Here is a 125842-nt window from a genome sequence, read left to right on the forward strand (position 1 = left end):
GCCCTGCTGTCAGGGCCCAGATCTCTCCATAGCTGCAGTTTCCATCCCCCGTGGGCACAGGTCACTTTAAAGGAAAATGGTGTGATAGGAAAAGAGGTTTGAAAATCGGACCTACCCAGATTCAGATCCTGGCTTCCCAGCTTACTGTGCTGAGCAAGTTCCTTTAACCCCTGACTTCGTCCACGCAGGCTGCTGTAATGAAACTCCTGAAACCCGGGGTGGGGGTGGGGGGATGTGTTTCAGACCCAACGGACATTTAGCGTTCGCAGTTCTTGAGGCTGGCAAGCCCAAGAACAAGACCTCAGCAGATCCGGTGTCTGGTGAGGGCTCTTGGCTTTCTACATGGTGCCTTCTCGCTGGGTCCCCACATGGGCAGAAGGGACAAACAGCCCCTTCCACAGGGCTCTACCCCATTCATGAGGACAGGGCCCTGGAGATTTAGCCACCCGGAACGGCCCCTGCCTCTTAATAACCATTGCCTTATGGACTAGGTTTCAACCTGTGAATTTTAGGGGAGACCCAAATGTTCAGACCGTAGCACCCGTCTGGGTCTGAGTGTTTCCATCTGTCAAATGGGAACATTCATAGCCACTTGACAGAGTTGCTATTGGTCAGAAGGGCTGGATGGACCAAGTGGTGGCCAATCAGCTTTCCAGATGGAACTCCAAGAGGAAGAATGAGGGGACCCTGGAGGCCTCTCTCCTTTGTGCCTCCCTGGGGCCACTGGCACTGGGAACAAGACCTTCCCTGCATTGTTGTCCTGATTGAGGGCTTGTTTGCCTTGCTTTCTTGTTTGAGAAACAGTACAAGGGTTCTAGTTGCTCTGCAATGCCAAGCCTGGTTCCCCCGGAGCAGCTCTCAGCCATGCTGTGTGAACGAGATCCCAGCAGGCTGCTTGCAGCTGGCTTGGCACAGAGCAGGCCCAGGACCAATTGCTCCTGTGATGTCCTTTGGAGCTGCTTTCCTTTCCCATCCCCTCTCCTGCACCCCAGCCAGCCTCTGCTCTGCCTTGGAAGGCATAGACGCTTGTCAGGACTGGGCCAGACTGGAGTGTTAGCATCCCCACAGCGTGGAGAGAAATGCTTTCACCAGGGGCCGGCGCTGTGGTGTAGCAGGAAAAAGCTCTGGCTTGAAGCGCTGGCATCCCATGTGGGTGCGGATTCGAGTCCCGGCTGCTCCACTTCTGATCCAGCTCTCTGCTATGGCCTCGGAAAGCAGTGGAAGATGACCCAAGTCCTTGGTCCCCTGCACCCACATGGGAGACCCGGAAGAAGCTCCTGGCTCCTGCCTTCAGATCGGCGCAGCTCCGGCCGTTGTGGCCATCTGGGGAGTGAACCAGTGAGTGGAAGATCTTTCTCTCTGTCTCTACCTCTCTCTGTTACTCTGTCTTTCAAATAAATAAAATAAAACTTTAAAAATAAAAAAAAAAGAATGAAATGCTTTCAACAATGTTGGCCTAGCAGCTGTTCTCCCAAGCAGGTGCCTGAGCTTCTGCCTCTCCCCAAGGTGTCTGGCCTTTCCTCCATCCTCAAGTATTCTGTGACCTTCTCAGTCCCATCGTACCCCAACCATCAGGAAAGAAAAACAATAAAACAGGGTGGGGTGGGGTCTGGTGCTGTGGTGTAGTAGGTAAAGCCGCTGCCTGCGGTGCCGGCATCCCATATGGGCACCTGTTCACTCCTGGCTGCTCCACTTCTGATCCAGCTCTCTGCTATGACCTGGGAAAGCAGTAGAAGATGGCCCGAGTGCTTGGGCCCCTGCACCCACATGAGTGACCTGGAAGAAGCTCCTGGCTCCTGGCTGCGGATCAGCCCAACTCTGGCCATTGGGACCATCTGGGAGTGAACCAGCGGATGGAAGACCTCTCTCTCTTTCTCTCCTTCTCTGTCTGCCCCTCTGTAACTCTGACTTTCAAATAAATAAATAAATGGAAGAAGATAAGTCAGAAACTAAACAGAAATCATCTAGCTTCCCTGGGTCCTAAATACGATCCATGCTGAGCTAATTAGCTAATCAATAATTCCATGCTTCCAAAGCAAGATGAATTTGAACACTTACAATATAGTAGAGGAGGTAAAAGATAGCTTACTGAGCAATATTAGGTACCAGGCATTGTCCTAAGCAGCTGACAGGTGTTACCTGTCCTGGTAGGTTTGTGGGCTCTGAAATCACAGTGTTTCAACTTGAACATGGGGTAGAGTACAGCCAGGGGCAACCTCGCAAAGCCTCTGCCCCCCCCCCCCATTTAGTTTCTCTGTGTAGATTGCCTTTTCTCCGCATCCTGACTTAAACATTGCCCTTCAAGAGGCCTGTCCAAGGTCACCCTGTCCAAAGTAACAAACCTGAGCCACTGTTTCCCACCACGCAGTCCTGTTTACTCCCTTCAGCGCACTTAATTGCAGTCAACCACAACAAATATTTGGCCCAGGCTTGGTTTCTAGTCAAAAAGGATACAGAAATGACTAATGACTACCCTTGTGGGGATTGTATTCTAGCAGGGAGAGCCAAACAGATGATAAGACAGGAAGATAACAAATATTAAATAATGTTCTAAATGATTGGTTCACCACCCATCTTTCTCAACAAAATTGCTAGCTCCTTAAGGACAGGTTTTGTTCTGTCTGGATTTCTGCTGAATTTTCAGTGCTTAGCGTATTGTTTAGTATATCATATGCTTCAAAAATGAGGAAAATAAATGAAGGATAGGATTGTAAAGATGATAAAGTAGACAATCCACGCTAATGCTCTTTGTACACTGCTGGGAATATGGTAAACACTTAATATAAATGTTGATTATTTTTCAGTTAGGTCACAAAACTGTGCTCTAAACTATTTTACCACATTGTATCTATAATCAGAGTGATTACAGTCATAGTCACTAGAATTACATATAAGGATGTACAATTACTAGATTCTACTGCTGCCCTGAACTAATTATTAAATTAGTGTCTTATTGAATTATAACTCCATTATAATCCTGAAAGGCAGACATTCTTATCTGTATGTATTCCTACAAAGCAGACTGTGGCAAGCATCAAAGCTGAACAAGGTGATGTGCAATTTCTTTCTTTCTTCTTCTTTTTTTTTTTTTTAAGATTATTTGAAAGGCAGTGTTACAGAGAAGCAGAGGCAGAGAGAGAGAGGTCTTCCATCCGCTGGTTCACTCCCCAGATGGCTGCAATGGCCGGAGCTCAGACGATCTGAAGTCAGGAGCCTGGAGCTTCCGCTGGGTCTGCCACACAGGTGCAGGGGTGCATGGACTTGGACCATCTTCCACTCTTTCCCAGGCCATAGCAGAGAGCTGGATGAGAAGCGAAGCCCGTATGGGATGCCAGCACTGCAGGCGGTGGCTTTACCCGCTATGCCACAGCGCTGGCCCCAGTGTGCAATTTCACAGGAGGAGACTTACAGTGGCAGGAAGAGGTGGAATAGCAGAGGATTCCCTAAAAGAATCTCAGAGGGTTGGCCGGTGCCGCGGCTCAATAGGCTAATCCTCCACCTGCGGCACCAGCACACAGGGTTCTAGTCCCGGTCGGGGCACCGGATTCTGTCCCGGTTGCCCCTCTTCCAGGCCAGCTCTCTGCTATGGCCCGTGAGTGTGGAGGAGGATGGCCCAAGTGCTTGGGCCCTGCACCCGCATGGGAGACCAGGATAAGCACCTGGCTCCTGGCTTCAGATCAGCGAGATGCGCTGGCCTCGGCGGCCATTGGAGGGTGAACCAACGGCAAAAAGGAAGACCTTTCTCTCTGTCTCTGTGTCTCTGTCTCTCTCTCACTATCCACTCTGCCTGTCAAAAAAAAAAAAAAAAAAAAAAGAATCTCGGAGGGAAGTGGGAGCATGATGGGTGGAGGAGCCAAGGAGGAGGATAAAGCTGAGGAAGGGCCCAGAACAAAGGCGTGAGACCCCAATGGGGTGCTGAGCACAGGTGGTCAGCTGGCGGGGCACGGTGGAGACAGTGTGTGGCCAGCTGGAGGGGTGCACGGTGTGGACAGCATGACAGGGCTGGAAAGAGAGGGAAAGGTGGCCCCCAGATGCCAAGTGAAGGTGGTAAGGATTCATTTAGCAGGTAATGGGGGAGTCCTTGATGCTTTTAAGCAGAGAAATAAAAAGAGCCAGAATTGTGAATCTAGGGAAGATAAAGTTGGTCCTGCGATAGACGAAAGGGAGGTGACACTGGGCCTGCTTACCAACCTGGTTTTGTGAAGTGGCGAGTGATATTGGTGCAAAAGGATGCAGACAGTGGCGTAGAGAAGAGGGAAGGGAAGGCGTCCAGTGTAGCTGTGAGGCCTCAAGCCCTTGTGGCTGATGCTTTTCTGATACACACACATGCCATTGTGTTCAGATCCAGATAGCTTGAGAGTTCTCGAACTCACATTTTCAAAGGTTCTCTCTCCTAAGGGACTTCTCCAACAGCCTGTCTGCCTTCCATTATTTCATACAGCACAGTGCCCTGGTGCAGTGTTAGTCCAGCTGGCACGCAACCAAAGCCCGGCTGGCTGAGCTGAACTGAGCTGAATTATTGGTAGAGGCCACTCTTCCAGTTACCACCAAGGTCGACTCCTCACTTTTGCCTTCGGGAGCTTAGACAGAGAAACATGGAACCAAATGGCTCTGCCCCTTGCTCTAAGGAGCAGAGTTCACGCAGGACCTAGGGGCTGGGCCATGGGCTGGCCTGGCCTCTGTAGGCATACCTGCTCACAGATGCTGCAAGGATCACGGTGTCTGAAAATGACTGCTGAAGCATTTGTTACGTTAATGACTTTCCCAAGTAAAACCGGCTGACTGGCTTTACACTAAATTGGACAGGTATTTTGGGAGATGGTATGACTTAAAATATAGGTTTTGTATGAAATTCACTGTGTATGTGTGTGTGTGGCAGAGGGCGTGGTTTCTGATGGCTCCTGAGACAGATGACAGGTATCTTGCAGCAGGAACTGGAGCCGGGGGAAGATCTGACACAGTGGACACAACATAGATGATGCTTTAAAACACAAGCCTTGGATCCAAAACTCAGAAAAGTAGAGGATTCTAGCACAGGTATAGATTTGTATTGAAGATTCTTCTTGCAAGAGCGACTGTACATAGTGTGCTTTTTAAAAAATATTTATTTGAAAGGCAAAGCAATGTAAAGAGAGATGTGGGGGGAGAGAGAGAGAGAGAGAGAGAGAGAGAGAGGGAGGGAGGGAAATTCTCCATCTGCTGCTTCACTCCTCAAATTCTCACAACAATTGGAGCTGGGCCAGGTGGAAGCCAGGAGCCTGGAACCCAATCTGAGTCTTCCCTGTGGGCAGCAGAGACCTAAGTCCTTGCGCCAACACTAGCTGTCTCCCAGAGCGAGCCTTAGCAGGGAGCTGGAATCCGGCGAGGCGCTGGGACTTGAGCCGGGCACTCAGCTAAAGGATGTGGACATCTCTGCTGGTGTCTCATGTGTTACCTCAAACACCTGCCCCTTGTCTTCTCTTACTTGGCTTTTTCTCCTGGCAGACTGTACAAAACTCAGGAGTGGATGGAGACCGTAGGTCCAGATCTGCCTCCTCACTTTCTTTCCTGAAAAACAAAATCACTGACTCTCTCATAGCAGGCGCTATGTAGCTGAAACTCTGTTCCAACCGGAAATTGTTAACAGGTTGACCTTGTGTTTGGTGTCTTGAGGCACTTAGGACAACGTCATTGCCAAGGCTCCGCAGAGACGGCCTTCCAAGTGGATCACCTCTGTGTGCTGGTTCTCTGCACACCTCCCCAGACCCACTTTTTCTCCTTTTCCAGACTACTAAACTCTCCCACCCCCCAGCTTCCACTTGGGTTTGGCCAGTGGTGTTACTGGCATGCGCTCAAAACCCAGAAGGGAGAGGCACCTGGGCACTTGCTACCCGCTCCTCTGCCTGGTTGCTGGAGGGCATGTGCTTTTTGTGGTGCGGCTCTTGCTGGGCCCAGGAGGCGGCCTCCTCCTTGCTGTGTGCTGTGTGTGAGGCCTGGGTGGTAGCTCCTTCTCACCCCGGCTGATTCCCGGGTGCTTTATTCTATCTTCTCGGTTCTCTTACTCCTGCCCCTGCAAACACCACGCTGGGTGTGCCGACTGTTTCCCACGGGGCCTTTTACAGACATACACCTTTCAATGTCATCCGGAGACTAAGGCTGGACTGTTAGGCATGAGTTAAAGTCGCAGTTGGGATTCTAACACTTCAAATCTCAGGGATTTCTTCAAGTTCATCACAAACCCAATGCAAATTTCTACTGATATGGGTTCCAAAAATGTATTCTGGATGCCAGGAAGAAGCTGAATTCTTAGTCTCGAATTCTCGGGCAGACCCCGTCCTGTGTGCGGGATCCTAAAGCAGCTATCCTTGGAGACAGAGTGAGCAAAGTCATTTGCCTGGGACTTGACCTTGACCCCTATCTGGTTCCTTCCCCCTGAGAGCTGAGCTGGTGTACGCTTGGTCACGGGCCCATTAGTGCCCCTAGACTAAGAGTTCAACTCAAAGCAAACTGAGTGGGCTCCTTGGTGTGTTCCCCCAGGCTCACATCCAGGGCTGCAGAAAGACCAGGCTGAGCCTTCAAACCAATATGCTCGACACTTCGTCTGGGAGGATACCAGTAGGAACTGAATAGGAATTTTTTTTTAATTTCTTTTCTATCTTGACCTAAGTGAGATCAAGTTAAATATTTTTCTAGTTATGTCAAAAAAAAAAAAAAAAGACAATTAATTACAGAGACCTGAGCTAGTTGGCTCCTTGTGGATAGGTAGAGCGGGTCATCAAGGTCATCCTATATTCTTTTTTTTTTTTTAAGATTTTATTTATTTATTTGACAGGCAGAGTTACATGAGAGAGAGAAAGGTCTTCCTTCCGTTGGTTCACTCCCCAAGTGGCTGCAGCGGCCGGAGCTGCGCCGATCCGAAGCCAGGAGCCAGGTGCTTCTCCTGGTCTCCCATGGGGTGCAGGGCCCAAGCACTTGGGCCATCCTCCACTGCACTCCCTGGCCACAGCAGAGAGCTGGACTGGAAGAGGAGCAACCAGGACTAGAACCCGGTGCCCATATGGGATGCTGGCGCCACAGGCGGAGGATTAACCTAGTGCGCCACGGTGCCAGCCCCCATCCTGTATTCTTGTTCTTCCCTCCTGAAGACTGGCTTTCTAGACAAATGTCCTGCTGACTGCGTCTATCTCAGAATCGCCCCTCGAGGCACAATATGAGAGAGGAAGCCTTGAGCTCCCAAGAAGGTAAAACGGGCTACACTCTTGCTGCAGGGTGCTCTAGGGTGAGACCACCCTGGATGACAGGAACGACCCACTGGGCGCTGGAAACCAGGGGCTGAGGCTGCTCCAAGCAAGAGGGGCAAGTGAAGAAGGAGAGGGGCGAGGGGAGAGAGGCTCAGCAGTCCTTTCTTTTCCAGCACTCTGTGTCAGCGGAGGGGAGAAGGGCACCAGTCGGCGGGCCACGCTGGTAGCGGGAAGGCAAGCGAGTTGATTCAGGTGCTCTGATCCCTGTCACATGGGCTTCTGGGTTTGTGTCGTCAGCTCCCCCTCTGCCTTGGTATTTGCATCTTCGAGCTCGCTGAAATGCGTGATGCTGAACTAGTCTGCACAGCAAAGGTGCATCATCTCTACAACCCATCCCACGAAAGTCAGTTTTTAGAAAAGGAGACCATGGGGTAGCTGCTGTGGCTTAGCTGATAAAGCCGCTGCCTGCAGTGCTGGCATCCCATATGGCCGCCAGTTCGAGACCCGGCTGCTCCACTTCCAATCCTGCTCTCTGCTATGGCCTGGGAAAGCAGTGGAAGATGGCATAAGTCCTTGGGCCCCTGTACCCACATGGGAGACCAGAAGAAGCTCCTGGCTCCTGACTTCGGATCGGCACAGCTCCAGCCATTGCAGCCAATTGGGGAATGAACCACAGGATGGAAGATCTCTCTCTCTGCTTCTCTTTCTCTCTGTGTAACTCCGACTTTCAAATAAATAAAATAAATCTTTAAAAAAAAAAAAGTGGCCGGCGCCGCGGCTCACTAGGCTAATCCTCCGCCTTGCGGCGCCGGCACACTGGGTTCTAGTCCCGGTCGGGGCACCAGATTCTGTCCCAGTTGCCCCTCTTCCAGGCCAGCTCTCTGCTGTGGCCAGGGAGTGCAGTGGAAGATGGCCCAAGTGCTTGGGCCCTGCACCCCATGGGAGACCAGGATAAGTACCTGGCTCCTGCCATTGGATCAGCTCGGTGCGCCGGCCATTGGAGGGTGAACCAACGGCAAAGGAAGACCTTTCTCTCTGTCTCTCTCTTTCACTGTTCACTCTGCCTGTCAAAAAAAAAAAAAATAAAATAAAAAATTTTAAAAAAAGTAAAGGAGACCACATAATTATCCCTTACCATTGTCCCATGGTGGGGGGTGGTGGTGGTGGCGGATTTCTCCTGACCCTTCTTTCCTCCCATTAATCATAGCATCACCAGTCGTGTGTCCTGATTTGAAATTTTGATGGATCAAGATGTCCCAGACGCCTGTGTGGCACAGGCCTGTTTGCAGGTCCTGTGGGGAGCAGCAGCTGGATGAGAACTATGGAAGCAAATCCACCAGTGGTTGTGCTCAAAAATATATCTACTTGCTTCGGCAATGTTACCTATGTCTTAGGGGGCAGAAATGGCTTGGGAGCAAAGGGTTAAGGGGGTCTCACCAACCTAGTGCATGTGGGGGTGCTAAGAAGGATGCAGCCGCCTAGTGCAACATCCAATGGTCTTCCAGGAAATACAAAGCAAGGGTGGCCCCTGGAGTCTATAGAAATCCATCTCCACCTCCTTGTGTTGAGCTACTTTTCTTCTCTTCCATGATCTGGCTTTGTTTTCCTGCCATTTCAAAGGAATCCTCTCTCTGCCTTTCATCTTGCCACCCTCACCAGGGTAAAGCTCATTCGCTTTGTCTCTGTCTAGTTCCCTCTGCTTCTCCCCAGGCTTTTCCCAGTGAGCTCTCCCACCCAAGACTAAAGACTGTTACCCTTTTTATAGTGAGCTGATGCTGATGTTGTGTCACAGGTTTTGGGGAGCAAAGTGAGGCGGGCTCGTGATCGTCCATTTGAACCTTTTAAATGTGGATTTCCCTTAATATCCAAAGAGCTCCAATGAACTGGGATGAAGAAGAACTATTTGACAATATAGCAATTTAATGGAGATCCAAAACATCAAAGAGGAGCAACCAGAACTGAACCTTAAAGGGAAGCATCCGGAACTGAGGGAGAGGTCAGACTTGCCACAGGATAGATTTTTCTGGGTCTCATTAAAACTTCTACAGACAGAACGACATCCTGGGTTCATGGCCTCCCTGGAAGTCTCTGACAAACCACAGGGCCTATTTCAGGCTCACCTCTCTGTGTGGGATGAGCGCCACCCGACACAGAAGTGAAACACCCAAGCTCCGAGGGCGCCGGGCTGCATAAAAGGGGCCAGGAGCCCGGCGCTCCCTCCGCTCCTGGAGGGGTCTCCTCCTGCCCTCACCTCCTCCCCCCATTCCGCCTCCAGGGCTTTCTGCTCAGTGCCTCTCGTTTCAGCTCTTTCCTTCTGGAAGATTCTGCCATGTCTTTACCCCTTGATGGCCGGGGACAGGGGCGGGGGGCTGAGCTCTGTGCGAGCAGAATGGCTTCTCCCTGGGTTCTCTGCCCCTCCCGGGTGCACGGGGCCCAGCTCAGTCCTCTCTCCTCCTCTGCAGCTTCGTCCTGGTTTCTTCCTGCCGCCGCCTCCAGGCAGCAATGATGGCCTCATCGTCCATTTCCTCCTCTTCCTCCCTGTCCGTGCTTCTCCGATACTGGGACCGCCGCCCGGAGGCAAACCTCCCTTCTTCTCTGTTTTCTGTCTTCTCCTTCTCTCCCTCCTCGTCAGACCTCATGAAGCTCTGGGTGAATTTCCGCTTAGCCCCAAATTCGGAGAAATCCGACTTGGAGGACTCTTCCACGTCTTCCCAGTCCCTGGGCCTGGCCCAGCTGGGGCGCGGCAGCTCCGGGGACTCGGCCCCTTCAGGGGGCTCGGGGGTTCTGCGGAAGAAGTAGGGCTCTGGGCTCGCCTCTCGGGAGCTTGAGGTCTCGCTGAAGGTGGATCTGGAGAACTTGTGCGTCTCTCTGCCCTCCTTGGTGGAGGAGGCAGAGAAGCGCGAGGAGCTTCTCACAGAGCTGCCGTTCGCCTCGTGGTAGGAGGTGGTGTCCTGCTCCTGGGACTGGGACTTGGAGAACTTGTAACTGGACGATTTGGACTCCGTCTCCCGGAACAGGGACGATCGGGTGTACTTCCCCCGGGAGCTCCCAGACCAGTCGCTCTGGGGAGGGGACTTCTCCTCTGTCCCAAGGCCACTGAGCCACCTGCTGATGCTGCTGTCCATCTCTCTGCCAGCTCTGCTGCTGTTTTCATAGTGGTTAGAGACAGCCAGCGAGGAGGAGGCGTCTGTCTCGGGTTTTTGGGAGTTGCTGCGGGAAGAGTATCGGAAGCTCCCGATGGCACTGTCAGTGTCCTCATCCCTGTCCCCCAGGACGTCGTCCTCTTCGGCCTTGACCTTCTTCTTCTTGAAAAGGGAGCTGCGCTTGTTGTCTGAGGCCAGCTTTTCCACTTTGTACTCGGACATCTTCTCACTGAGCTGCGCCTGCATCTCCCTCTCCTTCCGGCCGAGCTCCTTCAGGTCCACGTTGTCAGCGAAGAGGCTGTAGATGGGCTTACTGGTCCCCCTCACTCTGCCCCCAGTGCCTTCAGCCCTGGAGCCCAGCGCAGTGCTGGAAGACAGCACTGACTGTGTGTCGGAGCTGGGTCTGGCCTGGCTCTGGGGCGGCAGGCAGGCCCCCAGGGAGGAGCTGCTCTGGCCGCTGAGCATGGACACTTGGTCATCCCCCAGGCAGCTGGCCGCTGGTGCTGCCGCCTTGAAGCTTGCCACGGATGGTGGGCGGGACAACAGCAGCATCTCATTTTGCTTCTGGGCGAGGGTCTCGCTGACCACGTTGGCGATCCAGTTCTGGATACTGGCAATGGAAATGGTGTCTCCGGGGCCCACGGGCAGGGTAGGCAGGGGTGTGGTGGGGTTGGAGGCCTGAGACAGGTGGGAGCGGAGGCTCTGGGAGCTGAGGACTGACGCTGTGTCCCCGTCAGCGCTGACAGAGGGGGCTGCCGACCAGAAGGCAGACAGGGGGATGCTCCCACTGGCAGCTGAGCTCTCTGCCTCCCAGCCTCCCAGGGACTGGCTCTCCTCCAGCGTCTGCCTGCTTCTCTCCAGCAGCTCCAGCCTCCTTTGTCTCTTCTTAGCCAGGACGGCGTCCTCGCCCTTGCTGAGCTCTAGCACCTCCTCCTTGTTCTCGCTGCCCACCTGCTTCTGATGTTTCAGCTTCCAGGCCTGGTAGGCCGACAGGCTCACATCCGCAGGCTTCCTCGCGCCCTCTGCGTCCACGGCTCCCTGCTCGCTGCTGCTGTCTCCTGCCTCTGAGTCTTTCTTGTGAAATCCAAACTGGATTCTCTTGATCTTCCACCTTTCCAGGGCAGTGAGCTTGTCCTTGTTCCTGCTGCAGAAGTTATAGAAGGAGCTGGCCTCCGAGGACACGCTCTCCTCGTCATCCTCTCGCGCCCTGCTGCCTGCCTCCACCTGCTCCCTCTTGCTCCGGCAGTGGTAGCTGCGTGAAGCTTCCCGCTCGATCTCCTGCAGTCGCTCGTTCCACACGTCCCAGGTGCTGTCGGTGGACACCGAGTCCGAGCGGCGTCGGGGGCCTGGGCTCTGGCGGCCCCTCTGCAGCTGCTGCTTCAAGATCCGCACGTCGCGGCTGCTCAGGCTCTCGAAAGTGCTGCTCTCGCTCAGCGTGTGCCTCCGCCTTCTGCCCACCGAGGAGCCGGCCTCGCTCTCCTCTTCCTCCTCCTCCTCCTCCCGCCCCCACCGCCGGTGCCCCTGGGCTTGGTACCTCTCATTCCGGCTCTGCCACTCCTGGATGAGCCTCTCCACGTCTTCGTCCTCCGCATCCCCGTCCTCCGGCTGCGCCCCACCCTGGCCGGCCGAGGCTGAGCACCTGCCGTCCCCGCCCTGGGGGCCTTGGCCCGTGCCTAGGCCCTGCCCCCTCTTCCAGGCCTCATAGAGCTTCTCCTCTTCCTCTTCGTCGATGAGCGTCGGGGGCTTGGAGGCCCGGCTGGCCTTGCCCAGGGAGGAACCGCTCAAGAGGCTGGTGATGTCGTCGTCCTCCTCCACGGTCAGGGCCTGCACTCTGGCCCCCAGCGTGCTCCCTGCGGCCCCGTCCGAGTCCGCGTCCGCGTCCGCGTCCGCCTCGTCCTCGTCCCGCTCCTCCATGAGCTTCTCGTTGAGCTCGCGCAGCTGCTTCAGGAAGCCTTCGTTGGGGCAGATGGGCCGCTTCCGGCGCAGGGTGAGCAGGGCCTCCAGGATGGCCATGTTGTGGAAGATCATCAGGTAGGCCACCACCAGCACCGCCGAGCGGCTGACGCCCATCTCACTGCTGACCAGGACCTTCCCTGGAAACAACGGAAAACGAGATGATGCAGCACAGGGCCTCCCTCAGAGGACCCCCCCCCCCCACGCCGCGCCAAGTGCTGCTTTGATGGGCAGCCCTTAAAAAGTTCACAGCGCCTCTGCTCAGAGCGCCTCGTGCCCTCCCCACTTTTGAAACACTGGAAGGGGGCCTGCGCCCTGCGCTGTGGCGCAGTGGGTTAACGCCCTGGCCTGAAGCGCAGGCATCCCATATGGGCGCCAGTTTGAGACCCGGCTGCTCCACTTCGTCCAGCTCTCTGCACCCACGTGGGAGACCAGGAGGATGCTCCTGGCTCCTGGCTTCAAATTGGTGCAGCTCCGGCCGTTGCGGTCATCTGGGGGAGTGAACCATTGGATGGAAGACCTCTCTCTCCCTCCTCTCTCTCTCTCTCTGCCTCTCCTCTCTCTGTGTAACTCTGACTTTCAAATAAATAAATCTTAAAAAAAAAAAAAAAAACACTGGAAGGCATTTCTGCTTCCTTCCTAACAACCTGAGGGAGGAGCAATAAAAGAATAGAGGAGGAAGATAAAAAGAAAATGAAGGGGGTCTGATATGGGTGAGTCACAGAGGTGGAATGTCACTGCTGGGGGGCACAGGTTTCAGTGGACACAGGGTCACCAGTCACCAGCCTGATACTTCCAGGGTGGGGAGCTCGCTAGCTCACATAAATACCTGGACTTGCTCCATGTTTGGATTACTCTAATTAAAAAAAAAAAAAATCTATTCATCGGGCCAGCACCCTACTGTTGCAGGGTAAAAGCTGGCATCCCATAGAAGCACTGGTTCAAGTCCCAGCTGCCCCACTTCTGATCCAGCTCCCTGCTAATGAACCTGGGAAAACAGCAGAAGATGCCTAAGTCTTTGGGCCCCTGCATCCATGTGGGAGACCTGGAAGAGGCTCCTGGCTCCTGGCTTTGTATTGGCTTAGAGGATCAGCCCAGCTCTGGCCTGTTTCGGCCATTTGGGGAGTGAACCATCAGATGGAAGATGTCTCTTGCTCTCTGTCTCTCTTTCTCTGTAACTCTACCCTTCAACTGAAAAAGTAAATCTTTTTTTTTTTTTTTTTTTGACAGGCAGAGTGGACAGTGAGAGAGAGAGAGAGAGACAGAGAGAAAGGTCTTCCTTTGCCGTTGGTTCACCCTCCAATGGCCGCGGCCCGTGTGCTGCGGCTGGCGCATTGTGCTGATCCGAAGCCAGGAGCCAGGTGCTTCTCCTGGTCTCTCATGCGGGTGCAGGGCCCAAGCACTTGGGCCATCCTCCACTGCACTCCTGGGCCACAGCAGAGAGCTGGCCTGGAAGAGGGGCAACCGGGACAGAATCCGGCACCCTGACTAGGACTAGAACCCCGGGTGCTGGCGCCGCAGGCAGAGGATTAGCTGTGGTGCCGGCCTGAATAAGTAAATCTTAAAGAAAAAAAGAAAACAAAACAAAAAAATGCATTAAGGGTTTGGTTGCTGGTGCCATGGGTTAAGCCACCAGTTCATCCCATATGAACACCAGTTGGAGTCCTGTCAACTCCGTTTCCAATCCAGCTCCCTGCAAATGCACCTGGGAAAGTGGGGGAGGATGACCTGAGTGATCGGGCCCCTGCACCCACGTGGGAGACCTGGAAGAAGCTCCTGGCTCCTGGTTTCCACCTGGCCCAGCCCTGGCTGGGGCAGCCATTTGGGGCGTGAACCAGCAGATGGAAGATTGATCTCTCTCTCTCTCTCTCCATCTCTTTTCAAACAAATAAATAAATCTTTAAAAGAATTCATTCAGATGTTAGAGCAAAATGCAGACTTCTGTAATAGTCATCTAGTGCTCCTATTCTGACATTCTGGGGCCAATAATGAAACTTCTGTACAAATTAGACCTTTAATAAAAACTTTTAAAGAGATCACCATTACATTCTTACATATTTATTTCTTTTCCTGGGTGTTCTGAGTCTTGCAATTACTGTCTAGACATCTTTTCATGTTTCCTTGCTATTCAAGCCACTCTCCTCAGGTTAAGATTGCATTTCTCAGTTTTTTCCCCAAGGAGGTTGCACCCAGGGTGGAGCAAGATATTTCCGGTTTGGACCGAGTCACACACAGTCCAGTTGACCCCTTATCACCTTTGTTCTGGGCGCTGGGCCCTCACTCATGTCATCGGAGCTTGCAACATGGATGTATCTGTCATATGATAAATGCATATTGTCTTTTCTGTCAACTCTATTAACTTTCTATCAAGTCTCTAAAACTTAAAACACACACACACACACACACACACAAAACCTGCCACAAAGTCATGTCTCTCTTTTCTTGCGGCATCTCTTCAACACAAGGATCGTTTCTCAAGTTCCTGTGAATGTTTTTGGTAGATGTGGGCTGGGCTTACAGCCTACAGATGCACCTGCCGGTCTTGACTCTGCCACTCAACACATTGGTTCTCCTCTGGCCTGGCCACTTTCTAAGTGTGACAAACATGCCTCTGTGCCTTCACTCTGATTCCCGTTTATACTGCAGACTGGGACCACAGGAGACTGACCTCCTCAGCTGTCACCAATCTATTTGCAAATAATCTAATTTGCTCAATTGAGCAAGAGTCTCACTGAGCGCCATGAGATGGAAGCGGTTCTTTTGTTGCTGTATGTTTGCATGAGTTAAGGTCCTGCCTTTGTCCCACAGGCCATGGAGACGGGGATTCCAGGGCAGATGCGGGAGAGCAGAGCCCAACAGTGCTGAAAGGTGTGACGCCGAGAGCCAGCAACCACTGCAGGGCAGTAACCCATGCCCGGCAAAGCTGCAGAGCATCATCTACGTTCCCTTAACTCAGCCCCTTGCACCTCCAGCTCCGGGCTCCGCTCTCCCTCCTCCAGGACCGCTCCCCTTTACCACATGGCCGGGCCCCAATCTGCTGCTGTTAGGACCAAAGTCTGACTCTTGCTTTGGAGATGGTGTCGCCAGGTCAGTCAGCTCACTTTAGGGCACTTCAGGACACGACCAGCCGGTTTTTGTCACAAGGGCACCAAATACAACTTAAGACTCAGTCTGATAGCAACCGGTTGGGGTGCTATGTTCTTCCCTGCTCCCAGAGAGGAGCCTCAGGGCAGCCCAGGGGACAAGTGGGAGGCTGGGTGGGGATTTTCTGTTTTCTCTCTGTGAAGTTCAGGGTTCATGCTGATGTAAAGATTTTTCTCTGCACAACTCTAGGGGGTACCCTTTGCATTGAAGTCAAAATATACTTGTTTGGGTACGATGAAAATTTCCAGCAGTGAAATGGTTTGGGGAAGGTGGCTTTTTCCTGACTGGCAGGTGACAGCAGGGTTGCTTGGTTAAAGGATCCATCAGTGAGTTAACAGTTTGGAGTCAGGACAGGCATTTGGCTGCCACTTGTGAGACCTGCCTCCTTTCTTGGAGTGCCTGGTGTGAAATCCGAGTCAGCTCTGCTTCTGATCCAGCTTCCTGCCAATGCACACTCTGGGAGGCAGCAGGTGATGGCTCAACTACTTGGGTTCCTGTCACTCAAATGGGAGAGCCAGATTGAGTTCCGGGCTCATAGTTTCCACCTGGCTCAGCCCCAGCTATTGCCAGGCATTGAGTAGAACACCCTTGCTCTTTCTTGGGTTGCACTTTTCCTATCTTCTGGGGTCACTGGGATTGTCGTTTAGAATTCCCAGTGCCAGGTGTCCCCATGCCCTCTTTTCTGGAGTAGAGGAAGCAGCAGAAGCAAGGCTCAAGGAGGAGAAGGCTCGGGGTTGCTGACAACTGCTCTGCCCTGCAGTTGCGTCTCCCCGCAAAGGCATAGACCAAAGTGACAACGCGTCCTTCCTTTGGCTGCCTGGTGGGACAGTGAGGCTGAATGGCAGTAAGCAGGGAGGAGAGGCCTGCAGGCCACATAGGACCATGAGTCTGGCACCGCTGGCTGGCCCCTGGCTACACATTTCTGCACCTGCCATGGGCATGCTGGACCCCTGGGTAGCTTGCTGCTGACGTCTTGCTGTCCTGGTGACCACTCCATCTCTGCCCCTGGGTTCGCTCTCATTTCTGGGGATGCACACCCAGGATACTGCAGGGCCACAGCCCTGCCTACAGCGCCAGAGTGAGTAACATTATTTTTTAAATATTTATTTATTTATTTGAAAGAGTTATACAGAGAGAGGAGGAGAGACAGAAAGAGAGAGAGAGATAGAAGGGGGAGGGAGAGAGAGAGAGAGAGAGAGAGGTCTTCCATCTGACGGTTCACTCCCCAATTGGCCACAATGGCCAGAGCTGTGCCGATCTGAAGCCAGGAGCCAGGAGCTTCCTCCCGGTCTCCCATACAGGTGCAGGGGCCCAAGGACTTGGGCCATCTTCTGCTGCTTTCCCAGGCCACAGCAGAGAGCTGGATCAGAAGTGGAGCAGCCGGGACTCGAACCGGTGCCCACATGGGATGCCTGTACTGTAGGCAGCAGCTTCACCTGCTACACCACAGTGCCAGCCTCAATAAATATAATTTTTAAAAATTCCTCTTCTCCCAGTTTTCCCACGGCTAGCTCCTTCTCACCCCTCAGCTTACACATCCCATTCTGTGAAAGGCCCCCCATCCACCTTCTGCTAGGAGCCAGCTGGTCACCTTGTCTGACATTTTTCTTTCTTTCTTTTTTTTTTTTTTTTTTTTTTTTGGTTTTCCTTTCTTCCTTTCAAAACAATTTGCTCTCCCCTCACTATAGTCTAAGGATTCAAAGGCCGGACACTGCATCTTTCACCCAGTGCCTGGAACGGTAGCTGGCCCGGGTTAAGCCTCACTTACTGGATGAAGAATCACCCTTTCCTTTCTCCTCCTTTTAGGGGAAGAACACCCTGCTCAAGATCGGTTCCCTCCAAACACGGCAGATAACCAGAGGGTTCCATCCTGCTCCCCACGTGACTTCAGCCCCAGGGGAATCCCAGCAGACCCCCCCCTCACCTCTATAGGTCAGCAGTGCTTCATCCAGGAACTCGGCCGCCTTCCGGAAGTGCTGGGAGATGTCCACCTCCGGGAAGTCATCCACCTCCACCCCCAGGTACTGGATCTCCAGGCCAGTGTAGAAGTCAGGGCCAGTGTAGACGCCTGTGCCATGCGCGGCATTCAGGATGTGGGTAATTCCCAGGCGTTTCAGCCTCCCCTTGTTCACAGCCACGCTCCTGGGGCAGAGACAGGGATGTGTTTGCCGGAATCAGAGCTAGACAGGTGCCTTACCACTGCGATGGGAGGGGGAAGCCTGGTTAGAGGGTCAGCGGGTGACAGCTGGGCAAGGACCTCCTTCTCCGCTCCCAGATGTCTGGGCTCACTGCAAATGCCGCTGTGAAAAGGGGCAGTGACTTGACCGCAACAAGAGAGAGAAGAGACAGGGAACTGGGCAGAGGAGGGCAGAGTGAAGAGAACAGAACTGATGTGCCAGGGAATCTTTGAGTGGTACAGGGACCTCTAGCTTAAGATCCCATGCCTTGGGGCTGGCGCTGTGGCGTAGCAGGTAAAGCTACCACCTGAAGTGCCAGCATCCCATATGGGTGCCGGTTCGAGTCCCGGCTGCTCCACTTCTGATCCAGCTCTCTGCTATGGCCTGGGAAAGCAGTGGAAGTGCTTGGGGCCCTGCACCTGCGTGGGAGACCTGGAAGAAGCTCCTGGCTCCTGGCTTTGGATTGACAAAGCTCCGGCCATTGCAGCTGATTGGGAAGTGAACCAACGGATGGAAGACCTCTCTCTCTCTCTCTCTCTCTCTCTCTCTCTTTCTGCCTCACTTTCTCTCTCTGTGTAACTCTGACTTTCAAATAAATAAATAAATCTTTAAAAAAAAAAAAAAAAAGATCCCATGCCTTGGGAGTGGCCGACAGTGTCAGACCAAAACAATACACTTAGGTGTCCTTTAAATTGATATTGCATGCTGTATTTTTCAAACTCCTTCCACATTATTTTATCCTAATAATAAACTTAAGAGACAGATTTTTTCCCCCATTTGAAGATTACAAAAATGAATTCAAGAGCTTTTATAATTTCCCAAGCCTGAGAAAGGTGAGAAAGGCTTTGAGCACCATCTGGTGTCTTAGATTTTGAGTTCACAGCTGCATTGACTGCGGCTGAGTGAGCGCAGTTTAGTCTGGAGAGGCTCTGAGGACAGTGCTGCCCAAGAAGGGGTGGGGGCCTTTAGTGGGTTCCTAGGGACTGCGCTGTGAATGTTCTTGGCTCTGCAGCTCCATTTAAGGATCACCAGGGGGCAGAGTTGTAGCTTATTGGGTAAAGCGGCCATCTACAGTGCCACCATCCCATATGAACACCGGTTCGAGTCCTGGCTGCTCCACTTCCGATCCAGCTCTCTGCTATGGCCTGGGAAAGCAGTAGAAGATGGCCCAAGTCCTTGGGCCCCTGCACCTGCGTGGGAGACCCGGAGGAAGCTCCTGGCTCCTGGCTGCGGATCAGCACAGCTCCAGCCCTTGTGGCCATTTGCGGAGTGAACCAGTGGATGGAAGTGCTCTCTCTCTCCCTCCCCCTCTCTCACTCTCACTCTGCTTCTTAAATAAATAAATAAATAAGGATCACTGAAGACCTGGTGCCGGGCTCCGGGAGTCAGGTCCTTTGGGGTGCAGTGTAGCCCCCATGTCCTAAAGCTGTTTTCCCTCCCGCCTTCCCTGGGGCCACAGACCCCCTCCTGTACTTCCGGACATGCAAGCGATTCTATTACGAGGACACTTCCTGCAGTGGTGGACCGCAAGCCTCACTTCCACAGATGGACCTCCGGGTACCAACTGTGCATTGGCAAAGCCCTGCAGGGACGGAATGCCAGTAACATTTTCTGACCTTACAAACAATAGACGGCTACTCTGGGAAACTCGTTCGACTCAAAAGCAACTCAAAGCAGCCCAGGACAGCCACCTCCCAGAGAGCTCTGCTCTGCACACCACGTTTCTTTCAAACGTCTTGGTCTTGGCTTTGGAAGAGCGCAGCACAGACCCCAATATCTCCCTCGGTTAGCGTCGCACTGGACATGTGCAGCAGTCGTTTGGAATCTAGTTTCCCTCTCATTGTGCTGAGCAGATTCAAACGCACACCCGTATTGTCAGTGGCTCCTCGTGTCCTGAACAGGCTGTCACAGGTGTCACGGGATGGTCACACTGGGGAGACAGTGGGGCTGGCTGGACTCTGGCAGGAAGGGAGGCCCAGGGAAGGCGCCTGGTGGGGCAAGGCTGTACCATGGAGCCCAGGTCGGAGCAGGAGGGCAAGCATTGAGGCCTGCATTTTGCCTGGGTAGCTTTGTGCCCAGGTGGACAGGGTGAGGTGGGGGTGGAGGGGGAGCTTTCTCCAAGGCCCAGGCAGGGGAGGCGGCCAGACAGCCTCAGTTTGCTAGGTGGACTAGGGTGGGGCTGTTGGTCAGAGCTGGAGGTATCTCTCTCTGGCACGAACCAGAGTGGTAGGGCAAAGGGGGGTGCCCCCAGCAGTCAGACTCACTTCTCAGCAATGAAGATATTGGGCCAGACCTCATCCACCTCATTCCGGGGGGCCTCTTGGCGGTCCTGGAGCAGGGCCCGCTGCAGGTCCATGACGCAGGGGGTGTTGTACAGGCTGGTGTCGTCCATCTTCTCCCTGACGCGGTTGTACAGGTCCTCCACCAGCAGCTGCTCTGCCGACTCCAGCATGCCCGGGCATTCCGCCTCTGCTCTCAGCCCCCGAGGCTTGAATTCTACACGGGACAGGGTCACGTCAAAGGGTTAGACGCCCTGCCTTCCCTGCTCCCTGGGGCACCCAGTACATGGACTGAGTGTGGCAGGGTTTGCCAGGAAGGACTCGATGGGGGTTCCGGGGCCCCCACTGCCTCCACCTGGACCCCTGTATTCAGTTCTAGCCCCAGGTTTACATGGGCATGGGTGAAGGGAAGCCAGCTTCTCCCTCCCATCTTTCTCTGCAGTTGACTGATAATTTTAAACTTTTTAAATATATTTAAAAGGCAGAGACACAGAGATAGACAGAGAGGGACACGGAGAGAGAGATCTTCCATCTGCCGATTCACTCCCTAAACATCTACAACAGGCGGGGCTGGGCCAGCTGAAGCCCGGAGCCCAGAACTGAATCCAGGTCTCCCACAGGGGTGGCGGGGACCCAAAGAGTTGAGCTATCACCTGCTGCCTCCCAGGGTGCACCATCAGCAGGAATGTGGTATCAGAAGCAGAGGCACGACTCACACCCAAGCACTCTGAAATGGAACACGGGCAGCCTCCGCGGTGTCTCAACTGCTGCACCCAAACCCTGCCCCTGATGGCTTTTAGACCCAGGTCCTTATCTACCAGGTGTATGTTGGGTTCATGTTTACCTCTCCCACAGTGCCCAGGACAAAGTGGATGCTCAGGAGTGTTTACTGAAGGAAGACTTGGTGCTCCTCCCTAACAGAATGCGCTCTGTGGGTCTGCCTCCTTTACAGATGGAATGCAAATAACCCTGGAGGGATAAAACTTCCAGCAGCCACTGCACAACATAGCCTTCTATTATATGTTTAAGTGGCTTGTGTATTCCATTTAGCGTCTTCTTCCCCACCACTGGCGTGTAAGCCCCTGGGACACGTCCTTCCGGCTGTCACACAAGTGGTGCAAGTTTGCCCTTAGTCCCATGACAGGACAACAGGTCGGAAAAGCACACACATTCCAAATGAACTCAAACTCCACTCACCCCCACCTGGAGTGAACCTTTTTCTCCTCCTCATAATATTTTTGTTCAGGGGCAGGCATTTGACAAAGTGATTTAGTCTCCCACTTGGGATGCACCCCAAATCAGAGCGCCTGGTTTGAGTCTGGGTTTTGCCTCCAATTTCAGTTTCCTGCAGGTGCACACCCTGGGAGGCAGCAGATGATGGTTCAGGTACTCGAGTTCCTGTCACCCATGTGGGAGACCCAGATGGTGTTCCGGGCTCTGACTTCGGCCTGACCCAACCTTGGCTGTCGCAGGCCGTCCCCGGGTGTGTTGAGTCCACCTCCCTCCCTGCATGGCTCCCCCCAGTTAGCTCTGTTCTCTGAGGTTTCTGTCGAAGCCCTTTTGCACCTGCCTGAGAGCGAGGGTTCCACCTCCCCCTGTTGTTACGAGCGAGCACAGTGGTGATCTTAAATGTCGCCCAGTAAGTGTTTCTCTCTGTACAACATGGACTATTTTTCCTCCCCTCACAGCCCTTCAGTCACTAAGGAATGAAATGTAGGCTTAATATCCCAGAGAAGGAGAGAGCAGGTAAGATCTAGAATATTAAAACGAAACTGCTTATTTTGGTTTCAGCCTAGACTTCGAATGTCTATCGCATTCTTTGACTTGAAAGGAAGAGAATTTTTTTTTCACTGAACTTGTCCTCAGTTAACAAAGCCTGGAAAGTGACCAGAGAGTGGAGCACAGAGCAGAGAGGGTGCATGACGGGAAGGCAGAGAGGTTGCCAGCCAGAGGCAGGAACGGAAGGGCAGGACCTGGAGCAACTCAGAGAGAGCTGGACCAGGGTGAAGCCACCACCTGGGTCCAGGAACCCTGGGCTGGCTTAGAGCAAGACCACAGACCCCCAGGTAGGGTGAAAGAACAAATAAAAAACAGAGGGGGCTTTGAGCAGACGGGGACCTTCCAGGGTGCCCAGAGCAAGCCACCAGCAACTGCAGATTGAATTCTGTGAGGAGCCAACGTGTCCTCCAGGGACCCTGGTGGGGACCTAAGGGAGACCTGGGTTAGTGTGAGGAAGGAGTAAACAGCATGATTCTTGGGACCCAAAGCCAGGGGAAGGACTGTGGCCATTGCAATGGATACCGGCACTAAAGTCAAGGGCTGGCAGGGTCTTGTTTCATAAGCAGTTACTGCCTTGTCCCACCCCATCCTGCCAGAAGTGAAGGGGGCACCCTGGGAGCAGGGAGGGGAGAGAGGAAGGAAGAAATTGTGAAAAAGCCATTTGTTCAAAATTGAGTAAAAAAAAAAAAAGTACATTGGGGCCAACGCTGTGGTGTAGCGGGTAAAGCCACCGCCTGCAGTGCCAGCATCCCATATGGGTAGCAGTTTGAGCCCCAGCTGTCCTATCCAGCTCTCTGCTATGGCCTGGGAAAGCAGTAGAAGATGGCCCAAGTCCTTGGGCCCCTGCACCCGTGTGGGAGACTCGGAAGAAGCTCCTGGCTCCTGGCTTCGGATCGGCGCAGCTCCGGCCGTTGCGGTCATTTGGGGAGTGAACCAGCGGATGGAAGACCTCTCTCTCTGTCTCTTGTTCTCTCTCTGTGTAATTCTGCCTTTCAAATAAATAAGTAAATCTTAAAAAAAAAAAAGGCAAGTACAGCCAGTGAGGATGAATGTCCTGAGTGACATGTAGTATGCTGTCTACCCCTAATGAGTCACTGCTTACTCTCCCTAGCTCTTCCGCTTCCCACATCAGCTTGAAGACCAACTGCAAGCATGAGTGGCACTGTAGACTTTTGAGCAGAACTCCCTGGGTCTCCTTAGTCATTTGGGCTCCAAGGTCTGTGTCTCTACCATGAGCCACTCCAGGACCCCTAAACTTAATTAAAAACAAAAACCTGTCCTAGAATACAGACCGGAGCTGCTTCCCAATGGTCAGACTAGACAACTGGTCTCCCTGCTGCTTAGTCATGTCCACCTCTGCCCCACCAATGTTGCTTAGGTGGGCTTGGCAGCACCGCCCGCATTGAGCCTGCTTGCTCCTCTTAATGTCATGAGCAGCTCCAGAGCAGCACATTCGCACCTTCCAAGGGGGCTCCCCCTGCCAGGGGCTCCAGGTGCCCCCCGGCCCCTCCCTGACTGTGTTACCTTCGTTGATGATCTGTTTGGCAGCCACAGCAGAGGAGAGGTGAATGGGCTCCATGAAAATGCTCTCTGTCTCTGCGTCGGAGACCATCGAGCGCCTAAGAGGAGAGGACACGCGCGTGAGAGGAGCCGGGCAGCGTGGGAACGGGAGGTGTTCTTTTTAGATGGGGACGCTGCACCTGAGCTTAGCCATAGGAGGAAGACGCGGGAGATGAAGGGAAGGGTTTCTCAGTTTCAGGAATCTGGGAATGCAGGAGAGGCACAATTGCCCAGCCATTTCCAGACCCGCGTTGGCACCTCTGTGTGGGAGTGGATGTGTAACGATACAGAGCATCAGTTGTGGGTGGGACCGTGAATGGGTGTGGTTGGGGGAGACCCACCTCGTGTGGCTTCACTTACTTGCATGTCCTATTGTCCATGTTCCCCTCTTGTCTCCTGTTCCTCTGCTAGCAATAATATGGGATGTCCATGACTGTGCCTCTATTAGAGTTCTGCTGGATTGGTGGGCTGGGTGGTTTGCCACAAGCCCCTCTACTCCCCATGGTCTTCTCCCTGCTTATGCGGCAATGAGCTAACAAGAAAGGCCTGGAACAGCAGCAAGTGCAATGCTGATGATGTATATGGGTGCCCAGGTCCTGACTCTGAGTGCGAGAAACCAAGGATCAGACTGAGCCTAGGAAGGCAATTAAACACCTTGAGTAAATGTCAAAGTGGCTTCTACCAAAGAATTCTGACGCCGTATCAAGGAGATTTGGAGGAGCATGGAGAATTAGGGTAGAGACTAGTGTTAGGAGCACACTATAGTCCACTAGTGAACTTCTCCCTAGTGGGTACTCCTGTTTTCCTGGTGTTGCAGTGAACTTTGAGGTTTTTGTTTGTTTGTTTTTTGTCTTTGTCTTTCCTTTAGGTTCAGAGAAGTTAAAAAAAAAGTAGGGAGATTTAATGAGTACCTTCTTAGAATTTAATTCTGACAAACTCCTCACTAAGTAAGTATTAATATTCCTGTTTTAAACATGAGGGAACTGTGGCTCAGAGAGGCCAATAAGTTTGCTCGAGGCAGCCAGTGAATGGAAGGTTTGGGTTGTAAACACAGGGCAGCCCTGCTCTATGTCCAATCTTGTCTTCACTGCAATACACTGATTCCATGCAAACTGGAACAGAGAGGTGAGGGGCTTGGAGGTAGCAACCCCAGTTGGATTTCCAGGCCCACGTAGACTTAGATATAGAAAAGTGCTTTACAAGTACTTGTTGAAAACAAGAATGGGTAGACGGACGAATTGAGCTGAGTACAAGTGAGTTGAGCTGAGTCCACATGGACTTAACAAAGCTAATTTGAGCTAACGTGGCGTTAAATCAGGATAAATTGATGGGCAAAACCAATTCTTCTACAGGAGGCATCCAGACCAGAGTCCCCCAGTGGGAGAATGACATGCTCAGGACCAGCAAGGTCAAGGACAGATGCCCTTGCTGGAGAAGAGATAGCCTAGGACTCTACCCAGGTGGTCAGGCCTGTCCGTGCAGCCTAAGGGACAGCATGGTCCATCCTTCTCCTTGCCCCATGGTTCCTGGGAGTTTCCTGAAAGCAACTTTGTGGGATCGCTCGGTGGGGTCCCTCCCAGTCTAGCACCAGATCCTCCTTGTGACCTGAAGACGCATTTCCAAGTAAGCATGACTGGAGTGTGGGGGTCGACTCATGGTCAGGTTTGTGGGAAATTATCCCGGGAGGTCAAAACCAGAGAGGTCTTTAGAGGTCTCCCTGCTTGGTGAAGGTTAAAGACTAGCCTCTCTGGGAAGGGTAGGAGTGGCTCTGTAAAGTACAGACCAGGCGCTCTTATTTACTTGCTCCTGTGACTCCAGCCCATGAAGTTTGGTGAGTAGGAGCTTGATGACCGAGTAGTAGATGATGCACAGACAGACGGATGGCTGGATGAATGGACAGCTGGCTGGATGAATGCCTGCAATAGGCTAGGTATGAGGCAAGGTGTCCACACACCACCATAGGGATCCAAGCCAGAGGTCTGCAAGGCCCTGTTCCCTTCCTCCTGTCCAGCCTCAGCTTGCACTGGGTTCTCGCAAACCTTTGGGCCACCCATGCTAGCCCAGTTCCCCTCTGCTCAAGAACTTGCAGGAGCCCCTTTCTGCGGCTTGGCTGCCCCGTCTTCCCCCTTCCCTGCCTTTGAGACCTCGCTTCTTTAGGGAAGTCTTCCTTGATCTTGCACTTTATATGGCAGACACAATTTTACACTTACTTGCGAGACTATTTGATGAATACCTGTCAGACCCTCTGTGAGGGCGGGACCACGCCTGGGCATTGTGTTGATGGTTCTGTGCCCCCATCAGTGAGTACAATGTCTGGCCCAGAGTCCTTGCTAAAGAGATGTTTTCTGACTACCTACCTGACCCCATTTGTCTTCAACAGTACTATATTGCAGGGGTGTGGTGGTGGTCTCAATGATTTGAACAAGATTTATGAAGTATTTGTTACACACTCATTGTGTTACTGGGCTACCCATAACAAGCCTCAAAAGCAAAACCAGGATCTTGGCTATGTTTGGTCTATGTCTACTCTGCCCTTGGGAGGCCAGCATGCACATAGCCTCTGAGGCCTATTGATAACAATTAGCAATTTTTTTAGAGTGGATTAAGGGGGACCCAGATCTGCGACACTCACAGAGAAAGGTGGAGGTCTCTGTATGCTTTGCTTGAATTTGGGTGGTCTCTGTGATGGCCCTGACCTGTAGAGTATGTTGACATGATCCTGGGCCAGCTTCTGAGTCTGAGTCATAAAGGACACCCCCCCCCCCCCCCCCAGCCCTTGGCACTCCCTGGGAACTCTGAGCTGCCATCTTAAACATTCGGCTACCCCCACACCAAGCTGCAAGGGACACCAGGCAGCCTGGGGAGGAGCCTCTCAGAGGCGGGCCCTTTAGCCTGTCAGGCCACCCCTGGCTGATGCCACACGAGGCAGAGACAAGATGCCCAGCCACATCCTATCCAAATCCTGACACCCCCACCCCTGCCCCAGAGAGAAGCAAAATAAAATCACTGTCTCCACTCTTTAAGTCTAGGGGAATTTGTTAAGCACCAATAGATACCAGGAACAGTGCTATTCTAAGGGTTCAGAAGTGAGTTTGGTGCAAATGCTAAGGCCTACTTTTTTGCTAGTTGCAATAGAGGATCTAATAGATACTAGTGATGCACTGAACTACAGGTGGTGTAGGTGGGACAAAATAACGCCAACGTGGAAGAGCAAAGCCCTGCCTCTGGACCCAACCCTGCGGACCCTGAGTCTGGGGACTGAAAGCCAGTCTTCATTTTTCAGGCATCCACATTCCATAAAACCAGAGCCAGAGCCTCAAATCTTATAGGCGTCCATGGCAACAATATTTGTTAAGGGAGTTTAATTATGAATAATTAATATGACATCACTATTAATAAAATATTGATCATTTTCTTTATTTATTAAAGGTCAGTATTACGTGAAACAAGATCTGGGGAGAAACCGAGCAGGAGAAATCCCGGCTGAGAAGTCCTCTGCCGCTGCGGGGACCGGAAAGACGTCCTCCTGACAGCCCCTGGTTTCCCCGCGTGCTCAGTGTTCTTTGTTCTTCTGCACCTCTCCGGGGCTCTGCATCCAGAGGAGGCTTTCTGGCCTCTGTAATCTGTATTCCCAGCCACCCACAGGCACTGAGAGTAGCCCCAGGAGGCGCCCTCACCTGTCAGGTGTGCGGAAAGTCCCCACAAAGATCCTGCCCTGACACCATCTACCTAGGAGCTCTTGATCAGATCATCACATTTTCCCCGAAACAGCACTGACTGAGGTTCTGAGGACCTGGCTGTAAGTGACAAGTATCCGAGACAGAAGCTGCCTTCAATGCACCTGAACTCTGAGGCCGTCGGTTTGACAGTGGAGGATTTGAAGTTCAAATTTGAAAACAGAAATGACTGAGAAACTTTGGGTGGAAAAGACTGAACTTTGGCTAATGAACCAGCCAATCTAAGAACCCACACGTGAAGGTCCTGCCCGGTACACACTTGAGAAGGGGGTAGCTTCATCACTAAAAAAAAAAAAAAAAAAAAAAAAAAAAAAGAGGAGGATGCAGAACAGGGTCCTACCACCCCCCTCCCCTAGCTCCTCCCCAGCTCCTGATGCTGCCACTGTGTGCACCAGTAACCTAAGTTCAGTGATACCCAGCGCGGAATGTGCTATGTAGATTACAAATGCTTTTACGAGTCGGCTGCCTTGCAGGGAGATGTACACCGAATAGTCATGCAATTGTTTTGCCGGGGACACAGTTTATTAAGTTAATAAAGAAGAGTGTGTGAGTCAGACCTAACAGGACCCTTGTTTTCCCCAGAGAAGCAGGACTGCAGAGAAAGACAGGAGGAAGGACGGAGAGCGCCAAGCAAGCGGCCCTGTTTGTATTTGCAAGGTCAGGGAGCTGGCAGCCCCGAGGCTTTGATTTATGACCATGTCTGTGCTCCACCCGGTGCACCTGCGATGGAACGAAATGACACTCACACCCTGATTAGAAAGCAGCGAGGGCCCGGCTGTTCACGACAGACGGCCGAAAGAGAGGGTCCAGGATCGATAAGAACCTCATCACAGGATCAGGAAGCAGCCGCTAAGAAGCCTTGAGGGTGAATTGCAAGAGAAACAATAAAGGGGATTCGATGCACTTCCTCAGCGAGAGCAGGAGCCGGTGCAGCCTCCTTTAAACCCACGCTTTTCAAAATTGCACGCTGTGACCCATTAGTGGATCATAAAATCAAGTCACTGCGTCTTGCCTGGCATCTGAGGGCTGGGGAGTTGCGGAGAGGATGGGGCCATCCATTGTAAGGGTAAAGCTTTTTTAAAAAAATGATTATATACATACATAAAGGTACTTCAGAAAAATTTGGAAAATTGAGTTAAAAGACAATCTTATTTCTAAGGAAGATTTTTTTTTGGAAATCCACGCATTTGAGGGATCTTCAAAAAGTTTATGGAAAATGTCTCTGATGAAAAAAACTGCGTGCATTTCCAATTTGTTTGCACCAGAACGAGCCGACCTTTTCATTCCATTCCCAGGCCCTTGGTGACATCCCTTTGCGCGTGAATATATCCTGAGTGGAGATGCAAATACAATGTCCTACTGTAGATCACAGTCAGCAAAGTGTACAAGCCACTGCCTTAAACCAATCATGTGTGGAATGGGGGGGTCCTATCACCCAGAGCCCCTCCCCCGCCCCTCCCCCGCCGGCCACCTCCTGTCGTGAAGGGCTTTGGAATGCAGTGGACGTGGAGTTCCTGGATGGGGCTGTCTTTTTTTGATTTGGTTTTTATGAAAAAGACCGATGTTTCAGCGCTCCCATAGTCACTTCACAAATAGTGGCTGCACACGGCGAGGTCCAGGCACTCAGGAAAGGAGAAGTCAGTAAAATAACGGACATCGATTTTCAGCAAGCAGCTTCCATCATGCCTACCGAAAGAGCCGAGGTGGAGAAATGTTCAAGGGAAATGAGATGCAGGAGGGAAAGGATGGCGAGGAGGAGCCTTGCCCAAGGAAACGTGACAAGGAGCGGCAGCATTTACACCTCCTGTCCCCAGCCTCTCCCCCAGCCTCCAGGTGCTCACTCGCTGTAGGCGGGCAAGAGGCAGGAGTGAAGAACTTCACTCCAACTGCAGGGGCGTCTTGGCCAGATGGCCACTGAGCGCCAACACGCTGCAAAAGACTGAGGGATTCGGGTCTGAAAAAGCAAGAAATGGATCCGACTCGGAAAGACGTAAAGGGAAACAGGATATTCTTCAGATGCGGGACAAGAGAGAGACAGTGAACTCTTTGCTCCTTTTATTGGAAGGACACGGCCCTGAAGGAAGAGAGCGAGGTGGAGGCTGGCCTGCCTGACAATCACGCTGACTTTTCACGCTGGGTCTGCGTGGGTGACTGCGGGGGTCTGAGACAGAGGTTGGGGATGGGCGAAATCCTTGCCCGGCTGCCCCACTGCACAGCCGATTCAAATTCCAGTGTCAACTCATGAGCCACCGGGGTGGGGGAGTGGCATGTGGCTTGCTGGGATCTCCAGCCGCGGGTCTTCCCCTGAGAGCGTCTGGCTGTGAACTGGAGGTATGTGAGTTCAGTGCCTAACTCATCTGGTCACTGGCCACGCCCCTTCTTCGGGCCCTTCATTCACCCCAGGATGAGATTTAGAGATGAGATGCCCTGCCCTGACAGCAAGCAGGCTCCACCCCCGAACGAGTTTCCCCTGGTTGGTTGGGAGCCCTGGGTGAAGGCTGGCAAAGCCCTGCCTTCATTCCACAGGGAAGAGGGCAGCTCTGGCTGCCAGGGCTGTCGTGGGATGCCTGTGTCTCCCAGAACCTGCGAAAGTCATCATCTCTGGGAAGAGCATCATTGCAGACGCAGTGAAGTTACAGATCCAGAGATGAGATCATTCTGAGTTAGGGTGGGCTCCAGAGCTTCCTGGAAGAGACGGCAACACAGAGAAGGCCACTTGAAAGCGCGGTAGAGATTGGAATTCTGCTGCACCACAAGGCGAGAGGCACCTGTAGCCAACAGGTGCAGGTGCGGGGGAGAGACGAGGACGGGGTCTTTCCTGGGGCGGAGGGAGTGTGGCTTTCCCACCACCTTGGTTTCTAACTCCAGCCTCCAAAACTGTGAAAGAGTAAGTTTATGTTGTGGAATTTGCTACAATCGCCCGAGGAAACTTGTACAAGAACTAAGTGTCCTATGGTGAGATACTTGCTGACTTGGTATATATTTAATTTGAAATTAGCTAAAGAGATAAAACAAGAAGGCTAGAGTTTTAGGCACTTAACAGTTACAGAGAGAACTGTTCGGTAGGGGGATCAGTTGTAAGAAATGATGAGCTGAGGCTTAGAATACTGTTTTTGTTTGTTTTAAACTGCAGATGTAAAGACTCTGTGGGTGGGACTCAGGTTAAATACAAGTTGTTGACAGGGCTGGGCTGTGGCATAAAGGGGTAAAGCCACCACCTGCAGGGCTAGCATCCCATTTGGGTGCCAGTTCAAGTCCTGGCTGCTCCACTTCCAATCCATCTCCTTGTTTATGGCGTGGGAAAGCAGTGGAAGATGGCCCAAGTGCTTGGGTTCCTGTTCCCTAGCAGAAGCCCAGAAAAAGGTCCTGGCTTCTAGATGCTGCCTGGCTAAGCTCTGGCTGTTGCAGCCACTTGGGGAGTGAACCAGAGGATGGAAGATTGATCTCTCTCTTTGCCTCTTGCCTTTTCTCTATAATTCTGCTTTTCAAATAAATGGATTTTTTTAAACTTAACTTTTTTTTTAAAGTTTATTTTATTTATTTGAAAGAGTTACAGAGAGAGGTTGAGACACCGAGAGAGAGAGATACAGAGAGAGGTTTGCAGAACCGAATGCAGGAGCCAGGAACTTCTCCTGGATCCCCCACTTGAGTGCAGGGGCCCAAGGATTTGGGCCATCTTCTGCTGCTTTCCCAGGCACGTTAGCAGAGGACTAGGTTGGAAGTGGAGCAGCTGGGACTTGAACCAGTGCCCATATGGGATGCCTGCACTAGAGGCCAGAGCCTTAACCCACTATGCCACAGTGCCAGCCCCTAAATAAATCTTTTTTTTTTTTTTAAGTTTGTTGATATCATGAGTTACTTAAAGGAATCAATTGTCTAATATTTTTCTCTGGAACGAAAAGGAAAGAGAACTATTTGACATTTATCAAATATCTATCAAATATATCAAATATATAATGTTTTTTAGTCTCTGCCACTGGGTGAAACTAGTATTCCAGGTCTGTGATTAAGTAACTGATATAAGTTCTCAAGGCTAATATGTGGGAGAGCAAATCTGACCTTCGTTTTGGCCCTGACCACATTACTGAAGTTCTTTTCTGCACACCAGACGGCTTCCTAGGAGAGGAATAATTTTTCATGCCTTAAAAGTACAACTTTATATGAGATATAATTAATGTATGAACAGTACATATTTAAAATGTAATTATTGGTTGGGTTTGACATTTGTATACATCTCTGAAGCCATCGCCTCACCCGAGAGAGGCTATCCACCGTCCCACAATACTTACTAGTGCTGCTTTGTAAGTCCCCCCTGCCCTGGGCTCCCCAGGCAACTACAGATCTGCTTTCAGGAACTAGAGAGGTTGGTTTCAGTTTTCTAGAATTTTCTATAAATGGAATTATCTAGTCCACCTCTTTTCTTTGTCTGACTGCTTTCCGTCAGCAGAATTATTTTGAGATTCAACCATGGTGGTGTACGAATCAATAACTCATTTCTTTGTATTGTTGCATAGTATTCCTGTGATAAATAACGTCAGCGTGTTCACCATTTACTTGCTGATGGCCATTTAGGTGCTGTGTCGTTTCTTGGCCTCAACAAACGGAGCCGACATTCGTGTAACAAGTCTGTACGGATATGGGCTTCGGGTTCTCGTGGGCCTGGATCACACAGCTGTATGTTTAGGTAGGTGTATGTTCAATTTTGAAGGAAACTAGCAGGCCATTTATTATAAGATGGCTGCACCATTCTATAGTCCCACCAGCGATATTGGATGTTTTCGACACTTCATGATACCGACAATATTTGCTGCGATCTTTTTAAGCTTAGATGTTATACTACCAATATATTGGTAGCTCGTTGTGGTTTTAATTTGCATTTCCCTAACGACTAAGGAATTTGAATATATTTTTACATGCTTCTTTGCCTTCTACATGTCTTCTAGGTGAAGTGTGAGTTCCAATCTTTTGTCCATTTTTAAAATTGGGTTGTTTTCTTATTATTGGGCTTTGAGACTTTTCAAAAAATATATTCCAGATACAAGTTCTTTGCCTGATACATAATTAGCAAATATTTTCTCCCAGTCTGTGGGTTATCTTTTTTAAAAATCGCTGCACTCTCTTTAATCAAGGCTGATGTAGGCCTGGTCCTGTGCAATACAGAGAGACTGATAGAACAATAACTCAAAAGCCCGTGTAATTTAACAAGTCTATAGCTCAGATGTTATGATGACATTGTGGCAAGAATTAGCCCATGAAGTGCCGCCATATTTGCCTTTGCAATGTCTGAAAATGGCTAGCTGATCAAGTATCCTCTTTTAGAAACCAGTTTCTTTGTCTAAAATTACTTGAAAGAGAGAGAGAAAGAGAGAGAGAGAGAGAGAGAGAGAGAGAGATCAATTTTCCAGCCACTGGTTCACTCCCCAGTGCCTGCAACAGCCAGGGCAGGCACACAGAACTCAATGTGTGGCAAGGACCCAAGCGCTTGTACCAACACCTGTTGCCTGCCAGGTACACATCAGCAAGAAGCTGGCATCAGAAGTGGAGCTGACCTGCTAAGGCAGTGGAAGAGGGCCACCCACATGGGAGACCCTGATGGAGTTCCTGGCTCCTGGCTTTGGCCCGGCCTAGCCCTGATCATTGTAGTCATCTGGGGACTGAATCAACAGACAGCAAATCTCTCTCTCTTTTGTCTGTGTCTCTGTCTCTCCCTCGATCTGTGTAATTCTGCGTTTCGACAAAATAAATAAATCTTAAGGGAAAAAAAAGGCAGTGGAGAAGGGGCCCAGAGTCAGGCACAGCAATGTGGAATGTAGGCATCCCAAGCAGCATCTTAACCACTGTACCAAAGGCTCAGCCCCTAAAATCTGATTTCTAGGGAGTGTGCATGACTAAGAAGAGCATCAGTACTAGTGGGATTCAGCAACAGGCACTGAGAACGCTGGGAAAAGTTGCTCTGTGCGTGGGTCGGTGTGTGAAGGAAGTCAGCACCCTCCACGTGTAACTGGGTCTTTCAGGACGAGCCTGATTTGGCCTAGGAAGGAGGACTGGCTGCCGTAAGGGCCAGGGACCAAATGACATCAGAACTCCCCAGCCATCCCTACCTGTGTCCTGCAGCAGGCCAACCTTAGGGAAGCCTGAATCCGGTGGACTTCCCTGCGTCCCACCTCCCCGCCCCTGGCTTCTCCCCTCGCCCCTACCTTTGCACGGTGATCACTGTTCACCTTCTTCCACTGATCATTTGAGAAGTTCAAGCACTTCACAGAGCTAGTCAGCTAAGAAAATGCATGTTTTCCTAGGAAGCGTCTAAAGGATGTGTAACAGGCTGTATTGCTCTAGCCTCCTAGGAACTGTACGGTTCCTCATGTCGTTTAAGCATCCTATATCCTTAGTGACTGTTAGCTGCTGAAACATTCCAGCACTCATCTTCCGGGGCACACACCTGCTTCTGAGAAGTGTGTTTCAGGAGTGAGCCTGAGGGGGCAGAGATGGATGGACACAGGGTCAGCTTTTGTAGAGACTGTGGAATAGCTCCGAATGGTTTTTACTAATTCACACTCAGCAGCAATGAATGAGAGCTCCAACTACTTCACAGCCCCATTAATATTAGCTGTCATCACTCTTCCATTTCAGATATTCTGGTGAGCACATGGGATTCCTGAAGTCTGATGTTGATCTGAATTTTTGTTTTTTCTTTTTCTGTTTTTATTCGTTGCTACCTTGGTTCTCCTGTGGCCAGAGAACATGATCTGTATGGTTTCAATCACTAAACGTTTGTGTATGCGTATGAGCCTTTGGCCTAATGGTTAAGCCGTCAGCTGGGATAGCCACGTCCTATATCAGGGTGCCTGGGTTCGAGTCTCTGCTCCACTCTCGATTCCAGTTTCTTGCTAAGGCACACCTGAGCAGCAGCAGGTGACGGATCCAGCGGTTAGGTCCTCGCCACCCACACGGGACACTCAGTTGCAATCCCAGCTCTCAACCTTGGTCCCCAGCCAGCCTGGGACAGTTGCAGGCATTGAGGGGGTGAATTAGCAGTTGGGAACCCTCACTGTCTATTCCTCTTCCTCTCTGTTTCTCAGAAAAAAAAAAAAAAAAGATAAATAGCCGGCGCCGTGGCTCACCAGGCTAATCCTCCGCCTTGCGGCGCCGGCACACCGGGTTCTAGTCCCAATCGGGGTGCCGGATTCTGTCCCGGTTGCCCCTCTTCCAGGCCAGCTCTCTGCTGTGGCCAGGGAGTGCAGTGGACGATGGCCCACGTACTTGGGCCCTGCACCCCATGGGAGACCAGGAGAAGTACCTGGCTCCTGCCATCGGATCAGCGCGGTGTGCCGGCCGCCACGCACCAGCCGCGGCGGCCATTGGAGGGTGAACCAATGGCAAAGGAAGACCTTTCTCTCTGTCTCTCTCTCTCACTGTCCACTCTGCCTGTCAAAAAAAAAAAATAGATAAATAAAATAGGAAAAACAAATAAATAGCTTTGTTCCTATATGAATGACTCAATATATGACCTGTGTTGACAAATGTTCCATGCGCACACCATCAGACTGGACTGTGTATCCTGCAGGTGGTGGTACATATATATGCCAATCAGGCTAATATTGCTCTTTGCTTTGTTCAAACTTCCCATATTCTTAATCATTTTTTGTTTCTTTCTATCAATTGCTGAGATAAGTTTTTTAAAAATACATTTGGGGGCCAGCATTGTGGCATAGTAAGTTAAGCCATTGCCTACAAGGCTGACATCCCACATGGGCATTGGTTTGCATCCCAGCTGTTCCACTTCTAATCCAACTCCCTGTTAATGTGCTTGGGAAATCAGCAGAAGCTGGTTCAAGTTCGTGGGCCCCTCTGCCCACATAAGAGACCTGGATAAAGCTCTTTGCTCTTGGCCTCAGCCTGGGCCACCCCTGGCCCTGTGGCCATTTGGGGAGAGACCCAGTGGACAGAAGATTCTCTCTCTCTCTCTCTCTTGCTAACTCTGCCTTTCAAATAAATAAAACTAATACATATGTATACATATATATATATATTTGACTAAGATTATGGATTTTAATTCTTTCTTCCACTCTGTCCATTTTTTCCTTTATGTGTTTTGATGCTATGCTATTACATCACAGAAATTTAAAACTATGTCTTCCTGGTGGACTGAACCTTTGATCATCATGAATGTTCCTCTTGTATCTAGCGATGCTTACCTTAACATCGACTGTGTCTGATACTGGTATAGCCTGAAGTCTAGGCAACAACTCAGGTGAGTACGGCAGGAATTGCCAACAATGTGCAGATGCCTCTGGGACACAGGCCACCAGCTATTGAGAAACCCTCAGCTGGGGCTGGAGCTGTGGTACAGCCGGTTAAGCCCTCCTCCCATATGGGTGCGGGTTCGAGTCTCAGCTGTTCCACTTCCAGTCCAGCTCCTTGCTAATGTGTCTGGGAAACCAGTGGAAGAGGTGCCAAGTCCTTGGGCCCCTGCATCCACATGGGAGACCCGGATAAAGCTCCTGGCTCCTGGCTTTAGCCTGACCCAGCCCTGGCAGTTGCAGCTATTCGGAAAGTGAACCAGTGGATGGAAGATCTCACTCTGTCTCTCCTTTTTCTCTCTCTGTAATTCTAACCTTCAAATAAATAATCTAAAAGAAAAAAAGAAAAAGAAACCTCAGCCTTAAAGTCAGTCCCAACCTTCGAGGCTGTCCAGTTGCCTTGGAGCAAAGACCACATATCCCTACACAATCAAACAGTGGTGTCATGCCATGAAATGCTGAAGTTATGAGCCACGGTCACTGGAACAGGGCAGCACAAGTTTTCTATTCTCTGTTAACCTTTGTTTATCCTTTTTTTTTTATTTTTTTTTATTTTTATTTTTTGACAGGCAGAGTGGACAGTGAGAGAGAGAGACAGAGAGAAAGGTCTTCCTTTTTGCCGTTGGTTCACCCTCCAATGGCCGCCGCAGCCAGCGCGCTGCGGCCGGCACACCGTGCTGATCCGAAGGCAGGAGCCAGGAGCCAGGTGCTTTTCCTGGTCTCCCATGGGGTGCAGGGCCCAAGCACCTGGGCCATCCTCCACTGCACTCCCGGGCCACAGCAGAGGGCTGGCCTGGAAGAGGGGCAACCGGGACAGAATCCGGCGCCCCAACCGGGACTAGAACCCGGTGTGCCAGCGCCGCTAGGCGGAGGATTAGCCTAGTGAGCCTCGGCGCCGGCCTGTTTATCCTTATTTTTAAGGCGTGTCTCTCGTAAACAGTATGCAGGCTTTGAAAACAATTAAATCTGACCGTTTTGTCTTTAACTGGAATATTTTGTCTATTTACGTTTAATGCAACTACTTATTTATATTTAAATGTGTCATTTATTGTTTTCTTCTCAGACGTTTGCCTTTTCTTTCTTTCCCCTTTTTGGATGGATTATATTTTATGATTGCATCTTCCTCTCGTTAATTTGTTAAACATTCTGTTGCGAAACCTTCTAAGAATTACACCAGAGGGGCTGGTATTGTGGTGCCGTGGTCTATGCTGCCATTTGTAACGCTGGCATTCCGTATCAGAGTGCAGTTCACGGCACACCTGCCCCACTTCTGATCCAGCCTCTTGCTGATATTATTGGACTTCTCACCCAAAGTTACAGCTTCAGTCAAGCTTTCGAGATAACTGTTATTAAACTTAGACAAGGGAGTGAAGAAATAAATCAAGGTTGATTGTTATGCCTAGGAAAGACTCCAAGCGTGTTGATTAATACATGGAATTATCTGACCTGCATAATCAGAAACCTATTGTGTTTTTGAAGGGATCATACTTTCAAGGAAACAGTGTGCTCTAAAAAGCTTCTCAGATAAAAAATACATCTTTTTTTTTTTTTTTAAAAGGGGTGGGCAGCATTATGGTATAACAGGTTAAGTTTCCACCTGCAGTGCCAGCATCTCATATGGGCTACAGTTTGAGACCCAGCTGCTCCATTTCCAATCTAGCTCCCTGCTGATGTGCCTGGGAAAGCAGTAGAAGATGGCCCAAGTGCTTGGACCCTTGCACCCACGTGGGAAACCTGGAAGAAGCTCCTGGCTCCTGGCTTCAGTCCAGCCCAGCCCCAGCTGTTGTGGGCATTTGGGGGCTGAGCCAGTGGATAGAAGATCTCTCTCTCTCTCTCTGTCTCTGTCTCTCTTTCTCTCTAACTCTGCCTTTCAAATAAATAAAAAATTAAGACTTTAAAAATTACAAATAATGAGCTTTGGGGGCAGAATAAGCCTCAAAACAGCCCCTGGGCCCCCAAACTTCCATGCGCAAGAGTCTGTGGAAAGAAATTCCACTGCCATCACTGAAGAGATCCTGTGCAGCCTCACCTAAGCAGCAGCCATGGAGCATAATGGACATGAAAGAAGACCCCGAGGCTGGAGCCAGAGGCCAAGAGAATGGCAGGTAAAGTAGTTCCTCCGGGATTGGGGAGTCAAGGTTATCTCCAGGGGGTCCCTCAGATCTGGGGCAGACAAGCTCATTCATTATATGACTGCTGAATCTCCCAGCCCTCTTTTTATAACACAGGACCTTTTCCTGCAGTGTTCCTGGCCGGACCACCAAGTGCTGCCTTCCGACCCAAGGGAGAACGTGCGTACCCACCGGAGAACCTAGACTTTGGAACCATATATGCAGCAGTTGGTAAATGGGATTTGAAGTTGTCTCCCTTGGGAGGCAGCAAGTGTGTCCTATGAGTGGGAGCTAAGGCAACACAGGTTGAGTGGCTGGGACTGCTGTCTGTTGATGGACTCACTGTTCTTTCTCCTGGGCCCATGGCCCCCACTTCCTATCCGCTCTTGCAAGAAAGCGTGGCCTCACTAAGTTCTAGCCAATGGGATATGAGGGGCGATGACGTGGCCATTTGCAGATTTGGTCCATAAAAACTTCCTAGAAGCTCTTCACGCTCTTCCTTGCTTTGTCTGGATGCTGACAAGCCCAGTGCCATTAAAAGCCACGCTTAGAAAAGGTGGCTACAGACGACAGAAGGAGCCTCAACTTCCGAATCGCCACTCAGGTGCCGGTGGGACTTACTGAGCAAGCAAGAAAGACCCACCTAAGTCCTTCTCGAAGCTGTCACCTGTGCTGACCACAGGCTAAGCTACTCCGCTTCACCCAGGGGTGCACAGCAAGGGCAGGGTGTATTATAAATCTCTCAGTCCTGACTGTGCTGCTAAGTGGGAACACACTGAGGGATTTTAAAGGAGAAATCTCCCGAGTTCCACTTGGGCAAAGTGCTCTGGCCTGCGCGTGGAGACCCAGCTGTCTTGCTCTTGTCTTACTGCAGTGGAGAGGTGTTTTGAACTCTGATTCAGGAGCCAGCAAGACCCCAGGAGCACAAGGAAAAGGCAGTCAATCCAATCACAGGCACGGAGAGGTACAATCGCCTTCAGCAAGTTTAGCTGCGCCTTCCCTTCCCTTACCACAGACAAGGAGACGCGGGCTCCGTTATTTAAGTGAGCCTTCATATAAACTTGGCGACAGAGCTATCAGAAGTCAGGGCTCTGCTATCGTTGCTGGCCGAAGAAAATGGACAGGCACACGCCCCGTGGTTTTAGTGGGCAGTTAAGCATGACATATCTTTAACAACTCGCGATTTTCCGTTAAAATTCGTGCAGGTTTGTCCTTCTTCATCATAATGTATCCTCCGTGGTTTCCATGTCAACGAAAGTGTTCAATCAGTTGCCAGGAAACCAAGAAGGCCTTGCAGGAAGATGCATTGCGCGCCCCGCCCCTCGACACCCTCTTAGAGCCTACGGCCACTATCCCCCTATTCGGTCTCCGTCCTCCTGACGCAAGCACCGCCCCGCAGGTAGACTGCAAGCTCCCAGAGGTTCCGGTGCAGCTCTGTCTCCTCTGACAACCGTCCTCTGCCCATTCCAAGAGGAGCTGTTCCCTCGGCTGGCTCGCCACGCCCTGGACCCTAGACACGCCAATATCTAGTGCTTGCAATCAGTCTGTGCGCTTGCCTTCCCCGGAACACCTGACGCACGTGTGGGCTCAGCAGTGTTTGTGGCCTGAGTGGGCTTAGGGGGTGGCCGGGGAAGCCTGGGCCCACCCCGCCTCACACTCTCTAGCCCCGCCTGGGCCATGGCCGCCGTGGTGGGGGTAGGGGCTCAGCACCGCACACTTACTGGCTGGGGGAGGGGCTCCGAAGGTACCGGGCCTGCACCGTCCTCACGTCCGCTTCATCCTCCTCGCTTGGGACTACCTGCTCGTCCTCTGGGTCCCCCTGGGTCGCCATGACAGCCTGTCAGCCTCTGTGAGGGTGGCAGAAGAAAGGCCATTAGGAGAGATCGGTTTCTGGAGATTGTGTGTGTGGTGTGTATGCGCGTGGTGGGGGTGTTGGTGATGTCATCTCGGTGAAGGTCACCACATGCTGATACGCTGGTGGGTAAAAGGCCCAAGGGGAAGAGACCCCGCCTAGCTCCTATAGCCAGGATGACAAGAAGCAGGCTGTGGCTGTGTTAACAGCCCGCCTTGGAGTCACATTATTTAAGAAGGGACACCTTGGCTCACTCCACAGATCCTACCAAGAAGCTGTTGCACTCATAGGTTGTATGTCGCACACACACACACACACCCCTTTTGCCTCTACCATGGCTGGTACAGCTGGCCCAGCAGAGAATCTAACCAAGGCCCCCGGATTCAGGGCCTTGGGCTCAGGGGCCATCCCACAGCCTGGTAAGGGACTTGAAGTCTCCCAGCAGTGAGTCCCAGATCTCATGTCTGGGCCCTGACACTCAGGGCCGAACTGCTGGCCCTTAGCTTGGGGGTCCCAGCTCCCCAGGGCAGAAACGAGGGGAGAAGCACACTCACCACTGCCTGCCGTCTGTCCGTCCACGCCAGGGGCTGAGCGACCCAGAGGAAGTGACCGTTGGAGAGACCAACCTCTCCCCAAGGCTGCTCCTCTGAGGGGCAGGACAGCTGTTAACAAGAAACCTTAGCCACCCTCTAAATTTAGCCTCTGGCCCCACAGGCTGGCAGATCTCTGGGAGGAAGGAATGCAAGCTCAAGACCCAGAGAGAGCCGCTTCACTTAACTCTTTGCCTCCTGGCTGGTTCTCCCCACGCTGACATTCAGCCTGGGTGTTTGTGTAGGCAGAGGACAAAGCTAGGGTTTTCTCTGAGTTCCCTCCAGCCCCTCCCACCTGTGGCTGCCCGGTCCAGCCCTTCCAGAAGACTGACTAAATCCAAGGATCTGGAGAAATGAAACAACTGACCTCAGCCCATGTCACCAGAGAGAGTGCCACAATGTGACTGAGGGGTAGCTTTTGCTGGTGACCAGAATGACATTTCTTTTAGCAGAGATGTCTCTGGACAGGGAACTGAGCAGCTGTGCTCCTTTGCCACACTCCACGCCCACATTCATACCCTGTGGTGATGGTTAAGTGGCAACCCGGGTGATGGAGAAAGTCTCCAAGCTTCATAAGCTTCAAATGAGCTCTATTGTATCATTATGGTCAAAACAGAGCCAAATAACCCAACAGTTCACCCCAGTCATCCTACACATTCTATAATCACCCCTTTATCTGTTCATTCATTCACCCATCTGTCTGCACACTTACTGATACCAATACTGACTGATTCTCCATAATGCCTCAGGCACTGTACTTTGACCAAGGTTAGTAACACACATAGCTTACAATTGCCTTTCTTCCTAGTTAGGTGGAACAATGCCCAGCACATAGTATCATTAGAAATTGGCCAAATGAATGAATGAGATCACAGTTTATTAAGAGGAATGAGACACAAACCAAAAATAACTCAAGCACAAGAGAGAACAGAGTTAGGGTCCTAAAAGAGAGGCAAGTGCTGTACAAGTTCAAAAGAGAGAGCGAGCCCTTGTGGTCGCACAAATCATAAAAGGCAAGAAGAGGGATATATGAGGGGTCTTTTTTGTTTTGTTTTGTTTTCAAAGATTTCAAAAATGAATTTATTGGAAAGGCAGAGCAACAGGGAAGAGGGAAAGACAGAGACAGAGATGGAGGACGGAAGGGAGAGGAAGAGGGGGGGGGGAGAGAGAGAGAGAGAGAGAGAGCGAGCCAGAGAGATCTTCCATCTACTGGTTAACTTCCCAAATGGCCACAATAGCCATTTCAGGGGCAGACCAAAGTCAGGAGCCAGGAACTCCATCCTGGTCACCCACACAGGATGCAGGGCCCCAAGTACTTGGGCTATCATCTGCTGTCTTCACAGGCACATTAGCAGGAAGCTGGATTGGAAGTGGAGCAGCCAGGACTTGAACTGGTGCTCTAACAAGGCATGCAGGTGTTACAAGTGGTGGCTTAAGTCACTGTGCCACAGTGCTGGCTCCTCTGCATGGAAAATACATATTATGAAGAAATTATGCATGGATTTCAAATATTTTTCCAACAAAGTAAATGTATGTTTTACTTCCATTTTCCCATGAACTTTCAAGTAAGCTGGCTTTTAAGAACAAGTCAGGGGGCCGGCGCTGTGGTGTAACAGGTAAAGCCACTTGCCATTCAGCTCTCTACTATGGCCTGGGAAAGCAGTAGAAGACGGCCCAAGTCCTTGGGCCCCTGAATTGGCATGGGAGACCCGGAAGAAGCTCCTGGCTCCTGGCTTCAGATTGGCGCAGCTCCAGCTGTTGCAGTCAACTGGGGAGTGAACCAGCGGATGGAAGACCTCTTGCTCTCTGCCTCTCCTTCTCTCTCTGTGTAACTCTGATTTTCAAGTAAATAAATGAATCTTTTTTTAAAAAAAGTCAGATTATAACAACTGATAGAGAAGGGAAAGGACTTACAGAGGAGACTGCATGGACAAAGTTCTAGGGCGGAAAGGATGAGTTCTGGTCAGGGCCTAAACCACACATTCTAGAAAAGAGGTATGCAAGGCAGTCTGTTTGGAAAACAAGGGCTAGAACATCTTAAAGGCCAATGTAAGGAGTTTGATTTCAATTCTCAGATTCTACAGAATTGGTGATAGGACCTGAAAATACATCAGGGCTGTTTGTTAGGAAGATCAACTTGACAATGGTTTTTAAAAGTGTTGAGAAATTATTACACATAATTGGAGATTTTAAGAAAGGTGACTGAGTAACATGTAATAAAATAGAATAGAATGACCTTTGTATGCCAACTATACCTGGTAGCCATAGGGGATTGATAAAATAATTGATTGAGAAAATTATGAACACACAACACACACACACAAACACACACACACACAAATGTTGGGGAAAAGTGATTGCAATACTTGTCACATCCAGAAGCAGGTTAACAACTTAGAAGAAATATGAGGCCGGCGCCGCGGCTCAATAGGCTAATCCTCCGCCTAGCGGCGCCGGCACACCGGGTTCTAGTCCCGGTTGGGGCGCCGGATTCTGTCCCGGTTGCCCCTCTTCCAGGCCAGCTCTCTGCTGTGGCCAGGGAGTGCAGTGGAGGATGTCCCAGGTGCTTGGGCCCTGCACCCCATGGGAGACCAGGAAAAGCACCTGGCTCCTGGCTCCTGCCATCGGATCAGCGCGGTGCGCCGGCCGCAGCGCGCCGGCCGCGGCGGCCATTGGAGGGTGAACCAACGGCAAAGGAAGACCTTTCTCTCTGTCTCTCTCTCTCTCACTGTCCACTCTGCCTGTCAAAAAAAAAAAAAAAAAAAAAGAAGAAATATGAGCAAATAACTTACTTGGACTCAGAAAAACAGAAGGTGATAGTACTATATATATTGATACAGAAAACTCTGTGGCATTTTGCTAAATTAAAAATAAAAATGAACCAAACCTCATTGTAGAGCAGCATATATGCACACTATCACTTGTGTACATTCCACCAAACTACAGAATATAAATGGAAGAACTGATACCAGGGCTGCTTTCGGAGACTTGTGGTGTTCCCAAAAGATCATCTATCTGCTGGTTCACTCCCCAAATATATTCAACAACTGGGGCTGGGCCAGGCCAAAGCCAGGAGCCAAAGCTTCTTCCAGGTCTCTCACGTGGGTGCAGGGGCCCAAACACTTGGGCCATCTTCTACTGCTTTCCCAGGTGCATTAGCAGGGAGCTGGATCAGAAGTGGAGCAACCAGGACTCGAACTGGTACCCATATGGGACGCTGGTGCTGCAGACAGCAGCTTTACCTGTTTTGGGTTTGAAATAGGAACAATCCAAGAAGTATGAGACGACGCAGTCATGGCCTCCAAGACGAGCTTCGTTTCCTCGTGTGCTGACCACTTTCCCACGGTTATGAACTCTGAGGATGGGTCTTCCCGTGCTCTCCAGGACCGTGTCTCCAGTGTGCTGTGGGCAGGGCACTGGGGAGAGGAGTGAAGCAAAGGAACAGATCACAGTGCGAAGTGCTTCTGCAAATGCGGGCTCCGCCCTCCTTTTACTGCCTTGCAACCTTGCCTCCCAGATAGTTTCCCTTTTTATTACAAAGCACCAATTCCTGTCGGTTACGAGAGAGGCCCACACCTTAGGGCTAAGCCCAGGACTTTGTCCACCTACTCAACAGGGAGAAGACAGAGGAGGAGACAGGCTCTCGGGGAAGCTGGCAAAGACTCCTCTCTTGGGATCCTTGCTGGAGGAGGTGGGGCATCAGCCCAGCGCCACAGGTGAGTTCACCTGCCAGTCTGCCCGAGGGGTGGGGCCTGTGGACAGAGGAAGGCAGGAAGAGAACTGCAGGGAACTCAGGCTGGGTCTGGCCAGGGGCAGTTGTAGCTGTGACCTGTCAGCCCAGACCAGTGTGGCGCCTGCTAGTGCCCGGCTGCGTGGGGGACACACAGGGAGCAAGACCGTGGTGGGGGAAGATGTGGCCTGTGTCGTGGGTGCTCTGTGCAGGTGAGTGGCCCCCTGCTCTGTCCAGGGCCCGGGGCGGGGTGAAACACGGGGTCCAGGGGAGGGGGAGAGGCTCCCGGAGTGTCCCCAGGAGGGCCCGCCGGGACACGGTTGTGCTCCTGCTGGGCAGAATCGCACCTTCCAGGCCAGTGCCCAGAACCAGAGTGGCTTTTATTTGCATATCAGCCCATAAAACCTCAGCTCATGGCTGGAATAAAGAATTTGAAATACTCTCAGGATTATATAGGGTAAAGGCCAAGATGGGCACCAAGTGTCTGAAATCAAGATAGTCCCGGGAAATCCAGGATGTGGCTCTAGATACCTTCACTGTCTAGGGTTTTAACCACTGCCTTAACACCAGAGAAAGACATGGGGACAGCATTCATAACTGCATCACACACGGGGAAACTGAGGCGGAGAAAGACGGCAACTTAGCCAGTGTCTTCACAAAGCAAGAGAAGACTCAAACCCTTCCAAAAACAACACCAGAAAGGCCTTCTCCAAAGACCAGGGCACCTCAGCAGTTCTGAAGCTCTGGACCAGGGGAAACCCTTCCGAGAGAACTTAGACGACCGGACGAATCCAAGTCAGGCTCCAAACAGCGAGGCAGCGGTGTGGGGACCCACGAGCCCCTGCGGCAGGATGAAGTCTTGGCTCAGGGTTCCTGGACACAGGAAGAGAGCAGAAGGAAGAGAAGGAAGCTGCGGGGTGTGTGTGGGTGGGTGGGGTGCGGTTTGGGAAAACCTAGGAGTGCTTTTAGTTCCGGGTGTTTTGGCCAACAGCTCACCACCCAGAAACTGTCGTGGGCTTCCGGGGTCCAGCCATGATGAGGACGTGAAGAGCTAAACCAGGCAACTCAGGAGCCCCACAGGGGACTCTGGTCTGGAGCTCACCTTGTAGTTCAGCCAGGGAAGCCCAGGCGTGCCTGGCCGATGGCCCAGCGAAGTTCTCCCGGGCCCTAGGCTCTCCCTCTCCTGCCCTGTGTCTCAGAATCCAGCTTTGGGGCAGGTATTTGGGTGGCAGGTAAAACACCACTTGGTACACCCATATTCCATGTCGGAGTGCCTGCTGGCTCAGCGTCTCGCCGCCGCATCTGATTCCAGCTTCCTGCTAATGCCCACGCTGGGAGGCAGCAGGGGATGGCTCAAGTAATTGGGTCTCTGCTACCCATGTGGGAGACCAGGGTTGAGTTCTTAGCTTCTGGCTTTGGCTTGGCTTGGCTTGGCTTGGCCCCAGGTAATGTGGGCTTTGGGGAGGCGGCGTGAGCTAATAGATGGAAGATCTCTATTTCTCTCTCTCTCTCTCTCTCTCTCTCTCTCTCTCTCTCTCTCTTTCTCCCTCCCTCCCCTGCTTTCCAAAAAGATGGAAAAAAAAGTACTCACAAATCTGGCCTTAGGGTCCTGGAGCGGGGGGCAGTTGGGGGTGGGTTGGAGACAGAGCGGGGAATGGTCAGTGAGCTCAGGCAGCTCACTTGCTGGCAGTAGGTCCGCGCGGCGGAGGTCAGAGTCTCCCCCTCATTGGCCTGCATCCGAGCAGCTCGCTGCTGAGCGTATAGTTTGAGAGGGCGCCGCAGCAGAGGGGAACCCTGGAGTGGCCGCAGTCCTGAGTGAGCCCAGACCGGGAGGAGACTTCAAGCCCCGAGGGAGGACGGCGGAGCAGAGCAGCGCGGTGAGCTTCCTCCCCGGGCTGGGCTAGCGACTTTCCCTCCACGGCCGCTGCCGATTCACTTCCTTGCATCCGGACTCTGGCTGGAGCCCAGTCATGCATAAAAGCGGCAATTTTGCCGTAGGAAACAAACCCTGCGACAAAAAGCTGACCCAGCTCGGGCAAAAAAGTGGCCTTAACTCTGAATTGCCCGGAGCGGGCCGTTCCGGCCCTTCCGGTAAGGAGGCCTGACCCCTGGGTGACCCCGGCCAGCAGAACCAGTTCCTGGGCATGTTTTCAGGCCAGCGATAAAGTGTGCCTGCTGCTCCTGCTGCCTTCCTGTCCTGCCCGGCCTGCCCAGGCCAGAGTCAGGCTCCCAGCACCTTCTTGTCTGCATACTTGTGGGGGAAGGGATCGGAGAGGCCCGGAAATCAGAGCTTGTACCTGGGAAACATTTGGTGGTGAAATAGCCATTGCTACCCACAGATGAGCAAGGAAGGCTGTCACAAATCAAACCCACGATACTGCCTCCCATCCTGCCTCATTGGAACCTCGGGACACAAACCTACGTCTTTGTAGACAAAGGAAGTCCAGATGGGAGTTCCTGGGAAGCTTCGCGGAGGAGGTGGAAGTTGAATTGGCTTCTGCAGGACCCGCTGGCCTTTTCCTTCTTCCTGTCTGCATCTGGTCGTGCCGAATGACACACTTTCCTGATGAACAGGCGGAGAAACACCAGGCTGGGGAGACTGTGCCCAGGACTGCTCAGACTTTGGGGAGGCAGAAGCCATCACAGAAGGTCGTAGGGAGGTGTCATAAGTCAGTGTGCTAGGGAATTGAAGAACAGTCAGATGGCCACGTGCTGACATTTTGAAGCAGAGCAATGACACACCGCCTAGGCACCTGCCTGCCCGGGAGACGCTGCCGCCCTCCTCCTGCCTTGATGCTTCGCTGCCGTCACAGGTGCTCCAGGAGGCTGTCCCCAGCCCTGGTCCACCCTCGGCTGACTGCCGTGTGGGAAAATCACTTCATCTTGCAAAACCTCAGCTTCCTAGTCTGGGAAATGGAGAGGGCAACTTACAGTGTGCAAAATGCACGCTGTCCTTTCCGTAGGGTCGTCACGGACGCCGGCTGAGTCTGCACACGCCAAGATCTTAGAGCAGCGCCGGGCACGCACGAAGCACTCCGTAAACGCCAGCGCCTACCGCTGCCGTTACTGTTAGCGGGGGAGAGTGTGAGTGGTGCGGCTCTAACCAGACTTGGGCGGCCGAGCGTCCACGAGCTCTGATCTAGCAGACGCGTGCCAGGAAAAGGGAGGTGAGGTCCCTGGGGAGGAGTCCAGCATTATCCCCTCCTCCACCAAAGCCACCACGTGCCAAGACGCTTCTAAGGGCTTAGAGAAAAGGCTCCAATTTTGCACAAAAATCAAGGCTCTTTCACTCTGGGAAGTTTTCCAGTGATCAGAGCCCAGGGAAAGATGGAACGTGATGGAAGCTGCAGCCGCAGAGGGGAGCCGCCAGCGAGCTCCAGAGACCACTGGGCAGCACTGCCTGGAGCCCCTGGGGCCTTTGAAGACCTCATCTCAATCTCTCTCTCTCTCTCTCTCTCTCTCTCTCTCTCTCGCACACACACACACACACACACACACACACGTACACACTCACACCGCTCGTCCCAGAGCCACAGAGAAATAACAGAATCCATCATCACAAAATGTTGCACCAGACGGGAAAGGACTTTTCTCTCCACGTGTAGATGTTTCAGGATGCCCAGAGATGCTTGATTTGTAACGGGTTTTTGATGGGAGCCAAGTTCCCAAGTCGCTGACTTCTCGGGGTCCGATTATTATGTGCTGGAATTTTTCTCTGGTGCCTTGTTAGAGGCACGACATATCCTTCCTCCTCCTCCTCCTCCTCCTCCTCTTCTTCTTCTTCTTCTTCTTCTTCTTCTTCTTCTTCTTCTTCTTCTTCTTCTTCTTCTTCCTCCTCCTCCTCCTCCTCCTCCTCCTCCTCCTCTTCTTCTTCTTCTTCTTCTTCTTCTTCTTCTTTTAAAGATTTATTTTATTTATTTGAAAGGCAGTTACAGAGAGGTAGAGCCAGAGAGAGAGAGGGAGGTCTTCCATCCGCTGGTTCACTCCCCAAATGACCACAACGGCCAGAGCTGAGCTGATCCACAGCCAGGAACCAGGAGCTTCTTCCAGGTCTCCCACATGGGTGCAGAGACTCAAGGACTTGGGCCATCTTCTACTGCTTTCTTAGGCCATAGCAGAGAGCTGGATGGGAAGTGGAGCAGCTGGGACTTGAACCGGCACCCATATAGGATGCCAGCACTACAGGCCAGGGCTTTAACACGCTGCACCACAGCGCTGGCCCCGACACACCCCTTTTCAAGTGCCACAGTCCTGTTGGTCACACAAGTTCGGGAGGTTCCCCGGGGTCTGGCCTGTCGGGGCAGCATGTGTGAGCCCAGTGTCACCCTGCTCCATGCCGTTGCAGGGTGCACTTTGCAAGGCTGTCTCAGCCGTGCACATCTGATGAGAGTCACGGAAGAGAGTGGCCTTCTGCCCAGTTAATCTTGACCCTGAAATCGTGATATTCAGGCCGGAGCCAGGGTGATGTCACCTTGCACACTCAGCTACAAGATGGGGTGGCCTGCCCTCAAATGTTCTGTGCCCCTGGGTGTTGTGCCGCTCCAGTCTCCAAGGCCTGGCTCTCCCCTGGGGCCTGGACTCCACCTGCTGGTACCTGAGCACAGGTGAGAAGCCAGCGCAGGCAGGAAGAGGTCGTGTGCCTGAGGCAAAGCACACTGTCTCTCGGAGATAGCATCAGGATTACCATGGCCAGCAAGGGCCCAGCCCCAAAGGGCAAACAGATATCCTGAATGATCAGAGCGAAATGGACACGTGGAGGGGGCTGAGAGTTGAGAGCAGTGGCTGTCGCCCCTGGCTGCCCATCAGAATCCCCTGTGCAGAAAAAATGGATGCCTGGTGTCTACCCCCGATACCTGCTGAGTCACAGCCCTCAGGGGCAGGCTCTGGGCGTCTCTGATTTTTCAGGAGCCACCCACCTGATGCCTATGTGCATGTAGGCTGCGTTGTGAATTAGAGACTGGAGCTTGGGGAGAAGGAGGGTCCGTGGAGAGTCGCCTCTGGGACCCTGCACGAGGCTCCCAGCTCAGTTTCTTTGATGAAAACTCAGCAGGCACAGGTGCGTGTGTTCTCCCACTTGAGTGTGCACGCAGGTTGCCCGGGAGCTTGCTCAAGGGCAGGCTGACCTGGTAGAGTCCAGGTAGCAGGCCTGAGAGCTGCATTCCTAAATCGCTCCCACGTGATGATGCTACGGGTCCAGGGGCCAGTGCGAGAAGAAGGCTCTAGGGCAGGACTGGTTCACAGGCACAGGTGTATGCCTCACCTGTCCTCTGCTCTCCCGGGGCTCCTTGGTAACCCATTCATGCTGCTTACTGCGAAGCCGGTCACTGGGTCACCTGGCCCAGCACGTGCTCCGACCTTGCTGGTCCCCCCCCCCCCCCCCCCCCCCCGCCGAGACTGCTCGGCCGGTTCCCGTGATGCATCCTTTCCTGGTTCTCCTCCACGGCTGGCCTCACCCTTCCTGTCCCCTTTACAGCCTGGCTCTCCTCCGCCCTGTGGAGCGGTCAGAGCTCTTCAGGCACAGGGCTGGCTCCTCTCCCAGCTGCAGCTCCGCCCACTGCCTCCACGCTGACTCACAACCTGCACGCTCCCCTGAGCTGGGAATCCCACAGGTCCAACAGCCCACAGCACTCTCCACTTAGATATCTCCCAGCGTTCCAGACTCACAAACTGAAAGCAAGACTTGTGATCTATGACCCCAAGGCGGGGTCTTTCCCAGCGATCTCTGTCTTGATAAGTGGCACCCTTAGCCATCTAGGAGGGAAAGCGAGAAACCCAGCAGACATCTGCTACATTTTCTGTTGCCATGGGATAAAACGCCCTCCCCCCAAATCCAGTAACTAAAGACCATAATAATCATTTCTTGTGCTCTCAAACCTGCAGTTTGGTTAGGGCTGCACAGGGACCCACTGGTCCTTGCTCCAATCAGTGTCAGCTCGGGTGGCTGAGCTGGGATTGCAAGATCCACTTCCAAGATGGTGCATTTGGTGGCTGGAGAGCTGGTGCCGATTCTGGTTCCTCTGTCTGTGGCCTCTCCCCAGGGAAGCCCAGGCTTTCTCCCAGCATGGTGGCTGGAGTTTAAGAGCAGACGCCCAGGGAGGCAGGAGGTGGACACTGCCTTCCACTCTGCTCTGTAGGTCAAACAGTCACAGAGCCCGACCCAAGGAGAGGGCCTGAACTCCGTCTCTGTATGAGAAGAGCCTCAGAGTATAGGCACTGTAGTTTATTTTTTAATTTATTTTTTCAATTTTAAAAGATTTATTTATTTGTTTGAAAGGCGGAGTTACAGAAAGGCAGAGGTAGAGAGAGAGAGAGAGTCTTCCATCTGTTGGTTCACTCCCCAGATGGCTGCAACAGCTGGAGCTGCGCCCATCCGAAGCCAGGAGCCAGGAGCTTCCTCCGGGTCTCCCTGCAGGTGCAGGTCCTTGTGCTATCTTCCACTGCTTTCCCAGGCCATAGCAGAGAGCTGGATTGGAAGTGAAGCAGCCAGGACTTGAATCGGCGCCCATATGGGATACTGGCACTGCAGGCGGTGGCTTTACTCGCTACACCACAGCGCCAGCCCCCACCATATTTTAAAATTGCCCTCCCGCCCTCAATCTCTTCCTTCCTGACTTAAAAATTCAGGCCACCTATGCCTTGATAATGTTAGCTCTCCAACGTCTCTTCAATCTGTTCACTTCTCTCTCCTCTCCTGCCTCTCATGCTCATGGTCTATTCGGCTTGCACCCAGCGTGCATGGCTGGGTTCCTAGAGTTGCTTCTGTTGGGAGGGTTTTGGTGGGGAGGAGCTGCATGCAAGCTGGCTGAAAGGGAGCAGACCGTGGGACTTGTCCTCAGCTGCCCTGACGGGATCAGTAGGCTCATCTTACTTGGCCTGCATGTTTGTGTGGAGTGGTAGCAGGAGACTAAAGATATGCCCCTGGGGTGTCACACATCCCCAAGCCACCGCTTGGTACCATCGCCCCAACCGGCTTGGTTTTGGTTCTGGAACATGCTCTACCTTCTCCCAGCCTGGCCGCTGCCCAGTGCCCTTCTCACCCCAATCCCACCAGGCTCCTTCTCTGCAGTGCCCTCCTGCTCCAGGGGCCGGCGCTGTGGCATCGAGGGTAAAGCCGCTGCCTGCAGTGCCGGCATCCCATATGGGTGCTGGTTCGAGTCCCGGCTGTTCCACTTCCTATCCAGCTCTCTGCTATGGCCTGGGAAAGCAGTGGGAGATGGCCCAAGTCCTTGGGTCCCTGCACCCGTGTGGGAGACCTGGAAGAAGCTCCTGGCTCCTGCCTTCAGATCGGTGCAGCTCTGGCCATTGCTGCCATCTGGGGAGTGAACCAACAGATGGAAGACCTCTCTCTCTCTCTCTCTCTCTCTCTCTCCCTCCCTCTCTCTGTGTAACTCTGACTTTCAAGTAAATAAATAAAATCTTAAAAAAAAAAAAAAAACTTTCCAGGACAGCATCTGCTTTTTCCCCAGTCCTCCGTCTGTTGTTGCCTTTCATTCAATGTGCAATCCTTATGAAGCGTGATTGTTTACCTCTCTCCTGGGAGGACTTACTAATTGCCCTGTGACTCACTCAGGGACTGAACACCGTGGGAGCAGGAACTGTGTCCGTCTCTGCCCGCTGGTGTCTGCCCGAGGCCCGGCGCTGTGCCGGGACCACACTTGCTGGCTGGCTGTCGCCTGGCCTTGCACACCTGGCGGGCGGCCAGTGGGCTCGCTCTGTCTCCTCCCTGCCTTCCGCGCTTGCCCGCTTCCTTCCAATGCTGCTGCTTCTCCCCAGGCTCCACTTCCCTAAGCTCACCAGGTCCTCTCAACATCACCTGTCTTAGGCCCTTCCCGGGGTGTGACGGCTAACAGGGACTGGCTAGGGAGGCAATAGGGGAGGTTCACAACCTGCGTTCTGTGGGAGCTTTGTGCGGCCACTGACTGGTGAATTCACTACCCAGGCAGCGGATGGAGGATGGATTGGGTTCGGAAGTGAAGTTTAGCATCTCCCAGACCACCCACAGAAGGTGCTCAGGCTGCGTTCCTTGTCTGCCTCTCTGCCCACAGCACCAGCTGTCACACTTGGTGCCTGCTTCCTTCCTGAGTCCCGCCCCCCCCCCCCCCCCCACTGCTACCCAGGGACCTTTGGTTCACTTCCTCCTTTCCGGCCCCTGATGAGTCAGGGACGTCATAAACACCCGGCCTGGGCCGTGGGCAGAGCATGGTGACCGCTGCTTCTGCAACGCTGGCCCTGTCTCTCTCTGATTTTTTTTTAATATTTATTTATTTGAAAGGCAGAGGCAGAGGGGGAGAAAGAGAGAGAGAGCGCGCGTGAGAGGTCTTCCACCTGCTGGTTCACTCTCCAGCTGGCTGCAGCGGCCGGAGCTGTGCCGACCCGAAACTAGGAGCACAGGAGCTTCTTCTGGGTCTCCCATGCAGGTGCAGGGGCCCAAGGACTTGGCCCATCTTCTACTGCTTTCCCAGGCCACAGCAGAGAGCTGGATCAGAAATGGAGCAGCAGGGACTCAAACCAGCACCCATATGGGATGCTGACGCTGCAGGCAGCAGCCCTACCCACTACGCCACAGTGCTGGCCCCTCTCAGTGATTTTAACTTGGCCCTCTTCTCTCCCTTCTCCCTACACCTCCCCCCTCCCCCCTCCCCTCTTAACACTTGCACATTAATACTTAATTAGGCTCCATTAGGGTACAGGCTGATCATGACCGCTGACTCCTTCCTGGGCAGGTGTTGGGCCACAAACCACTCCGTTCACAAGGACTCATTAGTATCCAGTTTGCGGGGGTGAAGCCAGTGAGTGGTGGACACCGGAGTCTGAGATACAGATTACGGCCAGGGGAGCTGGCCGTCTGCTGTGGGGGCACAGTCTGTACACATGTGAGGACAACCTGTGCAGAAGAGCCAGCCAGCACCAGGGGCTGGGCAGTCTGGGTGAGCTCCCAGGGTGGGGGACCCGAACAAGCCTCTGTTCCCTTTCCCAGCGCAGCCACTCAGCTAGGGCTTAAGCTGAAATGCACCGACTCGCTCCGGATTTATAGTGTCCTGAAGATCCCGTCAACAAACATTCACTGAGATCCAAACAGCCCTGCCTCCCCCAGCTGCCAGGTAGCAAGCCTGCAAGGCCTGTTCCCACCTGGGCATGGATTCAGGTGCAAAGCGATGGTTCTCCCTGGAGACCAGCACTTCCTCAACAGCGGGGGGGGGGGGGGGGGGGCAGCTAGTCCTGGGGGGGGGGGCTTCCAGCGGCTCCTGCCCTGCCAAGAAGGCAGTTTCTCCGAGGGAGCGGCTCTTCCTAAGTGGAGGGCACGGCTGCCAGTTTCCCAAGGGCTCCCCTGGTGTGCTGTGTGTGCCTCCAGCTGCCAGTTCCATCAGGCATTTCATTACCCTCCTCGGATGTATTACGGATGTATTACTTTCCGTTAGGCTCCCGAGAGACAGTTTATTATCTTCTTAACAAACCTTAATTATTTACAAGCAATCTTCGTGGCCTCCAGCTGGGGCTCCAGGCCCCACCCCCTTGGGGAGGGTAAATGACCTCTTTTCCATCTGAGGCCTCGCTCCACTCAGCTTCCGTTCTCCTGAAGTCCTTTCTTTTACTTGGGGGGGCGGGATTTCTACCAATCCCTGGGATGTCTGCTTTTGTGTTTTCTTTCTTTTCAAATCTGAGGGGCAGAGAGACACACAGAGACACAGCCACTGCCACTCACCGCGTTACTCCTCTGCCGTCCACGGAGGTGGGGGTTGGCCCGATCTGGGCTGAAGTCAGGAGCTAGGGACTGAAGCCTCGTCTCAAATGTTAGGGGACAGGACCCCAAGCACTTGAGCCGTCACTGTGGCCTCCCGGGATTTGCATTAGCAGGAAGCTGGAGGCAGGCATTGAACCCATGCATCTTTTTTTTTTTTTTTTTTTTAAGGTAGAGTTAGAGACAGTGAGAGAGAGAGACAGAGAGAAAGGTCTTCCTTCCGTTGGTTCACCCCCCAAATGGCCACTATGGCCGGCGCTGCGCCGATCCAAAGCCAGGAGCCAGGTGCTTCCTCCTGGTCTCCCATGTGGGTGCAGGGCCCAAGCACTTGGGCCATCCTCCACTGCCTTCCCGGGCCACAGCAGAGAGCTGGACTGGAAGAGGAGCAACCGGGACAGAATCTGGCACCCATAGAACCCATGCATCTTAACGGGAGTTTTAACCTCTCTGTTAAATAGTGGCCCCATGCGACAGGTTCTTTCACTTGTTGTCTGGGTATAAAGCCACCCATCCTTTAAGCTTACGTTCTCTGAACCTCCTTCATTTGCTGTCAAAGAGCACTTCCTTGAGCACCCCATAAGGGTTAGGCATTTTGCTGAGCCCTGGGACTATGAAGATACAGGAACCAGAGGGTGATGGGGGAGAATCAGCAGAGTGCTTGCCGCGCGCGTGCTTCTGTGCCAGGGTAAACGGCAGCCACGTGACGTGAACACAAGTCTCTCTGGGTTAAGTTTTCAGCCCTCACCCAAAGCTTGAGTTACATAGCGCGATTCTCTTCATTTGTACAGCAGAGGAAGCTGAGGCACAGAGAAGGCACAGGAGTAGCTCAAGGTCACACAGCAGGGAAAAGTAAGAAGGAGGTCGGCAGCCAGGACAATTTCGCTCCAGTGTTTGCGCTCCTGGCCATGCTACCTGTTGCATAATAAGGTCTCCTAAGACATGAGGACTAGGAGGCAAATACTCATGGGGAGTGGGTGACGTTAATCCGCACACAGCCACTTTTCAGGAGAGGACTGGGCGACCGAGAGCTAAGGTTTAACTTTCACTAGTGCAGGACCTGGAGTTACAAGGGAGGGGTTCTAGCTCCAGAACCTGTGCATTTAACTCCTGGAACGGTCAGGACCAAGTGTGCTCCAGGGACACAGCGGTACAGACTTGGGAATACAAGCATCAGAGGGATGCTTCCAAGTCGGGGACAGTTAAGAGGGGAAAGGGAGGTCATAGGAGTGATTGCCCTCCTGGGCAGCGCGCAGTCAGGACTTTTGGAATCCAGACAGTCGGGCCTGTTTCATCTGGCAGGGGCTCCCCATGACAAGGATGTGAAGCCCCCGAGAACCATGAGGCACTGGCCAACACCGGGTGTCTTTCCACGGCTGTTGCCAGCCCTCGGCCTTCTCCTACAAAAAGGTTACATTGCTATTTCTTCTGACAGCAAATACTGGACGTGGAGTTTGGGTGAGATGACTTGACTGTGTGTACGAGTGTAGTCTATGCCCATAAACTCTGCCAGGGTAACAGGATGATTTGTGGGCATCTATCTTACCTCCTAGAACAGAGCAGGGAGCTGGTTCTGTGCAGTAGGCACAGGTTAAACACCTGCCAACGGATGGCAGAAAGCACGTCTGAGTTCTGGACGGGGCGGGGCTGGGGGCGGTGGGGGATGTGAGGTAGTCTAGGAATCAGATGTGTAGGCAGCCAGGACAAAGCCCTCCCCTCTGGGCTTGCAGGCGCCTTGATCACTTTGCCCTGAGGTTTCACAGCGAGGAAAGGTAAGAAGGAGGACGCTAGGCTGGAAGAGTTGGGCTCCAGGGTCTGTGCTCCTGGCCATGCTCCCATCTTGCGTAATGAGAAAGACCAGGAGGCAGGTGCTCACGCCGAGTGGGTGACACAAAGGACAGAATTGTCAGTGCTGCTCGCGAGAGTGGAGACATTTTCCGTAAGACCTGTGTGGCCCTGGGGCTGCCTCCTTGAGACAAACTTGACAGCAGCTGTACTGTCTGTCAGCTGTCTATCTAGACAGAGCAAACTGCTTAGCTTCTCAGAACTTCAATTTTCCATTTATACAATAGGGAGAAAAAAACATGAGGAGAACATTAGAATAAAGGCAAAAATACCTATAGTTACCTGTGTGATTCCTGTCTGATGCCTCCGTGGGGTTGTGACTCCTGTAACACGGGACTCTCAGGTGCTGAGAATTCCTGCTCCATCTATCGGCTCATTTTCCTTTCTTTGTCAGTTGGTGTATGAATCCCTTCATCCGTAGTAAGCAGAGAATTACGCTCACGCTTGTCTGGAGGGATGACTGGGAGGGTTGGTTCTCTTTAGTACAGCAGTGAGAATTATTGCCATCAGATACCTCCACAGAGTGGGGAATCAACAATGCATGGGTGTGGCTGGCGCTCCGGCATAGTGGGCTAAGTCTCTGCCTGCAGTGCCGGCATCCCAAATGGGCAGCGGTTCGAGTCCCGGCTGTTCCACTTCTGATCCAGCTCTCTGCTATGGCCTGAGCAAGCAGCAGTGGAAGATGGCCCAAGTCCTTGGGCCCCGGTACCTGCATGGGAGCCCCGGAAGAAGCTCCTGGCTCTTGGCTTCAGATCAGCCCAGCTCTGGCCGTTGTAGCCATTTGGGAAGTGAACCAGAGGATGGAAGACCTTTCTTTCTATCTTTTCCTCTCACTGTCTATAACTCTGCCTCTCAAATAAATAAATAAAATCTTAAAAAAAAAAAACACACACACACACACAGTGCATGGGCACTAGGGTTCTGCCAGTAGCAGTCCCTGAGTAGCAACTTCTGGAAGGGCTGATAAGAAGGCGGTGGTTATGCAGGCCATGGAGAGGCCCGAGAAGGGTCTCAAGGGTTGACAAGGAACACGGGCCCAGGCAAGGGTGGAAGAGGTGACGTGGGCTCAGTGGCAGTGGCCGTGACTGTCTCCAGGCCTGGAGCACACGGTGCACAGGAGGGCTCTCTAAACACGCGAGGGAGCTGAGCTGGTCCTGGGCAGGTGGCAACAGAAGAGCTTGCTCAAGCGGACACCTCCTGGGGAGGGGTCCCCTGTTAGTAATGACAATGACCATTGAAGGTGGCAGCGAGACTGCCGGTGATGCTGAGGGTCATTTGACGAGCCTTGGCCATGTGGGAGGCATCAGCAACTTGGGCAGAGACCATCTGAACCAGTTCTCCGCAGCTCCTGGTATGGGTGCCGAGGAGGCGAAAGCCGTACCCCATGCACAGGGGGCTGTTTTTCACTTCAGAAGTACCTCATGCTAAATAGGGACAGCCCTGATGCTTTAACTCTTCCCAGACAGCTATTTGCATTTTAAAAGGGAAGTGTGTGAATCCAATGGAAACTCTGATTGGACAGTGGTATCTGAGCTGGGTGACAGCCGGCATCGTCAGCAACACTTTTGCCTTCTTTATGCTGTACTCTCATCCCAGGAGCAGTCAGAAGGAAATTGTGCTCAGTCCTACCACCAAAGCTACCAACCCCATGTCCTGTTACTGTGGGCGGGTGGTCTCGGGTCCTTCCTAAGGGCTGCCTTCCCTTAGCCCCTACTCACAGCCCCATTTGCCTAGAAGAACTTCATTTCTAAGGCCGGCACTGTAGCAAAGAGAGTTAAGCTGCCACCTACAATGCCAGCATCCCATGTGAGTACCTGTTAGAGTCCTGGCTGCTCCACTGCCAATCCAGCTCCCTAATAATACACCTGGGAAAGCAGTGGAAGATGCCCCAAGTCCCTGGGCCCCTGCACCCACTTGGGAGACCAGGAAGAAGTCCTGGCCTCTGGCCTTTGTCTGGTCCAGCCCTGGCCATTGTGACCATTTGGGGAGTGAACCAGTGGATTGAAGACTTCTCTCTCTCTCTCTCTCTCTCTCTGTCCCTCCCTCTCTTTTGGTAACTCTGCCTTTCAAATAAATCTTTTTTAAAAAATAACATCATTTATGTCTTCATTTTTTCTTGGTTCTTTCTCATTGTCAAAAAAACAGTGTCAAAAATATATTTTTAAAAATCATCAGACACATAGTAAATTTTAAACAAGATATGTATTTATTTATTTGAAGGCAGAAAGAGATAGAGGAGATAGAGATAGAGGAGACAGAGACAGAGGAGAGAGAGAGAGAGAGAGAGAGAGAGAGAGAGATCTATCTGCCAGTTCATTTCCCAAATGCCCACAACCTCCAAGACTGGACAAAGTCAATGGAAACCAGGAGCCAGGAGCTCCAACCAGGTCTCCCATACAGGTGGAAGGGACCCAAATATTTGGGCCATCATCTGCTGGCTCCCAGGTGCACTGGCAAGGAGCTGGATTGGCGGTGGGTCAGCCAGGACTGGAAGTGAAGCTCTGATATGGGATGTTGGCATCCAACACAGCAGCTCAACCCTCTGTGCCATGACACCCACCCCCGTAGGTGTGTACTTTAACAAGGCACAAATCCCTCTTGATCCTCCAGCCTTCTTTAGCTCCTCTGGCCCTTTCCCTCTGCTCTTTCCAGCGAGTGAGTCTACTTCTCCTTGTACCACTTGCTCTTGAAACCACTGCATCCGGGCTCCGTCCTCACCCTTCCACAGCATCTGCTCCTGCCAAGATCTCCTTCATGTTGCCAGTCCAGAGGAGCCCTCTCAGCCCTCCATCCCCTCAGCTCCCTGGTGGACACACCAGCAGCATTGGGGCAACTGGCCCCCTTATCTTCATGAAACCCACTTGCTGCTTGGCCTCTGGGAAAACTTTCTTTGGTTCTCACCCTGGGCAGTTCTTCCCCTCATCCCCACAACTAAGAACTGCAGTGGCTCCAGGGTCCAGTCCCAACTGCCTTCCCTGTCTTCTCTTCTCCCTCTGAGTATCCTCTGGTCTACAGTGATGGCCAACTGAGAGCGTCAGGGATGTGTCTGTCTTCCCACTGCCCCATGGGACTCCAGGCTCACCACGCTGCCTCTTTAAGAACTCCGCTGGGAAGGCTGCTGAGCACCTCACACCTCATGTGGCCCCAGCCAGACTCATGCTCTTCCGCCTGAGAGCTGTGCCTCCCTCCGCCAGGGCCGACTCAGTGAATGACAGTCACCTTGTTCCAGTGGCTCAGGCTAAATCCTGGAATTTACCTCCGCCTCCTCCTCTTCTCCTCTAAATACAACCTCTAGTCTGCAATCAAACCCTATGGGCTCTACTTTTTTTTTTTTTTTAAGAATTATTTTTATTTATTTGAAAGACAGAGTTGGAGAGAGAGGTAGAGCCAGAGAGAGAGGTCTTAAATCTGCTGCTTCACTCCCCAGAAGACCGCAATGGCCAGAGCTGAGCTGATCCGAAGTCAGGAGCCACGAGCTTCTTCTGGGTCTCCCATGTGGGTGCAGGTGCTCAAGGACTTGGACCATCTTCTGTTGCTTTCCCAGAGAGCTGGATTGGAAGATGAGCAGCCAGGACTCAAACTGGTGCCCATATGAGATGTTTGTGCTGCAGGCTGGGGCTTTAACCCACTGTGCCGCAGTGCCTGTCCCAGCTCTACTTTCTACCTACATTCCATTTGGGATGACTTCTCAATGCCTCCACCACCATCACCCATGTGCAAACCATCGTGGGCCCTCACCTGGCCTCTTGAAATCCCTTCTAGCGTGATTTCCCTGCTTTTACTCTTGTTCCTCATGCTTTGCCTATCTACTCATGTCACATCACTCAGAATGATTTTTTTTTAATTCTTATTTATTTAATGGGGCCGGCACTGTGGCATAGCAGGTAAAGCCGCCACCTGCAGTGCCAGCATCCCATATGGGCACTGGTTCTAGTCTTGGCTGTTCCACTTCTGATCCAGCTCTCTGCTATGGCCGGGGAAAGCAGTAGAAGATGGGCCAAGTGCTTGGGCCCCTACACCCGTGTGGGAGACCTGGAAGAAGCTCCTGGCTCCTGGCTTTGATCTGCCCAGCTCTGGCTGTTGCAGCCAATTGGGGAGTGAACCAGCGGATAGAAGACCTCTCTCTCTCTCTCTCTCTCTGCCTCTGCCTCTACCTCTACCTCTGCCTCTCTGTAACTCTGCCTTTCAAATAAATAAATAAATCTTAAAAAAAAGACTTATTTATTTGAAAGGCACACTCAGGGAGAGACATGGAGAGAGACAGAGAGGTCTTCCAACCTCTGGTTCACTTCCCAAATGGTCACAGTTACCGAGGTTGGGCCAGGTCAAAGACAGGAGCCTGGAACTCCATCTGGATCTCCCATGTGGGTGCAGGGCCCCAAGCACTTGGGCCATCTTCTACTGCTTTCCCATATATATTATCAGGGAGCTGGACTGGAAATGAAACAGCCGGGACTCCAACCAGGGCTCATATGGGATGCTGGCATCACAGGTGATGACTTAACCCATTGCACCACATGCTGGCCCCAATAAAAATATTGATTTTACTCATGAATCTTCACTTTGGAAATGGAAATCCCAGTTCTGAACCCCTTGTCATCAGTGGGAATAGCTGGAGGCTGGGTTTGCACAGCCCCACGTCCAAGCGATGCAGTCGGCTGTCCCAAACACCACAGGGGGAGTCCTACAGGCCCTGACCTGGCCTAGCTCCCTTACCGAGTGTAGGCGGGGCTTCCTGGGCAGCATCTGCAGAGGACCAGGCCAAGTGAAAGCCCACCCAGATTCAAGGAAGGGGGACTTGGAGCCCACCTCCCGACGAGAGCCACAGGGTGAGAGGGGTGGTGAGATTGGAGATGCCAGAGTGCCTGCCCTCTTTTGTTACTTGTATCTGAGACACTTGCATAAAAACTTCTCTGGGAAAACCTTCTAGTGCTTGACCTTGATGTAATCCTATTCTTTAAATGTATATGTGCCAGGCACTAAGAAAAAATACCGATGCATATTATCTGCTTTCGGGTCCCCAACAACTCTGGGAAGTAAGCATCAGGACTCCCATTCTTACCCACGAGTAAACTGAGGCTTAGGCAGGTTTATGCAGCTGCTAGGAGGCAGGGCTGAAGTTCAAAGGCAGACTTTCACCACCACGGCAGCGACCCCTTCGTGATGCTGAGGCGGGGAGGGAAGGCCGACCAGGGCACACGTGTTTGCTTTCACCCCGGCCTTGGCGAGCAGATGGAGTACCACGGCCAAGATCCATCTCCATTGTAGCGAGACCAGATGTGGCGGGAAGAGCAAGGCTGCTCCTCAGACGTCCCGTGAGCAACGACCCTGAGTGCCCATGCCGTTTCATTTTTCTCTCCCGCTTCCTACTTTCTTTCCAGTGTGGGTGACAGTGCGAGGCATCTCCGTGGAAACCCCACAGGAAGTCATTCGGGCTGCCCGGGGGAAGAGCGTCACCCTTCCGTGCACCTACCAGACTACTTCCTCCACCCGAGAAGGATTGATCCAATGGGACAAGCTTCTGCGGAGCCATTCAGTAAGGAGCCTTAAGAGGCTGGGGGTGTCATGGAAATTATTATCACTTGACCATGACCTCTTGGAAGGCAAACACCGTAAAGTCTTACGATACATGTTAGCTGGATAAGCATTAGCATCTCAGCTGGGTGGGTGAGGAAGCAGCGGTGAATGTTGGATCCAGATTGTTCTACCTTTAATCTGAAGAAGTCAATGGCCCTAAGTTATCTTTCTAATGGCCATTCTGGAATGATCTACCTTGTGTTGTTCTAGTTGGCCACTCCTTAGGCTTAGCCTCACTCTTAGGCCAAATTTTACTTTTATGAAGTGGATTTTTTTTCCTATTTATCTTCTTTTAGAGTGTATGATGGAGCGTTGTTTTCTATATTTATGTTTAAATAGATAATATAATCCATGATTCACAAATCAAAACATCAAAAAAGTGTACATTGAAAAGTCCCTTCCTACCCCTCCCTCTCCTACCTTGCTTCCACATCCTAATCTCTGTTCCCTACCCCCACTCCCAACACACACACACTCTCCTCCACCCCGGCCAGGCATGCATAAGCATAGTTATGTATTTGCACACTGTGGGGGCACTTCACAGAGGCATCAGAGTGTATCAGAGTGCCTGGATTCAAGTCCCAGTTCCACTCCTGATTCCATCTTTCTTCAGGTGATGGCAAAAGTACTTTGGGCTCTGCCATTCTCAAGAGAGCGCTGGATTGAGTTCCTGGCTCCTAGCTCTGGCTTGGCCTCACCCTTGACTGTTATGGGCATTGAGGAGGGAACCAGAGGGTGGAAGCTTGCTCATTCTCTCTCTCTTTCTCTTTCTCTCTTTCATCTTTCTTTTCTTTCAAATAAATAAAATAAATTTTTAAACAGTGCATGGAAAACTGGAATTAAAAATAAGCTTAGTTCGGTGCAAAATTTGGGGGATTCATGCTTTTTTTTCAGGATGCACATTTTCCACAGACTTTTGAAGACCACTATTACATATATAAGTATAAATATGTCTGCCTGTATACATCGCATACATACTGCTCTGCACTGGACTTCTGTTTTTTAAATATTTATTATCTATTTGGAAGGCAAAGTCACACGGAGAGTGAGAGAGGGAGAGGGAGAAGAGAGAAAGAGAGTGGGGGGGAGAGAGAGAAAGAGAGAGAGAATGTCTTCCATCTGCTAATTCACTCTCCAAATGGCTGCAATGGCCAAGCTCAGAGCCACCTCCAGGTCTCCTACATGGGTACATGGGTCTAAGCACTTGTGCCATCTTCCACTGCTTTCCCAGATGCATTATCAGGGAGTGACTGGAAGTGGAGCAGCTGGGACTTGAACCAGTGCCCATATGGGGTGCTGGCATTGCAGGCAGAGGCTTTATCTGCTACACCACAATGCCAGCCCCTGGGCTTTTTCCCTCTTAATATATCTTGGGCTCTTTCTATACATCAGTACATTTATCTCTGTCTCATTTTTTTTTTTTAATTTTTGACAGGCAGAGTGGACAGTGAGAGAGAGAGACAGAGAGAGAAAGGTCTTCCTTTGCCGTTGGTTCACCCTCCAATGGCCGCCGCTGCAGCCGGCGCACCGCGCTGATCCGATGGCAGGAGCCAGGATCCAGGTGCTTTTTCCTGTTCTCCCATGGGGTGCAGGGCCCAAGCACCTGGGCCATCCTCCACTGCACTCCCTGGCCATAGCAGAGAGCTGGCCTGGAAGAGGGGCAACCGGGACAGAATCCGGCGCCCCGACCGGGACTAGAACCCGGTGTGCCGGCGCCGCAAGGTGGAGGATTAGCCTATTGAGCCACGGCGCCGGCCCTCTCTGTCTCATTTTTTAAAACACTTACATAAAGCATCATGGCAGGCAAGGCCCTAACAGTACCTAACAGTACCTCCTGGCCAAGGTGTCAGGAGGAGCAGTGCTGGCTCTGCGTCAGCCCCGTCGACTCACGCTTGCTTCTGAGTTAGGAACTGCCTCCCCGCCCACCCTGCCAGTCTTCACAAGATTGGTGCCGTTAAGATGACTATCGTTTGCATTTGGTGGAGGAGCTGTCAAACATTTTGTGCAAGGTCAGGTACCCGGAAGTGTTAGGTTGGGGACTGTTGGCTTGAAAGATGGACTCAGAACGAAGGGTGACTGCCTCGCACGATGGCTGGTCCACAGCAGCTGCTCTGCAAATATTCATCGGCTGAACGAGTGGGAACAGACAGGGGCTGGAACAGAAGGGGCACGAGCGATGCCCAAGGTGACAGTGCCACCTGTGTCGCCACCTGTGTCAGCCCCGTTCCCTCTCGTGTGCTCCTGTGGTGAGGGCTGCCTGTCTGCCCACCCTGCCACGTGCTAACCTTGCAGTATTTCCACTGAGAACCAAGTATAAGTAGATACAGCGAAAGGAATCCACCTCGGGTACCAGGGGTGAGAGCTGACGGCTCAGAGCCACCGTCCAGTCTGTGCTCCGGGCTCTGGGGATGGTGGGCGAGAGGGCTCAAGGTCAGGTCTGTGGGGTGATGACCACGTGGATTTCTGCTTCCTCCCAGGAAAAAGTGGTCATCTGGAACTTTTTAGAGAAAACCTACATCTACGGGGACCGTTACCAGAACCGCGCCAACATATCGGCCAACGCCGAGCAGTCAGACGCCTCGGTCACCATCGGGCAGCTCACCATGGATGACAACGGCACCTACGAGTGCTCAGTCACCCTGTTGACAGACCTGGAAGGCACCTCCAAGTCGCGCGTCCGCCTCCTGGTCCTCGGTGAGTATTTGCATCTCTCGAGCGAGTTGTCCGGTAGTACCAGAGAAAGCCAGAGCCAGCCCCTGCCGACAGGGGGCCCAGCCACCTGCCCTGGCCTGGCCTGCAGGGAGCTTTCCCAAGCCCTTTGACCTCTTCCCTGCAGCAGGCAGCTCCCAAGAGCAGAGAAGGCCAATCTGGAGTGGCTCCTTGCTCTGTCTGTTCTTGCCCTCACTTCAACCCCTTCTCTGTTCATGCCAGGCTCACTAAGGAGAAGGAAAAGGAAAACCCTACATCCTATTGCAATGACCCTGATGGTGCCTCCGCTTGGTATTCTGAGTCCCACCTGCACGCTGACTCCCGGCCAGGCAGTGAGCTTTCACGCCACCACCGCCCCACCCCAGCCCCGCAGGCGCACTGCCAACTAGGAGCCACTGCTTTGGAAGTACTCATGTCAGCAGCAAACATTCTTAGACAGCAACCACTTACCAGAGTCCATAGCAGATCTGAAGGGTCACCTACCTTTATATCCACTTTCTCTCTCTCTCTTCTTAATTAATTCATTTGAAAGACAGAGTTAGAGAGAGAGAAGAGATTCTTTTCATCCACTGGTTCACTTCCTAAATGGCCGCAATGGCTGGAGCTGGGCTAACCCAAAAGCAGGAGCCAGGAGTTTCTTCCAGGTCTCCCACATGGGTACAGGCACCCAAGCACTTGGGCCATCTTCCACTGCTTTCCCAGGTGCACTAGCAGGGAGCTAGATCAGAAATGGAGCAGCTGGGACTGGAACCCATGCCCACACGGGAGGCTGGCATTGCAGGTTCCTCAAATCCACATTCTTATACGACACCCAGAGAAAGGAAACCACAGACAGAAAGTCAAGGTTATTGGAAACTTTTTAAAAAAATTTTTTGCCAGGCAGAGTTAGACAGTGAGAGAGAGAAACAGAGAGTTATATACAGTGAGAGAGAGACAGAGAGAAAGGTCTTCCTTCCATTGGTATACTCCCCTAATGGCCGCCACGGCCGGCACTGCGCTGATCCAAAGCCAGGAGCCAGGTGCTTCCTCCTGGTCTCCCATGCGGGTGCAGGGCCCAAGGACTTGGGTCATCCTCCACTGCACTCCTGGGCCACAGCGGAGAGCTGGCCTGGAAGAGGAGCAACCGAGACAGAATCCGGCACCCCAACTGGGACTAGAACCCCGGGTGCCAGCACCGCAGGTGGAGGATTAGCCAAGTGAGCCGTGGCGCTGGCTTATTGGAAGCTTTTTAATATACACCTTGTCTGTGTCCAATAGAAGTGGCATCACCTGGGAGGCAGCAACACTAAAATGTTTTGTTTGGTTTTTTTTTCTTTTTCCTTTTCTTTCTTCTTTTTTTCCCTTTATCTTACTTACTGGATTTTATTTTTTTATTATGTAATATTTTATTATGTGTTTAAAAATACTTATTTTTATTTGAAAGGCAGACACACACACAGATTTTTAAAATGCTGGTTCCTTCTCCAAATACTTACAACAGCCAGGGCTGGAGCCAGGAACTCCATCTGGGTTTCCCATGTGGGTGGCAGGGACCCAAGCACTTAAAATCATCACCCACTCGCCCTGGACTGGAAGCTGACCCTGACGTGGAGCCAAGCACCATCTTAACCACTGTGCCTATCCCCCACTGTGGATTTTATTCTGAATCACAGAGGGTGGTGGCCAGAATCACACCACATGCGCCAGGACTGTGGGCAGGCTAACCAAGTGCTCCTTAGGCCCCTACTAGATGGGCGGTCCTTCCAGTTTCTCTCCGCGTGTGCTGGCCACAGACACACGCGCGTGCGCACACAGACACACACACAGCATACACACTGCTTCCCTTTCTTTCTTTCCTCTTGGTAAAGTCAGGGCATCTCACAAAGCTCCCTCTGCAACTTGGTTTTCCTTGGCCACGTGTTAGCTGCACACTTGGAGTCGCCGGTCAGGCCATGGACACTGAGTTCCTACCCATTCTTCCCTACGAACAAACCTGCAACCCCCCCCCCACCACCACCACCATGAGCTGGGGGGTCTTAATTAGCTCTCCTATCCAGGACTCCAGCTGGTTGAGGGGGGAGGGATTCCAGGCAAAGATGCATGCCCCTCCCCCAACCCCACCCAGGCCTGGGTGACCCGAAAGGAGAAGGTGGTATGAAACCAACGTGTTGGCCGGCACCACAGCTCACTAGGCTAATCCTCCGCCTGTGGCGCGGTACCCGGGGTTCTAGTCCCGGTTGGGGCGCTGGTTCTGTCCCGGTTGCTCCTCTTCCAGTCCAGCTCTCTGCTGTGGCTGGGTGGGCAGTGGAGGATGGCCCAAGTGCTTGGGCGGGGCACCTGCGTAGAAGACCAGGAGGAAGCACTTGGCTCCTGGCTTCAGATTGGTGTAGCTCCTGCCGTAGCGGCCATTTGGGGGGTGAACCAACAGAAGGAAGACCTTTCTCTCTGTCTCTCTCTCTCACTGTCTAACTCTGCCTGTCAAAAAAAAAAAAAAAAAAAAAAAAAAAGAAACCAATGTGTCGCTTCTAACAGAAGAGATCCCTGTATCATACATGTTAATAAACCCAGTAAAAGAACTTTAAAATTTTTCTTTCCCGGTGGTTCTTGCAGCTGGGTTACTTTCAAGCAGAAGGGCTTTAATTATCGCACTGGGGGACCTCGCGGGAAACCCCTGAGCCCTCGTCTGGGGGTGCAGCCCGGTCTAGGGCACCGCAGGGAAGCCCTGAAACCCCGGGATCCGGTACGCAATGCCGGTGAGCTGGATCGGCCGTCTCTCCGGCCTCTGGCGCCCCCTAACGTCTGCAGCGGAAGTCGCAGGCATCTAGGACGCCTGGGAGCTCAACTCCCTCCTCACCCCCAGCTGCGTTGGGCTTGGGAGTAGCAGGAGCCCCCTGGGAATCAGAGATCACGGCCCGCACGCGTGCAGAGGGGCTATTCGAACTAGATCTGTCTGATTCGCGGTCCTGGCTGATTTGTTTGCTTGTCTGTTTTTGAGACAGAGACCCTGGGTGGGGGTGGGGGTGGGGGTCCTGTCCACAAACACCCTGGCTGAACCTGGGTGCTGGGAACTCCATCCGGGTCTCCCACGTGGGTGGCAGAGACTCCTGTACTTGAGCCCTCAGTGCTGCCCCCCAGGGGGGACATTACGGGGAAACTGGACCCAGAAGAAGCAGAGCTGAGACTGGAACCCAGGCACTCCCTTGTGGGGGTGTGGGGGCCCCAAGTGGCGTTCAAACACCTGTCCCCCCCCGCCCTATAGCTTGGTGGGGAGGCAAATGTCATAGTCATTCACCCCAAAAGATGTCCGTGTGGCTCGTCCCCATCACTGAAGCAGTGCTGTCAGCAGACACATCAGGGCCCTACAGCAGCTTTACAAGGGATGGCTTCGTGCATTCTCTAGAGTGAAAGATTTTTAAGATCCTCCCCAGGTCCATCATAAGGACAAGGAGACCGAGGCCCAGAGGGGACACTTGCCCGTGGCTCCTGATTGAGCTGGAGCTGGAGCCCCAGCCTCTGCCCCCAGACCCAGGGCTCTCTGCACCCTCCTACAAGGGGTCCTCCTGCCATTGACTCCCGTGTGCGTTTTAGGGGAACTTTCTGTCCCGGGGGTCCTGAGGATTCCTTTCCTGCAAAATCAGGGGAGAAATCTTCTCTGCAAAGGGCCCGAGGCCAGCATGTCAGGCTTTGCTGGCCACAGATAGTGGCAATCTGCTGCTTTTTCCTTTTTTTTTTTTTAAGATTTATTTTATTTATTTGAAAGACAGTTACAGAGAGAGGTAGAGAGAGAGTGAGAGAGAGAGAGAGGTCTTCCATCCACTGGTTCACTCCCCTGTTGGCTGCAACAGCCGGAGCTGCGCTGACCTGAGTCAGGCGGTGTGGTGGGGTCTGCCAGGCCAGGGGGCTGTCACTTAGCCCCTCCTGACTTACACCTCCTCCTTGGTCCTTCCTCCCCACAGTGCCGCCCTCCAAGCCAGACTGCGGCATCGTGGGAGAGACCGTGATTGGGAACAACATCCAGCTGACCTGTGAATCCAAGGAGGGCTCCCCGGCACCTCAGTACAGCTGGAAGAGCTACAACTTGCAGAACCAGGAGCGGCCACTGGACCAGTCATTAGGTAAGGCGGTCAGCAGGGAGGGGCCACTCTGCACATGGAGGTGCAGCTGATTGGTTAGGGCTGCTGGGAGGAGACAGGGGCTGACCAATCAGATCCCCAGTGGGCCAGCTCCGGTGTCGCAGCCTGCAGTTGCCACTGCACTCTTGGGCCGTCTCTCTAAGTCGCAGCTTCTCATAAGAACATATGCCCCATAGGCTGTTGTGAGAAATAAAACCAACCCGGCACACTCAGTGGAGGCCCACAGGAAATGTTTATTCATTTTGTTTATCTCCAGCACCCTGGGGCTCTTTGGGAGGCAGGCACCAAGCACCACTCTCTGCACAAGCTTTGGGTTCTATTTTGATTTCCATTAGGACTTTGTCCTAAGGTGTACACCTAGGTCTAACCCTGCAGCTCCACCCAAGGATGGGGAGTTTCCTTTCCCCTTTCCCTGTCCAGACCAGTCCATCTCAGACTGTACCCACCCCACACCACCCTTCTACAGCCCTGTCCATTTATACCATCAAGCCCACAAGGGGCCCACATTCTCAGCCACAGTTGCTAGGAGACTAATTTTGTACTGGACCACTTGGTATTTGACCTTACAGTCAGGAAACAAATTGGGGAAAAAAAGAGCTGTGTAAACATCCCCACTGTCACAGCCTGGGAACAGCTGGCTTGGGAATTCCCCTGGGGAGCCTGGACCCTGGTGCCCAGAAGCTGCACCCAGCGTTCCTGAAGATTAATGACCAGGCCTGAAAGATGTCCATCTGGGTTAACTTTCAGGAGGATTTTCAGTTCAGCATGGGCTGAAGAAAGCAAGAGGTTAGAAATGAAGCCAGAGTGTGAGCACTCCTGTCAGGCAGGTGAGGGTGTGAGCACTCCTTTCCGGGCAGGTGAGGGTGTGAGCACACCTGTCTGGGCAGGTGAGGGTGTGAGCACTCCTGTCTGGGCAGGTGAGGGTGTGAGCACTCCTGTCTGGGCAGGTGAGGGTGTGAGCACACCTGTCTGAGCAGATGAGGGTGTGAGCACTCCTGTCTGGGCAGGTGAGGGTGTGAGCACTCCTGTCTGGGCAGGTGAGGGTGTGAGCACTCCTGTGTGAGCAGGTGAGTGTGTGAGCACTCCTGTCTGGGCAGGTGAAGGTGTGAGCACACCTGTCTGGGCAGGTGAGGGTGTGAGCACTCCTGTCTGGGCAGGTGAGGGTGTGAGCACACCTGTGTGGGCAGGTGAGGGTGTGAGCACTCCTGTGTGAGCAGGTGAGGGTGTGAGCACACCTGTCTGGGCAGGTGAGGGTGTGAGCACACCTGTCTGAGGAGGTGAGGGTGTGAGCACACCTGTCTGTGCAGGTGAGCACGTGAGCACAGCTGTGTGAGGAGGTGAGGGTGTGATCACACCTGTGTGAGCAGGTGAGGGTGTGAGCACTCCTGTGTGGGCAGGTGAGGGTGTGAGCACTCCCGTCTGCGCAGGTGAGCATGTGAGCACACCTGTCTGGGCAGGTGAGGGTGTGAGCACACCTGTATGAGGAGGTGAGGGTGTGAGCACTCCTGTCTGTGCTGGTGAGGGTGTGAACACTCCTGTCTGGGCAGGTGATGGTGTGAACACTCCTGTCTGGGCAAGTGAGGGTGTGATCACTCCTGTGTGAGCAGGTGAGGGTGTGAGCACACCTGTATGAGCAGGTGAGGGTGTGAGCACACCTGTTTGAGCAAGTGAGGGTGAGCACTCCTATCTGAGCAGGTGAGGGTGTGAGCACTCCTGTCTGGGCAGGTGAGGGTTGAGCACGGCTGTCTGAGGAGGTGAGTGTGTGAGCACTCCTGTGTGAGCAGGTGAGGGTGTAAGCACAGCTGTCTGAGGAGGTGAGGGTGTGAGCACACCTGTGTGAGGAGGTGAGTGTGTGAGCACTCCTGTGTGAGCAGGTAAGGGTGTGAGCACACCTGTCTGGGCAGGTGAGGGTGTGATCACTCCTGTGTGAGCAGGTGAGGGTGTAAGCACAGCTGTCTGAGGAGGTGAGGGTGTGAGCACACCTGTGTGAGGAGGTGAGTGTGTGAGCACTCCTGTGTGAGCAGGTGAGGGTGTGAGCACTCCTGTCTGGGCAGGTGAGGGTGTGAGCACTCCTGTGTGAGCAGGTGAGGGTGTGAGCACTCCTGTGTGAGCAGGTGAGGGTGTGAGCACTCCTGTGTGAGCAGGTGAGGGTGTGAGCACTCCTGTCTGGGCAGGTGAGGGTGTGAGCACTCCTGTGTGAGCAGGTGAGGGAGTGAGCATGGCTGTCTGAGGAGGTGAAGGTGTGAGCACACCTGTATGGGCAGGTGAGACACGAGGGGCTGGGAGAACTATCAGTTCCTGGGTAAGTCTGGCTGGATGAAGGTGCAGCTTGGGGGTTCAGCCAAAGCAGATGAATTTGAGAAATATACCTGTCACTCATAGGTGGACAAATAAGAACTCACAAAAGCACTAGTGGGACACACTCATCCTCATGCCCAGCAGGAGGTACAGTGTGGATTTCAACTAGCTTCCAGTTTTGTTTGCAGACTTCTGCTTGTCCAGGTTTTACTGCGTGTCTGGGTGTTTTGTTAGAACCCCACCTGGCAGCTCTCCTGGGGCTGTGTGGTCTCCTCTCAGGCCTGTGGTCACAGCCCAGCCCCCCAGGGATGGCACGGTAGATCTGCTATGGAGAGCTATGGTGGCATCTGCCCCTTCTTCCCACAAGGTGTGTATAAGGGGACCTGAAGCTGAAGACCTGGGGCAGTGGATGCCACAACCTAATTTTCTGCCCCAGGGTGTGGTAACCCAGGAGAGATGTAAGAAGGTTTCTCTGAGAAAGGGCACTCGGTCTTTCAGAATGGCATGGTGGTTTTAAACATTTGTTTGTTTGGGATGGTGGGGACGGGGGTGAGAGAGCCCTGCCATCATGTTGGTCCACTATTGAGATGCCTGCAACTGCCACGGCTAGGCTGGGACTGAAGCTCGGAGCTGGATTGCAATCCAGGTCTCCTGCAAGGGTGGCGGGAATCCAGTTACTTGAGCCATCATCCTTGCCTCCCAGAGTCTGCATTGGCAAGAGGCTGGAATCAAGAGGTGGAGCTGGGAAACAAACCCATGTGGGACACGGGCATCTTAACTGCTAGGCTAAACACCCACTCCCTGGGCAAATTCTTTAGTCTCTCCCTACTTTAGTTTCTACATCTGTAAAGTGGGCACAACCCGCTGTTTACTTGGCTGAATTGTAGTGAGTAGATCAAAGCATACGTAAAGCACCAAGACCAGAGTCTGGTAGGCAGCAAGCGCTCAGTGAGGGCTGGGTGTTACTGGCTTTTACTGGAGCTGGGCCCTTGCAAGATGGGTAGGCTCGGCACGGGGAAGAGCACAGGAATCGTGAGCATTGGAGTGGCTAGGGCAGGTGCACGGATGGCAGGACTGAAGGGCGGTCCATCGGTAAGGAAAGTGGTGCTGACCCTGGGCAGGCTTGGAAGGGCCACAGCTCTCATCAGCGTCCCACTGTGAGATGGTCTCAGTGCCCTGTGAGCCACGGGCACCTCCTGGCAGCCTCACGATTGGCCACCCTGGTCCCAGCTCTCCTGCTTCTACTGGGCACACTTCCGTGGTTGTGGGAGCCAAAACTCAGTTCTTCAGTGATTCAGAAGGGGAGAATCCCGAGGACAGGAAGAGAGGTTAAAGAGATTTCCGGGTGGGCGTTTAGCACAGCAATTAGGTCACCACTTGGGGCACTTGCGACCCATATCCCTGTGCCTGGGTCCAAGTCGTAGCTCTGCTTCCAATCCATCTCCCTCCTAATGCCCATTCTAGGGGCAGCAAATGATGGCCCAAGTAGTTGGGGCCCTGCTACCCATAGAGACATGGACTAAGTTCCCATCTTCTGGCTTTGGCTTGACCCAAGCCCGCTTGTTGTGAGCATTTGGGAGTGAGCCACTGGATGGATGGTCTCTCTCTCTCTCTCTCTCTCTCTCTGACTGCCTTTAAAACAAATTAATGCATTTTTTAAGTGAGGGAAGGGTGAGTCTTGTGGTACAGTGGGTTACATCTCCTATTACCCACATCCATATGGGAGTTTCAGTGTGGGTCCTGGCTATTTGGCTTCCCATACAGTTTCTAGCTAATGCACCTCAGAAAGGTACCAAGTGATGGCTCAAGGGCTTCTGTCCCCATCACTCATGTGGAAGACTCAGATGGAGTTCTGGGTTCCTGGCTTCAGCTTGGCCCAGCTCCTGCTGTTGTGGGCATTTGGGGACTGAACCAGCAGATGGAGGATCTCTCTCTCTCTCTCTCTCTATCTCTCTCTCTCTCTCTCTCTTCCTCTCTGTCTTTCAAATACATAAATCATAAACCAAATAGAAGGAGATGGGATTTGCTTGTTTACTTTGCTAAAGCTTGATCCTGACTCAAGTTCAGATGTGGGATGAGGGGAAAGGCCGTGGCTGGTGATGGTAAGGACAGGAGCCTGCCTCTGGATGGGGGCTTGGGCTGGGGTTCTCAAAGCCCTTGGCCTCCACTCTCTCCCAAGCCCTAGGAATCCATCGTTGTGGTCTCGCTGTGTGGGTCAGTGAACACTCATTTCTGACTTCTAAAACAGTGCGGCCACCATGGGCGATGGGGAGAGGTGGGGTCCTCGCTCCTGCCTTCACCCGCAGGTCGCATTCCTAGCAGCAGAGCTGGGATCCGTGGATGCCAGTCAGCGACAAGAACGGGGCAGGTGAAATCAGGAGTCCAGGGTTGGAGTCCTCTCGGCTCTACAGCCGGCAGGCACTCACAAACCTCCCTGGCGCCTCGTGTCGCTGGCTGGAGAATGGGATGAGAGCTGTGAGGAGGGTAAGTCGAGATGCTGCAAGGTGCAAGGCTTGCTCTGAACAGACAGGTACACCGGGTCCCTTCCACCTGGGCTGCAAGCACCGAAGGAGCAGGAATCGAATCTGAGTCCCAGAAAGGGAGTGGAGCCCGTTACAGGGAGGTGGGGAGGCGTGGCAATGATCCAGCGAGGATCTTGAAGGCGGTGGGAGAGACCCTGCCCACCTGACCTTCCTTGTGTGTTGGGGGCTGCTCCGCAGCTGGAGGGCAGAAGACGGACCCGTGTGCTCCCCGCTTTGACCACAAGGTGTCGCCGCCACCGCGGGGAAATCCGTTCTGGTGGGAGCACCAGCTCCAAGCCAGTCCTGTAAGCACAGGGTGCGCACTGTCTCATCCCGGGCCAGCTTCTGCGGGCCCCGGGGAGGATGGCGCTGACTCGGGGACTCGGAAGATGGGTGTTTGCCCACCCTAAACCAGCCCCGCTGGGATGACGGAGAAGTCCTCCCTCTGTCTGCAGCCTGGGGTGTACACCCCAACACACAGACTGCTTCCCACCACAGTAGTGGGAGTCTAACAAGGGTTGTCGCCCTCTTAAGCATGCCCAGGGTCCTAAAGGGTGTCGCTTCAGGATGCCTCTTAAAAAGAACAGTCCAATTAGCCTGTAAAATGGGAGCATTAATACCTAAGTCTCCACCGGGGCTCCCATGCGCATCTGCAGGTGCACAGCTCTGAGAGCCGGGTCCTTACAAACACGCTCAGTGCTCACTGGGCGACGTATACACTCGCTTTGGTCACGGGTGTCTTCCCGCACCAGACACTTAGGTTGGCTGTAAGCAATATTCCCGGGAAAAAAAATGACGAGATGTGGAACTCTTGGACAGGAGACGGAGTCGTTCCCTGGGTCCAGGCACCCATGCTGTGAATCTCGAGAGAATTTGAAGAAAGTACTGGATTTGTGGCACATTTGGGAGAAAATAGCCCCAAGTCAAACAGCTAAGTTTTCTAGGTGGTGAGATTATGGGTGGCTTTTTAAAAAAATATTTTGGCCGGCGCCGCGGCTCACTAGGCTAATCCTCTGCCTGCAGCGCCGGCACTCCGGGTTCTAGTCCCGGTTGGGGCGCCGGATTCTGTCCCGGTTGCCCCTCTTCCAGGCCAGCTCTCTGCTGTGGCCCGGGAGTGCAGTGGAGGATGGCCCAAGTGCTTGGGCCCCTGCACCGGCATGGGAGACCAGGAGAAGCACCTGGCTCCTGCCTTCAGATCAGCGCAGCGCGCCGGCCGTGGCAGCCATTGGAGGATGAACCAACAGCAAAAAAAGGAAGACCTTTCTCTCTGTCTCTCTCTCTCTCACTGTCCACTCTGCCTGTCAAAATTTAAAAAAATATATTAAAAAAAAAGAATTCTGGGGCTTTGGAGCTCAGCTCCAGCTCCAGCCTTCAGCTTCCTGTTAATGCAGACCCTGGAAGGCAGAGGTGATGGCTCAAGTGGTTGGGTCCCTGTCACCCTCGGGGGAAGACCCGGCTTCATTTCCTGGCTGCCAGCTTTGTCCTGGCCCACTATTGGCTGTCGTGAACTTTTGCGGGGAGTGAAACATTGGTGGGAGCTCTTTGTCTCTCAAATAGATAAGTAAGTCACTAGTTAATGTTCTTATCGTGAGCATATGTGGCCTTTATCATATAGTTTTTTAAAGAAAAGAAAGCTGTCAATTGCTCTAGAGAGATCTGGACCCGCAATGGGATTTTTGCAGCAGCTTTGTCATTTCTTAGTTTTGTGACTGGGAACAAGTCACCTCATTTCTCCAGACCTCCGGTAACCTCTGTGAAGCAGGAGCTGGAAATACCTCTGCGTGCTGGGAGGGTGAGAGGTCGTCCTGTGTGAGTGCACGTGCTGAACACCAGGTGCACACGCCATGGCGGGGGGGGGCTGCTCCTTGGCTCTGTCCACAGGACACTGCAGAACCGGCAAGACACCAAGCCGCCATGATGCCCGGGCCCATTTACGGCTGTGCCCCTGAGGGTGACAGGCAGCCTCGGCTACGTCTGCAGGAGCAGTGCAGGGCCCTGGCATCTCCTGAGCACGCAGTGTGACCGCCTGGGGGCAGCAGGCTTCCTGCGAGGTCCCCAACCCTTTTCCCCACAGAGAAGTCAGGACGCAGCGTCCCAGGCAAGGACGTGCAGGCCCAGCTGAGCACCGTGTGCGCCCCCTCCGGGGGAGGGTCGGCAGGCTAGCAGGTCCCGGGAAGGGGTCTCAGGTGGCGTCCGGCCCCTGCCCTGGATGCGGAAGGCACACAGGAGGCAGCTGCGGCCCACGGAGGGCAGCTATGGTTTCTTTAAGCTGTGGCAGATGAAGACGGAGGGCCTAAGCTGAAGCCGGCCTCATCCCCGCCCCAGCATCACACCCGCCCCAGCCCCCCGGGCCCCACACACCACCCACTTACGTCACCCACACCCACACTTACCAAACACACACACCCCACACATCACACATCCACCACCCACACACCAGCCACAGTCACACACACCACACACACACACGTGTTCACATACATCACCCACATTCACACATACCAAACACACATGCACACCTCCCCCCCACCCCACATACCACACACCACGCTCCTCACACACATTTTACACACCTATACGGTCTCGTGCATTTTCCCCAGCCTTCCCCCAGTCACACTTCGCACTATGCATGTGTGTACCACACTAGACACGCTCATACATGTGCCCCCCACGCTCGCACACAGACACGCACAGCTCAGGAGATCTTGCTTTTTCAAGACTTCTTCCGCTTGCATCTGAGCTAAGGGATTCCGCTCTTGGCTGGCACAGGCGGGCACGACAGCAGCTCCTAGTTAGAAAGCACTTCCACCTGCTTCACACGGGCCTCCCAGCTCCTGAGCGCTGGGTGCACCTGGGGCGTTCTGCGGCGGGCTCATCACTGGTAGCTCACTTCATGCTCACAAGTGCCCCACGGGACGGGCGCTGACCCTCCCGGCTACAGGGGGCAGAAGCAGCCGCTTGAGGAAGCTAAGCGACCACCAAAGGCAGCAACCCTGTCAACGGCCGAGGCAGACGCCAGCCCCAGGCGCCTGTCTTCTGAGCCCTTTGGAATGGTGCTTCCCTCCTGGCTTAGGGGCCACGCAGCCGTCCTTCACGGCACAGGAGAGACTGCGGTGCCCCGAGGGTGGGGATGGGAGGGGCAGAGCCTGCGCCTCCCAAGAGCCCAGCCGCCCTCTGCTCACTCTGACTGTGCTTCCTCCAGTCTCGGGCCAGACTGTGTACCTGAAGAACATCTCCACGGACACCTCGGGGTTCTACCTCTGCACCTCCAGCAACGAGATGGGGCAGGAATCCTGCAACATTACTGTGGGCGTCAGGTTACGTAAGCACCCTCTGGGGCAAGCAGAGGGCTGAGGCCCCCCACACCATGGCGAGGCACTGGGGAGCTTCTTGGGGGCCACCCACCTGCCGGGGACCTGTGGTAACCTGGGCTCCCTTTGCCACAAGGCTCGTCTGAGTCCGTTGACTTCCAGAGATCTCTGCAGCTGTGCGTGCCCTAAGGGCAGCTGAGCAAGCATGGGGAGGCATCTGGACCCACATCTGGCTCAGGGACCACCTAGCATAGGACTAGCAGGATGGACACCTGGGGACTTGCTCAGAGCCTGGGTCACCCACGGCCACCATCTCTCCTGCCTCCTCGTCCTTGTCCAGCCCTAGTCCTGGACAGGGTTTGCAGGTCCTGTCTGGTCACACTGCTGCAATGCCCCAGCTTTCATGGCAAATAGGACCAGACCAGCCCAGAGCTGGGAGGGACCAGCCCCGGCTCCCCAGTCGCCTCCCGTGGTACCTGCAGGGGTGGGGGATATCAGGGGGCTCGGGCTGGGGCTCCAGAGATGCAGCAGCTGCTGTGTTCTCTTGCAGCCTCCATGAACGTGGCCCTGTATGCGGGCATTGCGGGGGGCGTGGTGGCGGCCTTCATCATCATCGGCATCCTCATCTACTGCTGCTGCTGTCGACAGAAGGACAAGGTCGAGGACAAGGAGGACGCCCGGCCGTGAGTGTCGGGGCGGGCAGCCCGTGGGAACAGGGCTGAGCATGTCAGCTTTGCACAGCCACTCCCCTGGGGGAGCAGTGCTTATCTGCATAACCCGCAGTTTGTAGCCAAGGACAGAGCTGCTGGCCCCAGTCACACAGCGTGCACTGCAGTCCCGGGCCTGAGCACCTCCCCCCCACCAGGTCCTTGGGCTTCCGGTATCTGATCTCAGAGTTGGGGGGGAGGGGGACAAGGGCCCAGTGTGGGCTGGAGCCTCACAGCCTACGCCACAAGAGGCTCACACCTTCAGGGGCCATGTCATCGCAACCCTGCAGCCCGGGGTCCTGGGATGTGCACTGGGTGGGCCCAGCTCCCTTAGGGACCAAAGTGAGGGCCACGCCTTTCCCTTGTCCTACTACCCTACAGGAACCGGGCCGCCTACCAGGAGCCGCCAGAGCAGCTGAAAGAGCTTTCCAGGGCGAGGGAGGAAGAGGATGATGACGACAGGCAGGATGAGCAGAGGCACAGGGGGCGCCAGACCCCTGACCCCTGAGGCCAGAGAGCAGGCCTGCTGCAGGGGGATGGAGGCTCCAGTGCGCTGCTTCCAAGTGCAGCCTCCTGCACGGCTGTGTCTTCCCCTACGTCTGCTGCTGGGGGCGGCGGGGAGGTTGGCCAGCCTGGGCCAGGGGACCCTGCCTGTGACTGCCCACGCTGCCCTGTGAAGGGATGCCTCCCCCACTGCTGCGCCTGGCTCAGGGCCTGCCCCTCCCCCTGGCCCAGGCTGCAGCCTGCACTTACCCCTGCACAGCAGGAGCTCCTGGAAGCGCAGGGCTGAGCCCTGAGTGCTGCTGATGGCAACTTGCTGAGCTGTGCCAGTGTCAGGAGGGCAGGAGCTGGCGCCGCTCGCCGGAGAGCCCAGCACCTGCGGGGTGGGAGGGGCACCAGCAGAGGGTTTGCACTCAATGCATTTCTGCTGAACGAACTAAAGAATAAACGGGTGTGTGAAGGACTCCCTCTTACTTAGCTGACTTAAGTCCACACTCGGGGTTTGGGGGTTCACATTGGCCTCATACCCACACCTGCCCCATACATTCCAGACACGCCCAGCAGGGGGTGCCTCCCTCTCCAGCTGCCCATGCTGTCACTGGGCTCTCGCCCGTCAGCATTCTACCTGTCCTCAGACCCATCGCGGGTCACGGTGGTTTCTAGAAGCCCATCCAGATCACTCCTCCACATGGAGACTCCATCGTGGTGTCCCACGCCCTGTGCTGGGCCACCTGGCACAGTGCCCTGAGCAGGTGTCTGTCGCTGTACTAGAGGATGAGTCCCCGTGGGGGGTTGGGGGCCTGGCCTCGCGGCTCCGCTTTCCCTGGAGCCCCAGGTGGCTCCACAGGAACCTGCTCTGGTCGGTGGGGCTTCCCCTCCAGGTCTCCCAGGGACAGGGTGACTCGCATCCAAACCCACTTCTCAGACACTTGAGGAGGAACGCACACGGAGCTGGCTTGCAGACGGCTCCGGGTTCTGGGGTCCTGGTGATTTCTCTCGAGGTCAGAACAACTGGCAGGCCCACTCCCGCCTCCCTGGTGCCAACGGGCTCCTGCTCGCCCCTGCTGCCTGGTGCCTCGCCCTCGCCCCTTGCAGCCCAGCTGGGCCCTGGTGCACCGGGCGGAGGTGGGGAGGTTGGGGGGCTGTGACCGCATGCTCTGTGCTCTGTGCAGAGAGCTCTGGCAGTGCAGTGGCTGCCTGGGGCTCGTGGCCCGGCAGCCAGTCTTCATCCAAATGCAGTTGACTCTTCAATAAACGTTGTCATCTTCTCCCCAGAATCAGGAAAGCAACTCTGTAAATCTGATTTTAAAGAGACGTTTACATTTATACATTTTGTTACATTCTTTGCTTCATTCACAATGCCTTCAGGAGCAAAATTATAGGAAATTCTCATTTCCTTTTTTAAAAAATATTTATTTATTTGAAAGGCAGAGTTACAGAGAGGCCTAGAGAGAGAGAGAGAGAGAGAGATGCCTTCCATCCGCTGGTTCACTCCCCAAATGGCCACAATGGCCAGAGCTGGACTGATCTGAAGGCAGGAGCCAGGAGCCTCTTCCAGGTCTCCCACGCAGGCACAGAGGCCCAAGGACTTGGACCATCTTCCTCTGCTCCCCCAGGCCATAGCAGAGAGCTGGATTGGAAGTGGAGCAGCCGGGACTCAAACCAGCGCCCATATGGGATGCCAGCACTGCAGGTGGCGGCTTTACCTGCTCCGCCACAGTGCCAGCCCCTTCATGTCCCTTTTAATGTGGGATTTGTTTCAGCCAAAGTAGAACTTGCATCTGGTGGGTCCAAGCCTCCCTACCATAGGCCTCTTCTGCATCCCAGGAGGTACAGTGGGAGTCAAGAGTGCTGGAGTCCCACTGCTGCTGGCCGCGGTGGTCACAGGGAGCAGCGGGGAGCCCTGCCTGGAGGCGTAGGCATATCCCAGGAGCCTGCAGGGCCAGGAAGCCTGCACACGCCGGGGAAGATGTTACGCACCCAAGGATGTGGCTCCTGGGAGGGGGAGCAGCAGCTCTCTTGTTCTTCTCCCTCCCCCAAAGCAGCCTGGCTCCGCAGTCACTCTCTGGGTCCCTCCCTGTGGTGCTGCGTTGCCTCCCGTCCCACCACCCGACACAGGTACTGTCATAACCTGTGTACCGGTCTGCCTGTGTCTAGTCTGGGAGAGTCACAGACTATGTGCTGGATAAAGCTTTGTTGAGTGAACGATGCTTGGTGTCACAGGGTTTGTTGAGTGAATGTTTGCTGTCACGGTGTCTTGCTGAGGGTGTCTCTGGCCCTCTAGATATGTTCCTGTGCCTTGCAGCTCTCACGGTGCAAGGTTCCGCAGTCACGTGCTTGGGGCAGCTGTAGAAGGGGAAGCACTCCTTCCCCCCACCTCCCCTGATCTGACCTGACTTCTCTCCCTGCTGTTGTTAAGATAACTGTTCAGGTGGCTCCCAGAAGCCCACATCTTAGCAACTTGGTCCCCAGAGTCTTGAATTAGTGGTTAATGGGTTAACATTAACGGATAACGGATTAAGGATGGAGGATCGATCCGATTATGGTGTCTGGGAAGCGGGCCGGGTGGGAGGTCCTTGTGCCACCGGGGCCAGTTCTCACAAGAGGTGGTTATGTGAGCTGACTTCGGCCTGGCTGTCCTCTCTCTCGGCTTCCCGTTTCTCGGTGTGAGTGTCCCTCCACCATTGTCCATCCTCACCAGATGTCCAAACCAATGGGAGTGCCCGATCTTGAACTGGGAACCTCCAACCCTGCGAGTCAGAGCAAACCTCCCTTCCTAAGTAGCTTCTCCCAGCCAGAGATGCCACTGAAATAGCCCCCACCCCCACCCCCACCCCACCGCCCCGCCAGGGCTGGGAAGGCTCGCTCGCCTGAGCTCCAGGCCTGCAGGAGAAAATGGGGGAAGCGGCATGAATCCAAAAACAAACATTTTGTGAGCATCTACGATGCGCCAAGCACAGAGCTGCTTGCAGGGTATCTGACGACTCCTAACGCAGCTGAGAGCAGGAACACGATTGCCTGGGACGGAGCGGGTGCCACGGGGACACAGGGAGGGGCCGAGGGAGCTCGCCGGAGGGAGCTCAGGCAAGTGTCAGAGGTGGTGCCACAGCGGCTGCGCCCTGCAGAAAGGCGAGGCGTGTCGGAAGTGTAAGCGGGGCTGGCGCTGACACGCCTTCCTCCAGCGCATCTCTCTCACTTGGGTGTCAGAGCTCACCGTCAGGTGGTGAGGCGGCAGTTTCCGGCTGAAGTTATTTCAGTCCAGAGACTCAGTGGGGATTATTGTTGGAGGTTCTCAGATGGTCAGCCCAGCCACTGAGCCTCCTTAGGCTGCCAGGGATCCCTGCCCAATCTGTAGTTGCCAGCTGACTGTTCAAAGAGTTATGTTGTTTGAGAAGAGAGACGAAGGCTGCCACCGACTGACAGAAAAGTGTCGACTGCACGCTTATTAAGGACTCGACACGGTTTTCATACAGTCCTTACTGACATCCGTGAACGTGAGGTGTTTGGCATTGTTGAGTATTTATTCTGTCAGCTAAGGAAGGACCTTGACTACTTCAGAGAGACAATCTACAGCTTGCTAAATTAGCCACTCTTCACGGTCTTGTTAAGTTGCTTCTTTTGTGGGACAGAAAACTGGGCATCCGCTCTCAAAGCTAGACACATATTAACCAAGCTCCCAGAGCCTGATGTACAAACATGTATTCTGGGCCAGCTACTGTTCTAAGCACTGTTTTTTTTTTTTTTTTTTTTTTTTTTTTTTTTTTTTTTTGACAGGCAGAGTGGACAGTGAGAGAGAGAGACAGAGAGAAAGGTCTTCCTTTTGCGTTGGTTCACCCTCCAATGGCCGCCACGGCTGGCACGCTGCGGCCAGTGCACCATGCTGATCCAATGGCAGGAGCCAGGTGCTTCTCCTGGTCTCCCATGGGATGCAGGGCCCAAGCACTTGGGCCATCCTCCACTGCACTCCCTGGCCACAGCAGAGGGCTGGCCTGGAAGAGGGGCAACCGGGACAGAATCTGGCGCCCCGACCGGAACTAGAACCCGGTGTGCCGGCGCCGCTAGGTGGAGGATTAGCCGATTGAGCCGCGGTGCTGGCCCTAAGCACTTTCTATATAACACCTCATCATCTTCACACCAACTCTACGAGATAAGCACTGTTATGATTCCCATTGTAGCGAAGAGGAAGCTGAGGCATAGAGAGTTGAAGCGATTTGAAAAACCCACAGAATGTCAGTTTACAACTTACAGCTGTTGAGTACACCCGCCTTTCTGTCCACCTGCCCCAGGCCAGCCCACCCCGCGGCTCCCTGCCCTCAGCGGCTGACCTGGCGTGGAATGGGAATGGAGAAGCAGGCGACCTTTAGGGAACTCCCATCTGCTGTGCAGTGTGTGCGGGCAGGAGTCCAGCCGCCATGGAGAAGCTGGAAGGCGCTGGCTCTGGGCGTTCTGGGTCGGGCCCGGACACCTGCAGAACTGACTACTGGGGAGGGCAGCTCTGGGCTCCGGCCCCTCTGGGAATGCTCGCTGTTGGGTTTTCTCCCTGAGACTGTCTCTCTCCAGGTCCATTTCCAGACAGGCCCTGCCCTGGCTTCTGCCTGTGATGGCCTGGTCTGCACTTGGCCAGCCAAGCGTACTCCCTCCTTGTCTGCCACTCGAAAGTCTCTCTAGATTTCCCACAACTTTCCTCCTGTTCCAATGAACTCTGAGGTCTGGGAGCTGGCATTTCCTCTCAAGCAGATGCTATTTCTGCTCTGATCCAGGGTGTGCTGATTTTAAAGTTTATCTTTAGAGAGATTCTGAGTTTCCCATTTTTAAAGTGATTTACCCGGGGCTGGCGCTGTGGCATAGTGAGTTAAGCCACCGCCTGCAGTGCCGGCATCCCATATGGGCGCCAGTGAGAGACCTGGCTGTCCTACTTCTGATGCAGCTCTCTGCTATGGCCTGGAAAAGCAGTAGAAGATGGCCCAAGTCCTTGGGTCCCTGCACCCACCTGGGAGACCTGGAAGAAGCTCCTGGCTCCTGGCTTCGGATCAGCCCAGCTCCAGCCATTGTGGCCAATTGGGGAGTGAACCAGTGGATGGAAGACCTCTCTCTCTCTCTCTCTCTCTCTGCCTCTCCTTTTCTCTCTGTGTAACTCTGACTTTCAAATAAATAAATCTTTTTTTAAAAAAGCGATCTCTTTATTTATTTGAAAGGTAGAACACAACAGAGAGAGGGAGACACAGAGAGATCTTCCATCCTCCACTTCACTCCTCAAACGCCCACAACAACCAGAGCTGGGCCAGGCCAAAGCCAAGAGCCAAGAAGTGAACCTGCTGCTTGGGTGGCAGGAGCCCATGTACTCCGGCTATCTTTGGCTGCTTTCCCAGGTGCATTGGCAGAGAGCTGGATCAGAAGTGGAGCAGCCAGGACTCAAACTGGGAGGCCAGCATTGCCAGTGGCAGCTTAACTTGCTATGGAATACCACCATGATTTCCTAGTTTATGAGTGAATTTTTGTCAATCACAAAAAACTAAACTGGGTAGGGGCCGGCGCTGTGGCATCGTGGGTAAATCCACCACCTGCAGTGCCAGCATTCCATAGGGGCACTGGTTCGAGTCCCGGCTGCTCCACTTCTGATCCAGCTCTCTGCTATGACCTGGGAAAACAGTAGAAGACGGCCCAAGTCCTTGGGCCCTTGCACCCGTGTGGGAAACCCAGAAGAAGCTCCTGGCTCCTGGCTTTGGATCAGAACAGCTCTGGCCATTACAGCCATCTGGGGAGTGAACCAGCAGATGCAGGACCTCTCTCTCTGTCTCTGCCTCTGCCTCTCTGCAACTCTGCCTTTAAAACAAATACATAAATCTTTAAAAAAACTGCTATAAGAAATGGACTAAAAATGTGTACAATGGCTCAAATAGAACAGAGTTTTCCTTCTCACACTCCTAATGGTTTTTGAGACAGACTCAGGGACCCCATCTTCTGTTTATCTCCCACTGTCTACATCAGTGGGTCTCCCATCCTCAGAGACCCGGGACTTGGCCTCCCCCAGCCATCAGGGAGGGAAGAGCACACAGCAGAGGCAAAGGGGCTTCTCCAAGCCTTGACCGAGGGGTGCCCACCCTGAACCGCGCCCGGGAGCACTCGTCACAGTGCCGCCATGTGGTGGCAGCGTAGGATTGCAGCCTCGTGATTGCAGCACAGCTGAGGGGTACTAACCTCTACCTACCCTCAGGGAGACGACATCATAAGCTGACACTGCCATCAGTGGTAGAGTTAGACTCAATCGGTCGATTCGGTCTGATTCTGAAGTCTTTGTTCTTCTCCCCGAGCCCACCTTCATGCACAGGATGACCACGTGGGAAAATGCAGGGCTGGAGATGGAGTCAGTATTTTCTTTATTCAAAGCCTTTGTGTGTCAGTTGTACCTGTTGCAACACGGGCATCTCAGATGCAACACTACACTTGCATTTCTGGAAAACCTTGCCTTCAGGAAAATCATAACACTAAAAATAGTAGGACTGACCGGAAAATCAGGTTAACAGGCACATCACATAAAACCCATGGAGTCTGAAAACCAATGGCACTTTGTGACCAGATCACTTTGGAGACAATGACAATGCTGCTGAGCATACAGGTGACCTGAAATGCACACTGCTACTAACAAGCATCACTGTCCACCTTAACGTGGACACCCATTTCAATAGAGGCTGCCTCATCAAAAATCAAAATGAACCCGACAGTTCATCTGACTCGAGAGCTGGGGGTGGAACCTCCTGTCGGTTTTCAGCCAAGTGCTTGCCTTTGTACTTGACTTTCCCTGTTGGTGGATAGCTGCATCCTGCTCTTGCTGGTTGTGGGGAAGGCTTGCACCACCAGCTCATGTTTCTGAACAAGAACCCAGGGTGTGGCCTTTTAATTGATTTTATCCATTACAATCACACACACACACACACACATGTGTCTTTTTAAAGGTTTATTTTTTATTTATTTGAAAGGCAGAGTTAGAGAGAGAGAGAGAGAGGTCTTCTATCTGCTGGTCCACTCCCCAAATGGCTGCAATGGCTGAGGTTGGGCCAGGCCAAAGCCAGGAGCCCAGAGCTTCAAAAAGTGTCTTTTTCAAAAGATTTATTTATTTTGAAGGAAGTTATGGGGGCTGTGGGAGTAGAGAAACAAAGAATTTTCCAAACCCTGGTTCCCTCCCCAAAGGGCCTCAACAATTAAAGTGGGGCCTGGCTGAAGCCAGGAGCCTGTAATTCCATCTGGGTCTCCCACGTGGGTGCAGGGGCCCAAGCACCTGGGTCATCTTCCGCTGCTTTCCCAGGCACATTAGCAGGGAGCTGGATCAGGAGTGGAGCAGCTGGGACTTGAATTGGCACTCAGATATTGGATGGTGGTGCCACGAGTATGCCAGACCCAAGACTTGTCTTTTGTATCCATCAAAGTCAAATTATAGGCCAGCGCCGCGGCTCAATAGGCTAATCCTCCGCCTGCAGTGCCGGCACCCCGGGTTCTAGTCCCAGTCGGGGCGCCAGATTCTGTCCTGGTTGCCCCTCTTCCAGGCTAGCTCTCTGCTGTGGCCCGGGAGTGCAGTGGAGGATGGCCCAAGTGCTTGGGTCCTGCACCCCATGGGAGACCAGGAGAAGCACCTGACTGCTGCCTTCGGATCAGCGCGTTGCGCTGGCTGCAGCACGCCGGCTGCAGCCATTGGAGGGTGAACCAATGCAAAAGGAAGACCTTTCTCTCTGTCTCTCTCTCTCACTGTCCACTCTGCCTGTCAAAAAAAAAAAAAAAGTCAAATTATACTGTGGCAACAACATGAAATGTCAGGGGTTCACAACCACAAAGCAACATGGTGTCCTGGGTTGGCTCAGCTCCCCTCCGCATCGTTCGCATCCTGGGACCTGGGCTGAAGATCAGCCAACCTTCTGGGATGGAGCTAGTCTCAAGGCAGGGGGAAGAGAAAACGGAGAGGCCCATGTGATGAGCCCCTAGCTTCTTAGCAGGAACTCCTGCTATTTCTGCTCTTGTTCATGGCCCAGATCAAGCCGCATGCCATATACATATGGCCAGTACATATATTGAACAACCATACCATCTCCCATACCTTCATAGTTTTTTCATCTGTACTCACAGCCTCTCCATACGGCTTAACATAAAGCAAAGTGAACCAGTTCTTGAAATCACTGAAGTTGAAGCCACTTTGCAAAGGTTTGGATATTGACTGTGTCCCCTCCCCCTACCCCAGCCCCATGTGTTAAAGGCTTGGTCCCCAAAGTCTAACTGGATGGAAAGTTAATGCAACTACAGCGTTGAAGGTGGCAGACTTGGAGACTGTTGGATTGGATTGGAACATTCAGCTGGAGCCCCCAGGATTAAATTCTGATGGCTTTATTAGAAACCACATGGACACAGACAACAAGACACCTGCTCCTTGCTATGTGATGCTCTGTGTTGCCTTGGCTCTGGCAGCAAAACACCAGCACCAGATGATGGGAAACCATGGGACTACCTAACCTTGGACTGTGACCTTCTGGACCCACGGGCCAAAACAAACCTTTCTTTCATAAGTAGCCCCATCATGTATTTCATGATAGTAATGAAAAGCAGATTAATGCACAGTTCTTGCACAAAAGGAAGGCTCTGGTGCAGATATTTCCTTTCTACTTGGGGCACCATATATTGCTTAGCCATTTTCATTCATTGTAAGAAAACATGTTCCTAAAACAATGTGCTGGAAAAGCCATTGCTTCTCCCAGACCTGAAAGGGCAAGGAGAGAGAAGGGATTAAACTCTGAAGAACCCAGCAAGAGCTGGAGGTTTGGAGGTGGGGTTTCCAGCAGGGGGTGGAGCCACAGAAAGACACCACTGCCAGGCAGCAGCATCAACGTGGGAGTGAAAGGGAAGGATCGCCAGGGTCGGGTTCTCTTCCCACTCTCCTGCCCCGCTCTGCCTCCTATTGGCAGAGACCAGGTGGAAAGCATGTGGTAGGGAGCTGGGCTGTGGCCTCAGTGGGGTTCAGCCTCTGCGAGTATCAAGCAAGGAAGAAAAGGAAGCAGAGAGGTGGAGACAAAGGGAGGCGTGCAAAGGAAGAATGACCCCACACCTGCCTCACCTACAACCAAGGTGCGTGTTCTCACTCATCAGGTGCTTTTCAACCCCATCCCACCCCGTCTCCTGCACCTTTTTAAAGGGGACAGGTTGGAACGGTTCTACCTTTTGAAAGAGCCAAAACTCACTTAGTAGTGACCTAGACCAGGCCCCCAAAAGGGCATTTCAGAAACATTCATACCCTATTTTGAGGGTATACAGATCAGGCGTCATTCAATGTCTTTCCAGTTCCAGAAAATGGCGATGAGTCCTCAGATGCCTGATGCAATGGGCTCCCTTGTAAGTGGCGGGGAGAGGCTGTAGGAGGGGCCCGTATGTACAGTGTAGCCAAGCATGTGCAGGAAGGCCCTGTGATTCTACAGTATCCCTCCCCTAAAACCTTCCCTCTGTAATATTACTCTTGAAATAATCTCAGACTTAAAAAACCATGTAAGAACCACACAAAGTCTTCTTTTCCTCAACTATTTGAGAATAAGTTGCCAATACACTGCCCCATCACCCCTTCTAGAGCCGAGATGTGTTTGTTCCCTCCAGACTTCATGTTGAAATTTGCTCCGCGATTTCAACGGTGTTGAACAGCGGTGCAGCCTTTACGAGGTGCGTAGCTCATCGAGAAGATGCCTTTTCTGTGGGAGTTAGTGAGTGCTCCCTCTCTAGGCACTGGATTAGTCACCCTGGGGCTGGGTTGGTTTAACTGGACTTGGTCTTCCCTGTGCTGTTCCCTTGTGATCTCTTCCACTTCCCTGCCTGAGCACAGAGCAGCACGAGGCCCTCACCAGAAGCTGAGAGGATGCGGTTGCCTGGTCTTGGACTTTTCAATGTCTAGAACTGTGAGCTAAATAAACCTCTTTTTTTTTTTTTTTTAATTACCTAGCATTGTGTATTAGAAAAATGGACTAACACAATTCCCAAATACTTCTATGTATATTTCCTCAGTCTAAGGATCCTCTCCTGCAGGATGGTAGTCCAATGATAAAAACCAGGAACTTGGGGCCAGCATTGTGACAAAGCGGGTAAAGCTTCTGCCTGCGATGCCAGCATCCATATGGGTGCCTGTTCGAGTCCCAGGTGCTCCACTTCTGATCCAGCTCCCTGCTAATGTGCCTGAGAAAGCAGCAGAAGACGGCCCAAGTCTTTGGGCCCCCACACCAATGTGGGAGACATGGAAGAAGCTCCTGGCTCCTGGCTCCGGTTCTGACCCAGCCCTAGCTATTGTGGCCATTTGGGGAGTGAACCAGTGAATGGAAGTTCTCGCTTTCTGTGTCTCTCCCCACCCACTCCCCCCCTCCCCCACCCCCCCACCCCCGTCACTCCGCCTTTCAAACAAATGAAATAAATCTTAAGAAAACAAGCAAGGAACTCAGCACCGACACATTATCACCACTGTATCTTGAGAAACATTCAAGTTTTGCCAAGTTGTTGGTAATGTCCATGAGAGCAGAATTATCCAGTTGGGAGCTGCTCATTGCCTTTAGTGACCACACCCCCTTGGTCTCCTCCCACCTGGCACAACCCCCCACCCCCCGCTTTCCTTGATTTTCATGACTGTGACACACCTGACAACTACAAATCAGTTATTTTGTGGCTCATCTCTTAATCTGGGGTTCTGTCATGGTTCCTCACGATTTAAACGCATGCATTCTTGACAAAATTATCATAGAAAAAAAGCTGTGTTCTGTCCATTGCATTTTATCAAGCGGCACAGAATTTCAATTTTCCTATCACTGCTGTCCCTTGGGAGTTTCGTTTTCACTGGATCTGGGTGGCATCTGCAAATTTTCTCCATGTTAAAGTTGCTCATTTCCCATTGCAGCTAATAACCATTTTGTTGGGAGGCTCTTAGAAGCTATGTAAAAATCTCATTTCCCCTCACACTTTTGATTTCTTCATTAATGAATGAAATCTCTGTGGACTCTTACATTTCTATTTTACTTCCCAGCACTCAAGTTGTCCCCATTTGCCAGCAGGAACTTGCTTCTAGCCTGCTCCTTTGACCTGTGACGCATCCCTGGCATGCTTCATACACCTCCTCACTGACCTGCGGAAGGTATTCTAGTCTCTTTTGTGCTTATTCCACCCCAGCCCTGAAACCAGCTATTTCTCCAAGGAGCACTTGTCCTGTTTAGCGGAGCTTGATATTCCAAAGTGCAGATCTGAAAATCAGAGGGACTTATTGAGAGTAAGGTAATGCTGTTCTCAGGCCCCCCTCACCTGTGGGAAGATCTCGGGAATGTAATACACGCACGCCAAGAATTCTGGACCTCCATGCTTGTTTCTGTATTCATCTCTACGTATTGAAGACAGCTAGTTCACAGCATTGCCACCAGTTCCAATCCAACAAACTACAAGGTTCATTCAAGTTTTCTCAGATAGTGAAAAATTGGAGTCCTACTTTCTTTCATTTGTTTACTTATCTGTTTCCCTGTATTGTACCCAATTTCCCTTTACTGCCATTGCTCTCTTGGTCATGTAAATAAACTTCTAACCCTGTCTGTGCTCCGACTTCCTTGTTTAGGAGCCTAACTTGCTTGTGAAGATCTCCTTTCATACACCTTCTAGAAGCATTAGTTTCAGATTTCACATGGAGATGCATGATCCTTTTCATCTAGGTTTCTGAGTATGCGGTAAGGGGCTCAACTTAGGGGCTGAAGTTTTTTTCCTGTATGTCTCCCCAACTGTTTCAGCACCACTTATTGAAAAGATTTTTTTTCTTTCTTTCATTGAGTCACATTTGTACTTTTGCAAAAAAAAAAAAAAATCATCTATATGTGGGTTTATTTCTGGATTTACTGTTCTTTTCCAATGAGTTTGATGATTTTGATGCTAATATCTCTCCATCTGGATTACTATGGTTTATGATGTCTTTTTTAAAAAAGATTTATTTTATTTGAAAGGCAGTGTCGGGGTCTCAAGCCCTAGGCTGGCCCCTGACCAGCAGGGGCCACTACAGACACTCCCCAACAAGGCACACAGGAGAGGTAAGGTCGACGGGTGATGAACACACCACAAGCACCCGTGAGTTCTGTCGAAGCAGGAACCGCTTTATTGAAGAAGTGTGCAGGCTTATAAAGCTTACGAAGGAATGCGCAGTAGGGGAGCCAATCAGCGAAAAGGTTATGCAGGCGTGGGTGGACCACGCACAGGGGCACCTTAAGCAAAGCATAGGGATCACGCACTGTCCACGTGTCTGGAACCAAAGTGGACCTATCCCTGCCTGTGGTCTGATCTTATATAGCTTAACCTTAGCAGCTGCAGACATGCCCCTCGAACATCTGCCAGGCGCCACCTTGTAGGCAGTGCCCAACATTCCCCCCTTTTTGTTTTATAGCAAAGAGTGGAAGAGGAACTGAGCGGAGTGTGTGCCTGTCTTAGGTTGTCCCCTTCTGACTGGGATCAGCCCTTTAGGGAGCATGTCTGTCTTAGGCTGTCCCCCTCTGGGGATCTCACCCATCTTTGACTACTACTCCAGCTGTTAAGGGCTGCTCCAGGGGATCGGGGATCTTACCCATCATTGGCTACCACCTCAGCAACTCAGGGTATGATGTATTATACCTCTACATCTTGGCGGTGGCTGTGGGCGGATGTACAGGGTTTCCAATCTGGCACTTAAAGAGCAGCATAACCCAGTTGTTGAAGACTGGCATATTGTTGTCAGACCACCATTAACTGGACCGCGGCGATGTGATCCTAGACAATTTTTTTTTTTTTTTTGACAGGCAGAGTGGACAGTGAGAGAGAGACAGAGAGAAAGGTCTTCCTTTTTGCCATTGGTTCACCCTCCAATGGCCGCCGCGGCCGGCGCGCTGCGGCCGGCGCACCGCGCTGATCCGATGGCAGGAGCCAGGAGCCGGGTGCTTTTCCTGGTCTCCCATGGGGTGCAGGGCCCAAGCACCTGGGCCATCCTCCACTGCACTCCCTGGCCACAGCAGAGGGCTGGCCTGGAAGAGGGGCAACCGGGACAGAATCCGGCGCCCCGACCGGGACTAGAACCCGGTGTGCCGGCGCCGCTAGGCGGAGGATTAGCCTAGTGAGCCGCGGTGCCGGCTGATCCTAGACAAATTTATAAGGACAATGGAGACCCAGGGGCCCACGAGGGGGAGGAGATAAGGAAGCCATCCCCCAAGGCCCGACCACAGGTAACTAGAGCTTCTTGGAGAGTCTTGATCTTGTCCTGGCCGATGCCAGAGCGACTAGCATAAAAGCAGAACTCCTGATGTACCATGATGATCCAGTCACAATGAGGCAGAGAGTCCAATATGGTCTTTTTATCCCTCGAGAGAAATGAAAAAAAAAATCACTCCTTAAGAGGGGGTCCTCCTGGGGTGACCTTTTTTTTTTTTGGCAGAGGGGAGATATTTAAGGTCTCTCGCAGGTACCCATATGGGATCGGGATTCCCCTGAGGGAAGACACATCCAAATCCTCTACTAGCACTTATCAGTGGGTCTGGTCCTTGCCAACATCCCATTAGTAGGTCCTTCCATTTCACCCTAACCAAAAGGTAGGGTACTTGGAGGGACCAATGTTTGAGAAAGGCTGACAAGAGCTGATGTTTTGGAATATTTAAAATGAGCATGGCTATTTGTAGCTGGTCTTGTGGGGGCATGATTCCCCCTTTTTGTTTTGTAAGTTGGTATTTTGTTTTTTGATGATTGTTTGTCCTTGTGGGTTGTGAGGAATTTTAGTAGAGTGGTTTTTTTTTGTTTTTTTTTTGTTTTGTTTTGTTTTTTGTTTTTTTTTTGACAGGCAGAGTGGACAGTGAGAGAGAGAGACAGAGAGAAAGGTCTTCCTTTGCCGTTGGTTCACCCTCCAATGGCTGCCGCGGCCGGCGCAATGCGGCCGGCGCACTGCGCTGATCCGATGGCAGGAGCCAGGAGCCAGGTGCTTTTCCTGGTCTCCCACGGGGTGCAGGGCCCAAGCACTTGGGCCATCCTCCACTGCACTCCCTGGCCACAGCAGAGAGCTGGCCTGGAAGAGGGGCAACCGGGACAGAATCCGGCGCCCCGACAGGGACTAGAACCCGGTGTGCCGGCGCTGCTAGGCGGAGGATTAGCCTAGTGAGCCGTGGCGCCGGCCTGAGTGTTGAGTCATTTTATATCTTGGCAGCACTTTTAATTTAAACATCCTGATTGGTTATTATCTCTGTAAGATGAGAGATATATCTTTTGACATCTGCAGGGGCCCTCTGGAGATAACAAAAGATTAGAGAATTTAGGACTTTGATTTTCAGAAAGTTTGTTAAAGGTGCCAAGAGTATCTGGTCAAAATAGAATCTCTTAACATTCTGAAGTGACAGCCATTTATTTAGTCAGGGTGATTTTAACACTTTTAACCTGAGTATTTTAACCAAGGCTGTGGGCTAGATCTGATCAGAGTTAGGGAATCGCTCAAACATTAAAGACAGGCAAATCCAATAAAACGCGAAACCTTCAAGACACGTGCAAACTCTCATCAGATAAGTTAGCTACAGCAGCACAGAAAAGAGCTGATCGTCAGCGTAGGAGCCTATTGCTTAGGACAGGGAAACACATCTCGACTTAAGGTTTCTGATCGGCTTATAGGAACAGTCAGGAATGTCTTTCGCATTCACCTGTGAAGACTTAAGAGGTAGAAGTTTAGTCCTAATTTCACGGAAGCAGTCGTGTTCACTAGCACCTAGTCAGGTCCCTTTTACCTAAGCTGAAACTGATCTGAAGAGGATCTTCTGTGAATGGCTTGCTCAGGGATTTCTAATGTTGGAGTTTTTGTTAAAAACTCCTTGATTCCTTGGAACACCTTTGCAGCTCCCCTGTCCAGCACAGTGTCTGTTTCAGAGGCTTTTAAGCAAGCACAAGGCTTAGAATCCAGATCCTGGAATCCATAACTCTCGTAGCTACCCTTTTCAGTACGGAGTCTGCATCAGGGCCTCTTTAAAGCTATACACAAAAGTTTGGAATCCAGATCCTGGAACCCAAGTTCCATAGAATCCTGTCATCAGCAATTCCCAATACCGGAGCTTTTACTTAGAAGCTCCTTAGTTCTCTGGAACAACTTTCGCAGCTACCCTTTTCAGCACGGAGACTGCATCAGGGCGTCTTTAAAGCTACACGCAAAAGCTTGGGATCCAAATTTTGGAATCCAAAGTCCACAGAATTTTACCATTTTCTGGAAATCTCCTCGGCTGCCTTTAAATATCTGACCCTAGGTTATGGCCATGCCTGCGTGGGTGCAGCAAGCCACGCTGACTCGAAGAGAGTGCAGAGAAAGGCCGTGCTCCCCCATTTACAGGGAAGACTGCGCACGCCGGGGCCTAGCAGGACTGGCCGTGGGGTTGGGTAGGCGTGCTGTTTACAAGATGGCGGCAGGCAATCCAAGGGAGGGGAATACCCATAAAGGGGTGGCCACATGGGCGACACTAGGCCATTTGTAATTGGAGGTACGGTCGGTTGAGGCCGCCGCTGGGCCTTTAAGGGTCACTGCCACACCGAAGGCTTGGAGTTTTAATTGCCTCTGGGGATTTATGAGTCGCCTGACATTCCCCATCAAAGGCCACCCAGCCCATCTGTTTCCTATCAACCAGCTTAGGTGTGCAAGACTTTTTGTGTGGCTTTAAGCCTTCAGTCTTTAGTATGCACCTCAGCGCCTTAGGCGCTGGGTCCTCAAACTCAGCATGAGATTGCCCCATCCTTTCGGGGATACCTTACCCCGAGAGCCTCAATTAGCCGCGACCGCTGGTACTTCCACTTAGGCCAGAGTCAGTCCTCCTGGGCCGGATTCAGTCCTTCTTTAGGGCTCGTTCGAGCCTGTCATGCCCCACGTTGGGCGCCACTTGTCGGGGTGTCAAGCCCTAGGCTGGCCCCTGACCAGCAGGGGCCACTACAGACACTCCCCAACAAGGCACACAGGAGAGGTAAGGTCAACGGGTGATGAACACACCACAAGCACCCGTGAGTTCTGTCGAAGCAGGAACCGCTTTATTGAAGAAGTGTGCAGGCTTATAAAGCTTACGAAGGACATGCGCAGTAGGGGAACCAATCAGTGAAAAGGTTATGCAGGCGTGGGTGGACCACGCACAGGGGGCACCTTAAGCAAAGTATAGGGATCACGCACTGTCCACGTGTCTGGAACCAAAGTGGACCTATCCCTGCCTGTGGTCTGATCTTAACGTAGCTTAACCTTAGCAGTTGCAGACACGCCCCTCAAACATCTGCCAGGCACCATATTGTAGGCAGTGCCCAACAGGCAGAGTTACAGAGAGTCAGAGGCAGAAAGAGAGAAAGAAAGAGGTCTTCCATCCACTGGTTCACTCCCCAGATGGCCGTAACAGCCAGAGCTGCACCAATCCAAAGTCAGGAGCCATGAGCTTCTTCTGGGTCTCCCATGTGGGTGCAGGGGCTCAAGGACTTGGACCGTCTTCTGCTTTCCCAGGCCATAGCAGAGAGCAGGATTGGAAGTAGAGCAACCTGGACTCGAACTGGTGCCCATGTGGGATGCTAGCACTGCAGGTGGCAGCTTTACCCACTACACCACAGTGCTGGCCCATATGATAAGTTTTGAAATCAGCTGGAGTCCTCTAACTTAGTTGTTCTTTAAGGTTGTTTTGGCTATTCTAGCTCCTTTGTTTTTTCTGCACAAATTTGAGAATCAATTATTATATTGTTCTTATAAATGCCTGCAATTTTGATTTGGATTGCCTAAAATCAATAGAGCAATTTGAGAGAACTGACATTAGTGTTAATTCTTCTGATTTATGAGGATGGTATAGCTCTCCTATTATTTAAGTCTCTTTAATTTCTCTCAGAGGTCTTTCTAGTTTTGAATTTAGAGAACTTTAGGTATTTTGTTAAATTTTAAAATACTTCATGCTTTTTATAGTATTAAAAATGGAATTGGTCTTCAATGTCAATTTTGCTTAATTTATTTTGAAGCTCTGCTATTAGAAACATTTTTTTAAAAAAAGATTTATGGGGGCTGGCACCATAGTGCAGTTAATCCTCCGCCTGCAGCACCAGCATCCCATATGGGCACTGGTTCTAGTCCTAGCTGCTCCTCTTCTGATCCAGCTTTCTGCTGTGGCCTGGGAAAGCAATGGAGGATGGCCCAAGTTCTTGGGCCCCTGCACCCACATGGGAGACCAGGAAGAGGCTCCTGTCTCCTGGCTTAAGATGGGTGCAGCTCCGGCCATTGTGGCCATTTGGGAAGTGAATCAATGGAATCAATGGAAGGAAGACCTTTCTCTCTGTCTCTCCCTTTCTCTGTCTGTAACTCTACCTCTCAAATAAATAAATAAAATCTTTAAAAAAAAAGATTTATGTATTTGAAAGGCATAGTCACAGAGGCAGAGAGAGAGAGATCTTCTATCCACTGGTTCACTTCCCTAATGGGGCTGCGCTGAGCTGAAGCCAGGAGCCTGGAGCTTCTTCTGGGTCTCCTGTAAGGAAAATGGTGCAGTCTTACCTATGGCGCGGTCTACACCCTGACACCATCGTAGGCCCTAGCCCCTGCCGCCATTGCTGAAAGCCAGGTAACCACATGACCCAACCACCGGAGTCAAGCTCCACCCCCAACCTAATGGGATTTGCTATTCCTACTTCCTGCCCGCCCCCTGGAAAAGGGATATTAGACCTGCTTCCTGGACACCTGCTCTCTTTTTCCTTCTTCGCCCCTTCCCTCTGGTCTGCTGGGTTTTCCCTAATAAACCCTTTCCCTTACTCCGGTGTCTGGTGTGTTTTGTGGCGGCTTTACATTGGTGCTGAAACCCAGGACCTTAAATCTCCCACATAGGTGCAGGGGCCCAAGGACTTGGGCCATCTTCTACTGCTTTCCTAGGCCATAGCAGAAAGCTGGATTGGAAGTGGAGCAGCTGGGACTCAAACCGGTGCCCATATGGGACACCGACACTGCAGGTGGTGGCTTTACCCACTACGCCACAGTGCCGGCCCCTAGACACACATTAAAATAATTATGTCTTCCTGATGAACCAACTTTATTATCAGTGAAAAGAAGAGTCCTTATCCATCTGTAAGAAGGACTTTGCATTGAACTTGATGCTGACTGATATAAATATAACAACTTTTTATGATTACCATCTTCATGATATTTTAAAAATTATTTTCTATCCATATTATATTGGATCTTCCTTTTAAAGTCCATTCTGTTGTGGGTGAGATGGGGTCTAAATTCCTATTCCAGGTCTTTGCCTTTTACCTAGAGAAGTATTCTAAGTACAGGCACAAATACAGTGCATAAAGTGATAAAGTTTACTTAAAAAGTGAAGGAAACACACATGTGGGCATTGTTCAGGAATGGAGTGGGTAGAGGGACAGAGCCCCTCCCTGCTGCCAGCCTCTTATGAGTTTGGAAGGGGAGTGGTTACATGGTACCTCCCCCGGGTCCCAGGGCAAGGGAGATGCATCCTGGGAAAGGGGTTATTGGACAGGCAGATGGGATTACGTAGGGTAGGGGAGGTGCACCTTCCAGCTCAAGGCCCTAATACCTGCCTTATCCCAAATCAATCCTATCTTTGCCTTTAAATTGGAGGGTTTCATTCATTTATGTATAATGTAAATTATTGATCCAGTTTGTTCTAAGTCTGCCCTTTTGCTATTCATTTTCTATTTGTCCTATGTGTCTTGTTTTAGGTTTTTCTAGTTCCAATTCTCTTTTTTCCTCTTCTTCTGTGTTAAAGGAGTGTTTCAAAATAAATGTCTCTATTAGATTAAAGATAATGTACATAAAAGTGCCTACCACACACACACACACACACACACACACGGTATGCATTTAAATTATTCACTACGCTTTATATTTTTCTTCCTCAGGAAAACAGGCCTTGAAATATTAATGTCACATGGGTTCCACTGAGACTTTAGAGTTGATTTGGTGGAAAAGATAGCTAGCACAGCTCCTATAAAAAGCCAGTGAAATCTCTTGGCTCTTGGGCGCCCTTGCCTAACAGATTCTGATGAAGGCATGAAAACTCAGGAGTCAGGGATCTTTTTCTTTGCAAATGTAAGAGATACTCAGAGACAATTTAGCATGGCAAATTTAAGGGAGGTAGCATGTCCCTGATCGCCTGTCTTAGTAACTTCCCCCTCTCAGAAAGAAAGAAAACAAAGAAAGGAAGAAAGGAAGGAAGGAAAGAAAAGAAAGAAGGAAAGGAAAGAAGGAAAGAGAAACAAAGAAAGATGGAGAGAAAGAAAAGAAAGATGGAAAGAATTTGGAGGAATGTTCTACTGGGCTCTCAACGGTAGTCTGAAGTCATGTGCAGAGTCCACCCAAGATGTGACAGTGGAGGAAGGGAAAAAAGGAAGAGCACAGTGAGGCTGTGGGGCTGCCAGCGTGCCTGCTATGATTTCCACTCGTTTCTCTGCTTCTGATGCCAAGTGGCGCAGCATGGCCTGACTCCTTCTGAACCTGACAGCTGGCGTCGCTCTCTCTGGCCTTGCAGGGACCGCACGGCAGGAGACACAGCTCCACATTCGCTCCTCCCCTCCCAGGAAGGGAGTGTGTATGCACACTTGGACCCTGGACCTCTTAGAGTTCCATTCTCCAAGATGATTAAAAGTTGCAGCAGTCGGGCCAGCGCTGTGGCTGCCTTGGTTAATCCTCCACCTATGGCACCGGCATCCCATATGGGCACCGGGTTCTAGTCCCGGTTGCTCCTCTTCCAGTCCAGCTCTCTGCTGTGGCCCGGGAAGGCAGTGGAGGATGGTTCAAGTGCTTGGGCCCTGCACCCGCATGGAAGATCAGGAAGAAGCACTTGTCTCCTGGCTTTGGATAGGTGTAGCTCCGGCAGTAGCAGCCATTTAGGGGGTGAACCAACGGAAGGAAGACCTTTCTCTCTCTCTCTCTTTTTATATATATATATATATATATATATATATAAAGTTGCAGTGGTGTGGGCTGCAGGTTCAGGTCTCAGTGAATAGTCCATTAAGTCGCAGTAACTGAAGGCCAGCAACTGCGTCAACCATGTCGGCTGTCCTAGCTACAAGTCAGAGACATGACCTGCTCAAGCTGGGGTCTGAATGGTTTTGACCATTAGATGCCAAGAGAAACTGACCCAAGAGCAACATGCCCTTATCGTCTCTCTACTTCCCTTACTGGAAGGCAAGAAATGTTGAAGATAAGGGGACAGACAAAGCAGTTGATATCTACTTAACAAAGTTAAACAGAGAAAATCTAACTTGAATTACTGCAGTAATTTCATCTTCCTCTAAAACTATTACTTGAGTGGTGACTGACATCTACTTCTAGCCGGGTCACCTAACACTTCTTTTGTGTTTCCCAATACCTTATTCCTTGCTGATGCCTTTAAGAATGTTCCTGAAACCAATCTTTTTCACTGATTCTGGGATAGGTGCGGGCTTAGTTTAGTTTCTTCTGAAAGTAGAGCCTAAGGCCCATTTCAGAAGTGATGGAGCTGGAGAATGAGATAGGGAAGGAGTCAGTAAGATCTGTGTTATTGAGCTGGTCATTGCTGTAGACAACTAGGGCTCAAACTCCCAGGGACACCAGGAGACAGGGCAGCACGCACCTCAGGCTTGTCCCACTGAAGGGATGACTAGTTGATGAGGTTTTCTCCAACTACATCCCATAGTGAGTGGTTCAGTGTTGTTAAATCAAAGCTAATCTAGCTGGGGAAGGAGTCACAGCCTAATTTAGTCAGAAAGCTAACACCCAAGTTAGGGATTTGCCTTTGCAACAAATTGCTGAGTCACAGCCCATCACAGCAGCTGAGCTTCAGCCAATCACAGACTGCCAACTGCTTAAACCGTGTTCAAATAAGGCAAACACCAAGCTATCGCCAATTCAAACACCTAGCTGTCACCAATTCAACTGACTTTGGACCTCACTTCCTTTTCCCAGAATACAAATACAACCTTGCACAAGTGGCGGAGTGGAGTATTCTGAATCATTGCCAGATTCTAGAATCACAAACAACAGCCAACTGAGATCTGCAAAACTAGATTTGCTGTAAGTTTGTCTTTTATCAGGGTTGTTTCTGTCATTCGCTTTCCTCTTACTTCCCAGCTGCCTGGGGCGCAGATGGATGGCGTCCTCCAGAGGTAAAACTGAAGGGAGATTGTAGCACGTGCTTGACTCGGTGTGGAAGCACGGTGGTGCATGGAGCTGTCTGCCACAGCTGCACTGAAATCAGGTGGCCAAAGGCATGAGGTCAAGGGGCCCACCCACATTTGCTCAGGCCCTGGGCTGAGAGCCTGCAAGGCTGCCCCACCTCAAGAAGACCCTGACCCTGACCCTGACCCTGACCCCGACCCTGACCCCAGGGAGCCTCTTTATAGCTCAGTCCAGGCACTGGCCCCATCCTGGACCCTTCCTCTCCTGGCAGCAGAAGACCAGCCAGGGTCCTTCTCTTGCTATTTTCTTTGGCAAGACACCCCCTCGATGCCCACAGCCAATGTCTGTAATGCTGGGCTGCAGCGCCCCTCTTCTTTTTACCAGCCATGACTGGACAGGGGATGATTTGCCCCTGACAATATGGTGAAGAAGAAAGACCACACGGTGGAAGTTTTTCCCAGCCTGAGAATTCACCTAGACTCTGCTCTCTCCTTGTAAGTCAACTGGTAGCCAGCCAGTTCTCAATATCACCCTTTGGCATTTCTCTGATGAATCCTCCTCCTGTCCATACTTCTTGTAGCACTGTCCCATGGCGTGCTTGGTGTCTACGTTGCTGATATATTCCTGGTTTGAAGAAAATTTTGGATTTTTTTTTGTTCAGTGGTAGCCTCTCAGGCCAACTCCTTGCAGAAACAGGTGGAATGGCCTCTACTCAGGCAAGTGTCTGCACTAGGCATTGCAACCTGTACAAAAGGATGTCACCTTTACCCCCTTCCCAGCATGCTTGGTTGGCTTTTGAAGCAAGTACATCTACACTTAAATCTAACAAAGATATTTGCACCTCAGAAACTTCGAGATACTGTGACTTTGGACCGACCATTGCCAATCAATAAATTTTGAAACTTTATGTGTTGAATGGGAGTCACTGTGCACTTGCTCCACATGTAGGACCTCTGCCCTTAATGTGTTGTACTATGAGAATTAATGGTAAAACTACTACTCAACAGTACTCTATACTTTGTGTGTCTTTGTGGGTACAGTCTGTTGAAATCTTTATTTAGTATATACTAAGTTGATCTTCTGTATATAAAGATAATTGAAAATGAATCATGATGAAGAATGGGATGGGAGAGGGAGTGGGAGATGGGATGGTTGTGGGTGGGAGGGAGGTTATGGGGGAAAAAACTGCTATAATTCAAAAGTTGTACTTTGGATATTTATATTTATTAAATAAAAGTTGAAAAGGAAAAAAAACTTTATATGGTGAAATATATAATACTTACCAAAAACTATACAAAGTATATGATATGGCTACTTCACCCTTGTCCTAAGTCATGCCATTAAATCTGGATATTCAATTTGCTTGGTTACTTGATTCCTTCCAGAATCCTGCTATATATCTCCTTTGGCATTATTAATTTGGATGCTACTGTAGAAAACTTCTTGAAACAATATTATGTCTTTCATGTTGTATTTATCATTAGGATGTTGAGGACACCATTTACTATGCTGCAAATTACTTGTTCATGGGAATCCACCAGAGAATTTTCTCTGAGGTCTGCTAACTAGCAGGGTTTTTGCTACTGATACACAACAAATGTACTATAGACATATGTTTTTAACTTAAGGACACCATAAACTATGTATAACTTGTGTTTTCCTCTTGGTAATGGTTGCAAGGACCCTCAAGTTCAAATTTAATGATGCACACCAAGCAATTGCGTAGCATTTTTGTCTTCACTTTGATTTTTGCCTCTATTTTATATTTTATATATGTGTGAGATCCACCTTAAGTCCTTTTAAATACAAGCTAGGATTGAGTTGCAATGAATAAGAATAATCCGAAGAGCTGTAGGGAGTAAGATTCCAGGGCCTGGAGGCCTGGAGAGAGCTGGGCTGTGTGCTTTGGGAGTCACAGCATACACAGGGGGCGGCGATGTGGAGGAGGGGACACACTCCAGGCCAGGGGGAGCTCTGAGAAAGGAGCCTTGGCTGAGCTCAGGGGCACTCTCCAATGGCAGGTGGGGGAAGAACACTCGGTGGAAGGGCTGACAGCAGGAGACTGAAGCCAGGTTGGGGGAAAACCCAGCAAAGAATGGCCCACAGAGCAGTAGAATCTGAACATATTTTAAAGAAACCATCCTGTTTCTGTTTATCCTTTTCCCCAGAAAATCAATCAGAGGAATTCTACAAAAGACTTAATTGAGCATAGCTTATTTAGTACGACAATCTTCTATTTTTTTTTTTTTTTTCTGAATCAAAACTACCCTCAGTAATAAGCCTTTTTGTTCCCACCTGAAATTCAGCTCCAGGTTCCCAGCAGCCCTGTCGGGCCCCAGGCAGTTTGGTCTCTGGCTAGGGGGAGCAAGGCGTCCAGCACTTTCCACGTGGGAGCTTGCTCTGGGCTGCACAGGGAGCTCCCTGGGAGCCAGCGTGTGGACAAGCTGATGCCTGCACTGTCTCGGGAGTGGCAGCCAGGCGGAAGTGGATTTTTTTTTTTTCAGGGAGACACCTGGACTCATAATTAAGGCTACTTTCACTCCTTCCCTCACTTAGCAATCAAAACCGGGGATGCTTTTGAGCTTGCTTTTGTGCCGCCCAGAAAGGAGATGGGCTGACTGTGCCAATGGGCAATTATTTCCAACGGCTGGAAAGACAGCACAGGCTGCAGCTGTGTTGGAGCAGGAGCCTTGTGAGGTGGAATCCAGTGTCTCATCTCAGGCATCCAGGAGAGGCGTCACACACACTGCTGAAACACTTCACAATTTCTTTTTAAAAAAGTACTTAATTATTTATGTGAAAGGCAGAGTGACAACAGACACAGACACAGATTAATCTTCTATCTGCTAGTTCACTCTCCAAATGGTCTCAATAGCCAGCGCTGGGCCAGGCTGAAACCCGGAGCAAGGAACTCCCTCCAGGTCTCCTGCATGAGCGGCAGGGGCCCAGGTACTTGGGCCTTCATCTTCTGCCTTCCCAGGTGCATCAGCACAGGGCTGGTTTGGAAGTGGAGCAGCCAGGACTCAAACTGGCACTCTGATGTGAGGTGCTGGCATTGTAAGCAGTGGCTTAACCTGCTGTGCCAAAACCAGGGGTCCTGGTTCTGTGTGAGTTTGAGTAGTGAGGAGCTATGGGGCATTTTTCCCCCTTATTGATAACAGGAGGCTGAGACAAGATGAAGTAGAAGGTCCTCTCTTCGCATTCCCAGTCATCTCTGCTTTTCTAGAAAATCCAGCCTTGGTCAGCTTCGCAATCTAGCTGTCTTGTGGTTTGTGTGTCCATGCTACAGGCTGTCCAGGCTGGAACACAGAGGTACATGTGTTCCCAGCTCAGGAAAGCAGCCCTGGACGTCATAAAGCATATTCAAGACGTGACCCACTGTACTTTTCACAGCCACACTATCAGCCAGGCATTGTGACCCTCAGTGCAGAGATGAGGAGGCCAAGGTTCGGAACATTGGAACTGTCAAGGATCACACAGCTGGTTAGCGCCAGAGATGCGGCCCAAACTCAGGCCTGGCTACTTCAGTTCTGGGCTTTGCTAGGAGACCTTTTCTTTCAAGAGAGCGCAGACACTTAAAGAAGTGTGAGTTGCTTACACGCGACTCTTCGTAGCCTGCCTTTTCGTCCTTGCCCAGGAGCAGCCCCGATGGCTATCAGCTCCGAGCAGCCTTCCTCCTCTCCCAACATGCGGCTTTCATCTTCTTGCTCCTGCTTTTCTCTATTGTCTCTCTCGTGAAACTACAACATCCTGCAGCGTCTTTGAACCCATTCTGTGACCCAGGAGAGCTGTGTGGCTTGGCTAGGGTACAGTCCAGCAGCAACAATGCCATCACCAAACACTGCCCAAGCCCCATGAATAGGAATTGTTCTCTAGACCAGATGAGACCAAATGGCAGGGTTGCATTTGTGCTATTTCTGCTTCCTCAACTTTTCTACAAGGTTGATGCTATGGAATACCTCTGGGAGACTTGAAAACCAGCGGCCCTGGTTCTGTGTGACTTTGAGCAGTGTGACTGCCCTCCCTGTGGACCCTGAGGTCAGAGAATAAGCTCACCGTTATAACTTCAGTGTTTAAACAGTATTTGGACATAGCATGTGCTCAACACGCATTCACTAAATTAATGAAATGAGCATAAAAGTACTCAAGAAATCCAATATTTCTCGTCTTACAATTCCAAAGCCCAATCAATAATTGAAAGTACTTGTGCTTTGTCCATGTGCAAAGTACCCATCTGAGATACTCTGTGATCTCCAGGCCACCTTTCCACTGCAGTTTCGACAGGACCTGCTTCCTGCTCTTGCTAGGATTGGAGGCTGAGTTATCGCACAGAAAGATAACTGATTCTGGATTCTAGAACACAATCCCGAAGAGACATTGGCCAAAATATGACAAGGTGTGTGCACAGGCTACTATTATAGAACCGTTTTCAGTAGTAAAAGATTGGCAACAACATGACGCAGTAAAACAACATTTAAATAAACAGCACTCCAGTCACACAATGAAATATAGTTCAGTGTTAAAGAGAATAAGGATTTATAAATACTGTAATGAAGTGATCTCTAGGGTGTATTGCTAAGTGAAAAAAGCAAAATGAAGAAAAACATGCATATAATATGCTACCATTTACTTAAGAAAGGGAAGAATATAAGTCCTGTCTCTCTCTTTCTCTGCTTTTGCTTATGTTACAAAATCAATGAATGAATAAAAATTTTAAAATCATTTTATAGAGAAAGAGGGAGGAATATCTTTGAACACTGCAAAAATTTGTCTTTAGAGAAACAGTTTTTTAAATTATAAAATTATTATTTTTTTAATACAACACTCATCTCTGAAAACCAAAAATAAGATAAGTGATTACATATATAGATTGATAGATTTAGATAGATTGATATATCCAGTTAACAGCAATTTTCAAAGAGAAACTGGGGCTGGCGCTGTGGCGCAGTGGGTTAATGCCCTGGCCTGAAGTGCTGGCATCCCATATGGACACCGGTTCGAGACGTGGCTGCTCCACTTCCTGTCCAGCTCTCTGCTATGGCCCGGGATAGCAGTAGAAGACGGCCCAAGTCCTTGGGCCCCTGCACCCACGTGGGAGACCCGGAAGAAGCTCCTGGCTCCTGGTTTCAGATTGGCGCAGCTCCGGCCATTGCAGCCATCTGGGGAGTGAACCAGCGGATGGAAGACTCTCTCTCTCTCTACCTCTCCTCTCTCTGTGTAACTCTGACTTTCAAACAAATAAATAAATCTTTTTAAAAAAAAGAGAGGAAACTATTCCAAATGACTTTAAAAGCAGTAATTTGACCATATATTCTACTGGGACCACCTTAATTCAGTCAATCAACTGTAAGGATAAAAATGAGCAAACATAAGAACATAGCCTTAAATGGTTTGCAGTAATCGTATTTTTTGTGGCAGAGTTGCTGCTGCTTTTCTGACATTGCTGTACTATAAGGATAAATAAAAATGATTATTTGGTACCAGTGAAAGCCAGGTATTTTTATTGTAGTTGAAAGGAGATACAGATTAAGATTAGCGACTATGAAATAGCCTATAGATTGGTACTTCGTTTGGAATGTCAGTATAAGTCATGATATATTTGATTTCAAAATATATGAGGGTATGTCAAAAATGGAATTAAAAGACAAATTTATTTTGGTACAAAAATTGAAATACATGCACAGTTTTTCCATAATTCACATTTTTCATGAACTTTTTGAAGACTTATCTATATAGATCTCAAAATTTTTTTGCAGTAAAATAAACTTATTTTTAATTCCATTCTCCATGCGCCTATTTCAGTACCATTGTTGATCCAGCTCACCTGCTGACGAGACATACACATTCACTTAGGTAGAAGGGGTTTCCAAGACCAGTCCCGGGCTCAAATATTCCCCAGAGGGGAAAACAGGACTCATCAACTCATGGTTACAGTTTATTATGATGAAAGGAGACATTAAAATCAGCCCTGGAAAAAGGCACATAGGGCAGAGTCCAAGGGAGATCAGACCCAAGTTTCTGTCAAATGGACAGTGCTTAATTTTCCCAGCAGTGATGATGGCAACACCACGGAGGACTGGTAACCATAGAAGCTTTGGTGTCAGATTTTTATTGAGGGTCAATCACAGGAGATGACTTTCCAGAGGTCAACTGACACTGCACAGTCCAAGGCTCCCACACAAATCATACTATTGGCAGGCACCGTGGCTCAATAAGTTAATCCTCCGCCTTGCGGCGACGGCACAGCGGGTTCTAGTCCCAGTTGGGGCGCCGGATTCTTTCCCGGTTGCCCCTCTTCCAGGCCAGCTCTCTGCTGTGGCCAGGGAGTGCAGTAGAGGATGGCCCAAGTGCTTGGGCCCTGCACCCCATGGGAGACCAGGAGAAGCACCTGGCTCCTGGCTTCGGATCAGTGCGATGCGCCAGCCACGGTGGCCATTGGAGAGTGAACCAACGGCAAAAGGAAGACCTTTCTCTCTGTCTCTTTCTCTCTCACTGTCCACTCTGCCTGTCAAAAATATAAATAAAATAAAAAAAAAAAAAAACAAAAAAACAAATCACACTACTAGCATAGGCTACTTGGTATGGCCCAAGGTCACAGATAAACAGACCCTTTTGGGATGTGTATTCTAAGGGCTTAAAATTATTTCCTAGTAGCTGGAAAATATTTCTTTGGAATGTACAGGGTGTGGAAAATCCTGGCCTGCTGAGTTAATTCTTTACTACAACCTGATGTAGCAGCAGTGAGTCACCACCTAGATTGTAGTCTTCAAGTACTTCTGTTCACAAAAGGAAAGAGGGCTCTTTAGAGAAATGTATCACTAGGACTCATAAATCTATCGAAATAAGTTCCCACTAGCCAAAGATGAGACCATTTGAGCAGTGGTAAAGATTTTTGGTACATAATACTAATATAATATAATACTAATATAATGTAGTACAAATACTTCAAAAACACCCTATTTTATATAATGATATTAAATTAACTAGAGCAACTCATTGATTACCCTTGGAAGATGCTAGGAACAACCATATCATTAATTGAAAACAGGTAAATGAAACATTTGTCCTCTTTCTCTAAATGGTGAGGGGAACTAGAGAGTAATATGGGGTGAAGGTAGAGAGGCTTTTTTTTTGCAAAAAAAAGTATTTTGGCTGAAAAATAAAGAAATAGAGAATGATACAAAACACTAGATTTATTTATTTATTTGAAAGTCAGAGTCACACAGAGAGAGGAGAGGCAGAGAGAAAGAGAGAGAGAGAGAGGTCTTCCATCCTTGGTTCACTCCCCAATTGGCTGCAATGGCTGGAGCTGTGCCGGTCTGCAGCCAGGAGCCAGGAACTTCCTTAGGGTCTCCCATGTGGGCCCAGGCCATAGCAGAGAGCTGGATTGGAAGTGGAGCAGCCAGGTCTAGAACTGGCGCCCACATGGGATGCTGGTACCCCAGGCCAGGGCGTTAACCCGCTGTGCCACAGTGCCAGCCCCTAGAACACTATTTTTCTTTTTTTTCCTTTTTTTTTTTTTTTTGACAGGCAGAGTGGATAGTGAGAGAGAGAGAGAGAGACAGAGAGAAAGGTCTTCCTTTTGCTGTTGGTTCACCCTCCAATGGCCGCCACGGCCGGTGCTCTGTGGCCAGCGCACCGCACTGATCCGAAGGCAGGAGCCAGGTGCTTCTCCTGGTCTCCTATGGGGTGCAGGGCCCAAGCAGTTGGGCCATCCTCCACTGTGTTCCCGGGCCACAGTAGAGAGCTGGCCTGGAAGAGGGGCAACTGGGAAAGAATCCGGCGCCCCGACCAGGACTAGAACCCGGTATGCCGGCACCGCTAGGTGGAAGATTAGCCTATTGAGCCGCAGCGCTGGCCTAGAACACTATTTTTCAAACACTATCAAACTAGTAGATTTGGGCAATGTTCATCATCCCCTAAAAGGAAAAGCCACCAAGACTGCTTCTCCCATCTGAAGTGCAAACATCTCTGTGGCAGGGGCTTTCTGAGAACACAGGGTGAGGGAGCCCTCCTGGAACAAAGAGAAAGGCCTTCCCTGGGAGGGGGGGATGTGACAGTTTGGACCTGACTTCTTTTACTTTGCACCTCTGTGACATCTGCTAATACCATAGTATTAGACAATCAGCACATATGGGAGGAAAAGAATGTCAGAGTGAGCACGGGAATAGGATTAAACCATAAAGTGATCATATAGATAGGATTAAGTGTTAAAGTGATGATATAAACAGGACTAAATGTTTGATAATAATACTGGAGGCCAGCGCTGTGGCTCACTTGGTTAATCCTCCGCCTGTGGACCAGCATCCCATACGGGCGCTGGGTTCTAGTCCTGGTTGCTCTTCTTCCAGTCCAGCTCTCTGCTCTGGCCCAGGAGGGCAGTGAAGGATGGCCCAAGTGCTTGGGCCCTGCACCCGCATGGGAGACCAGGAAGAAGCACCTGGCTCTTAGCTTCGGATTGGTGCAGCACCGGCCGTGGCGGCCATTGGGGGAGTGAACCAATGGAAAGAAGCCCTTTCTCTCTGTCTCTCTCTGTCATTGTCTGTAACTCTACCTGTCAAATAAATTAAAAAAAAAAAAAGAAAAGAAAATAATAATGGAAAGAATCAAAAAAGAGTGAATGCTCCAACTTGGGAAGCAGTCCTTACAGAAGGCTCAGAATGACATCCACTTCAATCACTCTGACCTCAGAATCAGCCCTTAAGGCTTTCTGGTCTGGCTGAAAACCTGTGAAAGCACATCAGGCATGGAAAGTCAAAACACTGTGGCAACAAGTGCCCCACATGAAGGATCTCTGTGAGTGAGATCCCGGAAGAAAGAAGTGGTCATCAAAGAAGGATGTTCTTTACTCTGAAGGCAGGAGGCAGCTTCCACTTTGCTCATGGCCTTGTCTAAAAACTGAAAGAGTCAGTGGATTCAAAAGGCTTCCACAGCCTAGGCAGCTCATGTCAAGAGCCTCAGGTGATCAATGATGTCATACATAGACTGTTAACTTAAATTAACATCAGGAGTCACTGTGCACTAACTTCCCATGCAGGACCTCTGTCCTCAAAGAGTTGGACTATGAGAGTTAGTAGCAAAACTTGATAGCAAAGATCTACCTCGCTTTAATGTATTAAGTGGAGGGCATCATCTATGTATCATAAGCTATAGTAATGTCTAAGTGCTCACAAAAGATGCACCATTCTTGGGTTCTTTTCCAAAATTAACTCCCTCAAAAAATACATATATAGATAAATCAAATCTCAAAAAGGTTTACTCTTATTGAATTAAAAAGTATTTTCTTCCCTTATTATAAAAAAAAGCCTATTGGTGTTCTATTACACAGTAGGGTAGCAATAACATATGGTATTTGTCTAAATAGCTAGAAGAAAGACTTCTGAATGTACACACTACAAAGAAACCTTGAACATACAAAGTGATGGGTGCTAATTATCCTTATATGAACATTCAAATGTATGCATGTATCAAAATATTACATTGTACCCCATAAAAATGTACAATTGCTGTTTGTCAATAAAAATTTAAAAAATAAAAAAAGAATCTAAGGGGAACAAAGGAAGAGCAACGTGGCCTACCCAGTAACTATGCGTGCATGCACATGCAACACTAGAGTAACCCTGGAGCGTCACAGCACCCACTCAGAATGTGTGTTACCACGTAAGGGGGACAAAGAGACTACAACTGTGTGGAAGGCGATGTCCTGCTTTGCTCGGGGCTCAGCCTTTGGATGTGAATCCACCGAGCTGGTGCCAGCACAAATAAACACTGCTTCCTACCAAAAGCTTCGTTGTCCCGCCTCTCTGTTCCAGTATCCACTACAGTTCTGGGGGTTCCTGTCGGAGATTCAGAGACGGTGTTTCCCCCTCCCTTGTTGCCAGGGTACAACCCCTGGGGACTCTGGGAGAGGCCGCCTTGCCTGGCACTAGCGGACCAGGCGATACGTTTGGGACCAGCCTTCCTGGTGTGTGTGCGGCTACCCTGGAAGCACCATCACACCCAGTGAGCTGCAGGAACCAGCCAAGGGAGCACCGGCCACTGGGCCCGGTAGGAGCCCGGGTTCATTAGGTGTGATAGCCTGCCTCCAAAGAGGTGGAAGGGGCGTCTGCTCTCCTTCCAGAATTGCTGAGAAGTCATGTAAGGTTGAAGGGAGCGTGTGGTGGGAAGTGCCGCTGAGGCTGGAGCTGCCATCCTAAAGGCAGCCAGGCCACGGGTTGGGGACGTCGCTGGACTGGAATGAATGAGACAGGTTGAGGCTGGGTTTCTGCCTACCCAAAGCCCAGCTGTGGTTCCGTGGTGACCCTCCTGCAGCTTAGGGCAGTGTCGGGCTCTCCGCCAGGTCTGAGTCTGGGCATTATGCCGACCTGCCAATGCCCAGAGGCGCCTGAAATATCCGGCCAGGATGGACAAAGCAATCATTCTCCCCTTTTCCTTTCCCTCTTCATGTGTGGCTGTCATTTTTAGGGGGTGGAAATGGGTGACAAAGAAAATGTACCCCCCAGGAATGTATGAGGAGCAACTTCAAAAACAGATCATCGGGAGATCACTTTTTTTTTTTTTTTTTTTTTTTTTTTTTTTTTTTTTGACAGGCAGAGTGGACAGTGTGAGAGAGAGACAGAGACAAACGTCTTCCTTTGCCGTTGGTTCACCCTCCAATGGCCGCCGCAGCTGGTGCGCTGTGGCCGGCGCACCGTGCTGATCCGATGGCAGGAGCCAGGTGCTTCTCCTGGTCTCCCATGGGGTGCAGGGCCCAAGCACTTGGGCCATCCTCCACTGCCTTCCGGGGCCACAGCAGAGAGCTGGCCTGGAAGAGGGGCAACCGGGACAGAATCCGGTGCCCTGACCGGGACTAGAACCCGGTGTGCCGGCGCCGCAAGGCAGAGGATTAGCCTAGTGAGCCATGGCGCTGGCCCACTTTTTTTTTTTTATTTGACAGAGTTAGACAGTGAGAGAGAGAGAGAGACAGAGAGAAAGGTCTTCCCTCCATTGGTTCACTCCCCAAATGGCCGCCACGGCTGGCACTGCGCCCATCCAAAGTCAGGAGCCAGGTGCTTCTCCTGGTCTCCCATGGGGTGCAGGGCCCAAGCACTTGGGCCATCCTCCACTGCCTTCCGGGGCCACAGCAGAGAGCTGGACTGGAAGAGGAGCAGCCGGGACTAGAACCCAGTGCTCATATGGGATGCCGGCACTGCAGGTGGAGGATTAACTAAATGAGCCTCCCCCCCTTTTTTTTTTGAGATCGCGGTTTTAAGCTCACCCCAGGAAAACTGCCTAAGTTTCGTGAAATCGATTGGTTCTTTTTTGGTGTAGGATGGCCATCTGAGGGGTCCTTAGGTAAAGAAGTGGTCAGCATAGTATATCAGGTCATCTTTGAAAAACTAGGCCACCCCAACCAGTTCCCATACATCGACTGTTGGCAAGAAACAGCCGCTGTGGCTAAAGACTTGTTTGGACGAAAACTGTAAGATCATTATGGTTCAAGTGATAGCCCTTTCAAAATGCTGTCCAGAACCTAAGAAACCCGTTTTATCTGGGGAGCCAGAAGAGGTCCCCCCACCTCATGCACCACTATATCCTCCGCTACCACCTGCACTTCCCACACCTGTGGGAGAGACAGCTTCTGCTCCCAGGGTCGCCCACACACCTGGAGCCACCCCTCCCATAAGATCACCCGACATCCCAACCATGGCCATCCCAGGGCCAGTGGTCCTAACCCCCATATACTCTGATTGGAACGTACCAGGAGGACCCTACTAGGGTTCTCAATACATGCTGAGGTGCTCTACAGGTGCCACTGAGAAACACCGGGGGGCCACCTACTATGACAATGACGGTCAGGAGCAAGGGGGACAGAGCACCTTCATACACCAGCCTTTTCCCACCACTGGTCTCCTGGACCGGAAAAATCACACCCTCTCACTCACTGAGAAACCCCTGGCCACAGTAGATCTGAGGCTGTCCATCATTCAGACCCACAAGCCCACCTGGGCCGAGTGCCACCAGCTTCTTCTGACTTTGTTTAGCACTGAAGAAGGCCACTGAATTACCCAGGCCCTGCTGCACTGGTTACAAGGAGCAAGCCCCAGCAGAGTCTCTGAATTCCCAAGCTTACGCCCAGAATCAGTTCCCCAGAGATCACCAATGGACCCTAATGCCAGCCGGGAGTTTCAGATGCTTGAGCATTACCACGAGGCCCTTTTGAGCAGCATGAAGGAAGAAGGGGAAAAGTCCACGAATATAAGCAAGACCTCAGAGGTACTCCAGGGACCTGAAGGGAGCCCAAGCCAATTCTAAGAGAGGCCTTCCATCTCGACACCCATTCAACCCCAAAGCGGCAGCAAATCAACGAATGATCAATGCTGTCTTTGTTGGCCAGGCCCAAGAAGACATCAGATGCCAGCTATGGAAGTGGGAGGGCTTTGCTGGGTTGAATGCAAGCCAGCTGCTGGCGATAGCCACCGAAGTGTGTTAACTGAGATCAGGAAGCCTGCCAGGAGACCGAACAAAAGATGAAATGAAAGGTGAATCTGCTTGCCTTGGCCCTAGAGGAACAGTGTCCCACACATCTAGGACGAGGCTGGAGGAGAGGTCGGCTAGATAGACGGCAATCCCGTCCAGCTCCCCGGCCTGGAGGAAGAGGACAAGTGACCCAGGGATGCTACCAATCCACACGACAATTGTTCCAGGCCCCGGGGGAAGACTCTAGGCCTAGCTGCCATGGAGAACTACGAGGAAGGCTAGGACAGACCGGGCTCCATTTTGCTATGCCCCCACGAGCCCATGGTCCCAACAACTGCAGGAGGCCAGCCCTTGGACTTTTTGGTGGACACGGGCAGAGCACTCAGTGGTGACTCAACCTGTGGGCCCCCTTTCACAGAACAAGCCACTGTTGTGGCCACAGGTAACTGGGCTTCTTCTTGCTGTCATGGTGATGCAATTCAGGTGGCCATGGAGTCATTCACAAATCCCTATACTTCCCTGGCTGTCCTGTGGCCTTAATGGATCAGTATCTATTGGGAAAACTGTAGGCTCGGGTAACTTTCAACTCCCCTGGCCATGGCCAAGCGGCCCTGACCCTGGGAGGAGCAGAAGCCCAAATCCTGACTCTCACGGCTCCCCGAGGGGAAGAGTGGTGCCTCTATATCCTCCAAGAGGAGCTGCCACAGGGACCTGAGCCTCCCTTGAAGGTGCCTGGAATATGAGCCGAGGGCAATCCTCCTGGACTGGCCAGAACATAACCCCAGTAGTACCAGAGCTAAAGCCAGAGCTTGGACCCACCACCCACCACAGTCAGCATTTCATTCCTCACAAGGCACGACTTAGAATTCAAAAGCATCTGGAGAGTGTTCTAAAGATGGAATCCTCTAGCTCTGCCTGTTGTCTTAGAACACACACCTCCTGCCAGTTCGGAAGCTGGGGACAGACAGCCATCGACTGGTCCAGGACTTATGAGCAGTAAACCAGGTTGCCATTACCCTCCACCTGGTGGTCTCTAACACTCACACTCTCCTGGGTCTCGTCCCCACCGAAGCTGCCTTCTTTACATGTCTGAACCTCAAGGATGCCTTCTTCTCTATCTGTCTGCCCCCTCAGAGGCGGCCAATCTTTGCCTCCCAGTGGGAAAATCCCGAGAATGGAAACAAAGGCCAGTTGACCTGGACTAGACTGCCTCAAGGATTCAAAAATTCTCCAATCATTTTCAGCACTGCACTAGGCTCTGATGTAAAAAGTTCCCCAGCAGACCAGGATGGCTGCACACTCCTCCAGTATGTGGACGACCTACTGCTGGCCAGACACAGGAGGACGGTGTGGAAGGAACATGACTGCTCCTTGCCCTCCTCTGAGAGGCTACAAGGTCTCAAGGGAAAAGGCTCAAATCTGCCAAAAGGCAGCACCAGCATCAGCTTGGTCCACAGAGAAAGTGGGCCGTCTGCTCAGCTTTAACCCCCTCGCCCTGGCACCAATTTGAGAATTCCTTGGAGCTGCTGCCTTCTGCAAAACCTGGATTCCCAATTTCTCCATTCTAGCAAAACCCCTTTATGAAGCCACAAAGTGGGGGAGAAAGGGAGCCTCTGTTGTGGGAACAGACATAAGAAAAAGGCCTTTAAACAGATCAAACAAGCCTTGTCAACGCCCCAGCTCTGGGGCTCCTGGACGTAACTGAATCTTTCTTTCTTTTTATATGTGCATGAAGATGCCAGTACTGCGGTTGGGGTACTAACCCAAATGCTGGGGTCCTGGCATCATCTGGTAGCATATCTCTCTAAGAGACTCAACTCTGTCTCAAGGCTGGCCCCCTGTCTCTGAGCTCTCACCATCACAGCCCTCTTAGCATGGGAAGCCGACAATCTTACTATGGGACAGGATCTAACTAATGGTCCCGGTGCCTCACTCAGTCCTGACTGTGATGGGTTATAAAGGGCAATACTGGCTAACTAATGCCTGAAAGGTCAAGTATCAAAGAATGCTGTGTGAAAATCCACACATTCACCTAGAGGTAGCAAAAACTTCAACCCAGCAACTCTCTTACCTGTAGGGCTGGGAATGCCAGAACATTACTGCTTAGAGGTCATGGGTGAGGTGTTTTCCAGTTGCCAAGACTTAACAGACCAACCCCTCAAGGACCCTGACATGGGTCACCTCACTGGTGGCAGTAGTTTCATCAAAGACGAAAGTGCCTCGCAGGATACTCCGTGGTAACCTGCATTCCACCCTGGGGCTAAGCCCTTGCCTGTCAGGGTTTCACACAGAAGACAGATTGCACTAACCCAAGCTCTCCAACTGGCAGCAGGACTCCGTGTCAACATATACAGACTCCAGGTACACTTTCACACCCTCCATGTATATGGGACCTTACATAAAGAAAAGGGACGAATCAGCTAAGGGGGAAGAGACACTAAATATGGAAAAGAAATCCTTGCTCTGTTAGATGCTGTGAGGGTACCCAAAAGAGTGGCTGCTATGCACTGTTGGGACCATCCAAAGAGGAGATGCAACCATGGCCTTGGGAAATTGATGAGCCAACCAAGAAGCTAAGCTTATGGCCGTCAATGGACTGATAGAGTCAACTGCCCTGGCCACTGCCCTGTTCCCCAGTCCTCTAGTGGAATGGGACTGAAGCTACTCCCAGTATGGTTCAAAATCAAAAGTGGAAGTTACATCCTTGGTGGGTGGTGGAAATCTGAGAATGGCCTGGTGGTGGTCCCTGAGTCCCTAGCCTCGACTTTGGTCAAGCAGTTCCATCAGGGGACTCACACCAGCCACCCTGGACTGATGCCTTTACATCCCCAACCTCTCCAGCATCACCCTAGCAGTGTGTGAACAGTGTGAGGTGTGCGTCTGGAACAACCCCCACCAGGGGCCAATTATGCCCCCCCATACAAAGCACAGGAGAAACTCCCTTTGAAAACTTAACTGTGGACTTCACCAAGCTCCCCTGTGTTTGGGGCTGCAAATGTCTATAGGCTTTTGTGTGCATTTTACAGGTTGGGTAGTTCCCACCCCACACCAAAAAGGCTTTGGGATCCCAATTGCTATCGGGTCTGACAATGGGCCTGCATTCATAGTGGAGGTCTCCACTCTATCATCAAGGGAATAGGGGGAGATCTAAAAGAAATAGACAACTTCACTCTGAGACAGCAGCTGCAAGCCCTTGGCTTGACCCCACCCTCCATCAATCACTGGGTTTGGGAACGCCTACCCATGAGCTTAACCACAGACACTCACCTGTTTAAGCCAGGAGATGCGGTGAGGGTGAAAGAGTGGAGTGTTCAGCCCCCAGAGCCCCTTTGGAAAGGTCCGTTCACTGCTGTTTTGTCCACCCCTATTGCAGTTAAGGTTGCCACGGTGGTACCCTGGATCTACTAGAGCAGGGTGAAACCGGGCTCTCATGAATGGGAGCGTGTCCCCGATCCAACTACTCTGTGCAGGTAGCGAGCCACACCGCAAGAGACCCCTGACAACGACGGTCCCCGCTTTAGTCACTCTGGAAGCTGACTAACCTATGCAAGGCAGAAGCTTGAGGAACTGACCGCCTGATGGAACAAATGGACTGTCCTAATTTTCTGTGTTAGTCTTTGCACTGTAATGTAATGCACTGTCACCTCTTAGCCCTTTCTGTCGCTGTGACTTTAATCCTAGTCCTCACCATAGGTTTAGCAGAGACTGCACAGGTCGACTGGTGCCGTGGTAGAAAGTTTCTGTTAGCAGTCTTTTACCTCTTTTGAGCAGGAAGCTTTGTTGTGATTGGTTGCTCCTAATCTGGCTCCCTTATGTAATGCAAGTCCCTTATCCTGTGACCCATGCATTCGCATGACTCAATCTGGCCAGGCTGTCACAAACCTTACTTTTTTTATTTTATTTTATTTTTTATTTATTTATTTATTTTTTTTTTTTGACAGGCAGAGTGGACAGTGAGAGAGAGACAGAGAGAAAGGTCTTCCTTTGCCGTTGGTTCACCCTCCAATGGCCGCCGCGGCCAGCGCGCTGCGGCCGGCGCACCGCGCTGATCCGATGGCAGGAGCCAGGAGCCAGGTGCTTTTCCTGGTCTCCCATGGGGTGCAGGGCCCCCCTGGGCCATCCTCCACTGCACTCCCAGGCCACAGCAGAGAGCTGGCCTGGAAGAGGGGCAACCGGGACAGAATCCGGCGCCCCAACCGGGACTAGAACCCGGTGTGCTGGTGCTGCTAGGCGGAGGATTAGCCTAGTGAGCTGCGGCGCCGGCCCACAAACCTTACTTTATCATATCTGTTTCTCTTGCCAGGGAGCAGTTCCAGGAACCTGCTAACATAGTAAGACCACCTGTTCTATCTGCCAACAACAGGATCAGTATATTCGTTCTGACCATGGCACCCCTCAGACGGGCAATAGCTGGAGATCTGGAGTCATTCACAGACAGGTATCACAATAGGATGACTAATTTTCCTGACCCAGATCACTAATCTCAAACAGCTGACATCAGTACATTTTGATATGTGTGGGGCCATAGGTAATATCTGATCAGCCTATGTTAAGTCATGTGGGGGAGTAGATGGGGAATGAGAATACAGGCTCAGTGATAAACACAGGCTAGGTGTGACTCTGACGCCTGTAGTTACTCTCCTTACTGGAGCTGTGCTTTATGGGCCATGTAGCAAGGTAAACACAAAGCGGTGCTCCTTCAAAAAGGTGTTGCCACATCAAACTGTCGAATGGGAACCTGTAATCCCAGTAATTTCACCATCTTTGATCTGGAAGACTCTAAATGGAAAGCCAGATAGGGAAAGTGCCTGCAAAATTGGCATATACGTGTATGGGTGAGGCCATGACCCTGGTATGCTTCAAAAGGGTCATGGCTACACTGAAGTCCTCTTCCTACAATATCTTCCATTCCTTTTATGAGGAAATAAAAAACGACCTCCCCACCATATCCATTACAACCAGAAATCTGTTCCTGACCCTGGAACAAACTGTCGCTCAATCCTCAAATTTTCTTCTTGTTATGTATGTGGAGGAACCAATATGGGAGATCAATGGCTTTGGGGAGATAGAGAACTACTGGATCTCTGTGAGCCTTATAATGAGATGGGTATTCTCACCTTGCTACTGGAGTTTGGTTTCTTAAAACTTCAATAATTACACGGTATGGTCTTGCTCTGTGGGGATGACAGTTTAACACCTCTGTTGGAAACTTGACATGCCCAGGCCAGAAATTTCATAATACAGCGGTTCAGAAAACTCAAAGGTGAGAATCCTCAAATCACACAGAAACAAATCCCCACTCCCTCTCCAATTTCTCTAACCTCAAACAGACCTGGAACAATCTTACCACGGACATTGAGTGGCTGGCCCCAGGGAAACTATACTGGATATGTAGAAGGGCTGCTTATATTTTTTTTTTCATTTTTATTTTTTTATTTTTTGACAGGCAGAGTGGACAGTGAGAGAGAGAGACAGAGAGGAAGGTCTTCCTTTGCCATTGGTTCACCTCCAACGGCCGCTGCGGCCGGTGCGCTGCACTGATCTGATGGCAGGAGCCAGGTACTTATCCTGGTCTCCCATGGGGTGCAGGGCCCAAGGATGTGGGCCATCCTCCACTGCACTCCCTGGGCACAGCAGAGAGCTGGCCTGGAAGAGGGGCAACCAGGACAGAATCCGGAGCCCCGACCCGGGACTAGAACCCAGTATGCCGGTGCCACAAGGTGGAGGATTAGCCTAGTGAGCCACAGCGCCAGCCAAGGGCTGCTTATATTAAGCTACCCCAGTATGGGTCCACATCCTGTGTACTGGGAACTATCTGCCCCTCTTTCTTCCCACTCCCTCTAGCTAGAGGAGAACATTTGGGGATCCCTGTATATGAAGATCAAGGGGACCATAGAGAGCAGCACGTTTTACAAATTGATGACTGGAAAGATGACCAATGACCCCCTGAACAGATACCCACTATTATAGCCCAGCTACCTGGGCAGAGGCTGGGTCCTATGGGTACCTTACTGTCACCTACATCCTAAACTGTACCATCAGGTTACAGGCTGTCATTGAAATCCCAAGTAAGGAAACAGCAAGAGCTCTCACTCTATTGGCCAAACAAACTACTAAAATGTGCAATCTATCTAGCAATACTGCTTAGCCTTAGACCTTATGCTTGCTTCTGAGGGAGGAGTTTGTGGAAAATTTAACTTGAGCAACAAATAGACAACGAGGGCAGAGTTATAGAAGACACTGCAGACCGTGGACTGCCCACATCCCACTCCAAGCCTGGAAAGGCTGGAATTCTAGGGAACTGTTTGACGGATGGTTTTCAACTTTTCTGGGATTCAATACCCTTACAAGTGCTATAGTCCTAATGTTGGGGGCCTGTCTGATTCTATGTTGGCCGTGGTTATGAGATCTGTCTCCAGCCTCATGGAAGCTATTGTCAAAATACAGACACATATGTTATGATGTTATGGAAGTATAAACCCTTACTCGAGGATAACCCTCTTTGACCCTGTCCAAGTCTCAAGGTGGGGGGGAATGTGGCAGGGCCTTTCCGGGAACATGGGGTGAGGGAGCCCTCCTAGAACAAAGAGAAAGGGCTTCCCTGGTGGAGATCACATGGCAATTTCAACTATAGTGTTAGCTATAGTGTTAGCCAATGAAGGTACAGCATCCACGTATCGGAGAAAAAGTACCCAGAATCTTAAAGGAAACAAAGAAAGAGCAACGTGGCCTTCCCAGTAACTATGCGTGCATGCACAACCCTAGAGAGCCCTGGAGCGTCACAGCACCCACTCAGAATGTGTGTTACCACACAAGGGGGCAGAGACTACAACTGTGTGGAAGGCGATGTCCTGCTTTGCTTGGGGCTCAGCCTTTGGATGTGAATCTGCTGAGCTGGTGCCAGCACAAATAAACACTGCTTCCTGCGAACGCCTCAGTGTCCTGCCTCTCTGAGTATCCCGCTGCACCACCTGCGAATCAAGATCAAGGAAAAAAACAAACAACATGACCAAGTGTGTAGATCCAACGGTCAGTGCACAGTGAGATGAGGAATAGGAGAACATGCTACATGACCCAGGAAGGTAGCCATGCAGCCGGTGAGTTCTGGACTATGGGGAACTACAAAGCCTGACTTTCAACAAGAAATATGTAATTTTCAGAAAATACATGGGAACCTATAGAATAAAAAAGCAACACATTAGAATGTATGGTTTTTATTTGTATCCCAATTCAAACTATCCAAGAGTGAAACAAAAAGCCAAAGCAGAATCATTTCTAAGACAACTGGGAAAAAGTGACCATGGACTATTTAATGATATTAATTGAATTTGTGATACTGATATTGCCATTTTTTTAAAAAAAATTCCTTTTCCTTTAGGGGTCTGGATTGAAAACTTTACGAATTAAAATGGTATGATATTTGGGATCTGCTTTAAAATCATCTGATGTGAGGTACAGAGAATGGGAGTGGGGGTAGCTATCCTTGTGTGTTCATTCATGGTGAGTGGGTTATTTGATACCCTCTGTAAGTTTGTTTTTGAAAATGTCTGTAATAAAAAGTAAAAATAACAAAGAAAACTCAACTCAACCAAAAGCCTTGTATAAAATAACAGACGGCCCCTGTGTTTTGACTGCAGAAAAGAAAACCAGGTAAGCTCATGCATTCCTTCAAGAAATATTACCAGGGGCCGGCCCGTGGCACCCTTAATCCTCTGCCTGCGGCACCAGCATCCCATATGGGCGCCAGGTTCTAGTCCCGGTTGCTCCTCTTCCAGGCCAGCTCTCTACTGTGGCCCGGGAGGGCAGTGGAGGATGGCCCAAGTGTTTGGGCCCTGCACCTGCATGGGAGACCAGGAGGAAGCACCTGGCTCCTGGCTTTGGATGGGCGCAGTGTGCCGGCCGTGGCGGCCATCTAGGGGGTGAACCAACGGAAGGAAGACCTTTCTCTCTGTCTCTCTCTCACTGATTATAAAAAAAAGAATAATAATAAGAAAAGAAATATCACCAATCTCTCCTCTGTGTCGGCGATGTAAAAACAGCAGTGGACACAAGAGAAAGAAAAACTCCATTTCCCTGTGGCGCCTCCATTGTAGTGGTAGGGAAAGGTGGTGCTCAGTACAAGGAATGGGTAAAGCAAAGCAGGCCAGACCCTGACCACTGCTGTGGTGAGTGCTGAGTCAGGCCAGGGGCCTTGGCGGGGCCAGGGCGGTGCTGTACTGAGAGGAGGTTCAGAGAGCCCTCGCTGAGTAGTGAGCTAACAGTGAGGGAAGTGGGGGGACACAGGGCGCTGTGGGAGGAGCACAGGCAGGTGGGTCTGTGAGTGCAAAAGCCCCGAGGCAGCTTGCCTAAGGGCCAGAGAGCTCGGAGACTGCGGCTGCAGCAGAGGCAGCAGGGGGAGGGTAGGAGGTGAAGCCAGAGTCCTTGCAGGGCCTTGCAGGCCACAGGAAGGCCTTGGACTTCCACATGAATTGAAATGGAAAACCCATTTGAGAGAACCTCCACTTTGACTATGACCTTGTCTAAACAAGATAAGAGTCGGAGAACTCAGAGGGCTTCCATAGCCTTGGAAACTCATGACTGGTGCATAGGGAGATTACTGATGCCATAGACAGGAGTGTCAATTGGTAAAGTCAACAACAGGAGTCACTGTGCACTTACTCCTCATGTAGGATCTCTGTCCTTAATGTGTTGTACATTGAGATTTAATGCTATAACGAGTACTCAAACAGTATATTTCACTTTGTGTTTCTATGGGGGTGCAAACTGTTGAAATCTTTACTTAATGCATACTAAACTGATCTTCTGTAAAAAAAAAAAAAAAAGAAAGAAATTATCAATTCCCAACTTGACTCTCACTGGGATTAAACATGACAATAGGTCTGATCTGATTTCATCATCATTTAAAAAAATCATCTATTATTTTTCACTTTATGTTTCTGTGTGGGAGCAAACTGTTGAAATCCTTACTTAATGTATACTAAGCTGATCTTCGGTATATTAAGATAATCGAAAATGAATCTTGATGTGAATGGAAGGGGAGAGGGAGTGGGAAAGGGGAGGGTTGCGGGTGGGAGGGACGGTATGGGGGGGAAGCCATTGTAATCCATAAGTCGTACTTTGGAAATTTATATTCATTAAATAAAAGTTAAAAAAAAAACCATTTGAGGGTTCTTCTTTTTTTTTTTTTTACAGGCAGAGTTAGACAGTGAGAGAGAGAGACAGAGAGAAAGGTCTTCCTTCTGTTGGTTCACCCCCCCAAATGGCCACTAAGGCTGGTGCGCTGCACTGATCTGAAGCTAGGAGCCAGGTGCTTCCTCCTGGTCTCCCATGCAGGTGCAGGGCCCAAGCACTTGGGCCATCCTCCACTGCCCTCCCGGGCCACAGCAGAGAGCTGGACTGGAAGAGGACCAACCAGGACAGAATCCGGCGCCCCGACCGGGACTAGAACCCGGGCTGCCAGCGCCACAGGCGGAGGATTAGCTAAGTGAGCCGTGGCGCCGGCCTGAGGGTTCTTCTTGAAGCAGCTTTACTGAGTGAGGTACATATATGTTCTGTGGGGCTACCATGCAAGTGATCTCACGCAGTCTGTTAGAATAAAAATGCATCCTCTCACAGCTCTCGGAGCCAGAAGTCTGAAACCAGGGTGGCCATGGGATTGGTTGTTTCTGGAAGCTGCCCACTGAGGAGCTATAATATTCTGAGGAAGGGAGACAATGGGAGATAAGGAAGACACAGTTAAGGCTGAGGATCCCTCCCCCCGCATTGAGACAGGCGAGAACCCAGGGGGAAGGTGTTAATCTAGGAGCTAAGGGAAGAATCTGCTTCAACTGTGTCTAAGAAATGATGCCAACAGGTAAAGATGGCGACGGAGATGTGGACCACTAGAATTAGAATGCAGGGATGTCTGGCGACCTTGATAAGATGAATTACAGTGTGTGGGGAGCAATCCGGACTAGACTAAGTTACTCGAATTAGGACTTATTCTATGCATCTGCTATCCCACAATATGGCGCTGGGAGAGAAGTAAACAGCTTCCGCACAGCTGCCTCCAGTTCAACCAATTAACTGTAGGACTTGCTCCTGATTGGAGAGCAGCGTACTCGGCGTGTGGGCAGCCGAGTTGGGATTGGCGGAGGAGGACTATAAAGGAGGAGAGAGACGGCACGCACCAGGAACATCTATGGGGAACATCTAAGGGAACACCTGTGCAGCCCCCCAGAGAGCCGGCCGGCGGTGTGCCGCTCCCCTGCGGAAGTGGGGAATGCGGCCAGGGGGAACTGCCCTTCCACGGAGGTGGAAGGGATAGTAGCCAACCCGGGAAGAACCAGCAGCAAACCCGGGGAGGGCCGAGCAGACGAAAGAACAGCGCAGGGTCCTGTGTTGCTCCTCCACAAAGAGGGGGAGCGACATAGTGGTGCCGTGACTCGGATAGGAAACCTGACTCGGATAGGAAACCTAGGACGGATAGGAAACTTAGGAGGGAAGAAACGGGAAGAACTGGGAAAATATCGGAGAGAGAAACTAGCAAACAGCCTAGGGAAATTACCGGAGAGAGAGACTAGCAAACAGCCTAGGGAAAAGCCGGACGAAAAGGGTGCCGGAAGAAGCTATTGAAAGCCTAGGCATAGACTCAGATACGGACTACGGGGGGAAGCTGGGAGAAATCTCTAAGGTCGAAAGCGAAAGTGAAAGCTAGAACAAACAGACTCGGACGCGGACTGTGGGGAGAGGCCAGGAGAAATGAGGGAGGAATATCGTTGGAGGAAAGTTTGGGGAAACATACCGGGTAGAGAAAAATGTTAGGGAAATTGAAGCCGTGGGGGGCAGGCCAAGGCGGACACGAAAGCCACTTTGGGATTCTCAAGTTAGCCCGGGAATAGGGGGCGAAAAGTTGAAACCAGAAGCTGAAACGTGAGCCTGGTTGGGATCCGTCTGATTAGCCCGGGGAGCAAAGGACGGGAAGCCAAACCGTGGGGCGGAGACGTACGCTGGGTTGAATTCGCCAGGCTAGCCCGGGGAACTTAGATTGAATGCTAGTGGCGGACACGTAAGCTACACGCTGTGTGACTCGCGGAGGCTGCCGTGCGCAGAGAGAGCGTGCGGGGCACAAGTAGATAGGGAACGGGGCTGGCGTAGGCCGTGGTGCAGACGCGAAGGGCGTGGAGACCGCGGAGCGCGCGAAGCCAAGCCGCGCAAAGCCGGGAAGCTGCGCAGATGAGAGAGGTGCGGGCTGAAGCGGCTCAGCCGGGAAGCCGCCGAGAAGTAGCCTCGGGGCGGGCAGCGGGAAGCTGCGGGGATAAGAGAAACAGAAGTTTGGAAGTGGAGTGAGAGAAATGGGAATGTTGGCAGATAGAAGTAAAATGGGAGAAATAGGAATGCCCGGAGATAGAGAAATAGAGAAAAATAAGGCCTCCCCTCAACATGGCAACGAGAAAGTTTGGATTCGGTCTGCCTGATTAAGTGAGGCGATGAGCACGATGAGCACCTGCGGCGGCTAGCAGCTTATGCGCCGCAGGTCACCGAAGACAGGCACGAATTAACATCAGTAAAGCTTCCCCACAATGCAACAATTAGGAGGCTTGGATTCGGTCTGCCTGATTTAAGGCGGTAAGCGCCAGTGAGCAGCTCGACCAGAGTATGAGCTGCAGGTCACCGAAGATAGGCACAAACCAACACTAATAAGTCTCCCCCACAATACGGCAATGAGAAGGCTTGGATTCGGTTTGCCTGATAGGTTTTGTAAACACCTGCAGGCAGTTCTAGCAGAGCAGAGCATGCGCTGCAGGGCACCGAACACAGGCACGCATCAGTGCCTAAAAACCTCCTCACAACATGGCGAAGAGAGGACCCGGATTCGGTTTGCCTGATAGGACTTGTAAGAGCCTGTGGCAACTCTAGCAAGTAGAGCAGAGTGTGTGCCGCGGGACACCGAAGACAGGCGCGTATCAACGCTAAAAAATAAAAAGAAAGGGGGATCTGTGGGGAGCAATCCGGACTAGACTAAGTTACTCGAATTAGGACTTATTCTATGCATCTGCTCTCCCACAATATGGCGCTGGGAGAGAAGTAAACAGCTTCCGCACAGCTGCCTCCAGTTCAACCAATTAACTGTAGGACTTGCTCCTGATTGGAGAGCAGCGTACTCGGCGTGTGGGCAGCCGAGTTGGGATTGGCGGAGGAGGACTATAAAGGAGGAGAGAGCCGGCACGCACCAGGAACATCTATGGGGAACATCTAAGGGAACACCTGTGCAGCCCCCCAGAGAGCCGGCCGGCGGTGTGCCGCTCCCCTGAGGAAGTGGGGAATGCGGCCAGGGGGAACTGCCCTTCCACGGAGGTGGAAGGGATAGTAGCCAACCCGGGAAGAACCAGCAGCAAACCCGGGGAGGGCCGAGCAGACGAAAGAACAGCGCAGGGTCCTGTGTTGCTCCTCCACGAAGAGGGGGAGCGACACAGTGGAGTGACAGGGACACATGCCTCATTGGGCCCAAGAGACAACAGGAGGAGAGAAATGGAGGACAGGAAGAGAAGACGCACATTCTGAGCAGATCTGCTCTAGAAGGAAGCCAAGGTGGAGTGCAGAGGGGACACAAAGATGGTGTTTGTTTATGTGTGTATTTAAGACACAGGTGTGCGTCTTTCAAGAATTCATTATTTTTTATTCAAGAGGGACAGTGAGCAAGCGAGTTCCCATCTGCTAGTTGATTGCCCAAAGGCAAAGTTTGCACAGTGAAGGAAATGATCCAGTGATGGGGGGAATGCATTAAAGATGCCAGAGAGGGGGGTGGGGCACGATTGCTGGGTCAGAGCTTTGAGAGAGAAGAAGGGATGAGATTTCAAGCAGAGGAGTATGGCCGGCCTTAAAGAGGAGCACGGAAGGTTATCCAGGGGATGATGGAGGGAGGCAGGCTAGGGGACAGGTGCTGGGGCTGCGTGGATGTGGAGGTGAGGTTGGAGAAGTCCTCTTCGGAAGACTTCTCAGCGAAGAGCACAGCTGGGAGTGAGGCGGCAAGGAGCTGTTTGGGGTTCCGAAGGAAAGAAGAGAAGGTGTGAAGCCACTGAGTGGAGTGGGCGGGTGGACTTGCAAGGTGCAGCATGATGGGGGGGGGGGGAACAGGAGAAGACAGCGGCATCAAGGGTCTCCTGGGGCAGGTGGTCGTGAATTCATAGTGAGGCCAGGCAGCACGACTGTGGGTTCTTCTCTAACTATGTTTGGCTGAGTGTTGACTTAGAGTTGGCAGAGATTTGTGTTTAGCAGGGTCTTGGACTGTGCCTGACAATTAAAGAAACGGGGCTGGCTCTGGCATAGCGGGTAAAGCCATTGTCTATGGTGCCGGCCTTCCATAAAGGCTCTGGTTCAAGTCCCAGCTGCCCCACTTCCAATCCGGCTCCCAGCTAATGTGCCTTGGAAAGCAGCAGAGGATGGCCCAAGTGCTTGGGCCCCTGTAACTACTTGAGAGATCTGGAAGAAGCTCCTGGCCTCTGGCATCTGATAGGCCCAGCTCTGTTCGTTGTGGCCATTTGGGGAGTGAACAGCAGATGGAAGATCTCTCTCTCTCTATCTCTCCCTCTCTCTCCATAACTGTTTCAAATAAATAAATAAATAAAATTTTTTTTTTTTCTTAAAGAGGGCCTGGCGCTGTGGCGTAGTAGGCTAAGCCTCTGCCTGCAGTGCCAGCACTCCATATGGGTGCTGGTTTGTGTCCCAGCTGCTTCTCTTCCAATCCAGCTCTCTGCTAATGGCCTGAGAAAGCAGTGGAAGATGGCCTAAGTGTTTGGGCCCCTGCACCCACGTGGGAGACCCATAAGAAGCTCCTGGCTCCTGGCTTCCAATCCACTCAGCTCCAGCCATAGTGACTATTTGAGGAGTGAACCAGCAGATGGAAGACTTTTCTCTCTGTCTCTCCTTCCCTCTGTCTGTAACTCTGCTGCTTAAATAAATAAATAATACAACGAGTAAGGGAGGTAGGAATGTATGCGAGGGAGAGATTATAATACTTGATTGTGAACTTTCGACATGGCAAGGATCAAAGAACGCAAGTGTGGTAAGACACTGGAGGGAGAGAATGGTGATTAAATAATGGTTAAAGCAATGGTTGGCGGTCCCATGTACAACAGAAGAATTGTTGAGCTTGGGGTGCCAGAAGGTAGGAGCTAAAACATGGAGGTGGTAAGCAGAGCATAAATGGAAGCATGGAAAGTTACGTTATTGCTAATAACAAAGGCTGGATTATGACTAGGAAAGTGGTAGTGGAGGTGGGATGAAGGACAAGTTCACCAGGGAGAGCAAGTCAAGGAACTGAGACATCAGGATTTGAAAAGATCATCTCCATGGAGACTGAAATCACCCAGAGCCCCAGCAGAGGTAGCACTGGAGAGTGTGACAGGGAGCCCAGAGCTAAAATCATCAAAGATTGAGTAGGAGTGAGCTGGAGGGGCAGAAGACGGCAACAACAGGGAACAATGGGTGACGTCACCTGTCAGTGGGACACTCAAACCTGGGTGCTTCTAAGGGGGGGGGGGCAGGGGAAGTGGTGTGGGAGCAGCAGCGAGGAGCAGGGGGCACTGACCTCACCTCGGGCGCTGGGCCTGAGATAAGGTAGGGTGAGGTGAACCTGCCAGCTGTGGAGAGGACCGAGAGCAGAATATTCTAACCAGAGGTGGTGTATCCAGGAAGATGTGCCCACGCCTGCCTTTGCGCTCCAGCGGGCCCAGAGGCAACGTTGTACAACATGGCGAGGACTGGGAGAGGGTGCCAGACCCGTATGAAGATCCCATTGTGGGGGAGGAGGAACAAACTAGGTATACGGTGCTTGGGGGCAGGAGGTAGAGGCCAGATGGCATTCACAGGGACAAACGGTGCAATGAATGAATTTGGTCCCGATAGACTCAGGGCAGAGGTGGAGCCAACCGCGGGGTTGCATGTGAGGGAGCCATGAGGTTGGGGCCCACAGTGATGAGGTGGGTGGCGGATCTCATCTTACTGGAGCATTCAGAGAGCCCTGGAGGCCTGGAGGTCAGAGTGGGGTTGTCCTACCTAGAACTCACCTGATGCCAACCATCAACTCTACACGCCCACCTTTCTGTGAGCTGAGAGCAGGAACTCATACTCAAAGTTTTCTTTCCTGTACCTGGTGTAATGCCTGGTACTTAGAGGTACACGTTCTTTTATTTGAGAAGGAGTGAGGTGAGGGAGTGAGAGCACTGTCCTGCTGGTTCATTCTCTAAAAGCCTGCAACGCCTGGGGCTGGCTGGGGCCAAAGCCAGGAGACAGGAACTCAATCCATGTCTCCCACGTGGGTAGCAGGGACCCAGCTACCTGAACCGTTACTGCTGCCTC

The 125842-nt window shown here is 51.7% G+C and overlaps 2 protein-coding genes and 1 long non-coding RNA gene across 4 annotated transcripts; 2 read left to right on the top strand and 1 right to left on the bottom strand.

The window, feature by feature from the left end:
* Nucleotides 1-9120: 9120 nt before the first annotated feature.
* Nucleotides 9121-45434, bottom strand: STYXL2 (serine/threonine/tyrosine interacting like 2). Of its 2 annotated transcripts, XM_051858409.3 has the most exons (7): nt 45167-45434; nt 43088-43261; nt 39125-39250; nt 23220-23314; nt 19902-20133; nt 17385-17602; nt 9121-12456 (listed from the first exon to the last, which is right to left on the bottom strand). In XM_051858409.3, the coding sequence occupies exons 3-7, from the start codon at nt 39232-39234 to the stop codon at nt 9659-9661; spliced, it is 3453 nt and encodes a 1150-aa protein (XP_051714369.1). In that variant the 5' UTR covers nt 39235-39250; nt 43088-43261; nt 45167-45434; the 3' UTR covers nt 9121-9658. The 2 variants fall into 2 exon arrangements, with proteins under 2 accessions (XP_051714369.1, XP_051714368.1); XM_051858408.3 differs by lacking the exons at nt 43088-43261; nt 45167-45434 and adding an exon at nt 39810-39965.
* LOC149125394 (uncharacterized) lies at nt 12486-17477 on the top strand. Its single transcript, XR_016210437.1, has 2 exons — nt 12486-15403; nt 17267-17477. It is a non-coding gene; the product is annotated as an uncharacterized LOC149125394 (long non-coding RNA).
* Nucleotides 43601-78221, top strand: GPA33 (glycoprotein A33). The gene is made up of 7 exons (XM_008264138.5): nt 43601-43787; nt 60538-60692; nt 63211-63427; nt 67378-67536; nt 75577-75696; nt 76236-76368; nt 76774-78221. The coding sequence occupies exons 1-7, from the start codon at nt 43757-43759 to the stop codon at nt 76898-76900; spliced, it is 942 nt and encodes a 313-aa protein (XP_008262360.2). The 5' UTR covers nt 43601-43756; the 3' UTR covers nt 76901-78221.
* The last annotated feature ends 47621 nt before the right edge of the window (nt 78222-125842 follow it).

The sequence above is a fragment of the Oryctolagus cuniculus genome, chromosome 7 (assembly GCF_051225735.1).
Source record: "Oryctolagus cuniculus isolate XC-2025 breed Fujian yellow rabbit chromosome 7, ASM5122573v1, whole genome shotgun sequence".
NCBI classification, from domain to species: domain Eukaryota; kingdom Metazoa; phylum Chordata; class Mammalia; order Lagomorpha; family Leporidae; genus Oryctolagus; species Oryctolagus cuniculus.

Coding starts and splice junctions, on each gene's coding strand:
- GPA33 (XM_008264138.5), top strand. CDS start 43,757: ATGTGGCCTGTGTCGTGGGTGCTCTGTGCAG. Junction 75,697..76,235: donor TACTGTGGGCGTCAGGTTAC/GTAAGCACCCTC, acceptor GTTCTCTTGCAG/CCTCCATGAACGTGGCCCTG. Junction 76,369..76,773: donor GACAAGGAGGACGCCCGGCC/GTGAGTGTCGGG, acceptor ACTACCCTACAG/GAACCGGGCCGCCTACCAGG.
- STYXL2 (XM_051858409.3), bottom strand. CDS start 39,234: ATGGCGACCCAGGGGGACCCAGAGGACGAGCAGGTAGTCCCAAGCGAG. Junction 23,315..39,124: donor CGGAGCCCCTCCCCCAGCCA/GTAAGTGTGCGG, acceptor CTCTCCTCTTAG/GCGCTCGATGGTCTCCGACG. Junction 20,134..23,219: donor CAAACAGATCATCAACGAAG/GTAACACAGTCA, acceptor TGTCCCGTGTAG/AATTCAAGCCTCGGGGGCTG.